Genomic DNA, 138,301 nt, shown 5'->3' with positions numbered 1-138,301 from the left:
TGAGATCCCCCAGAGTGGACTCAGCAGGCTGGAAGTTAAGGAATGAAGCTTTATGATTACAGCTCAGCACAAGAGACAAGCAGCTACAGCATTTACAGCTATAGACAAGTTAAAGGTAATACAGAAACACAGCAGCCCTCCCAGAAACCTGAGTCCTCAGGAGGGGCTCCCAACCACCCTTTCCCCATCCTTTCCACCCCTCTACCTTATCCCAGTGTCTGCTTTAGGTGCAAGGTGAGGTTGGAGGATCAGCCAGAGGGGTTAGAAAGCAGCCCAAGGCACCAACTGCAACACTCCTGCTCCTTCCTATCTATGTTCCGTGTCCTTGAGCCTATGAGTGCAGTAGACATCCCCACTCTTTCCTTTTCACAGCCTATAATCTAATTTGAACTCATTACAATATTCCAATTAGCCTCAAACTAGCAGAGAAGAACTCAGCCTCGTTTGGTCCTTAGCCCCAGAGAGCAGCAGGACAACGCAAGAGGCGCAGCGGCAGGCAGCCACCAGCTCAAGGCAGCACTAACAACCCGACCCTGCTCATCCATCTCCATCAGTGCTGGGGCTGCTGACAGCACGAGTGGAAACGGTTGGGACCATCACCCTCACCGAGGGCTGGGAGGGGGAGAGTAACCCTTAGGGAGCAGCAAGGCTGCAGCTCTCCAGCTCAGGTCCGCTCAATAAAGAGCGAGCACTAAAACATCTGTCTCCATCAGGAAATCAATTAGATGGGAGGCCTTTGGGCTGCCTTTTCCCTTTTTCTTTCTCTTGCTTCCCTTCCCCTCCTCTTTTTATTTCCATTTTCCAGGCAGATGCCTAAGGTGAGGCTTGTGGAAGCAATTGCTCCGTGAGGTGGTTGCTCTCCTGTTGCTTCCATTCACAGCTAAAGTGCGGCGAAGCTCACGGCTCTGGGGCTTCCTGCTTCTTCTCCATCCCTGCCAGCTGCTGGGGAGGTGGGTGGAGAAAGGCTGGAGCTGGGGAGGTGGTTAGGGTCGTGTGTTTGATGTGCTCACAGCTCGGAGGAGATGCATCAGCCTTGGGGCCAGGCCCAGGCAGCAAAACCCAGAGTGAGGCATCAGCAAAGGAGAAGAGGGTTTGGAAGTGCTGGCTGCAATGTGCTTGGCTTCTGAGCTTGCTTCAGGGGGAGGAGGGGGCTAAATCCTGCTCTGGAGAGGCAGAGCAGCAAGGTAGCTGCTGGTCCTGTGCTGGAAGCCATGGGGCAGCAGGAGGGGTATGGCAGTAAAAGGCTGAGCAGGGTGGTTTGGGTGAGATGTGCTGGTGAGTGGGCAGGAGGAGGCCTTCAGCATCTGAAGGGGGCTACAGAAAGGTTGGAGAGGGACTAATGATAAAGACCTGTGGTGATAGGACAGGGGCAGTGGTTTGAAACTGGAGCAGGGTGAATTTAGATTGGGCAGCAGGAAGAAGTTCTTTACTCTGAGGGTGGTGAGACACTGGAAGGAGTTGCCCAGAGCAGTTGTAGATACTTCATCCCTGGAAGTGTTTAAAGCCCAGGCTGGATGAGGCTTGGAGCAACATGGTCTGGTGAGAGGTGTCCCTGTCTGTGGCAGGTGGGGTGGAATGAGGGAATCTTTAAAGTCCCTTCCAATTGAGGCCATCCTATGATTTCCCTTGACATGCCAAAGATGCCTTGTGGCAGATTTGGCTTCTCCCAAGCTTTTCCTCAGCTCCCATCTGCAGCTGGTTGCAGCCTCATCGCTGCCAGGGACTCCAGGACCTCAGTTCCATCTTCTCCTAGTCAAAGACAATGCAGCTTCATTCTAGCAGTGATGTTGTAACCCCTTGAGGTCCTTCTCCAGCCCTTCCTCACTTCATCTTTGCAAGCATTGCCTATGGCAGGGTGTTGGAAATAAATGATCTTCAAGGTCCCTTCCTACCAAAACCATTCTGTCCTCTCAGGTCCCTTCCTACCAAAACCATTCTGTCCTCTCAGGTCCCTTCCTACCAAAACCATTCTGTCCTCTCAGGTCCCTTCCTACCAAAACCATTCTGTCCTCTCAGGTCCCTTCCTACCAAAACCATTCTGTCCTCTCAGGTCCCTTCCTACCAAAACCATTCTGTCCCCTCAGGTCCCTTCCTACCAAAACCATTCTGTCCTCTCAGGTCCCTTCCTACCAAAACCATTCTGTCCTCTCAGGTCCCTTCCTACCAAAACCATTCTGTCCTCTCAGGTCCCTTCCTACCAAAACCATTCTGTCCTCTCAGGTCCCTTCCTACCAAAACCATTCTGTCCTCTCAGGTCCCTTCCTACCAAAACCATTCTGTCCTCTCAGGTCCCTTCCTACCAAAACCATTCTGTCCTCTCAGGTCCCTTCCTACCAAAACCATTCTGTCCTCTCAGGTCCCTTCCTACCAAAACCATTCTGTCCTCTCAGGTCCCTTCTTACCAAAACCATTCTGTCCTCTCAGGTCCCTTCTTACCAAAACCATTCTGTCCTCTCAGCCACTGTTCTGGTCTCCCTTGTGCATTTTCAGCATCCACCCAAATAATCCAATCACAGAACTGTTAATGTTGGAAGAGACCATTGAGATCAAGTCCAACTACTTGCCTGGAGCACACAAACTCATCTTGCTCAGTGCAGCAAGAACCACCCAAGCCAGTGCTTGGTTAATAGTTGGACCTGATGATCTTAAAGCTCTATTCCATCCAAGGCAGTCCTATGATTCTACACACCCTACCCAGATGCAGCCCTTGATATATCATCTGTCCCTTTGAACAATCTCAGGTCGACTGGGGTAGGTTCATTTATCTTCCCTCTGAGCAGGAAAGGAGCAGATTCTCTCCAGTCTGGTTTCCAGATGTCATGGCAGTACCTGGCAGGCAGAGGTGATGCATCCCCTCGGGTCTGGAGAGCACAGGGTGCTCCTGCAAACAGCAACCAGCAGAAGCACAGAGGTGTGCTTGGGCTGTTCACAGACCTGCTCCACCCTAACAATGTCATGAGCTGCGGTGTGGAAGGGATCAGCCCCATCTCCTGGTGGGATTTAGCACCCATCAGCCCAGCTGGCACAACCAGCGTGGTCCTTACCTCAAGTGTTACCTAAATAAGTTCTCTGCCTCAACAGCTCAGGCTGCTGGAGTTAAGAGTGTGATCATTAAGGCTTTAGCTACCAAGAGATACCTCAGCTGCTTTTAACCCTCTGGACATCCTCTGAGATCTCCCAGATGCCAGATTGGGGCTTCTTAGCCTGCAAGAGGCTGTCAGGCTTAAATGTTCCACCACCTCAGGTGAATCACAGAGTGGTTTAGGTTGGAAGAGACCTCAAAGCTCAGCCAGTTCCAACCCCCTGCCATAGGCAGGGACACCTTCCATTGGAACAGGTTGCTCAAAGCCTCATCCAACCTGGTCCTGAACACCTCCAGGGAGGTTGTGTGTGTGTTCTGTTGCTGAGTGCCTGGCAGCAGAGCCCAACCCCACCTGGCTACAGCCTCACTTCAGGCAGCTGCAGACAGCAATGAGCTCTGCCCTGAGCCTCCTCTTCTGCAGGCTGCACACCCCCAGCTCCCTCAGCCTCTCCTCACAGGGCTCTGCTCCAGGCCCCTCCCCAGCTTCATTGCCCTGCTCCTGAATCCAACAATTTTTTTGTCTGCACATAGCTTAAAAGTCTACATCTGATGGTTGAAGAGCAAAAGGCAAAGTAAACATCCTCCACCTTCTCCATCCATCCCTTTCCAGCCCATTGAATTTGTTACAAGTTGCAAGGCTCCACAGAGATACCTGAGGAGGGATCCATAATTGGAGATTGTTTGACCTCACCTAGAGTCCTGTATGCAGTTCTGGAGCCCCCAGCACAAGCAGGATATGGAACTGTTGGAGCCAGTGCAGAGGAGGGCCACGAGGATGCTGAGAGGGCTGCAGCAGCTCTGCTCTGAGGACAGGCTACAAGAGTTGGGGCTCTGCAGCCTGGAGAAGAGAAGGCTTGGAGGAGACCTTGCAGTGGCCTTCCAGGATCTGAAGGGGGCTAGAGGAGGGCTGGGGAGGGACTATTGACAAGGTCTGGTAAGGAGAGGAGGAGGAGGGATGGGTTTGAAGTGGCAGAGGGGAGATTGAAAGTGGCTGTTAGCAAAGTATTCTTTACAGTGAGGGTGGTGAGACAGTGGCATAGGTTAAGGGTGGTAAGACACTGGCACAGGTTGCCCAGGGAGGTGTTCAAGTCCAGGTTAGATGAAGCCTTGAACAACTTGTTCTAGGGGGAGATGTCCCTGCCTATGGCAGGAGGTTGGACCTGGCTGAGCTTTGAGGTCCCTTCCAACCTAACCCATTCTCTGACTCTTCTTTCCGGGGGTTAGTGGGGGAGGTCTTAATAAACCAAGCAGGTTTGGGGCTGCCTGCCTGGCGAGTAGCTCCCTCCCAGCCCATCCTGTTTCAATCCCCAACCCCCCCCTCCCCAGCCCGGACAATGTTATTGCAGCCATCAGCTGCAAAACAAAGCAGCTGGCCCCGTTCCCAAGCGCTGCGGAGGTGTGGAAAGTCCACCGGGGGGATTAAGCTGCTCTTACCATCAGTCCTCACTTGTGAAAATACAACCTCCGAAGTTTGCCTGGATGCTGCAGTTTTCAATTGCTTTTGTTTGCTTTTTCAGGCAGGTCTTAAATCAGGTTGTCAGTCAGTTGCCCTTCCTCTCCTCCCCACCTCCTCCTCCTCCTCCCCGTCTTGCCTCTGAGGCAGCTTCCAGGCGCTTTCTAGGAGGACCTGCAATATCTTTGCTCTCACCATTTATTTATGGGGCTTTCCCTTCCTGCCGGTAGGAAAGGAGGTGCCATGTCTCACACATGTGCTCTGCTGCTTCTTGTTCAGGCTCTCCAAAGCGCCATCAGCCTCAGGGTAGCCTTGGGGGAAGGGGGGACCCTGCTTTGGTGCTTGAGGTCTTTGCATCCTAACTCCGACCCACTCTGACTTACTGCTCTGGTGCTTGAGGTCTTTGCATCCTAACTCCAACCCACTCTGACTGCTCTGGTGCTTGAGGTCTTTGCATCCTAACTCCAACCCACTCTGACTTACTGCTCTGGTGCTTGAGGTCTTTGCATCCTAACTCCAACCCACTCTGACTTACTGCTCTGGTGCTTGAGGTCTTTGCATCCTAACTCCAACCCACTCTGACTGCTCTGGTGCTTGAGGTCTTTGCATCCTAACTCCAACCCACTCTGACTTACTGCTCTGGTGCTTGAGGTCTTTGCATCCTAACTCTGACTTAGTGCTTTGGTGCTTGAGGTCTTTGCATCCTAACTCTGACCCACTCTGATTCACTGCTTTGGTGCTTGAGGTCTGTGCATCCTAACTCCGACCCACTCTGACTTACTTCTTTGGTGCTTGAGGTCTTTGCATCCTAATTCTGACCCTCTCTGACTCACTGCTTTGGTGCTTGAGGTCTTTGCATCCTGACTCTGACCCACTCTGACTCACTGCTTTGGTGCTTGAGGTCATAGAATCAGTCAGGATTCCATGAGGGAGCTGGGAGTGTGCAGCCTGCAGCAGAGGAGGCTCAGGGCAGAGCTCATTGCTGTCTACAGCTCTCTGCAGGGAGGCTGCAGCCAGGTGGGGTTGGGCTCTGCTGCCAGGCAAGCAGCAACAGAAGAAGGGGATACAGTCTCAAGTTGGGCTGCCCAGGGAGGTGGTGGAGTCTCTGTGCCTGGAGGTGTTGAAGCCAAGCCTGGCTGGGGCACTTAGTGCCATGGTCTGGTTGGTTGGGCAGGGCTGGGTGCTAGGTTGGGCTGGCTGAGCTTGGAGGTCTCCTCCAACCTGGTTGATGGAATGATTTACATCCTGTTCACTAACACAAGTGTTTGAGGGGATGACTCCTGTGGCAGTGAAGGGACAAAGTGGATCCAGCTCTACAGGAGGTTAGGTGGAAGGGAATATCTCTCTCTTCTGCATTTCTTGCTCCATACACAAACACAGTTGCTCAGCCTCAGCATCCCCAGGATGGGGACATGCCCTGGCTTTTCTCTGCCTTCTTCCTTATCTGAGATGAGAGTTGCCAGCAGCTCAGCACTGAGCTCCCCCAGGAGCTTGGCCAGAGCTGCAAGCAGCCCTGGCTGCTGACATCATCCCAGCACCATCAGCACACTGAGGCTGGGCTACCTTATTCCAGCCACAGCAGCTTCACCAGAGGAAGCACACAATGGGTGGGGTTGGAAAGGATCTTAAGGATCATTTAGTTCTGACTTCCCCAGGACAGGCAGAGATCACCTTCCACTACACCAAGCTGCTCAAGGCCTTGTCCAACCTGACCTTGAACACTTCCAGGGAGGAACCAGCTCCTTCAGCCAGCAGCTCTGACCAAACCTCCTGATTTTTTGCTGGAGGTACAAGGGGGAAAGGTATTGCAGAGGCTTCATTAAGCAGATGAAGTCCAAGCCCAGCAACCTCCCCCTCCTTCCTCTAGGTATAAGAGCTGTGATTTAAATTACATGGAGGGGTAGGATTTAGTGGGCTGCTGGGGGTGTGTGGGGGGGGACTTGGCTCACAGATTCCCATATCTGGAAGAGGGTTGTCCTTTGTGTATTGTGTTATGAGACAAAGGTGGAAGAAAACACCTGGAATGCTGAGGCCGGGGGTGGGGGAGAGATGTTGCTGTGGCTGCTTAGGAGATTTGGGCCAGATTTGTAGGGCTCCTTGGAGAGCAACCACCTCTGCCAGGGGGGACTTGCATGCCACGAGTTGGAGAAGTAACTTGATGCCCAGAGAGCTTGGCTGGGGCTTGGCTCCGGAGGAGGGTCAGAAACCTTGGGCTAACCTTTTGATGAGCTCACGCAGAGAAGCTCTGCGGTACCTTCGCTGTGGGGCTGCTGCACCCCAGAGGCAGAGACCTGCTCCAGCTGTCAAGCACAGTCAATCTCTGCCTGTGAGGTGGTGGATTTGCTCCCTGCACGCAGCCAGGACCACCTCCTTTCCCATGTGTTGACAGGACTGCACTCAAGCACCTAAAGATATATAAAAATCTGCCTGCTGGGAAGCAGCTCAGGGCTGAGCTGAGCAGCTGCCTCCTGCTGAGCTCACAGCCCTGCACCTTGCTGGCCTCCTTCACCCACAGCTCAGCCAGGGCTTCATCCTCACCCAGAGCCATGACATCATGGAATCAACCAGGTTGGAAGAGAGCTCCAAGCTCAGCCAGCCCAACCTAGCATCCAGCCCTGGCCAAGCAACCAGACCATGGCACTAAGTGCCCCAGCCAGGCTTGGATTCAACACCTCCAGCCACAAAGACTCCACCACCTCCCTGGGCAGCCCATTCCAATGCCAATCACTCTCTCTGACAACAACTTTCTAACAACATCCAGCCTAGACCTCCCCTGGCACAACTTGAGGCTGTGTCCCCTTGGTCTGTTGCTGGTTGCCTGGCAGCAGAGCCCAACCCCACCTGGCTACAGCCTCCCTGCAGGGAGCTGCAGGCAGCAATGAGCTCTGCCCTGAGCCTCCTCTGCTGCAGGCTGCACACCCCCAGCTCCCTCAGCCTCTCCTCACAGGGCTGTGTTCCAGGCCCCTCCCCAGCCTTGCTGCCCTTCTCTGGGCACCTTCCAGCACCTCAACATCTCTCTTGAACTGAGGAGCCCAGAAATGCCTCAAAAGCCTTAATCCAAACTCAGCTGGAGACCACTGACTTCAGAGAGCTGTGCCTGAGATCTGCTCCTGCAGGTCCAACCCAATCATCACCATGAGAGTGGTGAAACCTGGAATGGGTTGCCCAGGGAGGTGGTTGAGGCCCCATCCCTGGAGGTGTTTGAGGCCAGGCTGGCTGAGGCTGTGTGCAGCCTGCTCTAGGGTAGGGTGTCCCTGGGCATGGCAGGGGGGTTGGAACTGGCTGCTCCTTGTGGTGTCTTCCAACCCTGACTGATTCTATGGCTTTTTATTGTCTTCTAGGCTGTCCTGAGTTCAAACTATACAGGAGGTGTGGGGCTTGGAGGGAGAAGAAGACTACAAGACTCCCCTCCATGTCCCCTGGTGCCACCTCAAAGCCCAGGACTCTCCCAACGCCCTCCCCAAGCCATCACCCACCACTGGATCCACCATTTCTTCCTGTCCCTTTTTCCTTATCATCTGCTGAACCCAACCAGACTCAGGTCAAGTTTCTCCTGAGCTTCTTTTGGGGGCTGGATGAAGGTCCCCAAGCACCAAGGCAGCAGCTGCCTCGTGGCAGAGTGGCTTATTTGAGGGCAGCCACTCTCCTTTATCTCTTTGAAGATTAGGAGGGGGAGCTTTAGCATGTCTTTAAAGTGAAATTTCTCCCCACCCCTCCTTTCTGTTTTATTATGATAATTGATGACCAGCAGGGAAAAAAAAACCCTTCCAACCCCTTTTCTTTTCCTTTATCTCTTAAATATGGTTCTTTCCCCTTAAAAAATGCAATATTTCTTTTAGCTGGGAATATGGATGGGTCTGTGCTGAGCAGGGCTGCCTTGGCCTCATCTGTCAACTTGATGGTGTAAAGCCTCTGTTTTCAGCTGGCATCCAGCATGGATTTCAAAGCTGTGACTCACCCCCTTCTATGCTGCCTTAGGACTGGAAGGGAAGGTAAAGAAGCAGCCAACAAGAAAATCAACATCTTTGGGGCAGCTCAGGACTGAGTTTTCTTTCAGGAGGTCTGGTGTGGGTGTGTGCAGGAGGGGATGTGGTGAGGATAACCTCACAGCTGTCTATAACTACCTGAAGGGAGGCTGTAGCCAGGTGGGGTTGGGCTCTGCTGCCAGGCAACCAGCAACAAGAACAAGGGGATGCAGTCCTGAGTTGTGCCAGGGCAGGTTCAGGATGGATGTTAGGAGGAATTTGTTGGCAGAGAGAGTGATTGGCATTGGAATGGGCTGCCCAGGGAGGTGGTGGAGCCTCCATCCCTGGAGGTGTTTAAAAGGAGACTGGACAAGGCACTTGCTGCCATGGCTTGGTTAGTTAGAAGGTGTTAGGGGCTAGGTTGGACTCAAATGATATTGAAGGTCTTTTCCAACCTGCTTGATTCTGTGATTCTGTGAAAAGGAGATTTGCAAGCAGATGCTGCTGGGAAGCACCAAAAGACATCTGGAATTTGATGACTGCCCATCCTTTGTAGCCACAAACAGCAGAAGAGTGGGGAGTGTGTGGAGCTGGGGGCAGGAAGCACTGAGTCCATGTGTGTTCCACCTCAGTTGGCTTCTCCTTGCCCCAGCCAGTGTCTCTAACACTTTCTTTCCTCAGGCACCAATGATCTCCAAAGAGTTTTGCACATTTGTCTCCTGGGCTTGCATTTGAAGTGCTCCCTGACCAGTTCTGGATCTCCAACCCACCACAACCAGGACATGGCACTTGGTGCCATGGTCTAGCCTTGAGCTCTGTGGTAAAGGGTTGGACTTGATGATCTGTGAGGTCTCTTCCAACCCTGATGATACTGTGGTACTGTGATACTGTGAAATGAGCCAAGTTCATCTTTCCTTTGATGTTTCATTGCCAAAAGGCTGTTTGATCAAAAAATGGTTTGCACCAACCTCAGCTTGAAAGTGCCTTCAATGTTTTCTTTAGGCTCTGAAACCCAACTCGTTGGCCACCAGGAAATGTATGCCAGGGGCTCTTGGATCCATCCAAATGTAGCCTTGCAGATCAGCCTAGAGCAGCTATGAGCTTGAGCTGGGCACTCAGGGAGGTGGTGGAGTCATCTTCTCTGGAGGGATGATGGCTTTAAGGATCAGAGAAGGGTTTGAGTTGGAAGAGACCTCAAAGCTCAGCCAGTAGGCAGGGACACCTCTCACTAGAACAGGTCACTCAAGGGCTCATCCAACCTGGTCTTGAACTCTTCCAGGGAGGTTGTGGAGCACAGAATCACCCAATGTGATCTTTGATCACATTGGGTGATTCTGTGCTCCACAACCTCCCTGGGCAACCTGTGAATGTGATCTTCTATCACCATGCAGGGTGAGTTGAGGGGAGTTGAGTTTTGGGTGCATTGGGGGTTGGGGCTTGGGTGTACTGGGGGCTGGGGTTTGGATTATTAGGGGTTGGGGGTTGGATTTTGGGTGTGTTTGGGTTGGAGTTTTGGGTGTAGTGGGGGTTGGGGTTTTGGGTGGATTGGGGTTTGGGTGCATTGGGGATTTGGGTGTGTTTGGGTTGGAGTTTGGGATGTATGGGGGGTTGGGTTTTGGGTGTATTGGAGGCTGGAGTTTTGGGTGTGTTGGGGTTGGGTTTTGGGTGTGTTGGGGTTGGGTTTTGGGTGTATTGGGGTTGGGTTTTGGGTGTGTTTGGGGTTGGGTTTTGGGTGTGTTTGGGCTGGAGTTTTGGGTTGGGTTTGGGTGTATTTGGAGCTGGAGTTTTGGGGGTGTTCTGGATGTATTTGGGTTAGGCTTTGGGTGTTTTGGGTTGGATTTTGGGTGTGTTGGGGCTAGAGTTTTGGGTGTATTGGGTTGGGTTTTGGGTGTATTGGAGGCTGGAGTTTTGGGTGTGTTTGGACTGTGTTTTGGTTGTTTTGGGGTTGGCTTTTGGATGTATTGGGGGTTGGAGGTTTGGGTGTATGGGGGTTGGGTTTTGGGTGTATTTGGGGCTGGACATTTGGGTGTGTTGGGGGTTGGGTTTGGGATGTGTTTGGGTTGGGTTTTGGGTGTATATGGGGTTGGGTTTTGGGTGTATTTGGGGCTGGACATTTGGGTGTGTTGGGGGTTGGGTTTGGGATGTGTTTGGGTTGGGTTTTGGGTGTATATGGGGTTGGGTTTTGGGTGTATTTGGGGCTGGACATTTGGGTGTGTTGGGGGTTGGGTTTGGGATGTGTTTGGGTTGGGTTTTGGGTGTAATGGGGGTTGGGATTTGGGTGTGTTGAGGTTTGGGTGTGTTGGGTTTTGGCTGTATGGGGGTTTGGAGTTTGAGTGTATTTGGGGTTAGGGTTTGGGTGGGTTGGGGATTTGGGTGTACTGATCAAAGATCACATTCTGTGATCCACAACCTCCCTGGCCAACCTGTTCCAGTGTCTCAGCACCCTAATCAAAGACTGGATGTGGCCCTTGGTGGCATGGATGAGCTGATGTGGTGCACATAGGCTGCACTTGCTGATCTCAGAGGGCTTTTCCAGCCTCTGGGATTGTTCAAAACCTCATTGTTCCTCCTGTGGTTGTGTTGAGCAACCCAAACCAAAGGGGACAACAAGAGCCAGGGAAGGGAGTTTTGGGGGTGCTGGGGTAGAGGGAGGAAGGAAGGAAGGAAGGAGGAGGCCACTGCCTGCTTTCATCTCCCAAATCCAGGCTTCATCCCAGAACACCCCAGGGAGAAGGTCGTTCTCCTGGCCCCTGGGGCCTGCAAACAGGAGCTTTGTGGTGACCCCAAGTTCTCCAGCTGCTGCTGATGTGTGACAGGGAACTGACTGTGCCTTCGTAGCTTGGTCCTCCTGCAGACACCTCACGGGGGAGGTGATGAAGATGGAAGGAGACAGTTTTAAAAGCAGAGTGTGAGCTGCTTGGAGCTGAGGAAAAGCTCTGTTGGAGTCCCCCCCTCACCCAGCCAGGCACCCACGGCTATCAGGGGGGGCTTTTGGGGGCAGTAGCAGCTGGCTCAGTCTGGATCTGAGCCTATGAAAAGCTGCATTAGGGGTCCAGGGAGAGCCCACCCAGGGCCCTAGAGCTGGCCAAGCGCCGGGTGTGAGGCTGGCTGCAGGCAGGGAGGGGGTGGGGAAGCCATAGGAAGACCTCATCCAACGTATATTTGGGTTGTCTCGTGTGACATGGGGAACCTGAGCTATTATTTGATCCTGCCCTGAGTAATAAGCAGAGAAATGGGCCTGGGGATTTCCAAATAAACACTTGAATAAACGATGGGTGAATTAAAGCAGAGCTGCCCTCACCTCCCCCCCCCCCGCTACCCTACTCACCCCCTCTCTTTCTCCTCCTCCTCCTTCTCCCCCTTTCCCCTTGCCCTGCTGCCAGGCTGAAGGCTGCAGCGAGGGCCAGCAGTGTCTGCCCCAGCCCTGCTGCCTGTAAATACATTTCTTGCACTGTCACACATAAACACTGCAGAGATGGAGATCAAAAGGTCTGGCCGAGGCGAGCGGAGCAGCGTGATGAAGTGAAGGTGCTGCTTTGTGGCTGGGCTGGGATGCCTGAGAAGAACAGACTGGCTGGAGACGAAGCAGCCCAGAAGGCCTGGGGGGCCTCAAAGTCTTTGGGGGGGGGGGGGGGAGAAGAAAAAAAATCCCTCCCCTTAGCAGCAGGAAAAATAAATAATTCCGTTATCTCTGATGAATTTCTGCCTTTGATCTGCTTGTGCCTCTCCCTCACGCTGCCTTTTTGGTCCCTCTGCTCCCCTCCACCCCCTCCCCTCCTCCCTTGGATGCTTTCCCCCCTTTTCCCTCCCTCCCTCCTCTCCCCTCTGCCTTCCCCTCTTGTGGTTTGATTTATCCTGCAGCTAGCTCAGGAGGGGCTGACGGGCTCTGATGGATGGGCAGAGCTCGTCTGCCCCTGGCCCTGCCCCGGCGTCTGCCAGGATGTGGAAGCGCAGAGTTGGTTGGTTGGAGAAGCCCTCTGAGACCATCCAGTCCAAGCAGCAACCCAGCCCCACCATGGCCACCAAGCCGTGGCCCCAGAGTGCCACAGACACAGCTATCTTCAGCACCTCCAGGTATGGGGACTCCACCATCTCCCTGGGCAGCCTGTTCCTTGAGCACCTCCAGGGATGGGGACTCCACCACCTCCCTGGGCAGCCTGTTCCTTGAGCACCTCCAGGCATGGGGACTCCACCACCTCCCTGGGCAGCCTGTTCCTTGAGCACCTCCAGGCATGGGGACTCCACCACCTCCCTGGGCAGCCTGTTCCTTGAGCACCTCCAGGCATGGGGACTCCACCACCCCCCTGGGCAGCCTGTTCCTTGAGCACCTCCAGGCATGGGGACTCCACCATCTCCCTGGGCAGCCTGTTCCTTGAGCACCTCCAAGGATGGGGACTCCACCACCCCCCTGGGCAGCCTGTTCCTTGAGCACCTCCAGGCATGGGGACTCCACCACCTCCCTGGGCAGCCTGTGCCTTGAGCACCTCCAAGGATGGGGACTCCACCATCTCCCTGGGCAGCCTGTTCCTTGAACACCTCCAGGCATGGGGACTCCACCACCTCCCTGGGCAGCCTGTTCCTTGAGCACCTCCAGGCATGGGGACTCCACCACCTCCCTGGGCAGCCTGTTCCTTGAGCACCTCCAGGCATGGGGACTCCACCATCTCCCTGGGCAGCCTGTTCCTTGAGCACCTCCAGGTATGGGGACTCCACCATCTCCCTGGGCAGCCTGTTCCTTGAACACCTCCAGGCATGGGGACTCCACCACCTCCCTGGGCAGCCTGTGCCTTGAGCACCTCCAGGCATGGGGACTCCACCATCTCCCTGGGCAGCCTGTTCCTTGAGCACCTCCAGGCATGGGGACTTCACCACCTCCCTGGGCAGCCTGTGCCTTGAACACCTCCAGGCATGGGGACTCCACCACCTCCCTGTCCAGCCTGTGCCTTGAGCACCTCCAAGGATGGGGACTCCACCACCTCCCTGGGCAGCCTGTGCCAATCCCTCACCACTCTTGCAGCAAAGACCTTTGAGCTAATTATCTCCACCTTCTTCCCATACCTCCAGAGCTTCTGTCCCTCCCTCCAAACCCCACATCCCACCAAGCAGCCTCAGTGCTGAGCAATTTGGTTGTGATCTCCTCAGCCACCACTCTGAGGATGCTTTTAGCCTTTCAGACCAGCACATGTCCAAGCCCAACCTTCCTCATCCTTGGGGTTAACTTAACAACCTTCCTCATCCTTGGGGTTATTTAGCTTAACAACCTTCCTCATCCTCGGGGTTATTTAGCTTAACAACCTTCCTCATCCCTGGGGCTATTTAGCTTACCCTTGACAGCTGCTAAATAATTGGGTGTTTCTTCTCCAGCCAGAACCTTCTCTTTGAGGCAGTGGAGGCCACATGGGTGCCTCTGATATTCCCCTGCAGCACTGCCAAAGAGGAGGAAAAGAAGAGAATTAATACATGTGGAGTTTGGAAAAGAGCAGAGCAAAGGGGAATGAGAGGAGAGGAGGCTCAGGGCAGAGCTCATTGCTGTCTGCAACTCCCTGCAGGGAGGCTGTAGCCAGGTGGGGTTGGGCTCTGCTGCCAGGCACCCAGCAACAGAAGAAGACACAGCCTCAAGCTGTGCCAGGGCAGGTTGAGGCTGGATGTTAGGAAGAAGTTGTTCACAGCAAGAGTGATTGGCATTGGAATGGGCTGCCCAGGGAGGTGGTGGAGTCTCCATCCCTGGAGGTGTTTAAGAGGAGGCTCATGAGGCACTGAGTGCCAGGGGTTGGTTAGAAGGGTTAGGTGATTGGTTGGGTTCCATCTCAGAGGTCTTTTCCAACCTGCTTAATTCTGTGTGACTCTGAGGTGGTGGCATTGAGGAGGCAGAGAAGGGAGAAATGGAAGCTGTCACCTAGGTTAAGAGCTGCTTGTGGTGTTAGGTGACAGGTTGGACTCAATGATCTTGGAGGTCTCTTCCAACCTGGTTGATTCTGTGCAGTGCTCTGGGTTGGGATGGTGGCACAGGATGGGGAACACCATGCTGAGGGGGATGAACTCGTGGAGACAATCAAGAGCAGGCTTGCTGTGGCCCTGGGCAGCCTGCTCTGGTTGGAGGGGTCACTGCTGGCTGCAGGGGTGGGGAGGGGGTTGCAAAAAGGTGACCTTTGAAGGTTCCTTCTGACTTGAGGCTATCTGTGAGCCTGTGAATTGGGAGCTGTGGTGGCAGGTGGTGAAGTTTGGCTTGCAAAGCCATTGGGCTGACCAAGGGCAAGAGAGAGGAGTACCAGCAGAGTGCTGCTCTCCTGCATCTTGTGCTCTGAAATTCAGGTCCTCAGAAGGGCCCAGGGCATGGCACAAGTCAGCACAAGTGACCAACTTGGGGCACTTCTGTGTCAGTGCCCAGGTGAGGATAGCTACAAAACAAAACTATGTTCTTTGGACTCTCCATGCTTGATACTGCTGAAAGTCCACCAAACTTATGCCAAATCCTCCAAAACCATGCTAAATCCACTGGAACTATGCCAAACCCATCAAACCCAGGCCAAATCCTCCAAATCAGTGCCAAATCCTCCAAATCAGTGCCAAATGCTCCAAACCTTCTGTGCTCCACAACCTCCCTGGGCAACCTGTGCCAGTGTCTCCCCACTCTCAACCTGTGCCAGGCTCTCAACACTCTCAACCTGTGCCAGTGTCTCCCCACCCTCAACCTGTGCCAGGCTCTCACCACCCTCACTGCAAACAACTTCTTCCTAACAGCCACTTTCAATCTCCCCTCTGCCACTTCAAACCCATTCCTCCTCCTCCTGGCATTACAAGACCTTGTCAGTAGTCCCTCCCCAGCCCTCCTCTAGCCTCTTTCAGGTCCTGCAAGGCCACTCCAAGGTCTTCTCCAAGCCTTCTCTTCTCCAGGATGCACAGCCCCAACTCTCTCAGCCTGTCCTCATAGCAGAGCTGCTGCAGCCCTCTCAGCATCTTGGTGGCCTCCTCTGGACTGGCTCCAACATTTCCATGTCCTGCTTGTGCTGGGGGCTGCAGAACTGCACCCAGGACTGCAGGTGGGGTCTGAGGAGAGCAGAGCCAAGGGGCAGAATCCCCTCCCTTGCCCTGCTGCCCACACTGCTCTTGCTGCAGCCCAGCACAGGGTTGTGTCTGGGCTGCACTCACACTGCAGGCTCCTGTTGAGCTTTGCATCACCCCACACCACCCAGGTCCTGTTCCTCAGGGCTGCTCTCAGCCATTCCCCACCCAGCCTGGATTTATGCTTGAGATTGCACCCACCCAGGTGCAAGACCTCAAATTTGGCCTTGTTGAATGTCATGAGGTTGGCCTGGGTTGGCCCAGCTTGACCACTGGGTTGTTCCAAGGTCCACCAAACAACAAGTCTTGCAATCTTGCTTTGCCACCTCCTCTCTCCCACTCCATCTGGTCCAAACTTTTGCTTCTAGGCAATGTTTAATAGCAACAACTTGCATTAAAATCACTGTGGCATAGGTGACTCTTCCCTCTGGTTCCAGCCCACAGACTCAGCCCAGCTCCTTGGTCAGATTTTTCTCCCCTCTCCCTATTTCTTTGTGCCCACAGTGCTGCTCTGGTTGATCATTGCTGATTTTCCAACCCCTAGAGATGTCTCAGGTTCCCCTTTGGGGGTCCTGTGAGAGCTCATCCCTCTGCCAGAGGATCTTAGCTTATAAATCCATGCTCTAGCCTCAGTGATGAGTATTTGAAGCTGAGGTTTGGTTTCTCCCACAGCCTTGCTCATGATCTACTTCCTCCCCCAGAGCTCACTGTCCTCTCCTCATTTCCTGGAGTTGGTTTCTCCTATCCTTGCTCCAGATGAAAAGAAGTTTATTGCAGGGAAGGGTTTGAAGAGTCTTTGTCCAGTCAAGATGGAGCCTGCTGGCAGCCAAATCCCTCCAGGCTTCTTATCCCCCCACAAACCTCAACAGCCCCTACAAAACCAGTGCCTCAAAGCCCTAAAATCCAACCCACCCATCCTGCTGGGCACAATGCAACCATTCTAAACCCAGCTCTAAACACAGGAAAGAGGAGGAACTGAGGAGCCAGCAGCACAAAGAGATGAAATGGCCTTGGTAAAGTCAGAGAGCAGGTCAGAGGCAGAGCTGGGAGGAGAAATTTGGTCTCTCAAAGGCTTTTTTTCCTTCCCACACCCATTAGGATGCCCACCCAGCCTGTGCCACTCTGGATGGCAAACCTTCCTTTGATAACATCCACATATTGAAGCATCAGGAGCTCACAAATGACCTTGATAAAGTCAGAGAGCAGGTCAGAGGCAGAGCTGGGAGGAGGAATTTGATCTCTCAAAGGCTTTATTTCCTTCCCTCACCCATTATGATGCCCACTCAGCCTGTGCCACTCTGGATGAGGAACCTGCCTCTGCTAACATCCACATATTGAAGCACCAGAAGCTCACAAATGACCTTGATAAAATCAGAGAGCAGGTCAGAGGCAGAGCTGGGAGGAGAAATTTGGTCTCTCAAAGGCTTTATTTCTTTCCCTCACCCATTATGATGCCCACCCAGCCTGTGCCACTCTGGATGGGAAACCTGCCTCTGCTAACATCCACCTATTGAAGCACCAGGAGCTCACAAATGACCTTGATAAAATCAGAGAGCAGGTCAGAGGCAGAGATGGGAGGACAAATTTGGTCTCTCAAAGGCTTTATTTCCTTCCCACACCCATTAGGATGCCCACCCAGCCTGTGCCACTCTGGATGGGAAACCTGCCTCTGCTAACATCCACCTACTGAAGCACCAGGAGCTCACACACATCCCAGCAGCGAGTTTAGGGGGGATGGGGGTGGGGCTGTAAGGTGAACAGTAGCAAGGAAGGTCACATCCAACTCCTGGGCTGAGTTTCAAGACAGAGAGCTGTGGTTTGAAGACATCCAGAGATGGTGAATCCATCACTTCCCATGGAGAGCTGTGCCAGTGGTTAATCATCCTCACTTAACTCTCCGTGCCTCATTGCTCACTGGAATCTGCAAGGCTTCAGCTTTTGGGCTGTGTTTTGCTTTCCTTTGAGGAACCACAGACACTTCCACAGCTGCTTGGTGAAGGGCTCAGGGGTTGGGGTGGGTTGGGTTTTTTTTTGGGGGGGGGGGAGGCTTCTTGAGGTGCTTTGTTCATTGACTTTTTCCCTTATAGCTCAGTAGTGAGCTCTGCCCTTCCACTGTGCCTTCCTCAGACTGAGCTCTGCCCTTCCACTGTGCCTTCCTGACACTGAGCTCTGCCCTTCCACTGTGCCTTCCTGAGACTGAGCTCTGCCCTTCCACTGTGCCTTCCTGAGACTGAGCTCTGCCCTTCCACTGTGCCTTCCTCAGACTGAGCTCTGCCCTTCCACTGTGCCTTCCTCAGACTGAGCTCTGCCCTTCCACTGTGCCTTCCTCAGACTGAGCTCTGCCCTTCCACTGTGCCTTCCTGAGACTGAGCTCTGCCCTTCCACTGTGCCTTCCTGAGACTGAGCTCTGCCCTTCCACTGTGCCTTCCTGAGACTGAGCTCTGCCCTTCCACTGTGCCTTCCTCAGACTGAGCTCTGCCCTTCCACTGTGCCTTCCTGACACTGAGCTCTGCCCTTCCACTGTGCCTTCCTCAGACTGAGCTCTGCCCTTCCACTGTGCCTTCCTGACACTGAGCTCTGCCCTTCCACTGTGCCTTCCTCAGACTGAGCTCTGCCCTTCCACTGTGCCTTCCTGAGACTGAGCTCTGCCCTTCCACTGTGCCTTCCTGAGACTGAGCTCTGCTCTTCCACTGTGCCTTCCTGAGACTGAGCTCTGCCCTTCCACTGTGCCTTCCTCAGACTGAGCTCTGCCCTTCCACTGTGCCTTCCTGAGACTGAGCTCTGCTCTTCCACTGTGCCTTCCTGAGACTGAGCTCTGCCCTTCCACTGTGCCTTCCTCAGACTGAGCTCTGCCCTTCCACTGTGCCTTCCTGAGACTGAGCTCTGCCCTTCCACTGTGCCTTCCTCAGACTGAGCTCTGCCCTTCCACTGTGCCTTCCTGACACTGAGCTCTGCCCTTCCACTGTGCCTTCCTCAGACTGAGCTCTGCCCTTCCACTGTGCCTTCCTGAGACTGAGCTCTGCCCTTCCACTGTGCCTTCCTCAGACTGAGCTCTGCCCTTCCACTGTGCCTTCCTCATATGAAATGAGCAACAAACAGCTGTGAGCTTATTAGATAGGGACTAAACAAGCTCCTGATCTATAGAGTGAGGTTATATGACATGTACAATCAATAAGAAATCAAATCCTCTACAGATGTATAACAAAAGTATTTATCTCCTTGTCTGGGGATGGGAATGGGGGGGAAAAAAAATTGTTCTGGCTTAGAATGGATTTTTCCCCTCCCCCCACCGAATCTCCCTAGAATGGTCACTGGCAAAAGAGCAATCAGCCCTCAGAAGCTTGCACAACGAGCAAGGTACCCTCTGTGCTTCTGTGGCAATGTTTTTTTCTGACTCCAAGAAGGGCTTTGAGGTCCAGAGAAAGGCAAGGAAGGCGGTGAAGGGTCCAGAGAACAGGGGTGGTGAGGAGCAGCTGAGGGCCCCAGGGGTTGTGCAGGCTGGAGGGAAGTGCAGGGTTCTATGCTTTGGCCACAGCAACCCCAAGCAGTGCTACAGGCTGAGAGCAGCCAGGCAGAGAGGGACCTGGGGGTGCTGGCAGAGAGGAGCTGAAGATGTCCCAGCAGTGTGCCCAGGTGGGCAGCAGAGCCAATGGCATCCTGGGCTGGCTCAGGAGCAGTGTGGGCAGCAGGACAAGGGAGGTTCTTCTGCCCCTGTGCTCAGCACTGCTCAGGCCACCCCTTGAGTGCTGTGTCCAATTCTGGGCTCCTCAATTCAAGAGGGACATAGAACTGCTTGAGAGAGTGCAGCACAGAGCCACAAAGATGAAGATGGGAATGGAACAGCTCTGTTAGGAGAGCCTGGGGCAGCTGGGGATGTGCTGCTGGGAGAAGAGGAGACTGAGAGGTGACCTCAGCAGTGGTTATCAATGTGTAAAGGTGAGTGGCAGGAGGCTGGAGCCAGGCTCTGCTGGGTGATGCCCAGGGACAGCACAAGGGGCAGTGGTGGAAACTGAGGCAGAGGAAGGTTCATGTACACATGAGCAGGCTGCCCAGGGGGGCTGTGGAGTCTCCCTCTCTGCAGACATTCAAGAGCTGCCTGGGTGTGCTGCTGTGTGACCTACTCTGGGTGCTCCTGCTCTGGCAGGGGGCTTGGACTGGCTGAGCTTTGGAGGTCCCTTCCAGCTCCTGCCACTCAGTGAAGTGATGGAACAAGAGGGAACAGCCTCAGATTACATGAAGGGAGTTTTATGTTGGACATGAGGAACAATTTTCTTCCAAAGGGTTGTCAAGCCCTGGACCAGGCTGCTGAGGGGACCCCATCCTTTGGAGGGGTTTTAGGGCTGTGTAGAGGTGGTGCTGAGGGCCAGGGCTTGGCAGTGACCTGGCAGTGCTGGGGCTGGATGATCTGAAAGGTCTCCTCTAGCCCAAAGGATTCTGGTGATCCTGTGGCTTTGGTTCTTTCTTTCACTTGTCTGTGGCATGTGACTGATGGTGATCAGTTAAGCCAAACACCTTTCCAGGCTCATTTTGTTTCCAGCCCTGCACCACAGAGCAGCTGCAGGGCTGCAGGCAGCCAAGCCACGAGTCAGAAGACCTCCACTCTGATCTTAGCCAAGAGTGGGATGGCCTCATCAGCACAGCTGCTGCAGACCCAGGGGTGAAGGCTAATTAATTAGCTGATCAACCTGCTGGTAATTAGAGAAAGGGCAGGGCTTTCCCTCCCTGGGGGTGGGGAATCCTATATAAGGCCCAACACAAGGAGAGTTGCTCTTCTGCTGGTGCTTGGGTGGCAGCAAGATGGACTTCTGACAAGGTAAGTGGAGTTTCTTCACCTGGAGAAGAGTCTGTGGGGTGGGAGGGTGCTGCCTGCTTGCTTGTGTTGTTTTAGGGGCTGCTGGAGTTCAAGGAGAGGTGTTTGGAGGGATTGTCCTGCTGCCCAGGTGCAATGAGCTGGGAGGTGGCTGCAAGCAAAGACTCTGGTGTGGAGCCTTGGGTGGCCAAGGGGTGGGATTCAGTCTTTGTCCTCTGGATTCCACTGAGTCCACTCATTCAGTGGAGGCTGTTTCATGCCTCTCAAAGAAGAGAGGATTCTACTGAGTCCACTCCGTCACTGGAGGCTGTTTCATGCCTCTCAAAGAAGAGAGGATTCACTGAGTCCACTCCTTCACTGGAGGCTGTTTCATGCCTCTCAAAGAGGAGAGGATTCCACTGAGTCCACTCCTTCACTGGAGGCTGTTTCATGCCTCTCAAAGAGGAGAGGACTCACTGAGTCCACTCCTTCACTGAAGGCTGTTTCATGCCTCTCAAAGACGAGAGGATTCCATTGAGTCCCCTCATTCACTGGAGGCTGTTTCATGCCTCTCAAAGAAGAGAGGATTCACTGAGTCCACTCATTCACTGGAGGCTGTTTCATGCCTCTCAAAGACGAGAGGATTCCATTGAGTCCCCTCATTCACTGGAGGCTGTTTCATGCCTCTCAAAGAAGAGAGGATTCACTGAGTCCACTCCTTCACTGAAGGCTGTTTCATGCCTCTCAAAGAAGAGAGGATTCACTGAGTCCACTCCTTCACTGGAGGCTGTTTCATGCCTCTCAAAGAAGAGAGGATTCTACTGAGTCCACTCCTTCACTGGAGGCTGTTTCATGCCTCTCAAAGAAGAGAGGATTCACTGAGTCCACTCCTTCACTGGAGGCTGTTTCATGCCTCTCAAAGAGGAGAGGATTCCACTGAGTCCACTCATTCACTGGAGGCTGTTTCATGCCTCTCAAAGAAGAGAGGATTCCACTGAGTCCACTCATTCACTGAAGGCTGTTTCATGCCTCTCAAAGAAGAGAGGATTCCATTGAGTCCCCTCATTCACTGGAGGCTGTTTCATGCCTTTCAAAGAGGTCCTGTTCCCACCTGGGGCAGTTTGGATGGAGTGGAACCATGTGGATCACCTCTAAGAGTCTTGAAAGCTTCCAGACTGGGGCTTAGCTGTCTCCAGAAGTGAAAGCAGGAAGGGAGAAATGGATGTGTTGAGTTCTGGGCTTGGAGGCTTTGTTTTCCTTCCTCTTTCCCTTGAGTTGAGATGGGGAAAGAGCTCACAGGTGGCTTTTGGGCAGAGGTGAAGGGTCAGGCAACTTCTTTGCTGGAGTGGTGTTAAACGAGGAGAGCTGAGGGCTCAGATGAGCCTGGTGTGGGTTGAGTGAGAGGATGAGAGGTGATGGCTGCAGAGTGGAAGAAGCTGATATGTGAGGAAGAAGTTCTTCTCTCTGAGGGTGCTGAAGCACTGGAACAGATTGCCCACAGAAGCTGTGAAGGCTCCAAGCCTTTGGAGTGTTTAAGGCCAGGTTGGATGGGGTCTTGAGCAACCTGGTCTAGTGGGAAGTGTCCCTGCCCCCACAGGTTGGAACTGGAGGATTGTTAAGGTCACTTCCAACCCAAACCATTCTGTGACTCTGTGCTCTTGTTGCTGGCTGCCTTCTGCCCTGACTGGGGGCAGGGGCTGATGGACACTGAGGCAAAGGCTTGTGCCTTCCATCCTTGCCTCAGGAGGGGTGTTGGTTTGGGCCAAAGCTCTCAGCTGAAGCAGCCCTTGGTGAGCAGAGCACTGGGAGTGTTGAGCAGGAGTGGAAGCTACTGCTTGCTCTATAAAAGTAGCTCCTCCAGTACAGACCTCTTGGGGGAGGGCTGGGAGTATGTGGGGTGCTAACTCTGGGAGGGATCTGCTTTGTGCTTCAACCCTCTGCTTTGGACTGTTTGTTGCCCCTGAGCTTGCCTGCTCAGGATCCATCTCATGATGCACAGCCCTGCAGGTGGAGGGCAAAGGCTCTGGGAGAGGCTGGGGAGCAGCTGAGCAAGCTGCAGCTCAGCTGCCAGCACAGGAAGCCTTGATTTGCTTGTAGCATTGATGTGAGGAGGAGGAGGCTGATGACCAACCACTTCAACCATCATAGACTCACTGAGTGGCAGGGGCTGGAAGGGACCTCCAAAGCTCAGCCAGTCCAAGTCCCCTGCCAGAGCAGGAGCACCCAGAGCAGATCACACAGGAGCACACCCAGGCAGCTCTTGAATGTCTGCAGAGAGGGAGACTCCACAGCCCCCCTGGGCAGCCTGCTCCAGGGCTCTGTCACGCTCACAGGGAACAAATTCCTCCTCATGTGTACATGAACCTTCCTCTGCCTCAGCTTCCACCACTGCCCCTTGTGCTGTCAGTGGGCATCACCCAGCAGAGCCTGGCTCCAGCCTCCTGCCACTCACCTTTACATCCTTATAACCATTGCTGAGGTCCCCTCTCAGTCTCCTCTTCTCCAAGCAGCACAGCCCCAGCTCCTCCAGGCCTCTCCTCCTAACAGAGATGTTCCATTCCCTTCAGCATCTTCATGGCTCTCAGGCATGTCCCTCTCAAATGGGCAGGAATGGTTGTCCCTGCTCTTAGGTGGCACAGGGAAGTGCTCCAGGCTTAAGTGTCCCTGGCAAATGGGCAGGAATGGTTGTCCCTGCTCTTAGGTGACCCTGGAAAGTGCTCCAGGCTTAGGAGTCCCTGGCAAATGGGCAGGGATGGTTGTCCCTGCTCTTAGGTGGCACAGGGAAGTGCTCCAGGCTTAGGAGTCCCTGGCAAATGGGCAGGAATGGTTGTCCCTGCTCTTAGGTGGCACAGGGAAGTGCTCCAGGCTTAGGAGTCCCTGGCAAATGGGCAGGGATGGTTGTCCCTGCTCTTAGGTGGCACAGGGAAGTGCTCCAGGCTTAGGAGTCCCTGGCAAATGGGCAGGAATGGTTGTCCCTGCTCTTAGGTGGCACAGGGAAGTGCTCCAGGCTTAGGAGTCCCTGGCAAATGGGCAGGAATGATTGTCCCTGCTCTTAGGTGGCACAGGGAAGTGCTCCAGGCTTAGGAGTCCCTGGCAAATGGGCAGTCTTGGAAATCCATTCCAAACTGATGAGGCTTTGGGCAGCTGTGGAACCAGAGGGTGGAAAGGGGATCATCTTTTTTTCTCCCTTGACTGCCCCTTAGATGTTTTCTCCAACCACCACCTTGTCTTCTCCTAACCATCCCTCAGAGCCACCTCGTGGTGCCCAGCTCTTAATGAGCCCAACTCTTCCATCTGCTCCCCCCCACACACCAAGACCCACGTTATGATGTGCAACTTGGCCCAAGAGGGACAAGTGGCATAGCCCAAGCTGAGCCTGCAATTTCCTGGCTCATAAAAACCTGAGCTTCCTTCAGGGCTGGGTCCCCAGCAGGTCACCTTGTTCTGAGCCCCACACCTTCTCCCCTCCTGCATCCCTTAACCATCCAGGCTGGAGGAGAGGGTTTTTATTGCTCCATTAGCTGGAGCCACGTGGAAAAGAGCTGAGGAGCAAAGCTCTTGAGGGGAGGGAGCCAAAAGCCACCGAGTTTATAGGGTGTTGCAAATCAGCTGAGGCTAAACAAATGGTGAGGGTTGCTTCTGCTGCCAACTTCCATTGTTTTAGAGCAAGGGGAGGGGGGGTGTGTGAAAAAAACAACCAACCCAGGCCAAGGGGCAGCTATTAACAAGGCAATAATTTTCTTCCTCTCTGGACACCCCAAAGCAACAAATATCAAACACTCCTTGGGAGAGAAATGGAGGTGGGGAGGGTGGGAGGCTTGGTTTGGTTTGGTTTCAAGAGCTGGCTGGATGGCTGAGCCCAGAGAGTGGTGGTGAATGCAGCCACATCCAGCTGGCAGCTGGCACTGGTGGTGTGCCCCAAGGATCAGTGCTGGGCACAGTCCTGTTCAGTACCTTTATTGATGAGCTGGAGTAGGGGAATGAGTCCAGCAGCAGTCAGTTTGCAGATGACACCAAGCTAGGAGCAGCTGTGGAGCTGTTGGAGGGGAGCAGAGCCCTGCAGAGGGACCTGGCCAGGCTGGATGGGTGGGCAGAGGCCAATGGGATGAGATTGAACAATGCCAAGGGCAGGGTTCTGCACTTTGGCCACAACAACCCCAAGCAGCAGTACAGGCTGGGGACTGAGTGGCTGAGAGCAGCCAGGCAGAGAGGGAGCTGGGGGTGCTGGGAGAGAGGAGCTGAAGCTGAGGCAGCAGTGCCCAGGTGGGCAGCAGAGCCAATGGCATCCTGGGCTGGCTCAGGAGCAGTGTGGGCAGCAGGACAAGGGAGGTTCTTCTGCCCCTGTGCTCAGCACTGCTCAGGACACCCCTTGAGTGCTGTGTCCAGTTCTGGGCTCCTCCATTCAAGAGAGCTGTTGAGGTGCTGGAAGGTGTTTGGAGAAGGGCAGCAAGGCTGGGGAGGGGCCTGGAGCACAGCCCTGTGAGGAGAGGCTGAGGGAGCTGGGGGTGTGCAGCCTGCAGCAGAGGAGGCTCAGGGCAGAGCTCATTGCTGCCTGCAGCTCCCTGAAGGGAGGCTGTAGCCAGGTGGGGTTGGGCTCTGCTGCCAGGCAACCAGCAACAGAAGAAGGGGACACAGTCTCAAGCTGTGCCAGGGGAGGTCTAGGCTGGATGTGATGAGGAAGTTGTTGTCAGAGAGAGTGATTGGCATTGGAATGGGCTGCACAGGGAGGTGGTGGAGTGGCTGTGGCTGGAGGTGTTGAAGCCAAGCCTGGCTGGGGCACTTAGTGCCATGGTCTGGTTGGTTGGGCAGGGCTGGGTGCTAGGTTGGGCTGGCTGAGCTTGGAGCTCTCTTCCAACCTGCTTGATTCTATGATTCTTGAAGGCAGCAAAAGGCATGGTTGAGTTGCCCAGGTGGAGAGCTGCTCCTTGCAGCCAGGGGTTTGGCTTTTCCTTTCACAAGCCATAAGCTGTCTGTGGAGAGCTGCAGCCAAGCTTGTGGTGGGTTGGTGGTTTTTATAAGTCAGTGGTGGGAGAGCTCACAAGAGGCACTGGGGATTTGTAAAGCAGTCCATTAAGCACCACAGCCTGAGCTAAGCAGGACACCAAGCCCCTGGGCACCTCTCCAAGCCAACCTTTTCTGCTTCTGTAGTAAGCTCAGCAGCATCCCAGCTTTATGGCTCGAGCAACAAAGAGCCTGCAAGGAGGCCAAGCACAGAAACACACTCAGCAAGGGCAAAAGTTGAGCCACAAACACCCCCAGGGGCAGCAAAGCCTCTCAGGATCACCAAGTCCAATCTATAACTCTACAAGATTCACCTTAATGTGTTGCTGCAGGGAAGGTTGAGTGGGAGAAGAGCCAGGATGAGTTCCCCCCACACCTAGAGCATTTAATTCTCCTGACAGGTTGAGTTGGCCAAAGTGTTGCTGGTTTATTGCTGGGGAGTCTTTGGGTCATCCAGGATGGATTTTTCCTTTTCCAAGAGTTCAAAGATTCATGGAATGGTTTGGATGGGAAGGGACTATCAAGATCATCTAGTTCCAAGCCCCTGGCATTGGCAGGGGCACCTCCCACTAGACCAGGCTGCTCAAAGCCTCACAGCTGGTGTGACCTTAGAATAGAATCAACTGGGTTGGGAGAGACCTTCAAGATCATTGAGTCCAACCTAGCACCTCACACCTTCTAATTAAGCCATGGCACTAAGTGCCTCATCCAGCATCCTTTGAAACACCTCCAGGGAGGGGACTCCACCACCTCCCTGGGCAGCCCATTCCAATGCCAATCACTCTCTCTGACAACAACTTCCTCCTAACATCCAGCCTAGACCTGCCCTGGCACAACTTGGGACTGTGTCCTCTTGTTCTGTTGCTGGGTGCCTAGAAGAAGAGCCCAGCCCCACCTGGCTACAGCCTCCCTTGGTGCCATTCTGGGGGTGCTGGGCTCTTCTCACAGGGAACTGGAGACAGAACAAGGGGGAATGGCCTCAAGCTGAGGCTGGGGAGGCTTAGATCATAGAATCAGCCAGGTTAGAAGAGAGCTCCAAGCTCAGCCAGCCCAACCTAGCACCCAGCCCTATCCAATCAACCAGACCATGGCACCAAGTGCCTCACCCAGGCTTTTCTTGAACCCCTCCAGGGATGGTGACTGCTCCACCTCCCTGGGCAGCCCATTCCAATGGAGTGTCCATCCCTGGAGGTGTTCAAGAAATGTGGGGAGATGATTTAGTGGCCATGGTGATGCTGGGCTGATGGTTGGACTCAGTCTTGGAGGTCTTCTCCAACCCAAACAGTTCTATGGTTCCAGTCTATGAAAGAGTTCAGGATTGGACCCATGAGGGTTAGTCCTGCTGTACTGTGCTGAGCATCCCATGGTCCAGCTCTGGTCACTGTGGGATGCTGCAGCCAGGCATTTTCCATGGCAGTGGGAAGATGCTGGTCTGAGATGCAGCTTGGTGGTCTCTGTTGTTGCAGTAGATGAGGTGGTGAGGTCAGGGCACTCCAGAAGGGTTGGGGGGACCCCTCTAGGCAGACCGTGCCCAGTCCTTGGTGGGGGGGGCTTTGGGTGAAGAGTTTGGGTGACATCTTGTGGTGATGGTTCCTCACCAGGGCTGTGCAGCCTTAGGGAGGCAACAGCAGGGGCTGCTCCCATCACATCCAAGAGCTGCCACCAGTCCTGGGGCTTCTTTGCTGGCTCTGCCCAAAGCAGCTTCACCGTTCAGGCTGGCAGGAGGATGAAGTTGATGGTGAGGCAGCCCTGGTGCCACACAGGAGGTGAATATTGCAGTCAGTATCTGTGCTAGGGAGTGAGAACCTCAGCCACCTGAACAAGCAGAGATGTGGCCAGGTTTGTGCCTTGGCAGGGACAGGGAGGGATGGGTTTAGTCCATCCTTATGCCCTGCAGCAAGACTTTGTCCTACTGAATCCTAGTGGAGGGTCTGTGACCCAGCTTAAGACCTCATCCAACCTAGGCTTGAATGTCTCCAGGGGTAGGGCACCCATGACCTCCCTGGGCAGCCCATTCCAATGCCAATCACTCTCTCTGACAACAACTTCCTCCTAACAGCCAGCCTAGAACTGCCCTGGCACAACTTGAGGCTGTGTCCCCTTCTTGTGTCCCTGGTTGCCTGGCAGCAGAGCCCAACCCCACCTGGCTACAGCCTCCCTGCAGGTAGCTGTAGCCAGCAATGAGCTCTACCCTGAGCCTCCTCTTCTGCAGGCTAAGCAAGCCATGAGACCCCAGGTGTGAGTCCCCATGGCCAGATAGGACCCTCTTGGTCCATAGAGCTCTGAGTGGAAGCAGGAGTTGGGGTGCAGCTGGGGTTCTGTGTATGGGGGGGGGGCTGGAGGTACTGCAGCAGTGGAGTGGATTGTGTAGTGCTGTGGTAGGCAAAGAGACATGGAAGGAGCCTTCTATTTGGGGGGGCTCTTCTCTCCCCTCTCATGGGCCCTCGTGGGGGGGGTGGTGCAGGTACTTCCATAGTGACTTTGGAGAGCTTCTCTTTGGGTGGTTGAGATGACAGAGGGTTAATGAGTCGAGAAGGCCTCCTGCTTCCCTCAGGTGCCTGCAAAGGTTTAACTCTACCCTGCCTCAGCCACTGTTTTTTTTCCTGCTTGGGTGAGCAGGAGGCTTAAAGTGCCACTTTGGCTGGCAGAAAGATGGGGGTGGGTGCAGGGCAAGGGGGAAGAGAAAAGCTTTTTGCTTCCAAAAATAACTCTGCAACAAAAGGAAGAGGTCAGAGGGTGAGCAGGGAAGTGGGGAAAGCACTTTCCCCAAGGGGCCAGCACTGAGGTTTTTACCCTCTGAGCACTCCAGGAAGGAAACTTGGCTGTGTCAGAGCATCTCCTGCTGCCAGGGCTCAAAGGAGCTGTGGCACAGTGAGGGCAGCTGGGTGACCCTGCCACAAAGGCTCTTTCCACTCTTCCTCCCATCAATGGCTGTAGTTGAGCCTCCCCCACTTCATCCTTGAGCCAATTTGCTTCTCCTCTGTGCAGCCAGAGCTGGGATATGGTGGGGACAGGGCATGGCCAGGCAGGGCAGTGGTGGCACCATGGTTTGACCATGTCTCTGCTGGTGGGACTGGGTCTTTGGCTTCTGGAGGCTGCTGCTGGTGCTTGTCCAGCCCTGGGATTCTAATGACTGTGGCAAGGGGACAGAAGGGACCAAAGAGCTCCATTGCTGTGCTGGTCCTTTACTCATGGCAAGGCACTCTATTTCTGTGCCCAGAGCTGGTTGCCTTGGAGATGGAGAATGGACAAGATGAGGTTATCCAAGGGATGAAAACAACTTGTGGTGTTGCACCAGGCCCTGCTCAGCAGAAAGAGCTGAGGTCACAGCATGGTTTGTGTTGGGAGGGCCCTTTAGGTATGCTCTAGTTCCAACCTCCCTGCTGTGGGCTCCTGCTGGACCAGACTGCTCAAGGCTCCATCCATCCTGGCTTGGAGCACTTCCTTCTCACTCCCTAGGATAGGACATGGAGCAGTGGATGGAAGCTGCAGTACAGGGGGTTACAGCTCAACACAAAGGGGAACTTGACTGTAAGGGTCCCAGAGCCCTGGCACAGGCTGCCCAGAGAGGTTATGGAGTCTCCTCTGAAGACTTTCCAGGCCTGTCTGGATGTGTTCCTCTGTGCCCTGAGCTAGATTGTGTGGTCTTGCTTTGACAGGAGGGTGGGACTTGATCTCTTTGGGTCCCTTCCAACCCCTGACATCCTGTGAGCCTTCTGTGCATGAACCCCTGCAGAGGTATGGGGACATCTGGCACTGCCCTTAGCTAGAGGCTGAGCTCCAGCAGAGCAGGACTGGATTTGGACAGAGGGAGGTGCTGGGGCTGGAGAAGGTCTCTGGCTGGAGTTGTTACAGGTGGTGGAAGGATGAAGTTGCTGTTCCACTGCCTTCCCCCTTACACACACTTGGGTTTAAACATCAGTTTCCCACCCTCACACTGAGCTCAGGGCTTCTTGAGTCACCCAAAGCTAGAAATGGGCACACTCAGACTGGGTGTTAGGGGAAGTTCTTCTGCACGAGGGTGGTGAGAGTCTGGAAGGGGGTGCCCAGGGAGGTGGTGGAAGCCTCACCCCTGGAAATGTTTAAGGCCAGGCTGGATGAGGCTGTGGCCAGCCTGCTCTTATGTGAGGTGTCCTTGCCTGTGGCAGGGCAGTTGGAACTGGATGAGAGAGATCACAGGAAGTCAGGGGTTGGAAGGGACCCAAAGAGATCACAGAGTCCAAGTCCTCTGCCAGAGCAGGACCAGACAATCTAGCACGGATCACAGAGGAACACATCCAGACAGGTCTTGAAAGTCCCTGCCCTTGATCCCCCTGCCCTTGATCCCCCTGCCCTTGATCCCCCTGCCCTTGATCCCCCTGCCCTTGATCCCCCTGCCCTTGATCCCCCTGCCCTTGATCCCCCTGCCCCACAGAAGGGTCTTGCCTCTTGCTGCTGCAGGAGCCTCCTCCTCTGCACGGAGCCCTCCTGGCCAAGAAAGGCCTTTACAAAAGGAGGTGATCCAGAGGGCATTGCCCAGAGCCAAGTGTTGGGTGGGCATCTTCTTACAGCATGCCAGGAAACCCTGGGGTGTTATTTCTGCCCTTCTCAAAGCTTGGAGATGATAAACACTTGGGGTCTGCCTCTATTCAGCTGTGATCCATCAAGGCAAGAGGGGGTGGAATGGGGGTAGGGGGGGAGAGGCTTGGAGCAGAGAGGGGGTGAAGGGAGGTCAGTGATTGTGTAAACAGGCACTTTAGAGTTCACCCCGAGCTGGTATTGCTGTAATTCATTAGAGGTGTCAGCCCTCTTTGTAGTTCCTGTGCTTGGAGAGAACCCTTTTGCCTGGCAGCTTCTGACAGCCAACCTTGCCCAGCAGAAAAACAACCCCCAGGGCTCTGCAGGAGGCAAAGTTGCAGTTACAGCATCACAAAAGAAAAGGAACAGGGTGGGGAGGAGAAGGAAAAGCATTTTTAGCATCCCTGCAACTTTTCAGGCCAAGCTTTCAGGCTTTCACTATCAAGGCTCCTCCTCTGGGGCTTCTGGTGTTGATGAAGTCCTATTTGCTCCTGCCAAAGTGCCACAAAGTGAAGCTGCCTGACTGCAGGGCTTAGGTAGAGGCCACCTAGAATCAGTCAGGGTTGGAAGGGACCCCAAGGATCAGCCAGTTCCAACCCCCCTGCCATGGGCAGGGACACCCTACCCTGGATCACCTACTGCTTGAGTGTGAGAGTGAGGAGGGGGAAAGCTGGGAGGGCATGAGAGGCACCAGGCTGTCCCACAGCTAGGGTGTGGGTTTGGGTTACTCTGCATTTACTCTGCTCCCCTGAGGCTCCTACCTGCAGTACTGTGTGTGGTTCTGCAGCCCCCAGCACAAGCAGGACATGGAAGTGTTGGAGCCAGTCCAGAGGAAGCCACCAAGATGCTCAGAGGGCTGCAGCAGCTCTGCTGTGAGGACAGGCTGAGAGAGTTGGGGCTCTGCAGCCTGGAGAAGAGAAGGCTTGGAGGAGACCTTGGAGTGGCCTTCCAGGATCTGAAGGGGACTAGAGGAGGGCTGGGGAGGGACTGTTGACCTCCCTGCAGGCAGCTGCAGACAGCAATGAGCTCTGCCCTGAGCCTCCTCTGCTGCAGGCTGCACACCCCCAGCTCCCTCAGCCTCTCCTCCCAGGTCTGTGCTCCAGGCCCCTCCCCAGCCTTGCTGCCCTTCTCCAAACACCTTCCAGCACCTCAGCATCTTTCTTAAACTAAATGGCCCAGAACTGGACACAGCACTCAAAGTGTGCCTTGAGCAGTGCTGAGCACAGGGGCAGGAGTCTGCCCTGCTCCTGCTGCCCACCTCACCCAAGCCCATCTCTCCACTGCCTGAACTCAAGCCCTGTTGCAGGCTGGGGGTGTGTGTGCTGCTGGCTGGAATGCAGCCGTGCTAGACCTGCTCCTGATGCCTTCTTGCTGGAACAACCCCCCCCCCAACACCCCCCCCCCCAAGTGTCAGCTCCCAGCCTTGGAGTCACTACTAAACCATCTGGCATTGCTTATTTCAATTGCACTGTGCTCTGGGGGGGTTGCTGGTGAGGAGGGAGGGTGCCCTACATTCCCACACAGCATTTGGTGGGGGATAATTGCAGGACCCCAGCACTGGGGGCTTTGATTCCTGGCCAGAGCAGGCAGGTGCTGCCAATATTCCCCCTGCTCAGCCTCTCCAAGAGGGGAAAAGTGTTTGTGAGATGCATGTGGTGGCAGAGGAGAGGCCAAAGAGGGAGTTCAAGCTGGGTTAAGCCCTTGGGCTGGGCTGCCCTTGGCCTTGTCCTTTGTCACCTCTTGCCCTCCCCTCGCTGCCTTGTGCGTGTTTGCTGCGTGCAGCCCTGGCAAGGTGGCAGTGCTGGCCTGTCACCCTCTGCTGCCTTGGAGCACTGCCTGATGCTTCCCCCTCCCTTCCCATCACCTCCTGTCCCTCTCTGCTCTCCCAAGTCCTCCCTCCACCCATGCCCTGGAGCTGACACTGCCTGTTCCAAGATGACAGCACAGTAGGGGTTGGAAAGGACCTCTGGAAACGTTTTAGTCCAAGCCCCCTGCTAAAGCAGGGTCACTGAGAGCAGGTGGCACAGGAATGTGTCCAAGTGAGCTTTGAGGATGGGATGAAGCAGCTGCACCCCTGCCCTGAGAGCTGCCTCTGCAATGACCTCCAGAATTGAGCACTTTGGCATGGTCCTTGGGTTGTTCCCAGTGCTGGAGTGGAAAATAGGTCAGGTATGGTAAAGAGAGGCTGGGTCAGCAGCCTTGGCTGGGTCACCTTTCCCAGTGCCTCAGTTTGCCTTTCTGCTCATTGGGCTTCATGCTCAGCCTCTGAGTGCTGAGAGGTAGGACTCTGTGCAGGCATGGCTGGAGGTGGAGGCTGTGAATGCCTCCTCCCTGCAGGTGTTCAAAGCCAGGTTGGATGAGGCCTTCAGTGACCTGTTCTCATGGGAGGTGTCTCTGCCCATGGTCAAGGTGATCTTGAAGGTCCCTTCCACCCATTCTAGGATCTCTTACTGGGGCCTTGTTTTTCTTGCAAGTCTTTCCCAGGAGCCTTCAGCTCCATTTGCCCTTGGGCAGTCCCCAGCTCTGCTTTCTGCTGGCTTTGGCAGGCAGAACAAAGCAGGTCTGACACAGGGCATAGCAGAGGGCACTGCACCTCCTGGCCCACGAGTGCAGAACTGGGGCTGGGCTCCCCTTGGGGGCCACTCTTCATAGAACCATTGAGGTGGAAAAGACCTCCGAGATCATCCAGTCCAATTGTCAACCCAGCACCACTGTCCCCAGGTGCCATGGCCACAGGCTTCTTGAACACCTCCAGTGATGGAGCTCCTGAATTGGAGATGTTGAGGTGCTGGAAGGTGTTTGGAGAAGGGCAGCAAGGCTGGGGAGGGGCCTGGACCACAGCCCTGTGAGGAGAGGCTGAGGGAGCTGGGGGTGTGCAGCCTGCAGCAGAGGAGGCTGTAGCCAGGTGGGGTTGGGCTCTGCTGCCAGGCAGCCAGGGACAGAACAAGAGGACACAGCCTCAAACTATGCCAGGGGAGGTCTAGGCTAGATGTCAGGAGGAAGCTGTTGGCAGAGAGAGTGATTGGCATTGGAATGGGCTGCCCAGGGGGGTGGTGGAGTGCCCATGACTGGAGGTGTTGAAGCCAAGCCTGGCTGAGGCACTTAGTGCCATGGTCTGGTTGGTTGGGCAGGGCTGGGTGCTAGGTTGGGCTGGCTGAGCTTGGAGCTCTCTCCCAACCTGGGACATTGTGGAGAGGCTGCTGCTGGTCTATGCTCCCAGGGAACTGGAGACAGAACAAGGGGGAATGGCCTCAAGCTGAGGCTGGGGAGACTTAGATTGGACATCAGGGAGAAGTTTTTCCTGGAGACAGTGGTCAGGGACTGGACTGAGCTGCCCAGGGAAGCAGTGGAGTCACCCAGCCTGGATGTGTTTAAGGGTGGTTTGGATGTTCCAACCTGGTTGATTCTATGTGGTGCTTAGGGCTATGGTTGAAGGTGAATCTTGCAGAGCAGGGTTCTAGGTTGGGCTTGGTGATCCTGAGTGGCTTTGCCAAGCTGGGTGTTGCTGTGACTGTGATTTTAAGCTCTCAACCTTCCATGCATGCACACATGCCCCTGCCAGGTCCTGCAGGCTGGTGCAGGAGCAGGCATTTGAACCTGCTGGCTTCCCCAGGCTCTGCTGATAAATCCTGTCTCCACAGCCCCAGCCTTGATTGCATCATTATCAGGCAATGTGCAGTGAGGAAGCGACCTGTGACCCTGCCTGGGGAGCTGGAGGTGACCCCACAGGAGGAACCCTTATCAAACCCCTTTAAAACCTTCCCTTTTTAACCTGCCAGAGGAGCCTTGGCTAAGGCAAGCAACACCTACATAGCAGTGGGGAGGAGTAAGGTGCTCTGGGGTTTGGGTTTGGACATTAGGAAGAGGTTTTTCATGGAGAGAGTGGTCAGGGACTGGACTGAGCTGCCCAGGGAGGAGGTGGAGTCCCCCAGCCTGGATGTGTGTAAGGGTGGTTTGGATGTGGTGCTTGGGGATCTGGATCAAGGTGAATCTTGCAGAGCAGGGTTCTAGGTTGGCCTTGGTGATGCTGAAGAGCTTTGCCAGCCTGGGGGTTTCTACTCTTGCCCTTGCTGAGCTTCATGAGGTTACTCTGAGCATTGTGTTCAGTTTTGGGCACTGCAATACAGGAGAGATGTGGAGGTGCTGGAGCAGGTCCAGAGGTGAGCAATGAAGCTGGGGAAGGGCCTGGAGTAGAGATCTGATGAGGAGCGAGTGAGGGAGCTGAGGATGGTTAATGTGAGGAAGAGGAGGCTGAGGGCAGGCCTCATTGCTGCCTACAGCTACCTGAAGGGACACTGTGGAGAGGCTGCTGCTGGGCTCTGCTCACAGGGAAGTGGGGACAGAACAAGGGGCAATGGCCTCAAGCTGAGGCTGGGGAGGCTTAGATTGGAGATTAGGAAGGAGGTTTTCATGGAGAGAGTGGTCAGGGACTGGCACGAGCTGCCCAGGGAGGTAGTGGAGTCACCCAGCCTGGATGTGTGTAAGGGTGGTTTGGATGTGGTGCTTGGGGATCTGGTTGAAGGTGAATCTTGCAGAGCAGGGTTCTAGGTTGGGCTTGGTGATGCTGAGGAGCTTTGCCAGCCTGGGTGTGTCTGTGATGCTGTGACACAGGGGTGTGGGAAGCATTGGGCACGTGGGGTGGGATGATTTCTGCTGGCAGAGTGCTGGGAGTGTCTGCTGGGGTTGGGAAGAGCTTCTGCCAACCCATTTCCTTTTGGAAGAGCTGAGAGTGAGCACAGAATTGCCAGGGTTGGAAGGGACCATCTAATTCCAACCCTTCTAGTTAACCAACCCATGGCACCAAGTGCCTCATCCAGTCTCTTCTTCAACACCTCCAGGGCTGGGGACTCCACCACCTTCCCAGGCAGCCCATTCCAATGGGAGAATGGGAGTGACCCTCCTGCCCCTCACCCTGCACCAGGGCATGGATTGCTGCCACCAATGAGCCCAAGGGCTGGGCTGACAGTGTGTGTTGATGAACTGACCCCACCCCCAGCTCCCCAGCAAGGATTAGCAGGGATGGTTTTTTGCCAAGTCCTGGCTGTCACTGTGTTGCCACCTTTGATCAGGAGTCGGCATTCCTGAAGTGCTCCATCTCCCACATGTTGGGCTGATCAAAGGCAGCTGTTGCCTGGACCCTCCCCTGAGTCCATTTGCAGGCACACACAGCCCCAAAGGCACAGAAACACAAAGGCAACTGAAGGAGGTGATGGATGGAGGAGAGACCAAGCAAGGGGCAGCAGCAGGCAGAGTCCATCTCCCTGGTCTCCTCAAGGAGGGGATCCCATCCACAGCCATCAGAAAGGCTGCTGGGGAGTCTGTGGTGGGTCTGAAGAGAGATGATGCTGAAGGCTGGCTCAGGGCCCCCAGGGAGGGCGTTGGACCTTATCTGTCAGCTGGAGGAAACTGTGTCATTGGTGAGTGACAGCAACGGTCTGGGCCAGATGCAGCTGAGCACAACCAACATCCCCCAGAGCTTTAGGGAGACTTGGACCAGCCCTGAGCTCAGTGCCAGGGTCCACACAGTCCCTTCTGGAGCACAGTGGATGGCTCTGCTTGGGAGATACTGCTGGAGACGTGGGCTAGTGGTGGTGTTCCTCACCAGCCCACTGGCAATGCCAATGAGGGGTCTGACTTCATGGACCACCTCCTTCAGCTCTGCCAGTTGCCTGCATCAGAGGGAAGGGAAGAGGAGGTCTGAGACCTGCTGAGGTGGTGGCTGCTCTCTGAGGTAAATGTGGTGCCATGCCTTGTGGCTTGGCAGATGATTTGATTGTTCCTGCACACAGTGCAGCTCTGCTCCCCAGCTTCTGTCACCTGAAGGACTCGAACTGTCAGAGCTCCCAAGCCCTTCCTGAATCCTCTGCGGCCAGTCCAGCTGGGGCTGCAGCTTGGTTGTGCCTGGAGATGTGCTGGGGATCATCTCTCCTGTCCTTCCTCACTCTCACACCTTCTGCTTGTGACTCAGTGTTACAGTTCAGCTGTAAGGCTTTGAAAAGGCACAACCTCCACCCCAAAACTACAGACACAAGAGGACCAGAGAGCAGCATCGTGGCAGACAATTCTGGACCATTTCCATAGCTGAGGTGCAGGCTCAGGTGAGGTTTTGGCAAAGAATCAACCTGCTTGGAAGAGAGCTCCAAGCTCAGCCAGCCCAACCTAGCACCCAGCCCTGCCCAACCAACCAGACCATGGCAGCAAGTGCCCCAGCCAGCCTTGGCTTCAACACCTCCAGCCACAGAGACTCCACCACCTCCCTGGGCAGCCCATTCCAATGCCAATCACTCTCTCTGACAACAACTTCCTCCTCACATCCAGCCTAGACCTCCCTTGGCACAGCTTCAGGCTGTGTCTCCTCCTTCTGTTGCTGGTTGCCTGGCAGCAGAGCCCAACTCCACCTGGCTACATCCTCCCTTCAGGTAGTTGTAGTCAGCAATGAGCTCTGCCCTGAGCCTCCTCTCATCTGATTGAAAGCCAAATTCTGCTGCCCATGCAGATGCTGCAGCTCTCCCATCCCCCAGGCAAGGATGAAAGCATCCTCTCCTTCTGGCAGAGGGTGCAGGAAACCAGGTTGGACAGAGTGGCAGCTGCCCCAGGGATGATGAAGCCCTTCAGAAGGGCAGTTTGTCCTCCTGGCTCCTCCCTTAGTCCCATCTTGTGCAGCACACATTTGGAGGGGAGGGATGGGACAGGGGAATTGGGTACTGCATTGCCAAGAGCAGTTCTATCCTTAAAGGTAGCTTTTGATGTCCTTCCTCCAGGAATGGAGACAGGACAGTTTGGTCCTATGAGGAGAATCTGCCCATCTGTGATGGCACAAGCACAAGCCAGGAGGCTCAGGCAACGTTTCCAGTGGTGCTGTTCATGCAGCATTACCCAGGTCAGCAGAGTGCTTTGGTGGGGTCCAGCATATCAAAGCTAATGAGTGTTGCTGGGTCATACTCATCCCTATCCTCCTTGGTGGCTGTGGGCTAATTAATTCAGCTGAAAAAGGTCCTCAGATGGGTTAGAGCCCTCGGTGGGAATCCCCTGAGGTTGAATTTATCCACAGCTAAATCAAAAAGGAGGGGCTCAAGGTCTGAGTGTCAAGGCAAACAAACACTTTCAGTCCTGACTGCCACAAAGAAGGGCTTTGGGTCCCCACAGAGTCCCCCTACAAATCCCAAACCTGCTCAGTAGCATAGAATCAACCAGGTTGGAAGAGACCTCCAAGCTCAGCCAGTCCAACCTATCAGCCAATCAAGCAGACCTTGGCTGGAAAGGCTGCCTGGGGGCTGCTGTCCCAGCAAGGGTGACCCTGGCTCGAGTGGCTCTTGCCTTCTCTGCTCACTTTCACCAGTGTGCAGCTGTGGCCGAGGACCTCCTGCTCAGACAGGCATGAAGGGCTCCTCGGGGCTGTGCTCGTCCTTCTCGGGCAGGGCAGGTTGGTTTGGCACCACGGCAGCCGTCCCAGCTTGGAGGGGGAAGGGAAAGGGTCACAGCTCTGCCTGCCCAGCATGGCAGCAGTGCCAGGGACACCGGGGAGAAACCTCTGGTGCCCCTTTGCACACCACGGGGGCTGGAGACCGAGAGAAGCATCGCCCCAAAGCCTGCAGCAGGCTCTGCACCTGACCTCTCTCTCATCCTACCTGCTGATAGAAGGGGACCTGCAGCAGCTCCCTTCTCCCTTCCCTGCTCCACAGCACTTTCACCCTCGGTGCCTGCAGCTCCCGGAGCGCAGCACTTGGGCAGCCTTTGCCCCTCTCCCCACTGAGAGATGCCCCTGCCACCAGGTGCCCTTGCCCTAGCCCTGCTCGCCAGAGTTGAGCCGTTTGGCTGCGGTTTGCAGCAAGGTGACCTCTGCTCCTGGGCGCTGTGCCAGCCCCTGGCCGGCAGAGCTGCGGCCACCTAACGCGAGGTGACAGGGCAAGGGCGGGCAGCTGCAGGGGCACCGGCACCTCCCCCTCCGCCTGGCAGGGGCTTGGCAGAGCCACGGCTCCCCCTCTCTGCAGGGGAGGAGGGCTTTGGAGAGGTGAGGGTGAATGGACCCTGCCACCAGCCCCTCAGGCACCCCAAGCCAAGGCTAAGCAGGGGGGCAAGAGGGCAACTCTGGGGCTGTGTCACTTCTGCTGGGCACTCACCTCCCAGTAACCTTCTGCCTTTTGTTGACCTGGGCACAGGCTCTTTTCTTTCTCAGTGCCATTCTGGGGTTAGGAGGTCAAGAGAGGTTCTCCTGCCCTTCTACTCTGCCCTGCTGAGGCCACATCTGCAGTACTGTGTGCAGTTCTGGGCCCCCCAGTTCAAGAGGGACATAGAAATGCCTGAGAGAGTCCAGCACAGAGCCATGAAGATGCTGAAGGGAATGGAACAGCTCTGTTAGGAGAGGCTGAGGGAGCTGGGGCTGTGCTGCTGGGAGAAGAGAAGCCTGAGAGGGGACCTCAGCAATGTTTAACAATATGTAAAGGTGAGTGGCAGGAGGCTGGAGCCAGGCTCTGCTGGGTGATGCCCAGGGACAGGACAAGGGGCAGCAGTGGAAACTGAGGCAGAGGAAGCTCCATGTAAACATGAGGAGGATTTTTTTCCCTGTGAGGGTGACAGAGCCCTGGCACAGGCTGCCCAGGGGGGCTGTGGAGTCTCCCTCTCTGGAGATATTCAAAACCCACCTGGATGTGTTCCTGTGTGACCTGGTGCAGGAGATCCTGCTCTGGCAGGGGGGTTGGACTGGCTGAGCTTTGGAGGTCCCTTCCAGCCCCTGACATTCTGTGATTCTTTGATCTCTGAGCATCCTGAGGGAAGGAGAGAGCTGCTCAGGCCTTGCTGGCAGCACCTTCCTGGCAGCGCTCCCCAGACTCTTCCTCTGCATCACAGAATCAGCCAGGTTGGAAGAGAGCTCCAGGCTCAGCCAGCCCAACCTAGCACCCAGCCCTGCCCAACCAACCAGACCATGGCACTAAGTGCCCCAGCCAGGCTTGGCTTCAACACCTCCAAGGATGGCAGCTCCACCACCTCCCTGGGCAGCCCATTCCAATGTCAATCACTCTCTCTGACAACAACTTCCTCCTAACATCCAGCCTAGACCTGCCCTGCCACAGCTTGAGACTGTGTCCTCTTGTTCTGTTTCTGCTTGCCTGGCAGCAGAGCCCAACCCCACCTGGCTACAGCCTCCCTGCAGGGAGCTGCAGACAGCAATGAGCTCTGCCCTGAGCCTCCTCTGCTGCAGGCTGCACACCCCCAGCTCCCTCAGCCTCTCCTCACAGGGCTGTGCTCCAGGCCCCTCCCCAGCCTTGCTACCCTTCTCTGGGCACATTGCAGCACCTCAACATCTCTCTTCAGTTGAGGAGCCCAGAACTGGACACAGCACTCAAGGTGCAGCCTGAGCAGTGCTGAGCACAGGGGCAGAAGAACCTCCCTGCTCCTGCTGCCCACACTGCTCCTGAGCCAGCCCAGGATGCCATTGGCTCTGCTGCCCACCTGGGCACTGCTGCCTCATCTTCAGCTCCTCTCTCCCAGCACCCCCAGCTCCCTCTCTGCCTGCCTGCTCTCAGCCACTCTGCTCCCAATTGCAGTGGAGAATTGGCTCTTGCTGTCCCAAGGATCCTCAGAGGACACAGCTCCAGCAGCCAAGTGCTGGGACCAAGCTTGCACCTGGGGAAAATCAACCCTGACTGCAGGAGAGGTTAGTAAGAGGGGAACTGCAGTCCTAGGTGAAGCCATAGCTGGAGGTGAGGGCCCAGCAAGAGGAAAATAGTGTCCCTGCAGTGCCCAGTTAGGAAGCAGGTGCAGGCAGGGACAGTACTCCTTGGCCATTACTAGCAGGAGCTGGGCACTGCTGCTGGCTGTGTGCAGCAGGTGAGGAGGAGATGGGGAGGGAGAGAGGGGGGGCAAGTGTCTTGGAGAGGGCAAGTGTGACAAGGGCAAGGTCTGGATGTGTTAGTGATGGTGCAAGTGAAGTCCTGTCAGTGCCAGCCTTCATCCCAAGTGACAGACCTGACAGCCTGGCCAAGGACAAGGAAGGAGCAGAGGGCAAGAGGGGGAGGGAGCAGCTTTGCTGGTTCTGTGGCACCTCATGGAGACCTCTTTGAAGGGCCAGGTGAGTGGGAGTAGGAGCATCTCCTTCTGGGTACCCCCAGGCAGGGCTGAGGTCGTTCATGCTACCCTTTGAGCAGGGTAGCAGCTGACAGTCCCAGCAGCATCCCATCCTCTCCTGTTCCCTCTGTTCTGAGCCTGGCTCTTGCCCTGGGTCTCTTTCCCTAGCAAATGCAAATATTTCCCTTGCTGCACATTTGGGGAGGGAGAAGGGACTCAGGATGGGCTCAGCTTAACAAACCTGCATCCCTGTCCCACCAGCAAACTGGGGTGTAGGAGTGGTGTGGCTGGCTGATTGCTCCCTGATTGCTTTTGAGCTTTCAGGATGGGCACAGCCAGCTGGATCCACCTTTAAGGGATGTTAGGGGACGGTGTGGGGTCGACCTGAGAAACCAGTGAGGGTTGTGCTGCAGTTGAGAGGTGTCCTGAGAGTTTTCCTCTGGGAGTAAAGGTGTGGAATCATTCAGACCCTCATGTACGACAAGCAGAGGTGGACCAAAGGGTTGTGAAAAAGAGAAGACAATCCTGCTCCCCCAAAATATCCTCATCTTCCACCATTCAGTGCTTAATAACCCTCGGGGCATTTTTCCTTCCATCGTTTTTGGCCGTTTTTTGCTCGTGGGAGCTTCTGCAGCACACAACCCCCTGGCTGCGGTGGTCTTTAGCTGCTCCCCGAAGAGAAGCCACTTCTGCTCTTTCCCCTTCCCTTTCCCTAGCGCCCAGGGGGAGCAGGGAAACGCAGCAAACTGCGGCTTCTCCCCGGCTCCAACGCAAACCCTCGCAGCATCCTCCCCGGCTCGGTCACTTTCCTCTCCCGTGGGCTCTGCTGCGCCCAGCGCGGAGCTGTCCGGAACGGAGCGGCGGGGACCGAGCGCCCTCCTGTGGTCATACCTGGGACTGCACCGCACTGCGCGGAGAGCTCCGGGGCTGGGCAGCGAGCGGGTGTGCGGCAGGGTCCCGCCGGCTGGACGAGGAGGGCGCCGGTGCCGAGGGGCTTCTAGTAGCCGACAGTAACTGGATGGCGTAGGACAGGGGATGACCTCCCGGGAGGCTCTGCTGGCTGTCTCCTTGTGCAACCCGATCGCAGGTCCCAGCTGAGCGCCTGGAGAGCTCTGCCCTGTGGGAAGGGACCGGGGGGGTGTTGGTTGATGGCTAACTCAGCTCAGCCGTCTGCCCAGGTGGCCAAGGCGGCCACCAGCATCCTAGCCGATAGGACCAGCAGTGTAGCCAGCAGGGCCAAGGCAGGGATTGTGTCCTGTACTTGGCACTGGTGAAGCCACACCTCGAATTCTGGATTCAGCTTCGGGTCACTCACTCCCAGGCAACCATGGAGGTGCTGGAGCATGTCTGGTGAAGAGTCTGGAAAACAGGGCTGGTGAGGAGCAGCTGAGGGAACTGGGATTGTGTAGTCTGGAGTAAAGGAGGCTGAGAGGAGCCCACCTGATGCTCTACGAACCCCTGAAAGGAGAGGGGAGACAGGTGAGGGTTGGTCTCTTCCAAGAAACAAGTGACAGGACAAGAGGAAACAGACTCAGGCCGTACCAGGAGAGGTTTAGGTCGGACATGAGGGACAATTTCTTTCCTAAAAGGGTTGTCAAGCCCTGGAGCAGGCTCTCCAGGACAGTGGTGAGTCACATCCCTGGAGGGGTTAATTTTCCAGTAGAGAAAACCACTGCACTGGGACAGTTCTCTTTTGGTGACAGGCAGGTCTGGAGGGAAGGTGTTGATAATGTTGGTGTAGCTTCTCAGTCGGTTAGCTGTGTTCTTCCAGTACCCAGCGTGGGTGACAGAGCCCTGGCACAGGCTGCCCAGGGGGGCTGTGGAGTCTCCCTCTCCGGAGATGTTCAAAACCTGCCTGGATGCTTTCCTGTGTGATCTGATATGGGACTCTTTGAGTTCTTTCCAGCCCCTGTCATACTGTGACTGAAAAGCTGTGGAGACGCGATGCTGGGGGTCATGGCTTAGTGGTGACCTGGCAGTGCAGTGTTGTTCGACTGGGTGATGGGAAAGGTCTCTTCCGACCAAAACGATTCTGCGGTGCTGGTGCTCCCTTTGCCCCTTTGCCCCATTGCCCCTTTGCCCTGCGCCGCTCCCTGCAACGCCCTTGGCTCTGGCCCCGCCCCTGTGCTCTGGCCCCGCCCCTGTGCTCTGGCCCCGCCCCTGGGCTTCGGCTCCGCCCCTGGGCTTGGGCTTCGGCACCGCCCCTTGGCTCGGGTCGGCTCCGCCCCTGGGATTCGGCTCCGCCCCTGAGCTTCGGCTCCGCCCCTTGGCTCGGCTCCGCACCGCCCCTGGGCTCCGGCTCCGCCCCTGAGCTTCGGCTCCGCCCCTTTGCTCGTCTCGGCCCCGCCCCTGGGCTTCGGCTCCGCCCCTTGGCTCGGCTCCGCACGGGCCCTGGGCTTCGGCCCCGCCCCATGGCTCGGCTCGGCCCCGCCCCCGTGCTCCGGCTCCGCCCCTGTCGCTGCGTACTTCCGCCCTTGGCCCACGTGAGGCGGTGGCAAGATGGCGGCTCCCGGGGGCCGGCGTGCGCGGCGGTGATCGCGGCGGGACCTGCGCTGCCTCCCCCCCTGCCCGCTCCTTTCTGTCGCCTCTCGCTGTCTGTCGCCGCCATGTCGCGGCTTATCGTGAAGAACCTCCCCAACGGGGTGAGCTCGCCGCGTGGCTGCGGGGTGAAGGGGCGTTTCGGGGCCTGAAGATGGGTACGAAGGTGTCCCCCGTGGGAGGCTGGGGGAGGGTGGGCAGGGAGCAGAGCCAGGGGGAGAGGGGACTCTGTGCGGTGGGGCCCGGAGTGGGCGGGAGGCTTCCTGGGAGAGTGGCTTCGGTTGGGAGTGGGCTGCTGGAGGGGGGCTGGAGGGGGGCGGGTGGGGAGGTGACCTGGCGGAGCGAGGGGTGAGCGGGGCAGGGGCTGCGGGGATGTGCCGTGTGAGAGCGAGGAGACAGCTGGGGGGGGTGGGGAGGAGCCCTGGGCAGGGAGAGCCTCAGGAGAAACAGTGGTGGTGAAGGGAGCCACATCCAGCTGGCAGCTGGCACCGGTGCTGTGCCCAGGGATCAGTGCTGGGCACAGGCCTCTGCAGTGTCCTTATTGGTGAGCTGGAGCAGGGGAATGAGTCCAGCAGCAGTGAGTTTGCAGATGACACCAAGCTAGGAGCAGCTGTGGAGCTGCTGGAGGGTAGCAGAGCCCTGCAGAGGGACCTGGCCAGGCTGCATGGGTGGGCAGAGGCCAATGGGATGAGATTGAACAATGCCAAGGGCAGGGTTCTGCACTTTGGCCACAACAACCCCAAGCAGTGCTACAGGCTGGGGACTGAGTGGCTGAGAGCAGGCAGGCAGAGAGGGAGCTGGGGGTGCTGGGAGAGAGGAGCTGAAGATGAAGCAGCAGTGCCCAGGTGGGCAGCAGAGGCAATGGCATCCTGGGCTGGCTCAGGAGCAGTGTGGGCAGCAGGACAAGGGAGGTTCTTCTGCCCCTGTGCTCAGCACTGCTCAGGCCACCCCTGGAGTGCTGTGTCCAGTTCTGGGCTTCTCAGTTCAAGAGAGATGTTGAGGTGCTGGAAGGTGTCCAGAGAAGGGCAGCAAGGCTGGGGAGGGGCCTGGAGCACAGCCCTGTGAGGAGAGGCTGAGGGAGCTGGGGGGGTGCAGCCTGCAGCAGAGGAGGCTCAGGGCAGAGCTCATTGCTGTCTGCAGCTGCCTGCAGGGAGGCTGTAGCCAGGTGGGGTTGGGCTCTGCTGCCAGGCAACCAGCAACAGAAGAAGGGGACACAGTCTCAAGCTGTGGCAGGGGAGGTCTAGGCTGGCTGTGAGGAGGAAGTTGTTGTCAGAGAGAGTGATTGGCATTGGAATGGGCTGCTCAGGGAGGTGGTGGAGTTGCTGTGCCTGGAGGTGTTGAAGCCAAGCCTGGCTGGGGCACTTAGTGCCATGGTCTGGTTGGTTGGGCAGGGCTGGGTGCTAGGTTGGGCTGGCTGAGCTTGGAGCTCTCTTCCAACCTGCTTGCTGCTATGGTCTGGGAGATGGCTCTGGGAGGAAGCAGAGTGTGGTGCATGGCTGGGGAGGGGAGCAGGCAGCCCCTCAGTGCAGGGGGGCAGAGCTTGTTGCGCTCACAGTCTGCCCTTCATCACCTGGAAGCTGGGTGCAGGCTCAGGCTGTGTGGTTATGCTGCCCCCCCTGTGAGGGGGTCACTGTGCTGGGGTTGAACTGGGGGCTGAGTTGTGGCAGGCTGAGTTTGCTGACTTGGGGGGGTGTGTGTTGGGGGGGGGTTGTCAGCAGCATTGCCACCGTGCAGCGCTCTGGGAGCTCTGCCAGCAAACCCTTTGCTTTGAACATAGAAGTGCCTCTCCCTGCTTTGCTGCTTTGCATTCCTGACGTCCCTCTTTGCTTCCCAGCTGAAGGAGGATCGTTTTGGGAAGCTGTTTGGTGCCTTTGGGACCCTCACTGATTGCTGCTTGAAGTTCACCAAGGATGGCAAGTTCCGGAAGTTTGGCTTCGTTGGCTACAAGTCTGAAGATGAAGCTCAAAGAGCACTCAGCCATTTCAACAAGAGCTTCATAGACACCTCCAGGATCACAGTGAGTTTGGGGGGCTGGGACACCTCTCCTGTGAGGGCAGGCTGAGGGAATTGGAGGCTGTTCAGTCTGGAGAAGAAAGGGCTCTAGGGAGATCTTAGAGCAGCCTTCCAGTACCTGAAGGAGACTACAGGAGTGCTGGGGAGGGAATTCACCTTGAGTGCTGTGTCCAGTTCTGGGCACCTCAAGTCAAGAGAGATGTTGAGGTGCTGGAAGGTGTCCAGAGAAGGGCAGCAAGGCTGGGGAGGGGCCTGGAGCACAGCCCTGTGAGGAGAGGCTGAGGGAGCTGGGGGTGTGCAGCCTGCAGCAGAGGAGGCTCAGGGCAGAGCTCATTGCTATCTGCAGCTGCCTGCAGGGAGGCTGTAGCCAGGTGGGGTTGGGCTCTGCTGCCAGGCAAGCAGCAACAGAAGAAGGGGACACAGTCTCAAGCTGTGCCAGGGGAGGTCTAGGCTGGATGTTAGGAGGAAGTTGTTGTCAGAGAGAGTGATTGGCATTGGAATGGGCTGCCCAGGGAGGTGGTGGAGTCGCTGTGCCTGGAGGTGTTGAAGCCAAGCCTGGCTGGGGCACTTAGTGCCATGGTCTGGTTGGTTGGGCAGGGCTGGGTGCTAGGTTGGGCTGGCTGAGCTTGGAGCTCTCTTCCAACCTGCTTGATTCTATGACTTTTAACCTGTGGAGATATGAAGGGGCAATTGGATAGAGCTGGGGATAGGTTGGACTGGATGAGCTTGGAGCTCTCTTCCAACCTGGTTGATTCTATGATTTAGATTGGGCATTAGGAGGAAGCTCTTCACTGTGAGGTTGGTGAGACACTGCTGGTGATGGTTTGGGAGTTACCAACCCCCCACTCTTGTAAAAGCATAGAATCACAGAAGGGTTTAGGTTGGAAAGGGACCTCAAAGCTTATCCAGTTCCAATTCCCTGCCATAGACAGGAACACCTCCCACTAGAACAGGTCACTCAAGGCCTCATCCAACCTGGCCTTGAACACCTCCAGGGTGGTTGTGGAGCACAGAATCACCCAATGTGATCAAAGATCACATTGGGTGATTCTGTGCTCCACAACCTCCCTGGCCAACCTGTGCCAGTGTCTCACCACCTTCACTCTCTGTGCTCCACAGCCTCTCTGGGCAACCCCTTCCAGAGTCTCACCACTCTCACATGAAGAACTTCTTAAGATCCACTTTAAACCTACCCTCTTTGAGCTTCAAACCATTCCCCTGTGTCCTGTTTGCTAACATCCTGATGAAAAGTCTCTCTCCAGCCTTCCTGTAGGCTCTTTTCAGGTACAGACCAACAGCTCTCTAGGGTCCATGGTGTGAGAATGCCTCCTGAATGAGGTTTGTTCATCAGTTACAGATCTGGAGTGTTGAATATGTATTCAATGAAAGATTTGATTGATTCTTTTGCAGGTTGAGTTGTGCAAACCATTTGGAGACCCTTCAAAACCCAGAGCATGGAGTAAACACTCACAGAAGGTCTCTGCCTCAGGAAAACAGCCTGAGCAGCCTCTGCCAAGTGCAGTTCCTGAAGGCAAAAAGAAAGTGAGTATTTTGTGTTGCCCTGAGGCTCTGCTGCCTGTCAGTGACTTCCAGAGGGCAGTCCAATGTGTGGTGAAGGTGAAAGAGTAGCTGGGACAGGAGATGGAATCACTGATTGGGTTAGGTTGGAAGGGACCTCAAAGCTCAGCCAGTTCCAAACCCCCTGCCCATAGGCAGGGACACGTCCCATGAGAACAGGTTGCTTAAGGCCTCATCCGAGCTGATCCTGAGCACCTCCAGGGAGGTTGTGGAGCACAGAAGCACCCAATGTGATCTTTGATCCCATTGGGTGCTTCTGTGCTCCACAACCTCCCTGGGCAGCCTGTGACAGTGTCTCACCACCCTCACTGCAAAGAACCCTTCCCTAACATCCAGTTTCAATCTCCCCTCTGCCACTTCAAACCCATTTCTCCTCCTCCTCTCATTACAAGACCTTGTCAGTAGTCCCTCCCCAGCCCTCCTCTAGCCCCCTTCAGATCCTGCAAGGCCACTCCAAGGTGTCTTCTAAGCCTTCTCCAGGCTGCAGAGCCCCAACTCTCTCAGCCTGTCCTCATAGCAGAGCTGCTGCAGCCCTCTGAGCATCTTGGTGGCCTCCTCTGGACTGGCTCCAACACTTCCATGTCCTGCTTGTGTTGGGGGCTGCAGAACTGCAGCCAGGACTGCAGATGGGGTGTGAGGAGAGCAGAGCCAAGGGGCAGAATCCCCTGCCTTGCCCTGCTGCCCACACTGCTCTTGCTGCAGCCCAGCACAGGGTTGTGTCTGGGCTGCACTCACACTGCAGGCTCCTGTTGAGCTTTTCATCACCTCAGACCCCCAGGTCCTGTTCCTCAGGGCTGCTCTCAGCCATTCCCCACCCAGCCTGGAGTTGTGCTGGAGCCCTGGTTCTGCTGTTTCCTACCTCAGGATCTCTCTTCTCTGTGTCATTGCATTACCTGAGGAATTATTTTGGCTGTTTCTAAGGAGCCTTTTGTTGTTTGTTTTCCCCTAGACTAAAAAGAAGAAAGATCCAGCAGAAAACTTAAAGGAGGTGAGTTGAGCTGAAGTCAGCATCCTGATGTTCCTGCTAGCCTGCATGGAGAGCCAGAGCTGGAGAACCCTTTGCTGTGCTGCTTCCCATGCTCTTCATTCAGGGCTATCCTAGAATATTAGGGGTTGGAAGTGGCCTCTGAAGTTCAGCCAGCCCAGCCCTCCTGCCCAGAGCAGGATCACCCAGAGAAGGCCACACAGGAACTCATCCAGGCAGGTTTTGAATGTTTCCAGGCTATGGTCTAGTGGTGCCCTGGCAGTGCTGGGTTAAGCTTGATGATCTGAAAGGTCTCTTCCAACCAGAAGGGTTCTGTGATTCTAAATGAGCTGATACCTTTGAACTCAGAGTTGCACCAAGCTCTGCTGTGCCTGTCTTCTTCACAGCTTGTCTGTCTGCTTTCTTTTGCAACAGCTGGAGGAAGATAAAACATTCCAGGAGTTCTTGGTGGTGCACCAGAAACGGTCCCAGGTGGCCACCTGGGCTAATGACACCTTGGCAGAGGAGGCCAAGAAGGGAAAAGCCAAGCCAGCAGCTGATGATTATCTGAACTTTGATTCAGATGAGTCTGAGGAGGGGAGTGAACCTTCTGGAGCTGAGGAGGAAACCAAAGGTACTGAAATGATCTATCCCCTATCCCCCTCTGCTTGTCTTTGTGTTGTTCACACCTGGCTTGGAGTGCTGCTTCCAAATCATAGAATCCACCAGGTTGGAAGAGACCTCCAAGCTGATCCAGTCCAACGTAGCACCCAGCCCTGGCCAATCAACCAGACCATGGCACTAAGTGCCCCAGACAGGCTTTGCTTGAACACCTCCAGGGACAAATGGAGCTGCTGTCACCAGCAGGATGGTTTTTCAAGCATGGGACTCATTCTGTGTGCTTTGGGCTTGTGTTTGCTGCCCCAAATCTGGGGAAATGGCAGTTTCTGATGGCAGGGGATTGCATCTGTGCTTTCCCCTGGGACCTTAAATCAGTGTCTAGAGGATAGCAGCAGGACAAGCAGCTGCTTTTGTTTCCCTTAAATGATCTCCTAACCTGCAGCCACTTTCATCTCCAGGATTCCCAGAGCTGGAGGTGGTTTCTCTCCCCCCTCTCTGAAGGTGTTTAAGGCCAGGTGGTATGAAGCCTTGAGCACCCTGGGCTAGTGGAGGATGTCCCTGCCCGTGGCAGGGGGCTTGGAACTAGACAATCTTTAAGGTCCTTTCCAATCCAAACTGTTCTATGATTCCATGATGATTTAGTAACCTGCAGCTGAGGTCTGTGAGCTGCTCTGCCTGGAAATGTTGCTGTGTCCTTGAGCCCTGTCAGAGCCAATGGGAAGGGACAGAGTTCAGTACCTTGGATCCCAAAAGAAAAGCTCTTATCTAGTGCAGTAGTGGCTTAACAGGGTGAGAAACGAGGGCTGCAGTCTGCTCTGTGCCTTGCTGGCACCCTGCACCAGTGGAGAATGTGCTTTTGGAGCCTTTCTCCCTCTCCATCTCCATGGTATTTCCTGCTGCTGTTCTATTGGGAGTCAGTGGCATTTTCCCTGCTGCCCCTCACCTCTCTTTGGCTAAGTCAACTTGAGATGTGTTCAGCTGATCTTTGCTGCCCCTCACCTCTCTTTGGCTAAGTCAACTGAGATGTGTTCAGCTGATCTTTGCTGCCCCTCACCTCTCTTTGGCTAAGTCAACTGAGATGTGTTCAGCTGATCTTTGCTGCCCCTCACCTCTCTTTGGCTAAGTCAACTTGAGATGTGTTCAGCTGATCTTTGCTGCCCTTCACCTCTCTTTGGCTAAGTCAACTTGAGATGTGTTCAGCTGATCTTTGCTGCCCCTCACCTCTCTGGCCAAGTCAGCTTGAGATGTGGTCAGTTGATCTTTGCTGGGTGTTGAGGGCTGTTTTGGCATCACAATTTCTTCTTTACCTTGCAAAACTAAGTTGAACTTCTTTGGAGTCTGCTGGAAGGAGTTGGTTTAAACATTGAGACAAAAGTTCTCTTCCTGTGGGCTTCTTCAAGCTCAGTTCTCATTTGTTTTATGCCTGAAGAGTTGCTTTGAAAAGGAGTAAGCCAAACTGGCAGTCTGAAAGTGCTGAGATAAGGTTGTTCTGCTGCTCTCAAGCCTTTCATTCCCATGGGATAACTAGAGGAGAGGAAGGTGGTTCTCTGGAGGTCTCAGCTTTTGACTGGCTGGGGAGAGAGCAGCAGCATCTGTGTGTAAAACCTCTTCTGGTCTCTCCTCTCTGCCAGCAGAGAAAGAAGGAAAGAAGGCAGCTACCAGGAAAGACCTCTCAGATATGGATTACCTGAAATCTAAAGTGGTGAAGGATTCTTCCTCCTCCTCATCCAGTACAGAGGAGGAAACAGACAGTGAGGAGGTGGAGGAGGAGAGTGAGAGCGAGGAGGATTCAGGCATTGCAGAAACCGGCAGCAGCCGCACGGACAAAAAGGGGAAGCCAAGAGCCCCACAAGCACAGCCAGAGACACCAGTGGAGGAGAAGAAGAAAGGAGCCACTCTCAAGGTTTGCCTTAATTAGACTTTTGTCTTCTCCAAAGCAGAAGCTTCGTGGGGCAGTGTGTGCCTGTCAGTCGCTCCAGGGCTGGGCAGTGAGCTGGAGGGCTGTGGGAGCTTCTAGGTGGCAGCATCCTGGCTCTCGGGGTGGGAGCTGTTCACTGCATCTCCTCTTAGAGCTGGTGCAGGTCCTGAGCATGGAGCTTCCATACAAATGCTGTTTGTGCCCTTTCCAGAGGCTTTTCTGTCTGACCTGTCTGCAGGACTCAGTTTTTAGTGACTGGGTTTGACAGGCTCAAGCCAAACCTTGCACCCTCACCTGGCACCTCCTGCCCAGGCTGCTGCAGCTGTGACAATCTTGCCCAAAGTGGCCAAGAAGGCAAAGGACCTCCTGGCTTGGAGCAGGCATAATGTAGCCAGCAGGGCCACAGAGGTGATTGTACTGATAGGGTGAGGAGAAATGAGTCTAAACTGGCAGAGGGGAGGTTTAAACCGGATGTTAGGAGGAAGTTGTTTGCAGTGAGGGTGGTGATGCCATTGGCTCTGCTGCCCACCTGGGCACACTGCTGCCTCCTCTGCAGCTCCTCTCTCCCAGCACCCCCAGCTCCCTCTCTGCCTGGCTGCTCTCAGCCACTCTGGCCACAGCCTGTAGTGCTGCTTGGGGTTGTTGTGGCCAAAGTGCAGAACCCTGCACTTGGCCTTGTTCAGTCTCATCCCCTTGGCCTCTGCCCACCCATCCAGCCTGTCCAGGTCCCTCTGCAAGGCTCTCCTACCCTCCAGCAGCTCCACAGCTGCTCCTAGCTTGGTGTCATCTGCAATCTTACTGATGCTGGACTCAATCCCTTGCTCCAGCTCATCAGTAAAGATACTGAACAGGCCTGTGCCCAGCACTGATTGCTGGAGGACACCACTAATGACTTCTTTTCATCTCCATCTTTCTGCCCAGAACCAAGGCAACTCAGCTGAAGCCAGCACACCCCACACCGTGGAGCTTCGTGGTGCCCCTTTCAACATCACCGAGGTGAGCCCTGTTACCAAGGAGACTCTTGGAGGGGGTGGTTTGGTGTTGACTCTTGGTGTGAGCTCTGCAGAACCTCCTGTCCTCACTTAGGCAGCTGTTTGGAGTCAAAGGAAACTTTGGGAGTGGCCCTGGGCTGAGATGTTGGGTGGTGCACGTTTGACAGTGTGTATGGAAGGCTGAAGCCTGCTGCTTGCTCCAGCTGGAACTTGATTGCAGCCCAAATCTTCCTGCAGCAAAGGATCCGTGAGTTCTTCCTGCCTCTGAAGCCGGTGGCAATCCGGATGGGAAGAGAAGCCCAGGGCAAAAAGAAAGGTACTGTGTGAAAGGGTTACAGGACCTCTCCCTCAGTCACCCCTCTGCTCTTTGCACCTGCAGCTCCAAACTGCTGGCTCATGCCCTGGTTCTTGCAGACCTTCCCATGACTTTGCAGCTCTCCTGCCCTAGTTGCTGGCCATAGGATGCCGTGGGCAGAGGAATGTTGGCTGGGCTCCCTTAGGAGCAGCAGCAGGAGCCTTTGCCTTGGTCTGCCTCCTCTCCTAAACATCCCAAAGCGTGCCAAGGAAAGGCTTCTTCCTCTGAGACGGCTCCAAGGACTTTGCTGACCTGGCTACAGGGTAGTCTTTAGCCAAAGTGGGTCTGCTGATGGGCTGTGGCTCACAGCCTGGAGCAAGTTCTCAGAGCTGGTGTGAAGCTTTGCTATGTTCTCTTCTCCTTTTGTAGTCTGAGGGTGGATGGAGCTTTTATTTGCTCTTGGAGACGCCTGTGAAAGCCTCCTTCAGCTGTTAACTTGGGCTGCTTTTGCTGTGCCCGTAGACAATAAGCTTTTCAAAGGCCCCTCCCAGTCTGACAGAGCCATTCTCAGGCTGGGTCGAAGCTTTCAGGGGAGCTGAATTGCTTTATCTGTAGGAATCTCTGTTCAAGCAAGCCCGATTCAGCCTTAATTAGCCAATTAGCCCTCCTGTGTTCCCCACATGATGCTCAGTTGAACCTTTCCTTCCTCCAAGGTTGTATCTTTGTTGACTTGAAGAGTGAAGCAGAAGTGCAAAGGGCCTTGAAGCGAAAAAAAGAATACCTAGGTAAGGGCTGTTTGTTCCTCCTTGCTCTGCCTGCTGGCGTGGCAGGGAGCTCAGCTGCTGAAGTGTTCCCTGCACAAGTGTCTCCTCTTTGAGGTTTTCCCAGGCAGATGGTGGGGGTGATTTCCTCTGCTCAGCTCAGAAAGCATAAACCAGGTTGCTGTGTGAGGAGCAGCAGAGAATGAGCAAGAGGCTGAGCTCTGCCTGTTGCTCTTTGGCCCTTGGGGTTTTGGTCAGTGCTTGAAGCAGCTTTCTGCTTGGGGTTGTTTCATTAGATCTTGTTCATAGAATCACAGAATCAGTCAGGGTTGGAAGGGACCACAAGGAGCAGCCAGTTCCAACCTCCCTGCCATGCCCAGGGACACCCTACCCTAGAGCAGGCTGCACACAGCCTCAGCCAGCCTGGCCTCAAACACCTCCAGGGATGGGGCCTCAACCACCTCCCTGGGCAACCCATTCCAGCCTCTCACCACTCTCCTGCTCAACAACTTCCTCCTCACCTCCACTCTGACTCTCTCCACCTCCAGCTTTGCTCCATTCCACCCACTCCTGGCACTCCCTGAGAGCCTCAAAAGTCCCTTCTCAGCTTTTTTGTAGCCCCTTTCAGATCCTGGAAGGCCACAAGAAGGTCACCTGGGAGCCTTTAAATCTGGCTGGGATCTGTACCAGTGGTTCTGTAAGCCTGTGTTTGAAACCTGGTCTTGGCCTAACCCCTTGGAGGGAACTGCTGAAGTGATCTGTGTGAAAATCCTCTGCAGAACAGGGATATAAAGAGATGTGAGGAGGAACTTCTTTGCTGTGAGGGTGGTGGAGCCCCTACAACAACCTGCCCAGAATGGTTGTGGAGTCTCTTTCTCAGGAGAGATTCCAAACCTGCCTTGTTGTGACTCTGTGGAGTTGGAAGGGACCTCTAGAGATCATTAAGTTCAACATCTCTGCCAGAGCAGGTTGCAGAGGATGGCATCCAGCTGAGTTTTGAATGACTCCAGTGATGGAGCCTCCATCACCTCTCTGGGCAGTCTGCCCCCAGTGCTGAACCACCCTGAAGGAAATTCCTCCTCCTCTTTAGATGGGACTTGGAACTGGATCATCTTTGAGGTCCCTTCCAACCTAAACCATTCTACGTTCAGGCTTGTGCCTGTTACCTTTTGTCCTGCCACTGGGCACCACTGAAAAAGGCCTGGTCCCCCCTCACTGAGGGCTTTGGGAAGCATCTCCTGTGCCTCTCTGTGTGTTTGTGGCTCAGGAGGACGATGCATCGAGGTCTTCAGATGCAGGAATGCCCCCAAAGAAGCTGCCCCAGCAAAACCTGAGAAGCAGCCCTGGCAAAGAAGAAAGAGGGATGATGAGGAAGAAGAGGACTTGTCTGAATCAGGAAGGCTCTTTGTCAGGAATCTTCCCTTTACCAGCACCGAGGAGGACTTGGAGAAGCTCTTTTCCAAGTATGGTAAGTGTTTGCTGGGGAGCTTTGGCATCCTTTGGTGCTCACAGAGGTTCTGCTGGGGGTGAAGGGACAGAGGTCTGTGTCCAGCACTTTGGAGACAGTGATAGGTCAGGCAGTGATAGGGGTGGGGGGGATGGGACAAAGCTGGAAATGGGGAGATTCAGCCTGGATGTTAGGAAGAAGTTCTTCAGCATGAGGCTGGTGAGAGCCTGGAGTGGGTTGCCCAAGGAGGTGGTGGAAGCCTCGTTCCTGGAGGTGTTTCAAAGGATGCTGGCTGGGGCACTTAGTGCCATGGGTTAGTAAATTAGGTGTTAGGAGCTAGGATGGACTCAGTGATCTCAGAGGTCTTTTCCAACCTGGTGAGGTCTCAGGAGAGCAGAGCAGAGAGGGAGAATCACTTCCCTCTGTGCCACCCCAGAGCACATGATGGCTTTGCAAGGACCTCTGTCACAATGAAGTCTTGCTTCCTGCAGGACCCCTCTCAGAGATTCATTTCCCCCTGGACAGACTGACCAAGAGACCCAAAGGCTTTGCTTTCATCACCTACATGATGCCTGAGCATGCTGTGAAGGCCTACGCAGAGATGGACGGGCAGGTGTTCCAGGTAGGGCTGCTCCCTGCTGCCTCTCCAGGGGCACCACTGCCAAATGCTCTTGGGCTGCAGCTACTGGCTGGGTTAGGTTGGAAGGGACCTCAAAGCTCAGCCAGTTCCAACCCCCCTGCCATAGGCAAGGACACCTCCCACTAGAACAGGTCGCTCAAGGCTTCATCCAGCCTCATCCTGAACATCTCCAGGGAGGTTGTGGTGCACAGAATCACCCAATGTGATCTTTGATCACATTGGGTGATTCTGTGCACCACAACCTCCCTGGGAAACCTGTGCCAGTGTCTCCCCACCCTCAACCTGTGCCAGTGTCTCCCCACCCTCAACCTGTGCCAGTGTCTCCCCACCCTCAACCTGTGCCAGTGTCTCACCACCTCACTGCAAACAACTTCTTCCTAACAGCTACTTTCAATCTCCCCTCTGCCACTTCAAACCCATTCCTCCTCCTCCCATCATTCCAAGTCCTTGTCAATAGGCCCTCCTCTAGCCCCCTTCAGATCCTGCAAGGCCACTCCAAAGTCTCCTCCAAGCCTTCTCTTCTCCAGGCTGCAGAGCCCCAACTCTCTCAGCCTGTCCTCAGAGCAGAGCTGCTGCAGCCCTCTGAACATCTTGGTGGCCTCCTCTGGACTGGCTCCAACACTTCCATGTCCTGCTTGTGCTGGGGGCTGCAGAACTGCACACAGGACTCCAAGTAATGTGTCCTTTGGGAAGGAAGGTTCCCTCTGTCCACCTGGGCTGCTTGACCAGGAAAGGTGACAAAAAGCTTCTTCCACTCTGCTTAGTTGATGAAGTTCTGGAGGTCAGTTTGGAGCTGCTGGACCTCTCCTTCCTTCCTTCCTTCTAGGGTAGAATGCTGCATCTTTTGCCATCCACAATCAGAAAGGAAAAAAATGAAGGTGAAGATGCAGAAGATTCTTCCTCCTACAAAAAGCAGAAGGATGCCAAGGACAAAGCAAACAGTGCCAGGTAGGGAGGTACCTGTGGTGGGGCAAGGCAAAACAGCCTGGCCAAATTCCATGTGGCAGGAGTGCAGGTGGAGCACAACTTGGCCAAATTCCCTGTGGCAGGAATGCAGGTAGGGTCTCATGGGGTCTTTGCAGGGGCTGTGTAGGTTACCCAAGCCACAAAAGCATTTGCTGTGGAGCTCTGCTTCCTTCACCTCTGACTTCCTTGATTCCTGGGTCCAAGCAGTAGTCCAGTGTGCAGCAGAAAGTGAGAGAAAGGTGGTTTGGAGTCAGAAGTTGGTGTGAGGATGTAGTTTTTAGGGTAGTGGTTTGAGATCAGTTGTGGCTTTCTCCTCTCCTTGATCACTTCTGTTTCTTTTGCCATTGGAATTGGCTGCCCAGGGAGGTGGTGGAGTCCCCATCCCTGGAGGTGTTGAAGCCAAGCCTCAGGAGTAAACTCTGCTTGGCTTGGATGGGACTTTTAAATGAATTGTTAACACATTTTTAGGGAGCCTGGAGGAGATGCTGGCTGGGGAGGCTGCCTGCTTGTTTTCTGCAGCAGAGCAAATCAACCACAGAAGCACAGAATGAAGCAGGTTGGAAAAGACCTCCAGGATCATCAAGTCCAACCTAGCACCTAACTCTTCTGATTTGCCAGTGGAATGGGCTGCCCAGGGAGGTGGTGGAGTCACCATCCCTGGGGGTGTTCAAGCATACCTGGCTGGGGCACTTAGTGCCATGGTCTGGTTGATTGGCCAGGGCTGGGTGCTGGCTTGGACTGGCTGAGCTTGGAGCTCTCTTCCAACCTGCTTGATTCTAAGCCTTGCAGGAGCTTTATTTTCCTGTGTCACAACTGTAGTTTGAAAGAACTGCCTGATGCTTTCTGGCTTGAAGGATGAGGAATTGAGGCTTGCTGGCATGGCCACTGTGCTTGTAGAAGGCCAGTTGGAAAGATGTGTTCTTCTGAGCCACCATCTGACCTCCAGCTCAGTGCAGAGTGGTGACCAGTAACCTCCAGGGAAGCCTGCACTGCTGCCTGCCTCTTTGCTCTCCCTCATCCTGTCCCTTCTCTAAGGACCTTACACCCTTCTTTTCCCCTGACTCTTTACCCTGGCTGCTCATGGTGGCATTCAGAGCTCCTTTTTGCCAGGAACACTGAGCAGAGAGAGACAGCAGTGGAAGAAGGACTCCCCCCAGGTGCTGAACTTGGCTCTTGTTTCTCTTTCCAGCTCTCACAACTGGAACACACTGTTTGTGGGCACAAACGCTGTGGCTGATGCCATTGCTCAGAAGTACAGTGCCTCCAAGAGCCAAGTGCTGGATCATGTGAGTTGGGTTCTTGATCAGCTGAGGCAGGAGATCACTTTTCCCTCAGTTTCCTTGTGCCCAAGACCTTCCTGGTCTTTTTGTGCAGCAAAAGCCTCTCTGCATCAACGAGCACCTTGCAGGCTGAGAGAGGAGTGGAGCTGCAGCTTCTCTGGGAGGTCTGAGCCCACAAATTCCTTTGCCACTGGAAGCTGAAGTGTCACTCCCAGCCCTTCTCCCCTCTCTGCAGTTCAACTTAACTGGAAGTTGATGGAATTTGCTCCTTAAAGCTCAGATCCTTCCTGGAACACTTAATTTTGCTTCGGGAAGAGTTCTGATCCCAAAAGCAAATCCTCCCACAAGCTTGAGAGGAGCTGCAGCATTTTACCCTGGGGCTTGCTGCCAAAGTCTCTTTTCACCTGCTTCTGAGAGCAGGCAGGAGCAGCAGGTGATTGCCATTCTTGCTTGCAGGAGAGCAAAGACAGTGTGGCAGTGAGGATTGCTCTGGGGGAGACGGAGCTGGTGCAGGAGATTCGCCGCTTCCTGATGGACAACGGAGTCAGCCTGGATGCCTTCAGTCAGGTGAGGAGCCCAACCCTGTGAGTGCTCCAGGCTTGGGGCAGAGTGGCTGGAAAGCTACCCAGAAGAAAAGGATCTAAGGGGGAGGCAGCTGAAGATGAGCCAGGGTGTGCCCAGGTGGGCAGGAAAGCAGGAAAGCCACCAGCATCTTGGCCTGGATCAGCAGTGGTGTGGCCAGCAGGAGCAGGGAAGCAGTGGTGCTTCTGTACTGGGCACTGGTGAGGCCACATCTGGAATACTGGAGTCAGGTTTTGGGCCATTCATTCCAAGGAGGACAGTGAGGGGCTGGGGGCAGGTCCAGAGGAGGGTAACAAAGGTGGGGAAGGGCCTGGAGAGCAGGGCTTGGGGAGGAGCAGCTGAAGGAACTGGAGGTGTTCAGTCTGGAGAAGAGGAGGCTGAGAGGAGACCTCATTGATCTCTGCAGCTCCCTGAAAGGAGGTTGCAGTGAGGTGGGGGTTGGGCTCTTCTCCCTAGTCTCAGGTGATAGAAGGAGAGGAACTGGCCTGAAATTGTGCCAGGGGAGGGTTAGGTTGTGGATGAGGAAGAATTTGTTCGCTGCAAGAGTGGTCAGGGATTGGAATCATAGAATCAAGCAGGTTGGAAGAGAGCTCCAAGCTCAGCCAGCCCAACCTAGCACCCAGCCCTGGCCAATCAACCAGACCATGGCACTAAGTGCCCCAGCCAGGCTTGGCTTCAACACCTCCAGGGATGGGGACTCCACCACCTCCCTGGGCAGCCCATTCCAGTGCCAATCACTCTCTCTGCCAACAACTTCCTCCTAACATCCAGCCTGTACTTCCTCTGGCAGAGAGAGTGTTGGCAGAGAGAGTGATTGGCATTGGAATGGGCTGCCCAGGGAGGTGGTGGAGTTGCTGTGGCTGGAGGTGTTGAAGCAAAGCCTGGCTGGGACACTTAGTGCCATGGTCTGGTTGATTGGGCAGGGCTGGGTGCTAGGTTGGCCTGGCTGAGCTTAGAAGTCTCTTCCAAGTTGCTTGATTCTATGATCACAGGATCACACAGAGTGGTAGGGGGTTGGAAGGGAGCTCTGGAGATCGAGTCCAACCTCCCTGCCAGAGCAGGATCACCTACAGCAGACCACACAGGGACACATCCACACATGTCCAGAGTCTCCAGAGACAGAGACTGCCCCCACCTCATATTCAGTGCTCTCCCACCCTCAGAAAAGTTCCTTCTCAGTTCCTTCCTTTAGATGAAACCTCCTAGGCTGAAGTTTCATCCTTGATACCAGAGTGGGGCTTGGCTTTTTAAATCCCATCTCCTCCTCCCACCGAATACCACAGGCTGCAGGGGAGCGCAGCAAAACAGTGATCCTGGTGAAGAACCTCCCTGCCAGCACCAGTGCAGCAGAGCTGGAGGATGTCTTTGGGAAACATGGCAGCCTGGGCAGGGTGCTGCTGCCAGAAGGAGGCATCACTGCCATCGTGGAGTTCCTGGAGCCAAGTGAGGCCAAGCAAGCCTTCAGTAGGCTGGCGTACACCAAGGTGAGCGTGACGAGAGGTAGGAGCGGCTGCTGCTGTTGCTCTCACAGTGTGGCAGAGTGCCAGGGCAGAAAGGATCCCCAGGGATCATCTGGTGCAACCTTTCTAAGTGATGGTGGAGTTGCAGTGAGCTGGCCCAGCACTCTGGCAAGCTGAGTCTTCAAACAGCCCAGTGGAGGGGAATCCAGAGTCATAGACTCAGAGTGCCAGGTTGGAAGTGATCCCAGGGATCATCTGGTGCAACCTTTGCAGGTGATGGTGCAGTTGCAGTGAGCTGGCCCAGCACCCTGCAAGCTGAGTCTTCAAACAGCCCAGTGATAGGGAATCCAGAGTCATAGAATCACAGTGCCAGGTTGGAAGGGACCCCAGGGATCATCTGGTGCAACCTTTGCAGGTGATGGTGGAGTTGCAGTGAGCTGGCCCAGCACCCTGGCAAGCTGAGTCTTCAAACTGATCAATGTAGGGAATCCACAGCTTCCCTTGGGAGATGATTCCAATGTCCAACTGTTCTCATGGGCAAACATTTCCTTCTGGTGTCCAGTGGGACTGTCCCCATCTCTCCTTGTCTTTTCTGTGGGACTCCTTGGACAAAGGCAGTCTCCATCCTCCTGGTATCCACTCTCTATCCATGGTAGCAAAGTCTCCCCTAAGCCTTCCCTTCTCAAGGCTGAACAAACCCAGCTCTCTCTTTCCCTTTTCCTGTCCTGGTGGCCCTTCTCTGTCCCTTGGATTTAGGGAGGAGCCTGCTGCATCCTTGTGCAGCAAGGAGTGAGTGGGGTTCTCAACCTGCAGAAGATGGCTGGTGGGGAGGGGGCTGTGACATCCAGAGCAGCCTGTGTGGCCTGGAGAGGATTTCATTCACCTTTTGCAGCACAGGAATGTGGTTCAGAGTAGGCTGTGGTCCTGTGTGGGGCTGGATGCAGAGTGTCCTTTGGTGGAAGAGAGTTAAGCCAGCTGCAAAGGTTGCTCAGCTCTCCCACTGCTGTCTTCCCTTCAGGCCTTGCCCTCTACTCTTCATTTCTCTCCTGTAATTGGTTTTCATTTTGCTCACAGTTCCATTCTGTGCCTTTGTACCTGGAATGGGCTCCAATGGGGGTCTTCATCAGCCCTCCCACCCAGAAGAAAACCCTTGAGGCTCCAGCAAAGGAGGACAAAGCAAAGCTGCTACCTGGTAAGAACTTTGACTTCATGGCCAGAGGTGTCTCTGCTTGTGTCACTGCTCCTGCAGCTGTAAAGCAGTCCTGCTGCTTTTCCTGTCCCTGTGGGGATGGAAGCAGCCTCCTGGAGTCATCTTCATGGCCCTTACTGTCACCCACCCCCTGGTGTCTTAGTTGGTCATGCCATACAAGCACTGCTTGTTCTTGCCCTGCTCACCCTCTGACTGAGGCCTGGGGAGTGAAATGCTGCACACAGCACACAGCTCCTGTTTGGACTGGGCTGACATGAGCCCTGGGAGGAGACTCCTGGTCCAGCCTGGCCTTGGTAGCAGCTGTCAGGAGAGCAGAAGCTGTTCTCTGTAAGCTGGACCTGATTCCCTGTGCATGCCTGTAGCTGTGTGCTGTGTCCCTGCCCGTGGGCAGCCAGCAAGCTGCCAGCAGAGGAGCAGTGGACAGTAGTAGATGGAGGGGATGGACTGATGGAAAGCTCAACAGGAGCCTGCAGTGGGACTGCAGCCCAGACAGCAACCCTGTGCTGGGCTGCAGCAAGAGCAGTGAGGCCAGCAGGCCAAGGGAGGGGATTCTGCCCCTCAGACCTCACCTGCAGTCCTGGGTGCAGTTCTGCAGCCCACAGGACAAGCAGGATGTGGAACTGTTGGAGCCAGTCCAGAGCAGGCCATGAAGATGCTCAGAGGGCTGCAGCAGCTCTGCTCTGAGGACAGGCTGAGAGAGTTGGGGCTCTGCAGCCTGGAGAAGGCTTGGAGGAGACCTTGGAGTGACCTTCCAGGATCTGTAGGGGGCTAGAGGAAGGCTGGGGAGGGACTATTGGCAAGGTCTTGTAATGATGGGATGAGGAGGAATGGATTTGAAGTTGTTTGCAGTGAGGGTGGTGAGAGCCTGGCACAGGTTGAGGGTGGTGAGACACTGGCACAGGTTGCCCAGAGAGGTTGTGGGGCACAGAAGCACCCAATGTGATCAAAGATTCTTTGTTTCAGGTGAAGCACAGGAAGAAGAGGAGGAAGAAGAGGAAGAGGCAGAGGAGGAGGAGGAGGAGGAGGAAGAAGAAGAAAGCATTCCTGGGTGTACCTTGTTCATCAAAAACCTGAACTTTGCCACCACAGAAGACACACTGAAGGAGGTAAGGGACAAGTGAGGAGAGGGGATTGTGTTTTGCTCAGCATGGTCCCCTCAGGTGGGGTGGGAAGGGGTCGAGAGCCAGACTGAGGTGTCTGCTGGAGTCAGATCCCAGCTCCTAGCATGGCCCAGAGGAAAGGGCTCCACTCTACTACAGAAGGCAAGGGGCAACCTGCTCTGCACCCACAGTGATGAGCATGAAGAGGTTAAAGGTGTGAAAGTGCCCTGACTGAGGAGGGACTTTTTACAAGGGCTTGCAGTGCTCATAGAATCAACCAGCTGGGAAGAGAGCTCCAAGCTCAGCCAGCCCAACCTAGCACCCAGCCCTGTCCAACCAGACCATGGCACTAAGTGCCCCAGCCAGGCTTGGCTTCAACACCTCCAGGGATGGGGACTCCACCACCTCCCTGGGAGCAAGAGGAAGTGGATTGGAGCTTGAGGAGGGCAGATGCAGACTAGAGATTAGGAGGAAATTCTTTGCAGTGAGAGTGGTGAGACACTGGAGGAGGTTGCTCAGGGAGGTTGGGGATGCCTCCTGCCTGGAGGTTTTCAAGGCCAGGTTGGATGAGAGCTTAAGCAACCTGGGGTAGCTGAGAGCTGTCTCTGCCCATGGCAGGGGAATGGAATGGTTCTCCTCTGAGATGCCTTCCAACCCAGCAGGAGCAGGGCAGTTCTTCTGCCCCTGTGCTCAGCACTCAACTTGAGAAAGATGTTGAGGTGCTGGAAGGTGTTTGGAGAAGGGCAGCAAGGCTGGGGAGGGGCCTGGAGCACAGCCCTGTGAGGAGAGGCTGAGGGAGCTGGGGGGGTGCAGCCTGCAGCAGAGGAGGCTCAGGGCAGAGCTCATTCCTGCCTGCAGCTGCCTGCAGGGAGGCTGTAGCCAGGTGGGGTTGGGCTCTGCTGCCAGGCAGCCAGCACCAGAAGAAGGGGACACAGTCTCAAGATGTGCCAGGGCAGGTCTAGGCTGGATGTGAGGAGGAAGTTGTTGTCAGAGAGAGTGATTGGCATTGGAATGGGCTGCCCAGGGAGGTGGTGGAGTCTCTGTGCCTGGAGGTGTTGAAGCCAAGCCTGGCTGGGCACTTAGTGCCATGGGTTAGTTAAGCAGCAGGTGTCAGGTGCTAGGTTGGACTCCATGATCTTGAAGGTCTCTTCCAAGCTGCTTGATTCTATGATTCTCTCATTTTCCCCCCTCCATTCAGACTGCAGTTTCATAAGCAAGTTTAACAGATGCCTTACAGCTCCTGCAACCCTCCAGCTCCTTCTGCATGCTCTATTTTCCAGGGTGGCCCCAAAATCCCCCAGCCCTAGGGTCCCCTACTGGCAGAGGGCATCCTATAATCCATAGTGTTCCTCCAGAGCTCTGTGGTGTTTCTTGAGCAGTGTTGGAGGATTACTGGGCCCTGATTTCTTTCAAAGTCTGCCTCTCTGTGCTTGTGTGCACAGAAATAATCCTGCCAGAAAAGCCTCAGCTGCTCTGGCTGCTTGTCAGGTGTGTGCTGGAGGGGGGTGGGGGAGGGAGGTAAGCCTGGCAGCCTTCTCTCCTGGCTCTGGAAGAGGGCCACGTTGTTGTCACTTGAGTTGCAAGGCTGGGACAAAGGAATCTGAGTCACGTGTCCAAATTCCTTGCAGACCTTCTCCAAAGTGGGAGCTGTGAAGAGCTGCACAATCTCCAAGAAGAAAGACAAAGCAGGTACTCTCAGTGGTGCTGTTCAGTTCCTCCCCACAGCTGGTTGCTGAGGGCTCAGGTGTGGCATTGCTTTAGTGTTCAGCTGGCTGAGCAGCTCTGTTCTCTCTCAGGCTGGGGAGGGGAGGGGGGGGAAGGGAATACTTAATGTTTCTAGAAGTGTTCCCCTTGAAATGGCAGAAAACAGCAACCAAAAATACCCCCAAGGTTCAGCTCCATTGTGGGGGTTTGTGGAGCTGTGGCCTTCTTTTGAGATCTTGAGATAGAGAAGCCAACTCCTTCAGGAAGACAGAGGAGAGGAGGGTGCAGGAAGACAGAAGAGAGGAGAGGAGGGTGCAGGAAGACAGAAGAGAGGAGAGGAGGGTGCAGGAAGACAGAAGAGAGGAGAGGAGGGTGCAGGAAGACAGAAGAGAGGAGAGGAGGGTGCAGGAAGACAGAAGAGAGGAGAGGAGGGTGCAGGAAGACAGAAGAGAGGAGAGGAGGGTGCAGGAAGACAGAAGAGAGGAGGGTGCAGGAAGACAGAAGAGAGGAGAGGAGGGTGCAAGCTGACAGAAGAGAGGAGAGGAGGGTGCAGGCTGACAGAAGAGAGGAGAGGAGGGTGCAGGAAGACAGAAGAGAGGAGAGGAGGGTGCAGGAAGACAGAAGAGAGGAGGGGAGGGTGCAGGATGACAGAAGAGAGGAGGGGAGGGTGCAGGAAGACAGAAGAGAGGAGAGGAGGGTGCAGGAAGACAGAAGAGAGGAGAGGAGGGTGCAGGAAGACAGAAGAGAGGAGAGGAGGGTGCAGGAAGACAGAAGAGAGGAGAGGAGGGTGCAGGATGACAGAAGAGAGGAGAGGAGGGTGCAGGATGACAGAAGAGAGGAGGGGAGGGTGCAGGAAGACAGAAGAGAGGAGAGGAGGGTGCAGGAAGACAGAAGAGAGGAGAGGAGAGTGCAGGAAGACAGAAGAGAGGAGAGGAGGGTGCAGGCTGACAGAAGAGAGGAGGGTGCAGGAAGACAGAAGAGAGGAGAGGAGGGTACAGAATGACAGAAGAGAGGAGAGGAGGGTACAGAATGACAGAAGAGAGGAGAGGAGGGTACAGAATGACAGAAGAGAGGAGAGGAGAGTGCAGGAAGACAGAAGAGAGGAGAGGATTTTTCCCTTTTTGAGTTTCAAACCCATCACTCCTTGTCCTGCCACAACAGGCCCTGCTCAAAAGCCTGTCCCCAGCTTTCTCCACAAGCCCTTTCAGTACTGAAAGGCTTAGCACTGTCACTGCTGGTTTCATGAGTCTCTGTTCTCTTCTGACAGGCACTTGGCTTTCAATGGGCTTTGGATTTGTGGAGTACAAGAAGCCAGAGAGTGCTCAGAAAGCTCTGCGCAGGCTGCAGGTGAGCTTTAGCAGTGGCAGTCCTGATCCTTTCCAGGGGTGTGGGGATCAAAGGTGAAGCTCCAAAGGTAGCTGAGGAGGAGGTCAGTGCAAGGACTTAACACTCTGCAGGTGGGGAAGCCTCTAAAGTGAGCCAGGAAGATGTGTGAAGGGGCAAGAGATGGTTTAGTGGTTATGGTAGTTGGGTTGTGGTTGGACTCTGTGATCTTATGGACTCAGGGATCCCTGGAGGTGTTCAAGAAGCCTGTGGGCATGACACTTTGGGCCATGGTTTAGTGGCCATGGTGGGGTTGGGTTGCTGGTTGGACTGGATGATCTTAGAGGGCGTTTCCAAGAGAGGGGAGAGGAGAAAGCAGCTTTTATCCAGGCTGCTAAACTGCAGCTGGTCCCTAATGCTGATGCCACCGAGGTGCTTTCAGTCAGGTCCAGTGAGGAGCAGCTGAGGGGAATTAGGGTTGTTAAGGCAGGAGGGGAGGAGGCTGAAGGGAAACCTCTCTGCAGCTCCTTGAAAGGAGGCTGGACCCAGGTGGGGGTTGGCCTCTTCTCTCTGCTATCAGGTGATAGGAGGAGAAGAAATGGCCTGAAATTGTGCCAGGGGAGGGTTAGGTTGGAGAGGAGGGAAAATTCCTTTGCTGCAAGAGTGGTCAAGGATTGGAACAGGCTACCCAGGGAGGTGGTGGAGTCCCCATGCCTGGAGGTGTTCAAGGCACAGGCTGGACAGGGAGGTGGTGAAGTCCCCATGCCTGGAGGTGTCCAAGGAGCCTGTGGCTATGGCACTTGGGGCCATGGTTTAGTGGCCGTGGTGGGGTTGGGTTGCTGGTTGGACTTGGATGATCATAGAGGGCTTCTCCAACCTTTCTGATCCTGTGGGAGCCCATGCATGAGTGTTTCCTAGCACTGATCCAACAGGCAAGCAGCAGAGGATGTGCAGTGGGTGAACTTCAATGAGCTTCTTCTTTATGGTGCCCTGTGCAGAGGTGGCAGAGCCCCAGGCCTCCCCCAGGCCTCCATTCACCCTGGGAGCAAACAGTGCTCAGTGCTGCAAGGTTTGCCTTTGCCCTCTGTGCCTCTGCCGTTGCTTCAGCCTCCTGCCTTCTCCATGCCACACAGCATGTGGTGTGCTCTGAAGGAATAAATCATCCTCTCTGCTGCTAGAAAGACCTCCAAGTGTTTGCTGCCTGCTGCTGGGGTGGTTGGGCTGGGCAGGTGGAGTGATCCCTTCCTAGGCAGAGGGGAAGGAATGACCACAGTCCATGAGTCTCCCCTTCAGCAGGTGCTCATTTCACGTGCCACAGCCTGTGCAGTGCTGAGGTAGAAGTGTGCTCTTCATCTGCTTGAAAGGCTGAGTCCTGGGGAAGAGAGAAGGCAGGACAAGAGGGGCTTTGTGGAGAGAATGGGCAGCAGGGCTGCAGGAGCCCAGCTCTTGTGTGCAGCGCAAGCAGGCAAGAAGCTGTTTGTTCCTCGGTGCTGTAGGACATCCTTTGAAGCACAGGGAGCAAGAGACAGACGATTTTGATGGCCAGGGAGACACCCTGGCTCATTCCAGACCAAACAAGACAGTCCTTGCCTGGAAGAGCTCTCAGTTTAGAGGCAGAGAAAGCTGTAGCCCAAAGCAGTGAAGTGATTTGTCTTTGCTGGTTTAGTGGCAGAGCTGAAGCTGACACACAGCTGGATCAGGGATGTTGGCTGCTGCTCTCCAGCCAAGCTGTCTCCAGCCTCCTATCAGAAGCCTTTCCTTGCATGAGTGGTGTTCAACTGAGGAAACATTTGGCAGGGATAAGGGGAAGAAGACACAGGAAGGAGCAAGGTGTGAAATGCTGTGCTTGTAGCCTGGAAGCTTGGAAGCTGTTGTGGCTTGACTTCTGCTCTTGTTTCTTTCAACTTCTAGGGCTGCTCTGTAGATGGCCATAAGCTGGAAGTGAAAATCTCAGAGAGAGCTGTCAGGTAAAGCTTCTGTCACACTTCTGTGCCCTGGTTCCCTTTCAGCTGTGCTAATGCTTGGTAGCTTCTTCACTTCATACCCAGCACCTGGTAGGACCTCACCTGGAGCCCTGCACTGCACTTTGGCCACAACAACCCAATGCAGTGCTACAGGCTGGGGACAGAGTGGCTGAGAGCAGCCAGGCAGAAAGGGCCCTGGGGGTGCTGGGAGAGAGGAACTGAAGCTGAGGCAGCAGTGCCCAGGTGGGCAGCAGAGGCAATGGCATCCTGGGCTGGCTCAGGAGCAGTGTGGGCAGCAGGACAAGGGAGGTTCTTCTGCCCCTGTGCTCAGCACTTCTCAGGCTGCACCTTGAGTGCTGTGTCCAGTTCTGGGCTCCTGAATTGAAGAGAGATTTTGAGGTGCTGGAAGGTGTTTGGAGAAGGGCAGCAAGGCTGGGGAGGGGCCTGGAGCACAGCCCTGTGAGGAGAGGCTGAGGGAGCTGGGGGTGTGCAGCCTGCAGCAGAGGAGGCTCAGGGCAGAGCTCATTGCTGTCTGCAGCTGCCTGCAGGGAGGCTGTAGCCAGGTGGGGTTGGGCTCTGCTGCCAGGCAGCCAGCAACAGAAGAAGGGGACACGGTCTCAAGCTGTGGCAGGGGAGGTTCAGGCTGGCTGTTAGGAGGAAATTGTTGTCAGAGAGAGTGATTGTCATTGGAATGGGCTGCCCAGGCAGGTGGTGGAGTGGCTGTGGCTGGAGGTGTTGAAGCCAAGCCTGGCTGGGGCACTTAGTGCCATGGTCTGGTTGCTTGGGCAGGGCTGGGTGCTAGGTTGGGCTGGCTGAGCTTGGAGATTCTGTCATCTCCAGAGGTCCCCTCCAGCCCTCACCCTGTGGGGTTCTGTTTCTGGTTGCTGCACAGTGATCCTCATTTGCCTTTGCCTTTAACTTCCCAGGCCTGCTGTGAAATCATCCCGCAAGAAGCAAACTGTCAAGAAGCAGAAGACTTCCAAGATCTTGGTCCGAAACATCCCATTCCAGGCCACTGTCAGGGAAGTCAGGGAACTCTTCAGGTAGGACAGTGCTTGCTGTTGGCTCTCTGGAGTGCTCTGGGCTGGAGCTGATGTGATTTGGATGCAGGTTTTTGCTCTCAGATGGTGACTCGGATGAGTTTTGCTTTCTGTGTGCCAGTCGAGAAGCCTTTTACTGCCTGTAAATGCAACTGGCTGGGCAAGCCCTGGCAGCAGAGGAATGCTGCTGCTGAGACAGGCATGCCCCAAACCAGCAGGGCTGGCTGGAGCTGCTGTGAGCTCTCAGACTTGGTGGCCTATCAGCGTGCAGCAGACATCTGTGGGGCTTGGAGATCTCCCTGCTTGTAGAGTCAGTGACATAGCCACGGATGGGTTTTGTGTTTACCTCTTGCCTGAAGGGTGTGCAGCAGCTTGCCTGATGCTCAGCACACCTGCAGACAGCTGCTGGGGCTTGGCTCCCTCTTCCATCTGTCTTGTGTAGCTCCTTCCCATCGTGGAGGTAATCATAGAATGGTTTAGGTTGGAAGGGACCTCAAAGCTCAGCCAGTTCCAACCTCCTGCCACAGGCAGGGACACCTCTCGCTAGAACAGGTCACTCAAGGCCTCATCCAGCCTGGCCTTGAACACCTCCAGAGAGGTTGTGGAGCACAGAATCACCCAATGTGATCTTTGAGTTTGCAGATGACATTAAGCAAGGAGCATCTGTGGAGCTCTTGGAGGGTAGCAGAGCCCTGCAGAGGGACCTGGCCAGGCTGGATGGGTGGGCAGAGGCCAATGGGATGAGACTGAACAATGCCAAGTGCAGGGTTCTGCACTTTGGCCACAACAACCTCAAGCAGCACTACAGGCTGGGGACTGAGTGGCTGAGAGCAGGCAGGCAGAGAGGGAGCTGGGGGTGCTGGGAGAGAGGAGCTGAAGAGGAGGCAGCAGTGTGCCCAGGTGGGCAGCAGAGCCAATGGCATCCTGGGCTGGCTCAGGAGCAGTGTGGGCAGCAGGACAAGGGAGGTTCTTCTGCCCCTCTGCTCAGCACTGCTCAGGCAGCACCTTGAGTGCTGTGTCCAGTTCTGGGCTGCTCAGTTGAAGAGAGCTGTTGAGGTGCTGGAAGGTGTCCAGAGAAGTGCAGCAAGGCTGTGGAGGGGCCTGGAGCAGAGCCCTGTGAGGAGAGGCTGAGGGAGCTGGGGGTGTGCAGCCTGCAGCAGAGGAGGCTCAGGGCAGAGCTCATTGCTGTGTACAGCTGCCTGAAGGGAGGCTGTAGCCAGGTGGGGTTGGGCTCTGCTGCCAGGCAAGCAGCCACAGAACAAGGGGACACAGTCTCAAGATGTGCCAGGGGAGGTCTAGGCTGGCTGTGAGGAGGAAGTTGTTGTCAGAGAGAGTGATTGGCACTGGAATGGGCTGCCCAGGGAGATATTCAAAGCCCACCTGGATGTGTTCCTGTGTGATCTGCTTCCCTTCAGAGCAGCTCCAAGCAGGCATGCCAGGGCACTGCTTCATGCTCCTAGGCTACCTCTCGGGGCTCATTGGTGCTGGTTTAAGTCGGGTGCCTTTGCTCTGGAGCTTTTAGCTTTCCCTGCTTTTAGGATCCTCTCTGGTTTGTGTGTTTATTCCTTGTTGGCAGTGGTGAGCAGTGGCTTGGCAGTGGGATGGCAGGGCTGCAGGGGGCACTCTTAGCCTGGCCAGCAGAGCCTGGCTGGGGACCACCGGGCTGGGAACCGCCAGCTTAGGGCCAAGCAAAGCACCAACAGCCTGGGGGCTGCCTGGCATCGCCTTGCAGGGCAGCAGTGGGAGGCTGTGCAGGGCAAACATCTCCTCTATTGTTGCTTAGTGTGCTCAGAAAGCACTTTGCAGCCCTGCAGCTGAGGTTGGCTCCAACCTCTATCCTCCTGTGCTGGCTCTGTGGTGCTTTGGGGTTTTGTCTTCTTTCCTCAGTTGCCTGGGGAGGAGAAAAATGAAGGAATGAAATACAGAGCCAGAGCCAGTGCAGATCTGGGTGTGTGCTACCTCAGACTGACACCAGCTGGGTTGGTGCAGAGAGTCATAGCACTGGGAAAGACCTTTAAGATCATTAAGTCCAACCTTGTTTCTCTTTAATACTCCAGATGTGGATGTTCTCAGGCCAAGCTGTGCTGGCACTAATGAAGGCTCCTCCTTCACTGGAGCATCTGCACTTAAAGGGCTTGTTTGTTTCTGCTGAGTGTGATCATTGAGTCATTAAGGTTGGAAAAGACCTTCCAGGTTGAGTCCAAGCATTAAGCTGACACTGTCAGGGCTACCACTAAACCATGTCCCTCAGCACCACATCTCCACAGCTCTTCAGTGCCTGCAGGGATGAAGACTCCACCACTGCCCTGAGTGGTCTGGTCCAGGGCTTGGCAGCCCTTCAGGGAAGAAACTGTTCCTAATGTCCAACCTAAACCTCCCCTGGTGCAACTTGAGGCTCTTATCCTATCACTTGTTACTTAGGACAAGAGCCCAACCTCCTTTCAGGGAGCTGTAGAGAGCAATGAGCTCTCCTCTCAGCCTCCTCTTCTCCAGACTAAACTCTCCCAACTCCCTCAGTTGCTCCTCCCCAGACCCATTCTCTAGAAAAGATGCTCTGAGCTGCTCCCTGCCCTTCTGACATCCAACCCAAACCTTTATCTGGTGCTTCTTTCATGGTGGAGTTGGTTGGAGTTGCAGTTTTGGGGTTTGGAGAAAGAGGCTGCTTAATTCTGTCTGCAGTCCTGAATGCTCTGGTTAGCAGCTAAAGTCCTTCCCCTTGTGGCAGGGTTCCATGAGCCTTAGGTGCTTCCCCAGCAGGTCTGAGGGCTTTTGCTGCTGGGTCAGAGTGTGTCCTGCTGGCTTCTGGTGCTGATCTCTCTTGCACCACTGGGACAGAACAAGGAGCAATGGGTGGAAGCTGCAGCACAGGAGGTTCCAGCTCAACACAAGGGGCGACTTCCTGACTGTAAGGGTCCCAGAGCCCTGGCACAGGCTGCCCAGAGAGGTTGTGGAGTCTCCTTCTCTGGAGCCTTTCAAGGCCTGTCTGGATGTGTTCTTGTGTGTCCTGAACTAGATTGTCTGGTCCCGCTCTGGCAGGGGCTTGGACTCAATGATCTCTTTGTGTCTCTTCCAACCCCTGACATCCTGTGAGCCTGTGATCCAGTATAGGTGATCCTGCTCTGGCAGGGGGCTTGGACTCAATGATCTCTTTGGGCCCCTTCCAACCCCTGACATCTGTGATATCTGCATCCCTCTTGAGCTGGGAAGCCTGGAACTGGACACAGTGCTCTAGATGTGATCTCTCTGGACCTGCTGGCCACACTCTTCTCAATGCATCCCAAGATGCCATTTGCCTTCTTGGCCACTTAGTGCCATGGTCTGGTTGATTTGGCAGGGCTGAGTGCTAGGTTAGACTGGATGAGCTTGGAGGTCTCTTCCAACCTGCTTGATTCTATGACTGCTGTCCCTTGGGCAGCTTCCTGTCCTCTGATCCTCTGTGTGTGTGACCAAGGGATTAGTTTTTAGGGGATAATGATTTTTCAGACCCTTTGGATGTCGTTTTCTTCAGAGGGAGAAATTCTTTTCAGTTAGAGGGGCAGGTGTGAAGAGTGGAGGTGAGGAGGAAGTTGTTGAGCAGGAGAGTGGTGAGAGGCTGGAATGGGTTGCCCAGGGAGGTGGTTGAGGCTGCATCCCTGGAGGTGTTTCAGGCCAGGCTGGCTGAGGCTGTGTGCAGCCTGCTCTAGGGTAGGGTGTCTCTGGGCATGGCAGGGGGGTTGGAACTGGCTGCTCCTTGTGGTCCCTTCCAACCCTGACTGACTCTGTGATTCTTGGTCCAGCCCAGGATGCCACTGGCCTCGTTGGGCTCCCTGCTAGCTCCTGGGCATCCTCTTGACCCGCAGCACTCCCAGCTTAGAGCTGCTCTCCACTTCTCTCCATATTCTAACTTTGCTGGGCAGCAAATCAACCCTGCTGCCTGTGAAAACCTCGGGGGTTGGGTGTCTCTTTTAATTCTCCCTCCTTTGCTGACTCTTTCCCCTCACCTCCACAAAGCTGTGGCCTTTATTGCAGCTGGCAAACCAAGCGCCTGGGAGCCATCAGAAGCAAACAGATCTCTTCCCTCTGCTGGAAGGGGAGGCAAGCAGTGGGGACAAGACTTTAAGAGTCCTGTCTCTTCTAGAAGAAGCTAGGGGGAAGGAAAAAAGAAGCCCAGAGAAAGATTCAGGAGATAAACTGGCAGAGGTTGTTTTTTTTTCCTGCAGGCAATCTTTATGAAGTTAATTTTCTAAGATGATGCCTTTCACTTCTCCTGACCTATTATAATAAAGTGTAGTTATCAGAATGGGCTTTTTCATTTCCCATTATAAAGGACAGGGTGGTATAATGAACCCATCTGCCAGACATGCTTGCTGTTCACACCTTTCTCCCAGTAATGGAGTCTACAGGAGTGAGGACAATTTCTCCTTCCCGCTGTAACGCTGCTGCCCTGCTGAAGCTGTGGAAATCTTTGCTGCTGAAAGGCAGAGGAAAGGGAACAAGAGAAAAGGGGGGGGTGGGGAAAAACCCAAGTCCCTTCACAAACATGTGAGTTTGTTAAGCAAGGGCTGGGCAGGATTAATTAGAGTGTGCACTGCAAACAGCCTTAGGATGCAGCATCACTTGTCTTGACATCAAATCGTTCTCCCGAGTGATGCTTCTGCTTTTAAACCCCCCCTAGGGTTTCTGCCAGAACTGTTGCAGAATCAGCCTGAGCAATGTCAGCAAAGAACTGAGCAAGGGCTTCACACCCCTGGGTCTGTTTGAGACACCTTCCAAGAAGTGCTCCTGTCCCAGCAGCTGGAGGAATTGGAATCACAGAATCAAGCAGGTTGGAAGAGAGCTCCAAGCTTAGCCAGTCCCAACCTATCACTCAGCCCAGGGGAGATTGAAAGTGGATGTTAGGAAGAAGTTGTTTGCAGTGAGGGTGGTGAGACATTGGCACAGGTTGGCCAGGGAGGTTGTGGAGCACTCCCATACCTGGAGGTGTACAAGGAACAGGCTGCCCAGGAAGATGGTGGAGTCCCCATCCTTGGAGGTGCTCAAGGAACAGGCTGCCCAGGGAGGTTGTGGAGTCCCCATCCTTGGAGGTGTTCAAGGAACAGGCTGCCCAGGGAGGTGGTGGAGTCCCCATCCTTGGAGGTGTTCAAGGAACAGGCTGCCCAGGGGGGTGGTGGAGTCCTCATCCCTGCAGGCATTCCAGAAAGGTGTGGCCATGGCACCTGGGGGCAGTGTTTAGTGGCCATGGTGGTGGTGGGTTGCTGGTTTAGGCTGGATGATCTTAGAGCTCTTCTCCAACCTTAATGATTCTGTGGTTCTGTATTGTCCAAGAAACAAACAGGTGGTTTAAAAAGTGACCCATCCTTAGAGGTCTCCATAGACATCCTCAGGCTCCTGCTCCAGGCCTGCTGAATGCCCTGAAGTCTGCAGCTGGGCACGTGTGGAGGTGCATGGATGTGCTGTGTTGTCTCCAGCACCCAGGGGGTTCCCATGCCAACAGCATTTTTGCCCTGGTTTGCTCCCATCTGCAGGGAGAGTGATGCCTGATGCCTGTTTTAAAGGTGGCAGCAGCAGCAGCAAACTGGTTCAAGGCCACATCCTCAGGAGCTGGAGGCAGCAGAGGATGTGGAGCTTTGGCTTGATGCTGGGTTTCAGCTTCCAGATTAGGATGCTGTGTGAGGGCTGCTGAGTGAGCAGGAGCTTGTCTGGTGTTGGGGGGCTGCAGGACACTGCTGTGGGCTGAAGTTCTCCTTCCTCAGTGCTACTCTGCCCCTCTCACCCACTGGCAAAATTGCATCTTTTCTTTCCTTTGGTGTGGTTAGGAGGCTGCTTGGATGATTGTTGCCTGTGTCCTGGCTGAGGAGCTCTGCCCTGCTTCTGGCTTCCAGTGCTTAGTTTGCTCTGCAAGGAGAAAGTGAAGTTTCTTTGCCATTACACTTCCCTTCTGCCCCCAGCATCAACTCCCTGCAGCCTTCCAGCAGGCTCCATTTAGAACTTAGGCTGAGAGCAGGCAGGCAGAGAGGGAGCTGGGGGTGCTGGCAGAGAGGAGCTGAAGAAGAGGCAGCAGTGTGCCCAGGTGGGCAGCAGAGCCAATGGCATCCTGGGCTGGCTCAGGAGCAGTGTGGGCAGCAGGACAAGGGAGGTTCTTGTGCCCCTGTGCTCAGCACTGCTCAGGCCACCCCTTGAGTGCTGTGTCCAGTTCTGGGCCCCCTCAGTTCAAGAGAGATGTTGAGGTGCTGGAAGGTGTTTGGGGAAGGGCAGCAAGGCTGGGGAGGGGCCTGGAGCAGAGCCCTGTGAGGAGAGGCTGAGGGAGCTGAGGGTGTGCAGCCTGCAGCAGAGGAGGCTCAGGGCAGAGCTCATTGCTGTCTGCTGCTACCTGAAGGGAGGCTGTAGCCAGGTGGGGTTGGGCTCTGCTGCCAGGCAGCCAGCAACAGAACAAGAAGACACAGCCTCAAGATGTGCCAGGGGAGATCTGGGCTGGATGTGATGAGGAAGTTGCTGGCAGAGAGAGTGATTGGCATTGGAATGGGCTGCCCAGGGAGGTGGTGGAGTTGCTGTGGCTGGAGGTGTTGAAGCCAAGCCTGGCTGGGGCACTTAGTGCCATGGTCTGGTTGGTTGGGCAGGGCTGGGTGCTAGGTTGGGCTGGCTGAGCTTGGAGCTCTCTTCCAACCTGCTTGATGCTATGATTCTGTGGTTCCAGGGCTGGTGTTGGCAGCAGTGCTGTCAGGTTGGGTTGCTGTGGGTCTCCTCTGTGATCCCACCTCATTACTTGCCTCTCCTCCCACCCCTGCTCTCTATTTTCACACCATTTCCCTCCTCACTAGGGGCTGGTGGAAGATCTAAATCTCCCCCTTAGGCTGAACCTTGACCCATCCCCTGCCACCTCTTCTGCTAACACCTTGGGATTGTGTGTGACCTTCATCTCCTGCAGAGCTCACCCTGGGGACATCCTCACAGCCCAGCACAGGGGATTTACTGATCCTCACCTCCTCCTGCATCCAAATTGCAGTGCCTGCAGCTGAGCACAGGCTGAAGGTGCTTCTCTGGGCGGCAGCTTCCAGGTCTGTGCCCCAGCCTCATGAGCTGAGAGCTGCAGTTGAGGGTGCAGGCATCTGCCAGGCTGATTCCTTTCTCTTTGCTATCTCAGAAAGCATAAATTCAACCTTTTGCTTTTGGTCCTTCTTTAAGCTTTCTTCCTTACCCCAAACACAGCAAGGCTGGGGGTTGATTGATACAGAGACCAGAGATGTGAGTGGCCACCTTCATTTGGCCATCCAAAAGGAGCCATGGGGTGGAGGAGTGCAGGAGAGAGTTCTTTCAGCTCTGTTTTTCAGCCTGAATCATAAAAGGTGTTTAACCTAGATAAGGAAACTTGGAATTCTGGGCTGTCTTGGCAGGGTTGCTTTAAAAGGTGGAGCTCCCCAGCAGCAGAAGGAAGATTTTGCAGCACATCTTTTTCCCCTGTCTTGAATATTCATTCCAGTGCTTGTGCAAGTTGTTTCCCCCCACTTCTGTACTGCATAGCCACAGGTTCCTCTTCTCTGCTTGGCCAAAACCTCTGCTGATGACTTCTCAGCTGCCTGCCTTTCTGCAGCCCAGTGCAAGTGAAGGAAGGTTCTGGGCAGCTTCATAGAATGAGTCAGGGTTGAGAGGGACCACAAGGAGCAGCCAGTTCCAACCTCCCTGCCATGCCCAGGGACAGCCTACCCTAGAGCAGGCTGCACACAGCCTCAGCCAGCCTGGCCTTAAACACCTCCAGCCATGGGGCCTCAGCCACCTCCCTGGGCAACCCAGTCCAGCCTCTCACCACTCTCCTGCTCAACAACTTCCTCCTCACCACCAGCCTCACTCTCCTCACCTCCAGCTTTGCTCCATTCCCCCCAGTCCTGTCACTCCCTGACAGCCTAAAAAGTCCCTCCCCAGCTTTTTTGTAGCCCCCTTCAGATCCTGGCAGGCCACAAGAAGGTCACCTGGGAGCCTCCTCTTCTCCAGCCTGCACAGCCTCAACTCTTTCAGTCTGTCCACTTCCTTCTGATTCCTACTGAAGCAACCCCCAGAAGGGCACCAAGGGAGGCTGTAGCCAGGTGGGGTTGGGCTCTTCTGCCAGGCACCCAGGGACAGAACAAGAGGAGACAGCCTCAAACTGTGCCAGGGCAGGTTCAGGCTGGATGTTAGGCAGAAGTTCTTCCCAGCAAGAGTGATTGGCATTGGAATGGGCTGCCCAGGGAGGTGGTGGAGTCCCCATCCCTGGAGGTGTGTAAGAGGAGGCTGCATCAGGCACTGAGTGCCATGGGTTAGTTAATTAGAAGGTGTCAGGTGCTAGGTTGGACTCAATGACCTCGAAGGTCTTTTCCAACCTGCTTAATTCTGTTAATCTGTGAAAAGAATCATAGAAGGGTTTGGGTTGGAAGGGACCCCAAAGCTCATCCATAGGCACCTCCCACTAGAACAGATCACTCAAAGCCTCATCCAACTTGGTCCTGAACACATTCAGGGAGGTTGTGGAGCACAGGATCACCTAATGTGATCAAAGATCACATTGGGTGATCCTGTGCTCCTCAACCTCCCTGGGCAACCTGTGCCAGTGTCTCACCACAATCACTGTGAAGAATCCTAACCTCTAGTTTCAACCTCCCCTCTGCCACTTTAAACCCACTAAAAGAAGAGGAGAAGCTGTGCAGCAGGAAGCTCAAAGCTCTTCTTTCTTTGCCTCTTGTTGTAGCCAGGTCAGAACTGTCCCTTGGCCACTGGAGCTGCTTTGGGAAGGGAATCTGACAGTGTTGAAATGACCCTGGGCTAACTTTGGAGCTCACATCTTAGCCTTGGAGCCAAGGAACAGTCGAGATGATTATTTTCCTCATCTTAGAACTCCTCTCTCTGTTGCATCTCTTAACTCAGGGTGACATTGACCCATCCACCTTCCTGTCTCTCACCAGCATGTACCTGTGGGTGTTTTCTCAGTCTCACTCCATCAGAAAGTCCTGAGCAAGCCTCTAATGAATCACAGTTTTCTTCTCAGGGTGACCCTCTGGCCTTTATTTGCATCTCCCTTTGCATTGTTGTGGGGCTTTTCTTTAACCTCAAGCCTGCCACAGCATTTCTCCCTCCTCCAATCCAGTGGATTTAAAGCCTTGGGATGTGGCTCCAATTAAAGACCTTCCCTTGCACAGCTTCCTCCCTGCCTTGAAGGGAGTGCAAAGACCCTACCTAAGGCATTTGAACCACGTTGGCTTCTGCAGCTGGTGGCACCAGGAGCGTTTCTGGCTGTGCTGCAGCCTGTGCTTTGCTTTCCCTGAAGGAACTAAACCAAGGCAGGTCAGACCAACCATCTGTCTTCCACCTCCCTCTCCTCCTCCCCCCAGCAGTGTCCTGACTACTTCCAGGCAGCTGGCAGAGGAGAGGAGATCTTAAATTCAAGAGCTTGGTGCAACTAAGTGTTAGGTGGAACCTCCTCAGGGAAGGTGGTGGTGTGAGATTGACCCTGCGTTGGCATCCAGCAGTTCAGAGAAGCTGCCCCTGCAGGTGGGATGTTTCTTCTGGATAGGACCTCATTTTCTTAGGTACCAGAGAGGTAGATCCTGGGAAAGCAGCTCCTTTGTTCTCCTTCTCCCAGACCTGCTTGTTAGTGGAGGGGCTGCCTGCTGCTGGTCTGTGCCCATCCCCTTCAGGAGTGGCCTCCTGCGACTTGCCCCAGGGTTGTCTGCAGGACCAGTTTTGCTTCTTCAGCCTCTCAAAAGTTTGGGGGGGGGGGGGGTTTCTAATGACCTCTTGTGGAGCCTCCCTTGGAAAGGCAGCAGCACAATGACTTTTCCATGCTCAGGAGCACTGATCTCAGCACCTGGCTGGGCAGGACTCAGTGGCCAGCAGCAGCGTTGGCGTTTGGGAGTTGCCAACTGGGCTCCGTGATCCCTTTTTGCTTCTCTTCCACCAAAAATCTCCTTCTTCCCACCCTTTGGTCCTAGTGCTCTGCTAGCAGCCAAAGGGTTAAAAGAGCTGTGGGGGTGAGGGGGTGGAGAAGGAGGCATTTCAGCTGCTCATTACTCACTGCCAGCTTCCCCCCCAATCATATTAATTTCACGCTGTCACGCAGGACTGCGCTGTCTCCGTCAGCAGCCAGCAGGGTGACAGGCATGGGGGGAACACAGGTTTCCCCTCACCTCCACTCCAGTCCCTTTCCCTGCAAAGCTCTTTCCTTGCCCGTTGGGACTGGGCAGAGGCTGCTCACCTTGCTGGGGGGATCTGGGGAAGGAACTGGGAGTGCTTGGCCATGCGCTGGCTCCCGAGGATCATTTTCCACCCCGCTGCTTGTGCAAAAACCCCATGAAATTAGGTCTGCTGCAGAGAAAGGAGGTCTGGGAGGGAGGGGAGGAGGAGAGGAGGGAGGGAGGGAAGCTGCTAACCTGCCCTGCCCTACCTGTGGGCACCAGGATGCTGCTTAAAAGTTGGGCTTTAACCAGTTGCCTCCCTTTCCTTTTGAAATGCAAGCCTGGCTGTGCCTGCAGAGCTGACTTCTTCAGCTGCCATCATTTCTCTCCCCCCCCCCCCCCCGTCCCTTTCTGCTGTTTGCTCACTGCATCTGCCAGAGCTGTCACCTCTGCAGGGACTTCTCACCAGCACACGAGGTAGGGCTGGGACTCTGACAGCTCCCACGCAGGCTCAGAGCTCCTCAGCCTGTCCTAGCTGGCAGCTTTCTCCCCTCTAAGACTCTCCAGCAGCAGGGATTCTGCTCTGTCCCAGGTGATTTTGGTTATTCATACCCCTAGAAGGTGTCTCAGCCTTTTTCCATCTGTGCTCATGGGGGGGTTTTGCTGTGACTTGAGGCTGAAAGGATCATCTCCTCCTTTTCTCTCTCTTGGGGTGTCCTTGGCCAAGTGCAGCAGCAGCAGCAGTTTTGCAGAGCTCAGAAAGGAGCAGCATGTTCAGGGGGCACAGCTCTCTCCCCACAGCAGACATAGAATGGTTTAGGTTGGAAGGGACCTCAAAGCTCAGCCACTTCCAACCCTCTGCCATAGGCAGAGACACCTCCCACTAGAACAGGTCACTAAAGGCCTCATCCAAGCTGGTCCTGAGCACCTCCAGGGAGGTTGTGGAGCACAGAAGCACCCAATGTGATCTTTGATCACATTGGGTGCTTCTGTGTTCCACAACCTCCCTGGGCAACCTGTGCCAGTGTCTCACCACCCTCAACCTGTGCCAGTGTCTCACCACCCTCAACCTGTGCCAGTGTCTCACCACCCTCACTGCAAAGAGCTTCTTCCTAACATTCAGTTTCAATCTCCCCTCTGCCACTTCAAACCCATTCCTCTCCCTCCTCTCATTACAAGACCTTGTCAATAGTCCCTCCCCAGCCCTCCTCTAGCCCCCTTCAGGTCCTGGAAGGCCACTCCAAGGTCTCCTCCAAGCCTTCTCCAGCCTGCAGAGCCCCAACTCTCTCAGCCTGTCCTCAGAGCAGAGCTGCTGCAGCCCTCTGAGCATCTTGGTGGCCTCCTCTGCACTGGCTCCAACAGTTCCATGTCCTGCTTGTGTTGAGGGCTCCAGAACTGCACACAGGAGGTTGTTTGAAACTGGAGAAGGGTAGTTTTAGGCTGGACATTAAGGGTAGTTTTAGACTGGACATTAAGGGTAGTTTTAGGCTGGACATTAAGGGTGGCTTTAGGCTGGACATTAGGAAGAAGCTCTTTACTCTGAGAGAGTTGGAACGTGATGGAGAGGAGAAAGCTTTGAGGTGACCTTGTTGTGGCCTTTCAGCATCTTAAGAGGGGCTTCAACAAAGCTGGGGAGGGACTTTTTAGGCTGTCAGGTAGTGATAGGACTGGGGGGAATGGAGCAAAGGTGGTGGTGGGGAGATGCAGACTGGATGTTAGAAAGAAGTTGTTCAGCATGAGAGTGGTGAGAGGCTGGAATGGGTTGCCCAGGGAGGTGGTTGAGGCCCCATGGCTGGAGGTGTTTAAGGCCAGGCTGGCTGAGGCTGTGTGCAGCCTGCTCTAGGGTAGGGTGTCCCTGGGCATGGCAGGAGGTTGGAACTGACTGCTCCTTGTGGTCCCTTCCAACTCTGACTGATTCTATGGTGTGGTGGCTCCCAGCCTGGATTTGAGCTGGAAGAAGCTTTCCTTCTATCACTTGAATACTACAGAGAGGAGCCCAACCCCCACCTCACTCCAACCTCCTTTCAGGGAGCTGTAGAGAGCAATGAGGTCTCCCCTCAGCCTTCTTTCCTCCAGACTGAACAACCCCAGTTCCCTCAGCTGTTGCTCAGCAGACAAACCCTTCACCCTTCTTGCCCTTCTCTGGACCCACTCCAGCATCTCAATATCCTCTTTGTAGCGAGGAGCCCAAAACTGAACCAAATATTCAAGCTACAGCCTCACAGGCAGAGAGACCCAAACCCTTCTCTCCCCGTGCTGCAACCACCTCCTTCCTAGCTGCAGGCAGCTGTCAGCCTGGCAGAATTCACTCAATCACTTGGCAGTGGTTGTCTTCATTTTATGCTTGTGTTTTTTCCTTCATTCCCTTCACCCCCCCCCCCAAAATAGGACCTTTTCCTTCCCCCAAAACAAATTACCTCCTTGCCAGCCTCTGCTTCTGTGCCCATTTGCTGATTATAAAGAGGGCAGGAAAGGGGGGGAGGGGGAAAGTCCAAATCAAAATAATAATGGTCCCTTTTTTTTTTCTTCCCCTTTTCTTCCTCTTTGAGGAAGGCAGGACCCTGGCAAATGGTTTTGCCCCTGGGCTGAGCTGTGGCCAGTTCCACCCCCTGCATGAGGGAGTTAATGAAACAGGCAGGGGAAGGTCCCTCCTGCCTCCCCCTGCAGGACTTCAGCTGACTCCAGGAAGGCTAATCCCATTACAAGAAAATAACGTGGATAATTCAAGCTAATGAAATCGTTACAAGAATGTGGACAGCCAGGGGTGGACATTCAGAGCCAATTTAACACTCCTTGGTGTTGTTATCCCCAGCACAGGAAATATCTGAAAGGAGGGAAAGGGAAAAGGAGAGGAGAAGAAGAGAGATGGAAGGGTGTAAGGGGGAGGAGGGAGGGGTGGAAAAATGCCACCTTCCTCTCCTGTTAGCCTAAATCCTGGTAGAGAGTTCAGGAATGAATCTGCCATCCATCTCCCCAATTACCACCATCATCATCATCAGTAGTGTCTCATCAGTAGCCTCTGAAAATTAGCAACTGACTGCACAGGAGGCTAAGGGCAGCAGAGAAGCTTCCTGACATCTGAGCCCAGCGCAACCTGCTGCTGCCTCTCCACCTCTGGCAGTGCCCAGGAGGGCAGGAGATGAGGGGTGGAAGGAGTCTGTAGCAGGACCAGGTGTCAGAGAGTGGTAGAGGTTGGAAAGGACCTCTGGAGCTCAAGTTCAACCTTTCCCTGGCAGAGCAGGACCTCATTCTTTAGAGCCTTTCAAGGCTGTCTGGCCTCCACCACCTCCCTGGGTAGCCTGTTCCAATCCTTGACCACTCTTGCAGCAAAGAAGTTTTCCCTCCTCTCCAACCTAACCCTCCCCTGGCACAGTTTCAGGCCATTTCTTCTCCTCCTATCACCTGATAGCAGAGAGCAGAGGCCAACCCCCACCTGGGTCCAGCCTTCTTTCAAGGAGCTGCAGAGAGGTTTCCCCTCAGCCTCCTCTCCTCCTGCCTTAACAACCCCAACACCCCCCCAGCTCCTCCTCTCTAGACCTGATTTCAAGTCACCTTGGTGGCACTTTTCACACTCAGCTCCCCCAGCAGCAGCTTCCTTCAGAGCTCCTACTGAGGCAACAGCAGTAACTCACCAGCTCTGGCCCCAAACCAACCAACCAACAGCTGTGGGACCTCCCTTCTTTTTGAGAGGCAAGCCCAGGGGCTGTTTCCTCTGCCTTAAACTGCTTGTTTTAAAACGTAGCCAAACCATTTGAACCCCTTTCTCCATTGCTTTTCTTCTTTCCTTAACAGTTGCTTATGAAGGGGGGGGGGGGGGGGGGGAAGGAGCCTTATCAAAAAGCCTTCTGAAATTCCAACTAAATTAGTCATTAGGCAGGTTTTTCAGAACAGTAATTAGGCCACTCCATGCCCCTGATGTATTATTTACCTGAGAAGATCTACATAATTAGGGCTCTTCTTTATAACTGGTATTACAGGCACTAAATTCTCCTCCAGTCTATCGTGTAATTACGCAATTAGGCTGCATGCTAAACAGAGAGGAAGCAGTTCTGGAGAGCCAGCAGCCAAAGGGGGCAGAGAAAAAGGCAGAGGAAGGGGGGGAAAAAGAATCATAGAGTCAGAGAATCAACCAGGTTGGAAGAGAGCTCCAAGCTCAGCCAGCCCAACCTAGCACCCAGCCCTGCCCAAGCAACCAGACCATGGCACTAAGTGCCCCAGCCAGGCTTGGCTTCAACACCTCCAGGGATGGGGACTCCACCACCTCCCTGGGCAGCCCATTCCAATGCCAATCACTCTCTCTGCCAACAACTTCCTCCTAACATCCAGCTTAGACTTTCCCAGGCACAACTTGAGGCTGTGTCCCCTTGTTCTGTTGCTGGTTGCCTGGGAGAAGAGCCCAACCCCACCTGGCTACAGCCTCCCTGCAGGTAGTTGTAAACAGCAATGAGCTCTGCCCTGAGCCTCCTCTTCTGCAGGCTGCACACCCCCAGCTCCCTCAGCCTCTCCTCACAGGGTTTGTGTTCCAGGCCCTTCACCAGCTTTATTGCCCTTCTCTCAACACCTTCCAGCACCTCAACATCTCTCTTGAACTGAGACTCCACCACCTCCCCAGGCACATTCTGTGATTCTGTGCTCCACAACCTCCCTGGGCAACCTGTGCCAGGCTTTCACCACCCTCACTGCAAACAACTTCTTCCTAACAGCTACTTTCAATCTCCCCTCTGCCACTTCAAACCTATTCCTTCTCATCCCATCATTTCAAGACCTTGTCAATAATCCCTCTCCAGCCTTCCTGTAGTCCCCTTCAGATCCTGGAAGGCCATTCCAAGGTTTCCTCCAAGCCTTCTCTTCTCCAGGCTGAAGATCACCTGCTCTGGGTGACCCTACTCTGGGCAGAGGGATTTGAACTCCATGATCTTTTGGAGGTCCCTTCCCACCTCTACCATCCTGAGTGTGTGATTCCCCAAGCCCTCATCGCCCTTCCTCCAAACACCACACTGAGACCCAAGGACAGCTTCTGCCAGCCCCTGCCTTGGTGGCTGTCACTCAGCTGTCCTTAGCCATGACCTTTCTGTCCCAAACCTCAGGAAATCTCAAGCCTTGCATGACTTCAGTGAGAGGCTCCAAGGCTTGCAAAGCCTTCAGCAGGGGCTTGTGCTCGTAAGCCCCAATTCTGTCTGCGCTCAGCACCTTGCAGGACCAGAGCTTAGGAGCCACCAAGTCACCACAGTAATCAGCAGCAGGTCAGGCTTTCAAAGGAACCTGCAGCTCCCAACAGTGCTGAGATTGGGGGATTTATCTCTCTCTCTCTCTCTCCTGGGCTCTTTTGAAAAGCCTGATCAGAGTGCAGCTCTGGTTCAAAAATAAGTGAGGCTAAAAATAGACCTTGCAGGAGGGCCTGGTAGAAATCTCTGCTCCTCCAGGCTCCTCGTGAGTCAGCTCATTTCAAAGACAAGAGGAAATTTGGGCAGCTAGCAGAGCAGTGAACACAGACAGGAGATGGAACCGTGGCTGCTGGAGGCCCCCAAAAGGGTACCTTGGGCCATCCTGTGGAGGAAGCAGCAGCTTTTAATGGTAAGATCCTGGCTGTGTGCACAGGCAAAAGTTACAAACAGGTTCAGCTCTATCATAGAATCAATGAGTTGGAAGAGATCTCCAAGCTCAGCCAGTCCAACCTAGCACCCAGCCCTAGCCAATCAACCAAACCATGGCACTAAGTGCCCCAGCCAGGCTTCTGTTTGGAGCTGGAGGAGAATAAATACAGCTGCCTGCCTATAAATATCTCATTGCTTCTATTTTAACACAGCTCTGCTTTAAAAGAGACTTCCTTTTTTAAGCCTTGGCTCTGAAAAGCTGCAGGATGACTTCAGAAAAAAATATATATATATCTCACCAGATTAATTTTTTTCATCAGGAGAACAGAGAAACACATAGGGAAGATCAAATGCCTGAAGGATGGGGAAGCTGGAGTGAAGTGCTTCGCTTTGGGTGGCTCAGATGCAGTCAGGATGCTGAGATCAGGAGCAGTGTGGCCAGCAGGAGCAGGGAAGTCCTTCTGCCCCTGTGCTCAGGGGCACCTGGAGTGCTGTGTCCAGTTCTGGGCTCCTTCATTTAAGAAATGTTGAGGTGCTGGAAGGTGTTGAAAGAAGGGTAGCAAGGCTGGGGAGGGGCCTGGAGCACAGCCCTGTGAGGAGAGGCTGAGGGAGCTGGGGGTGTGCAGCCTGCAGCAGAGGAGGCTCAGGGCAGAGCTCATTGCTGTCTGAAGCTGCCTGCAGGGAGGCTGTAGCCAGGTGGGGTTGGGCTCTTCTGCCAGGCAAGCAGGGACAGAACAAGAGGACACAGCCTGAATCTGTGCCAGGGCAGGTCTAAGCTGGCTGTTAGGAAGTTGTTGTCAGAGAGAGTGATTGGCATCGGAATGGGCTGCCCAGGGAGGTGGTGGAGTCGCTGTGCCTGGAGGTGTTTAAGAGGAGGCTGCATCAGGCACTTAGTGCCATGGTCTGGTTGGTTGGGCAGGGCTGGGTGCTAGGTTGGGCTGGCTGAGCCTGGAGGTCTCTTCCAACCTGCTTGACTGTATGAATTCCCTGAACCCTCTTTAAAGGAATCAAAGTGCTCCAAAGCAAGGAAGGCAGAGCTCGGGGCAACACCTGGTTAGAAACGATTTAAAGCAGAGGGAATCTGAAGACTCTCTGCTGTGCTGCTGCTGCAGGAGTTAAAGAACTAAGAGTTACTGGGTCGGGGGGAAGGTGGCTTATGAAAAATGGTGTCCAAACAGCTGTCCTATGAAATCCCACATGAGATTCAGGGTCTGGAGGGCTGCAGGTGGGTCTGGAGGGCTGCAGGTGGGTCTGGAGGCTGTGGCTCTGCCAGTTCTCCCTGCAGGCAGGCTGCCAGCCAGCCTGGCCAAATCCATCCTCCCGCCCGTGCTGGCTCTCTCAGCCTTGGCAGGGTTTCCAAGCTGCTGGCTGGAAGAGATGACAGCCTCCAACAAATGCTGCAACTGAAGTGTTTCCTACACATGAGAACCTTTGCTTTGTGCTGATCCAGATTTACTGGGGAAACCAGTAAAAAAGCCTGGAGTGGCCCTGGCTGAGCACTGATCCATGTGGCTGCAGAATAAAGGCAGCCACAGCCTTTCCCTCAGCGATTCACCCATCCAAGCTCAGCAGAGACACCAGGGATGCCAGAAGGGACATCCCCTCCCTTCCACCCATGAGGGATCCAGCACTTCTACATCTCACAGCTGGACATCAGCCACTCTCCCAGTGCTTTGGCAGCTCTTCCAGTGATGCTGCAGCCATCTCCCAGCTTCCCTGGTTGAACAGAGGGAAGAGAAGTAGATTTCTCTTCTGTGCTGTAAGAGACAGATCAAGCTGGCTGCAGGTCAGAGGACTGTGACTCCTTGGGATTGTAATTATATCCTTCTGGCACAGGCCAGCTGGGAGGCAAGTCCTTTGCCTGCTAATTATAGGACATTATATTGCTATTAAGCAGGGCACACTCCAGCTCAGGAGACACCACACTGCTCACTTGGCTTCGCCTGGGCACTAGAAGGTGCTTGCACATCCTGCATCAACATGTGCCAGCAGCTTCTTCTCCTCTCCTCCCACTGCCTTCTTATCCCCAAGGGCTGGAAAAGCCCTCTGAGACCAGTCCAGCCACTGGTCTGACATCACCATGGCCATTAAACCATGTCCTCAGGTGCCATGGCCACAGCTTTCTTGAACACCTCCAGGCATTGGGACTCCACCACCTCTCTGGGCAGCATCTTCCAATCCTTGACCACTCCTGCTCATCTCTTCCCCTTGACCACTCCTGCTCATCTCTTCCCCTTGACCACTCCTGCTCATCTCTTCCCCTTGACCACTCCTGCTCATCTCTTCCCCTTGACCACTCCTGCTCATCTCTTCCCCTTGACCACTCCTGCTCATCTCTTCCCCTTGACCACTCTTGCTCAGCTCTTCCCCTTGACCACTCCTGCTCATCTCTTCCCCTTGACCACTCTTGCTCAGCTCTTCCTCATCTCCAACCTAACCCTCCCCTGGCACGTTTTCAGGCCATTTCTTCTCCTTCTATCACTTGATTCCAGAGAGGTCAACCCCCACCTGGTTCCAGAGTTGTAGAGAGCAGTGACGTTTCCCCTCAGCCTCCTCTCCTCCTGACTTAACAACCCCAGTTCCCCTCAGTTGCTCCTCACCAGACCTGCTTTAAAGCCACTTTGGTGGCATCAGCATTAGGGACCAGCTGTAGTTTAGCAGCCTGGATAAAAGCTGCTTTCTCCTCTCCCCAATCCTTCTGCTCTGGTTCTGCCCAGACAATGAACTGCATCTCTTCTCCATCCACCAGCCCTGCTCCTGTGGCTGCAGACTCAGACTCATGCTTTGGTCCAGGTGATCCTTGAGGTCCCTTCCAAGCTGGGATGCTGTGATGCTGCAGCCAGCGTCGGAGCCGGCGCAGCAGCAGCACCTGGCTCCCTGGGTACGGGGAGAGGCTGGCACCGCGGGGGGTAATTGGGTTCCCTCTGCATCTCTCCCTGCAAATCCGGAGGAAATAATTGGAAAGGAGAGGTGTGAGCCTGTGCCTGGCGCTGAGGAGGAGAACATTAAAGGCCCCAGCTCTCCACTTCATTCGCAGCTCCCGGGATGGTAATTGCTGTGTTGTGGTTTCTAATTAGCGCCGCAGTGGGGGGGAAGGTGTTTTCCTCCCCACCCCCACTGCGGTCAGCCCTGGCTCTGCTGCTGGGGTCAGTCCTGGCTGCTGTGCCCCTCAGCCTTCCTTCCCCCCTTTACTTTGCTTCCACCCTCCCCTTTGCTTCCTCTCCCCTCTTTGCTTTGCTTCCTTCCTCCCCTTCTTGCTTTGCTTCCTTCCTCCCCTTCTTGTTTTGCTTCCTTCTCCCCCTTCTTGCTTTGCTTCCTTCTCCCCCTTCTTGCTTTGCTTCCTTCTCCCCCTTCTTGCTTTGCTTCCTCTCCCCTCTTTGCTTTGCTTCCTTCCCCCCCTTCTTGCTTTGCTTCCTTCTCCCCCTTCTTGCTTTGCTTCCTTCACCCCATTCTTGCTTTGCTTCCTTCTCCCCCTTCTTGCTTTGCTTCCTTCTCCCCCTTCTTGCTTTGCTTCCTTCTCCCCCTTCTTGCTTTGCTTCCTTCTCCCCCTTCTTGCTTTGCTTCCTTCTCCCCCTTCTTGCTTTGCTTCCTTTTCCCCTCTTACTTTGCTTCCTTCTCCCCCTTCTTGCTTTGCTTCCTTTCCCCCTCTTACTTTGCTTCCTTCCCCCCCTTCTTGCTTTGCTTCCTTCTCCCCTCTTGCTTTGCTTCCTTCACTCCACCTTACTTTACTTCCAGTGATGCTGCAAGCAAGAGGAACCCACTACAGCTCCTACACCCCTTGCAGGAGAACCTTCCTGCTGCTCCCTGGGTTGCTTTGAGCTCTCCTTCCCTTTCTCTTAACCCATCCCCAGGTCCTGCCAGCCCCAGCCCAATATCCTTATGGCTGAGGCTGCTCCCTGGGTTGCTTTGAGCTCTCCTTCCCTTTCTTTTAACCCATCTGGGGCCTTTGAAATCCTGGAGTGATGCTGCAAGCGAGAGGAACTCCTCACACAGCTCCCCATCACCTACACCCCTTGTAGGAAGAACTCCCTGCAGCTGGAAACCACACAGAGCTCCTGGAGCCCAATATCCTTGTGGCTGAGGCTGCTCCCTGGGTTGCTTGGAGCTCTCCTCTTTCCCTTAACCCATCCCCAGATCCTGCCAGCCCCAACCCAATGTCCTTATGGCTGAGGCTGCTCCCTGAGTCGCTTGGATCTCTCCTTCTCTTTCCCTTAACCCATCAGGGGCCTTTGATGCAGCAAGCAAAAGGAACTTCTCACCCAACTCCCCATCACCTCCATCCCTTGCAGGAAGAACTCCCTGCAGCTGGAAACCACACAGGGCTCCTGGAAGCCAGCATCCCTATATCTGAGGCTGCTGCCTGGCTTGCTTGGTTTGTTTGTTTGTTTGTGTGGAGCAGGAGGGAAGGGAGACAGAGAGAAGCAGGGAGGGGAAGCAGCCAGGAGGGAGACGTGCAGATTCATTTTGAGGCTTCATCATGGTCCATTTACACACCACGTTGCTGAAGGAAATTGGGTAGATGAATGCCTGGTCATGCTGGCAGTGCAGCAGGTTAACTCCCAGGATTTAGCTTATATCATTTCAGAAGAGCATTTGTGGCCTTTACTGTGCTTATTCCCAGGTGCTCTTTGGCACCGCCGCATCCCAGGCTCCTTCTCCCACGCCCAGGACTGGCTGGAGATTTTCCAATCAAAGCAGGAATCTCTTCAGCCCCTGGCCCACATTAAGTATTTATGGCCTGCAGTTTGTGCAGGGCTGTTGGATAAATGGCTGCCAGGGGAAGGAGAGTGGCAAGCAGGAGCTGGGATGAAGAGAAAAGGTGGGAGCTGGGGGGTTGGGTAGTCGTTGCGGGGAGGGTTGGCTGGACAAAAGGAGGCTGAGGAGGGAGCTGGTTGCTGGCTGCAGCTTCCTGAGGGGAGGTTGGAGGGAGGTGAGGGTGGGTCTGTTCTGGGGTAGGAAAAGAGGAAATGGCCTCAAGTCACACAAAGGGAGATTTAGAATCAAGCAGGTTGGAAGAGACCTCCAAGCCCATCCAGTCCAACCTAGCATCCAGCCCTAGCCAAGCAACCAGCCCATGGCACTAATACCAGCCCAGCACCCAGCCCTAGCCAATCAACCAGACCATGGCACTAATACCAACCTAGCATCCAGCCCTAGCCAATCAACCAGCCCATGGCACTAATACCAACCCAGCACCCAGCCCTAGCCAATCAACCAGCCCATGGCACTAATACCAACCTAGCACCCAGCCCCGCCCAATCAACCAGACCTTGGCACTAAGTGCCAGCCTGTCACCCAGCCCTAGCCAATCAACCAGCCCATGGCACTAATACCAGCCCAGCACCCAGCCCTATCCAATCAACCAGCCCATGGCACTAATACCAACCTAGCACCCAGCCCTGCCCAATCAACCAGACCATGGCACTAAGTGCCTCATCCAGGCTTTGCTTGGTCACCTCCAGGCATGATGACTCCACCACCTCCCTGAGCAGCCCATTCCAATGCCAATCACTCTCTCTCCTAACATCCAGCCTAGACTTGCCCTGTGCTTATATCCTGCATGCTCCAGGCCCTCATCAGAGGTGCAATGAAATCTGTTTTGATGGCAATTTGGAGCAGCTCTGCTTCTTACTGAGCTGGAGATGCTCTTGGCCCACCCTGAAGAGGGCATGGCATTGGCTCCTTGGTTTCTGCAGGTCTGCAGCAGAGTGCTGGTATTAAAAAATAGCTTTTTTTGTCTTGCTTCATTAAGGTTTGCAGCCAGAAAAGGTGAGCCTTGAAACCTAAGCTGAGTCTGCAGCTGTTACTTTAGATGTGGGACTTGTAAGAGGGCCACAGGACACTGCTTGCCTCAGCCTGCAGATGGTAGTGCCATGGTTGATGAGCCAATGATGGTTCTTCTCTTGGTCTCACAGTGCCTTTGCTTTTTCCTCTCTCTGATCCACAGCACCTTTGGAGAGCTGAAGACTGTCAGGCTGCCCAAGAAGGTGGCAGGAACTGGGTCCCACCGGGGCTTTGGCTTTGTGGACTTCCTCACTAAGCAGGATGCCAAGGTGAGATGTGCTCCTCCCCTGCCTGGCACCTTGCCATGCCTAGAAACATTTGAGGTCATAGAATCATAGAGTGGGTTAGGCTGGAAGGGACCTCAAAGCTCAGCCAGTTCCAAACCCCTGCCATAGGTAGGGACACCTCCCACTGGAAGAGGTTGCTCAAGACCTCATCCAATCTAGCCTTGAGCAGCTCCAGGGAGGTTGTGGAGCACAGAATGAGTTTTGGGTGTTGTGGCTGGTGACTGGTTTGTCCATCAGCTCCTCCCTGTGTTTAGAGAGCCCTGGGAGCAGCCTTACCTTGGTGGTTTTCAGGTAGTGATGTGACAGAAGAGTGGCCACTTGTGAGTGGGTTCAAAGGATGGGCAAGCAGAGAGGAAGGTCTGTGTCTGAGTGGCCTTGCTCAACATAACAACAAAGATTGAGTTCTGGGATAGAGAATTCCAGCATGGTAGGAGTTGGAAGAGACCTCTGGAGATCATCCAGACCAACCCCACTGCCCCAGCAGGGCACCCACAGCAGCTTGCCCAGCATTGCAATGGTCAGGTGGGGTTGGCAGCTCTCCAGAGAAGGAGACTCCACAGCATCTCTGAGCAGCCTGCTCCAAACCTCCTACAACCTCTCAGCAAAGAATTTTCTCCTCGTGTTCAGGTAGAACCTCCTGAGGTTCCACTTTGTGCCTCTTGCCTCTTGTTGTGTCGTTGAGCATCACTGATAGAAGTCTGGCCCCGTTCTCTTGACTCTCAGCCTTTAGCTATTGATGGGTATTGAGCAGATCCCCTCTCAGGCTGCTCTTCTCCAGGCTAAACAGCCTCAGGTCTCTCAGCCTCTCCTCACACGAGGAACAATCATTCTCTTGGTCCCAGGAGGGGACCTGACTGGGAGATGCTTTCTCAGAGTGGCCTGCAACACCAGCAGCAGGCAGGGGGTTGGAACTAGGTGATTCTTGTGGTCCCTTCCAGCCCTGACTGATTCTGTGATTCTCTGAATCACCTTGGGGTTGTTTAGCTTGGAGAAGAGGAGGTTCAGGGGTGACCTCACTGCTGTCTACAGCTACCTGAAGGGAGGCTGTAGCCAGGTGGGGTTGGGCTCTGCTGCCAGGCACCCAGCACCAGAAGAAGGGGACACAGCCTGAAGCTGTGCCAGGGAAGGTCTAGGCTGGGTGTTAGGAGGAAGTTGTTGTCAGAGAGAGTGATTGGCATTGGAATGGGCTTCTCAGGGAGATAATCAAAACCCACCTGTGTGATCTGCTTCCCTCCCCTGCACAACTTGAGACTGTGTCCCCTTGTTCTGCTGCTGCTTGCCTGGCAGCAGAGCCCAACCCCACCTGGCTACAGCCTCCCTGCAGGCAGCTGCAGACAGCAATGAGCTCTGCCCTGAGCCTCCTCTGCTGCAGGCTGCACACCCCCAGCTCCCTCAGCCTCTCCTCACAGGGCTGTGCTCCAGGCCCCTCCCCAGCCTTGCTGCCCTTCTCTGGACGTGTTCAGTTCCTTATTTGAGGAGGAAAGCAGGAGCTGGTAGCCTGTCTGGCTATGATTCTTGGCTGGAGGTTCAGGAACAGACTGGGCCAGGTCTGGTCTCTCCAGCACTGCGCAGAAAGTGAGTCCTCAGCCCTGCTTTAAGCTCTGTGTGGGCACTGCCATCACCAGGCAGTGTGGATTTCATCCCCTCTGCTGACTCCTGGCAGTTGGCACAGCATCTGGAAGAGGAATGGTTGTGGGCACAAGCCAAGGGATGTTTTTGCTGGCTCCACTGGCTGCCTGAGACTCCAAATTGTCCAGACATTGAGCAGAGATGAAGGGGAGAGGAGGAGGAGCAGGGGGGCCAAGCATAGCCTGTGCTGATGGCTTTAGACAGGATTCATTGATCTGGGATCACAAGGGGCTATTAGATCATCCTTCCCAGCCTGACCTCCTGTACAACACAGTCCATGGAGTTCCTTTGTTAGTCCTCTATTGATCCTAATTCAAACTTCCAGCTGCCCAGCATTCATCCTCCCCCTGGAGCCAGCTTGCTGGGCAGTGTGGGGTGCAGTGAGCCTCACAGGATGTTAGGGGCTGGAAGGGACCTCTGGAGGTCATTGAGTTCATCCCCCTGAGTGCAGGTCACACAGGAACACATCCAGACAGGTCTTGAAAGGCTCCAGAGAAAGAGGCTCCACAACCTCCCTGGGCAGCCTGTGCCAGGGCTCTGGGACCCTCAAAGAAGTTTCTCCTCATGTTGGGGTGGAACTTCCCGTGCTGTGATTTACATCCATTGCCCTTTGTTCTGTCCCAGGGCACAAGTGACACCAGACTGCCCCTTCCTTCTTCACCCCCAGCCCTCAGATATTTAGATACATTTATTAGGTGCCCTCTCAGTCTTCTCTTCTCCAGACTAAGCAGCCCCAGGTCTCAGCCTCTCCTTATCAGGCAGTGCTCCAGTCCCCTCATCATCCTGGTAAGCCTCCAGTGGAATCTCCCAAGTAGATCCCTGACCCTCTTGAACTGGTGAGCACAGAACTGGATGCAGTGTTCCAGGTGAAGCCTTTCTAGGGCAGAGTAGAGGGGCAGGAGAACCTCCCTTGGTCTGCTGGACACACTCTTCCTAATGCCCCCCAGGATCCCTTTGGCCTTCTTGGCCACCAGGGCACACTGCTGCCCCATGGATGTTCTCCCCCAGCACTCCCAGGTCCCTCTCCTCAGGGCTGCTCTCCAGCAGTCACCTCCCAGCCTGTACTGCTGCAGTTCATTATCCCTCCCAAGGTGCAGCTCTCTGCCCTTGTCCTTGTGAAGCTGCTTTGGTTCCTCTGTGCCCAGCTCTCAGCCTGGCCAGCTCTCACTGGATGGGCTCACAGCCTGCAGCTGTGTCACCCAAGTTTGCCATTGTCAGCAAACTTGCTGAGCAGACTCTGTCCCCTCATCAATGCCATTGATGAAGACATTGAACAGGAGCAGAGCACAGTCACCCTCCTTGCACCATGAGCTGTCACCTGTGTCACTGTGTGACCTGCCCTGGGTGATCCTGCTTTGGCAGGGGGGTTGGTCTCCATCTCCAGAGATCCCTTCCTGCCCCTAACATTCTGAGGTTCCAGGAAGGCTATGAGATGCTGCTGGTGGTAGCATCTTCCCCCTATCATCTGTGCCTACCATAGAATCAGCCAGGTTGGAAGAGCTCTCCAAGCTCATCCAGTCCAACCTAGCACCCAGCCCTGTCCCATCAACTAGGCCATGGCACAGGTTCAACCTCCTCTTAAGTAATCCTGCAGGGCAAGGGGGAATGGCCTCAAGCTGAGGCTGAGGAGATTTAGACTGGACATTAGGACAAGGTTTTTCATGGAGAGAGTGGTCAGGGACTGGAATGAGCTGCTCAGGGAGGTGGTGGAGTCACCCAGCCTGGATGTGTGTAAGGATGGTTTGGATGTGGTGCTTGGGGCTCTGGTTGCAGGTGAATCTTGCAGAGTAGGGTTATAGAATCATAAAATGGGTTAGGTTGGAAGGGACCTCAAAGCTCAGCCAGTTCCAACCCCCCCTGTGCCATAGGCAGGGACACTTCCCACTAGAACAGGTTGCTCAAGAACTCATCCAACCTGGCCTTGAACACCTCCAGGGAGGTTGTGGAGCACAGAAGCACCCAATGTGATCTTTGATCACATTGGGTGCTTCTGTGCTCCACAACCTCCCTGGGCAACCTGTGCCATAGGTTGCCACCTCTAGAACAGGTGTCTCAAAGCCTCATCCAACCTGGCCTTGACCACCTCCAGAGAGGGAGCAGCCACAACCTCCCTGGGCAAGGTTTAACTTGGTGCTCCTGAGGGGCTTTGCCAGCCTGGGTGTTTCTGTGAGTCTGTGATTCTGCTCTGGCAGGGGGGGTTGGCCTTGATGATGTCAGAGGTCCCTTCCAACCCCTACCATTCTGTGACCTGCTCATCCTTCAGAGCCCCAGCCTCACACTTGGTTCTTTCCCAGTGATGTCTGCAGCCAGGGCTGTTTCTTGGGGCATTTGACAGCTCCCAGAGTGATGGATGGAGCTGGATGGGGAGCCTTACACTACCATCAGAAGGAATTAGCAGCCCTCACTCTTCTTTGTCAGGAGCATTTAGCAGCTCCCAGCAGGCAGAGGTACAACACCAGGAAACAGGGAGGCACTCCTGTCCTAGGCAGCAACTGGGAGGGGGGACACACAAAGTGACAGTCACAAAGAGGGCTGGAGTGCTGCTGAGTGACCCTTTGGGTTTACATTCTCCCCTTCCACTCGGCTCTGCTGAGACCCCACCTGGAGTACTGCATCCAGTTCTGGAGCCCCTCTGACAAGAGGGATGTGGAGATGCTGGAGTGTGTCCAGAGCAGGGCCAGGAGCATGCTCAGAGGGCTGCAGCAGCTCTGCTGTGAGCACAGACTGAAAGAGTTGGGGCTGTGCAGGCTGGAGCAGAGGAGGCTCCCAGGTGACCTTCTTGTGGCCTTCCAGGATCTGAAGGGGGCTACAAAAAAGCTGGGGAGAGACTTCTTAGGCTCCCAGACAGTGACAGGAGTGGGGGGAATGGAGCAAAGGTGGAGGTGAGGAGAGTAAGAGTGGAGGTGAGGAGGAAGTTGTTGAGCAGGAGAGTGGTGAGAGGCTGGACTGGGTTGCCCAGGGAGGTGGTTGAGGCCCCATGGCTGGAGGTGTTTGAGGCCAGGCTGGCTGAGGCTGTGTGCAGCCTGCTCTAGGGTAGGGTGTCCCTGGGCATGGCAGGGAGGTTGGAACTGGCTGCTCCTTGTGGTCCCTTCCAACCCTGACTGATTCTATGATCTCCAGTGCCAGCTGACCACTAACAGGCAGTGCATGGAATGGGGAGGATGAGAAGGGAGTCACCATCCCTGGAGGTGTTGAAGCCAAGCCTGGCTGGGGCACTCAGTGCCATGGTCTGGTTGATTGGGCAGGGCTGGGTGCTAGGTTGGGCTGGCTGAGCTTGGAGCTCTCTTCCAAGCTGGCTGATTCTATGATGGGGAGCTCTGATGTGCTGGCAGCAGCAGATGAAGCATTAACCATCGTGGAATTGGTGTGGGCTTGTTCCCATTTGTCAGCTCTTAACTCTTGAGCAGTTTCTACTTCTTTTTGGTTTTCCCCTTTTCTTTCTTGTCTTTTTTTTTGTCCCCCCTTGTTGATATAAAACTACATCTGGTCTCCCAAGTAGAAATTACCCATCTGGGAAAGAGGCAGCCAAGGCTTTGGAAATGCACAAACACAGAAGGGAAAAAAATCCTTGTGTGCAGCTGGCATGGCAGAGAGCACCCTCAGCTGGGACTGTTTTTTTGCCAGGAAGGGAAATTTATCAGTCTCCTAATGTTGTTGACCCTTTGTCCCTCTAATGGCTCCAGCCTGGAGGCTCTTAGGCTTGAGGATTTAATAGGGCAAGGGGGAGTCTGCAGGCAGAGCAGCACTGTCCTCCAAATTAATCCAGCATTTAGGGCTGGAGCTGTAGCACCCAGGGGGGTGACCAACTCAATGGTCCAGCCTCTTGATCTCTGCCTTCAAAGTGCCCTGGAGCAGCAGGTTCTGCTCCCAGGCAGTGTCTGTCCTGGCCCTGCAGCCTGGATGTGAGTTTTGCAGCCACCTCTTCGTTCTGAGATTCCCCACAAACAGCTGTAAGCAGCTGGTGCAGCCTCTCCCCCTCCTCTCTCTGCTTTTTCCTGCTCTCTCCACCTCTCCATCCACCACCTGAGGTCCTGCTGCACTGAGCCACCATGCTGAGCTCAGACCAGACTCTACAATACCATGCCATGGAGAAGGAGCTGGGAGTCCTGGTGGGCAGTAAGTTAGCCATGGGCCAGCAGTGTGCCTTTGTGGCCAAGAAGGTCAGTGTTATCCTGGCATGAATCATAGAATCAAGCAGGTTGGAAGAGAGCTCCAGGCTCAGCCAGCCCAACCTAGCACCCAGCCCTGCCCAATCAACCAGACCATGGCACTAAGTGCCCCAGCCAGGCTTGGCTTCAACACCTCCAGGCACGGCCACTCCACCACCTCCCTGGGCAGCCCATTCCAGTGCCAATCACTCTCTCTGCCAACAGCTTCCTCCTAACATCCAGCCTAGACCTCCCCTAGCACAGCTTGAGACTGTGTCCCCTTCTTCTGTTGCTGCTTGCCTGACAGCAGAGCCCAACCCCGCCTGGCTACAGCCTCCCTGCAGGTAGTTGCAGGCAGGAATGAGCTCTGCCCTGAGCCTCCTCTTCTGCAGGCTGCACACCCCCAGCTCCCTCAGCCTCTCCTCACAGGGCTGTGCTCCAGGCCCCTCCCCAGCCTTGCTGCCCTTCTCCAAACACCTTCCAGCACCTCAACATCTCTCTTGAACTGAGGAGCCCAGAACTGGACACAGCACTCAAGGTGTGTCCTGAGCAGTGCTGAGCACAGGGGCAGAAGAATCTCCCTTTTCCTGCTGCCCACACTGCTCCTGAGCCAGCCCAGGATGCCATTGGCTCACGTGGCCACCATACATGAAGAAGAGTGTGGCCAGCAGGTCAAGGAAGGTTCTCCCTCTCCACTCTGCTCTGTTGGGGCCACATCTGGAGTATTATGTCCAGTTCTGGGCTCCCCAGCTCAAGGCTGACAGGGATGATGTAGTAGAGAGCATCCATCAGAGGATGTAAGGATGGTGAAGGGGCTGCAGTGCCTGCCTGAGAAAGGCTGAGAGACCTGGGGCTGTGTAGCCTGGAGAAGAGAAGACTGAGAGGGCATCTTATGACTGGTTATCAAGAAGACAGGGCCAGGCTGTTTTCAGTCACAGGACAAGGGGCAGAGGGCACAAACTGGAACCCAGGAGGTTCCACCTGGACAGCAGGAGAAACTTCTATGCTGTCAGGGTGCCGGAGCCTTGGATCAGGTTGCCCAGAGAGGTTGTGGAGTCTCCATCTCTGGAGACTTTGGAAACCTACTGTGTGACCTGCCCTGGGTGATCCTGCTCATTTTGGGAGCATGTTTGGCTGGGAAGGGTCCAGCACCATGGCTGGGAAGAGTTCATATCACCTGACTGCTGGCAGATGTCTCTCCCATCAGGTTTTGTTCCATACGACACAACTTGATGGCAGCATCTTGCTTTGTGACCACAAAACTAGAGGGTGCCTGAGCCCAGGCTGAGTGTGGCTGCACATACCTAGATGTTAGGAAAGGATTCTTTGCAGTGAGGGTGGTGAGACACTGGATGGGAGGAGGTTGTGGCTGCTCCCTCCATGGAGGTGTTCAAGGCTGGGTTGGATGAGACCTTGAGCGACCTGTTCTAGTGTGAGGTGTCCCTGCCTATGGCAAGGGGGTGGAACTGGCTGAGCTTTGAGATCCCTTCCAACCTAAACCATTCTATGAGGTGTGGAAGCAATCCTTGCAACCAGGAGGACGTGGCAGAGCAGGTGGCTCAGGGGATGAGAGCCCAGCAAGCCCCACACGACAGCCAACGCATGGAGACCCGCAGCATGGCTCAGCGAAGCTCCTGGGGCTGTTTTGCTCACTTCCAACCTTCCCCTTCCTTGTGCTGTGGGAAGTGAGAAATTCAAATAGTATAAATTAACAAATGAGACCCAAGCATTAGAGCAGCAGTTGTTTACCAGGCTTTGGAAACAGCTCTTTGTGCCAATGTAAACAACCAGCCCAAGTCCCTCCTGCCACCACCACCTCCCCCCCAACTCCCCTCCCCGAGTGGTTGTTTAAGCCAACACATTGCTCTGCTAATTGGATACCATTCCAAGTGAAAATAGACCTTTAGAACAACAGCAGCAGCAAAGCAGAACAGCTGGAGCTGCAAAATGCAGCCCTTCACAGGGGGATGTGCCCCTACCCAGAATGTGCCATCCAGATGGATCTAGACAGGCTAAAGAAGTAGGCTCAGAAGAACCTCATGCAGTTCAAGAAGGTGAAATGCAAGGTCCTGTACCTAGGTCAGGGCAATCCTCAATAGCAAGCCAGGCTGGGGGATGGTGAGGTTGAGATCAGCCCTGCAGAAAAGGACTTGGTGGATGAGAAGCTCAGACCAGCCTGATCTAGGGTAGGGTGGCCATGCCCATGGCAGGAGGGTTGGAACTAGGTGATCCTTGTGGTCCCTTCCAACCCTGACTGATTCTATGGTCCTATGAAGCTGGGCAGCAGCTAGCAATGGGCACTTGCAGCCCAGAAGGCCAATGGCAACCTGGGCTGCATCAAAAGCAGCATGGGCAGAGAGGGAGAGAGGGGATCCTGCCCCTCTGCTCTGTTCAGGCCTCACCTGCAGTGCCTGTGTCTGATTCTGGGACACTTCAACACAAGAGACACATGGACCTGCTGGAGAGGATCCAGAGTAAGGCAGAAAGATGATCAGGGGGCTGAAGCATCTCTGCCATGGGGACAAGGCTGAGAGGCTTGGGGCTGTCCAGCCTGAGCAGGACAAGCTCCCTGCTGCACTGCCCGTCGAGACCCCACTTTGCAGCTGACCCACTTCAGTGCTGCCCCAAATCTCCACATCCTTTCCAGGCTGCAGGTGTGATCCCAGGGTGATGCAGCCAACCTTGAGCTGCTCACCACGCTGGATTTCAGGGATTTGCTCTGCTGTGAGAGCCTTGAAGATAAATGAGCAAGTCACAGCCACTGATGGAGATGAATCCTGCCCCATCAGGACCGAGCGCTCGAAGCAGGATGTCCTCTGGTGGCTCTTTAGATTCAGGGCAGAGGGAAGGACATCTTTGCTTTACCTCACATCAGCCTGGTTGGATTTTCTCCCTTATTGTTTGTGTTTTTTTTTCCCCCTCTCTCCTCCTCTCTGACTTGTGCAGAAAGCCTTCAACGCCCTCTGCCACAGCACACATCTGTACGGCCGCAGGCTGGTCCTGGAGTGGGCAGACACAGAGGAGACAGTGGAGGCCCTGAGAAGGAAAACAGCAGATCACTTCCACGGTAACATAGCAGCATCCTTCTGGCCTGTCCATACAGCTGGCACCATCCCAGCTGGCACAGGCTGCCAGACCATGCCAGCCCTTTCCCTGGCTTATTGGAGCTGGCAGGTAGATGCTGGATGCAGGCACGGGGTGGGGGGAAGCAGGAGGCATCCAGGCCATGGCTTTGTCTGAGCTGGCAGGCAGGTGCTGGATGCAGGCATGGGCATGAGGGAGGCATCCAGGCCATGACTTTGTCTGGGCTGGCAGGCAGGTGCTGGATGCAGGCATGGGCATGAGGGAGGCATCCAGGCCATAACTTTGTCTGGGCTGGCAGGCAGGTGCTGGATGCAGGCATGGGCATGAGGGAGGCATCCAGGCCATGACTTTGTCTGGGCTGGCAGGCAGGTGCTGGATGCAGGCATGGGCATGAGGGAGGCATCCAGGCTGTGGCTTTGTCTGACAGCTCAGCAAGCAAGTTGGTTAACTCTCCATGTGCTGGCACTGCTGAGGCACCTCCATGCCAGCTGCAGTGCTTCTGCTCCTTTCACCTGCACCTCAGGCTGCTCCTGAGCTGGGGGCAGGCTCTGTGGACACAGCTGAGAGAGGACAAAGCATTTGGCCATGGGTTGAGATGTTTGGCTGTGGTCCCCAAGAATGACAGCTGGGCAGATAACAGCCCTGCAGGCTGCTATTGACAGCCATCGACAGGCACAACTGCATTGCTTGGCAAATATTTATGTAGGAAGGGCTCCCCTGGGCTGCAGGGGATGAGCTGGAGATCAATGCTCTTCCTCCTCCACCTCCTCCCAGCCTCTCCTCTCCATCATGCACATGCCCATTGCCCTGGGGTTGGCATCACAAGAACTTCTGGGGCTGAACATCACAATCCTCACTGATGGGAGAGCAGTGAGCCTGACTCCAGTGGGACCCAACCTGATGGTTGTGAAGTAGTGTGTGCAGAGCTGGTGATGATGGGCTGGAGGAGCTGCAGTTTGGTGGTGGAAAGGACTAAGGCAATCACCAGAGAGGTGTGAATGTGCTAACAGACACAGGCTGATCTCCAAATGGGAGAGCAAAAGGGGCACAGCAGTGCCCAGGTGTGTGTAACAGCCTGGAGAACAGGAGGCACCGTCCCTGGGGGTCTTCAAGAAAAGCCTGGATGAGGCACTTAGTGCCATGGTCTAGTTGATTGGTTAGGGCTGGGTGATAGGTTGGACTAGATGATCTTGGAGGTCTCTTCCAACCTGGTTGATTCTGTGATTCATGGATGTGCACACCCAGAAGCCAGCACTGCAGCTGGGGACACATCAGGCTTGGTCACAGCAATCTGAGTCTCCACCCTGGAGGAGAAGACAGCAGGTGTGATGCTCCCCATCTCAGGATCTCGTTTCTGTCTCTCTCCTCTGCTCAGTCTAAGATCACATTGGGTGATTCTGTGCTCCACAACCTCCCTGGAGGTGTTCAGCACCAGTTTAGGTGAGGCCTTGAGCAACCTGTTCCAGTGGGAGGTGTCCCTACCTGTGCAGGGGGGGTTGGAATTGGGGAATCCTTGAAGTCCCTTCCAACCTAAACCATTCCACACAGTATCACAGTATCATCAGGGTTGGAAGAGACCTCACAGATCATCAAGTCCAACCCTTTACCACAGAGCTCAAGGCCAGACCATGGCACCAAGTGCCACATCCAGTCCTGCCTTGAACAGCTCCAGGGACGGCGACTCCACCACCTCCCCGGGCAGCCCATTCCAGTGTCCAATGACTCTCTCAGTGCTTTCTCCTCACCTCCAGCCTAAATCTCCCCTGGCACAGCTTGAGGCTGTGTCCTCTTGTTCTGGTGCTGGCCACCTGAGAGAAGAGAGCAACCTCCTCCTGGCCACAACCACCCCTCAGGTAGTTGTAGACAGCAATAAGGTGTCTCTGATCTCCTCCAGCCCCACAATCGCATACCTACAGCCCACAAAACCTCAGTGACAGCTCCCTCACTGCTTTCCCTCCCTCACTACATGCTTTCTGGTGGGACTCCATGCCAAGCAGCCTGGCTGGGGGAGGAGTGGGGGGCAGATTTGGGGAGGGAGGCAGCGATGCCCTCGGCGCAGGCTGCGCTGCCGCTCGGCCGGGCGCTCCCCGGGGCCGTGCTGGGAAGGTGCCTGCTCCCAATCCAGCTAAATTGCTATCGACTTGTGTTCTCTGTGCTTCACAAACACCACCACCAGCGGGGCTGCAGCTCTCCTGCCAGCAATAACTTGGGAAGCCAGCTGTGCTGGGCTGCTTTTTTTTTTCTCCCTTCTTCCTCCCTGCTCTTTCCCATCGATCAAAGAATTAAATTGACAGATGGGGAATTTCTGCCGCCAGACGTGGGGAAGGGGGAAGGAGTCAGTTGTGTGTGTCTGTGTGTGTGAGGGGAGTTGGTTGGTAGGAAGGATGAGGTGGAGAGAAGGGGATGGAGGAGGAGGAGGGGTCTGGGTTTGTGTTACAGAGCGTTTGCAGCTCACACTCAGCAGAGGGCTGCAGGTAGGTGTGAAGCAGCAGCCCCTCAGCCTGGCTCACTCCTGGTTGCTGGCAGAGGGTTTGCAGGACCTCATAGGATCATAGAATCATGCAGGTTGGAAGAGAGCTCCAAGATCATCCAGGCCAACCTAGCACCCAGCTCTAGCCACCAGGGAGGTGGTGGAGTGGCTGTGCCTGGAGGTGTTGAAGCCAAGCCTGGCTGGGGCACTTAGTGCCATGGTCTGGTTGATTGGCCAGGGCTGGGTGCTAGGTTGGGCTGGATGAGCTTGGAGCTCTCTTTCCAGCCTGCTTGATTCTATGATTCTAAAATCAACCAGACCATGGCACTAAGTGCCCCAGCCAGGCTTTGCTTCAACATCTCCAGGGACAGCCAACTCCACCACCTCCCTGGGCAGCCCATTCCAATGCCAATCACTCTCTCTGACAACAACTTCCTCCTCACATCCAGCCTGAACCTCCCCTGACACAGCTTGAGGCTGTGTCCTCTTCTTCTGTTGCTGGCTGCCTGGCAGCAGAGCCCAACCCCACCTGGCTACAGCCTCCCTTCAGGCAGCTGCAGACAGCAATGAGCTCTGCCCTGAGCCTCCTCTTCTGCAGGCTGCACACCCCCAGCTCCCTCAGCCTCTCCTCACAGGGCTGTGCTCCAGGCTCCTCCCCAGCTTCATCACCATCCTTATCCCCTCCCTGACAAGGTGGGAAAAGCCTTCCCTGTCCTGTGCTTCCCAGTGAGGCTGGTGAGAAACTGAGAACAAGTTGCCCAGGAAGACTGTGGTGCTCCCTTCCCTGGAGGTGTTGGAGGCCAGGTTGCATGACACCTGGAGCAACCTGGGCTGGTGGGAAGTGTCTGTGTCCATGGCAGGGCGGTTGGACCTGGATGATCTTTAAGATCCCTTCCAAACCAACCCACTCTATGAGTCTAAGAACCCATCACTCTAAGGATATAAGGACCTACCCCTCTAAGAACCTGCTTCTCTATGACCTACTCCTCTAAGAACCTACCACTCTTAAGGACCTACCCCTCTAAGAATCTACCCTTCTTAAGAACTTGCCTCTCTATGACCTTCTCCTCTAAGAATCTACCATTCTAAGGACCTACCACTCTTAAGGACCTACCTCCCTTAGGGACCTACCCCTCTAAGAATATATCACTCTAAGCATATAAGAATCTAAGAACCCAAGAACCTACCCCTCTGAGAATCTACCCCTCTAAGGGTCCATCACTCTGAGAATCTACCTCTCTAACAATCCATCACTCTGAGAATCTGCCCCTCTATGAATCCATCACTCTAAGAATCTGCCCCTCTATGAATCCATCTCTCTGAGAATGTGCCCCTCTATGAATCCATCACTCTAAGAATCTGCCCCTCTATGAATCCATCACTCTGAGAATCTGCCCCTCTAAGAATCCATCACTCTGAGAATCTACCCCTCTATGAATCCATCACTCTGAGAATCTGCCCCTCTAAGAATCCATCACTCTGAGAATCTACCCCTCTAAGAATCCATCACTCTGAGAATCTACCCCTCTATGAATCCATCACTCTGAGAATCTGCCCCTCTAAGAATCCATCACTCTAAGAATCTACCCCTCTAAGAATCTGCCCCTCTAAGAATCCATCACTCTTAGAATCTGCCCCTCTAAGAATCCATCACTCTGAGAGTCTACCCCTCTAAGAATCTGCTCTTCTATGAATCCATCACTCTAAGAATCCACCCCTCTAAGAATCCATCACTCTAAGAATCTACCCCTCTATGAATCCATCACTCTTAGAATCTGCCCCTCTAAGAATCCATCACTCTGAGAATCTACCCCTCTAAGAATCTGCTCTTCTATGAATCCATCACTCTATGAATCTACCCCTCTAAGAATCTAAGAACCTACCTCTCTGAGAATCTACCCCTCTAAGAATCTCTCCATCTAAGAATCTAAGCATTTGAAAGTCTCTGAATCCATCACTGCCCTTCCCCCATTCCCATCCCTACCTATCCTTTGCCTGCAGCCCCTTGCTCAACTTCTTTCCCCCCCTCGGCTGCATCACAGCCTCACTACCCTCAACCTCCCAGGCTTTTAGATTCTCTTTTTCATTTTTTTCTCTCTTCTTTTTTTTATTTTCTGTAGATTTTTCTCCCTTCCTCCCCTCTCCCCCCCACACCCCCCTTTCAGAGAGCATCTGTAACTAATGCAAACACATGCCAGAGCCCGGGAGGAAAAGCCTGCAGGATTAGTGTGGCATCCGCAACCCTGCCACGTTCTAATCCCGTGGTAATCCCCCTCCCAGCCCACCCCCTGCTGGCTTTCCCTATTGTTTAAAGCAAGCAAATGGGATCCTTAACGGCCAAACCTTAACCAGCTTGGAGCAGCAGAAAGGAAGAAGTTGAACCAATTCTCTTCCCCACCTTCCTGCCTTGGGTTTTTCACTTCCCCCTGCTCTTCCTTGCTTTTTTTTTTCTCTCCTTGTTAAGCTCTCAGAGCTTCTGCAGGTGGAACTGGAGCAGGATTCTGTAGGTTCATAGAATGGGTTGGGAGAGACCTTAAAGGTCATCTAGTTCTTGCCTAGTTCTCATCTAGTTCTCATCTCATCTGAGCATCTAGTTCCAAGCCAAGACCAGAAGTGCTCAGCCTCACAGAACCTGCATCCAGGCTCAGGTTAAGCTCAGGCAAGCAAAACCCTTCCAGCCACACAACCTGCACTGCCACATCACCCTGGCAGAGCCTGATGCCAGCAGCAGAGCATGAGGCTGCTCATGGGGCTCAAGGCAAAGGCAGAGCTCTGGGTGCTGATGTTGAGGGGTCCCAAGAATCATGGAATGGTTTGGGTTGGAAGGGATCTTAAGAACCACCTAGTTCCAAGCCAAGAGCAGAAGTGCTCAGCCCTGCAGAACCAGCATCCAGTTCTGGATGATGATGTTGGGGGGGTCCCAAGAATCATGGAATGGTTTGGGTTGGAAGGGATCTTAAGAACCACCTAGTTACAAGCCAAGAGCAGAAGTGCTCAGCCCTGCAGAACCAGCATCCAGTTCTGGATGCTGATGTTGAGGGGGTCCCAAGAATCATGGAATGGTTTGGGTTGGAAGGGATCTTTAGAACCACCTAGTTCCAAGCCAAGAGCAGAAGTGCTCAGCCCTGCAGAACCAGCATCCAGTTCTGGATGCTGATGTTGAGGGGGTCCCAAGAATCATGGAATGGTTTGGGTTGGAAGGGGCCTTAAGGACCACCTAATCCCAATCCCCCTACCATGGGCAGGGACACCTCCCACTAGACCAAACTCTTTCAGTCTGTGCTCACAGAAGAGCTGCTGCAGCCCTCTGCTCATCCTCGTGGCCCTTCTCTGGACATGCTCCAGCATCTCCACATCCCTCTTGTCCCAGGGGCTCCAGAACTGGATGCAGTACACCAGATGGGGTCTCAGCAGTGGAGTAGAGGGGGAGAATCACCTCCCTGGCCCTGCTGGCCACACTTCTCCTGCTGCAGCCCTGGGCTGCAAGTGCACATTGCTGGCTCATGCTGAGTTTCTCATCCAGCAGCCCCCCCAAGCTGGAACGTTTCAGAGCAAACACGTTTTGGATCTGCAGGTTTCTTGGTGGGGTTAGCTGGGGTGAGGGATATGCATGGCCCTGCTTTGGGGCTGGATAGGCCATGGCCCTTTGGGACATAGGTTGATGGCCATGGTGGGGTTGGGTTGGTGGTTGCACTTCATCGTAGAATCAGCCAGGTTGGAAGAGACCTCCAAGCTCATCCAGTCCAACCTAGCACCCTGCCCTATCCAATCAACCAGACCATGGCACTAAGTGCCCCAGCCAGCCATGGTTTGAGGGGTTTGCAGGTTATCCCAGACTCCCTAAGAAAAAAAACACTTCTTGGTGATCTTAGAGGCCTTTTCCCAACGATTCTGTGATTTTATGGTTCAAGCTGGCAAGAGCTGCTGGAGGCTCTTGGGGGGGGTTATCACCTTGCAGCTCTAAAGCACCTCTGAGGACTGGGTGAGGCATTGAGTGCCATGGTCTAGATGACTGGATAGGGCTGGGTGCTAGGTTGGACTGGATGAGCTTGGAGGTCTCTTCCAACCTGGTTGATTCTGTATCTTCTACATCTTCTGTCTTCTCTGTGCTTGGTGAGGTGAGGGCCAGCAGCAGCCCCCATCCCCTTGGCAGAGAGGGAGGGAGGGAGAGAGGGAGGCAGCTCCTGGCACTCTGTCAAGGAATTAATTGAAAACTAAAATCATTAGATGGGGAACTCCAGAAATGCAAAATTGTTTTGGGGGGGGAGGAGAGAGGGAGGGAAGGGGAGAGGAGGCAGAGGAGGTGGGAGGAAAAGAAGGGAGGTGGGGGGGGGAGGGGGGCAGAATGTGAGCTTTTGTCAGGTTAATTTCTCCTGTATTGATGTTTTGTGACATTTACTTGTTGTTTATCTCCCGCAGCAGCTGTAATACTAAAAGAAAATGCACAGCTTGTTCCATTTATTTATTTTACACCTTTTTCTTTAGTCCTGGGCTGTGTTTGTTTGTTTGAGGAAACCCAGCGAGGCTTTTGATGTCTGAAAGCAGGATTTAAACAGCTGTTCTCCATGTGCTGCTCGCAAGCCAGAGCCTCTGGCTGGGGAGAGAGAGAGAGAGAGCAGAGAAAGAAAGGGGTTTAAAGAGAGGGGGGTGGAGAGGGGACTCTGCCACTGCTCTACTGAGAGGCCACTTCTTGCCCAGCAGTGCTGACATTGCCCTCAGCGTGGGGACCAAATGTGATGGCCAGACCCACAGAGTGGTGGTGCGTGGTGCCACATGCAGCTGGCAGCTGTCACCAGTGCTGTGCCCCAGGGGTCAGTGCTGGGCCTGTTTAATATCTTTATTGATCATCTGGATGTGGGGGGGTTGAGTTCTCCATCAGTGAGTTTGCAGAGCACAGCAAGTCGGGAGTGTGTGTCATGGAATCATAGAGTCAGGCAGGGGGGAAGAAGAGACCTCCAAGATCATGCAGGCCAACCTTGGACCAGCCCTATCCAAACACCTAGACCATGGCACTGAGTGCCAACCTAGAACCAGCCCTATCCAATCACCTAGACCATGGCACTGAGTGCCAACCTAGAACCAGCCCTATCCAATCACCTAGACTATGGCACTGAGTGCCAACCTAGAACCAGCCCTATCCAATCACCTAGACCATGGCACTGAGTGCCAACCTAGAACCAGCCCTATCCAATCACCTAGACTATGGCATTGAGTGCCAGCCTATCACCCAGCCCTATCCAATCACCTAGACCATGGCACTGAGTGCCAACCTAGAACCAGCCCTATCCAATCACCTAGACTATGGCACTGAGTGCCAGCCTATCACCCAGCCCTATCCAATCACCTAGACCATGGCACTAATACCAGCCTAGCACCCAGCCCTGCCCAATCAACCAGACCATGGCACTGTAGTGCCCCAGCCAGGCTTTGCTTCAACACCTCCAGGCACAGCGACTCCACCACCTCCCTGGGCAGCCCATTCCAATGCTAATCACTCTTGATGTATCACAGTACCACAGTATCATCAGGGTTGGAAGAGACCTCACACATCATCAAGTCCAACCCTTTACCACAGAGCTCAAGGCTAGACCATTCTTCCTAACATCCAGCCCAGACCTCCCCTGGCACAGCTTAAGGCTGTGTCCCCTTGTTCTGTTGCTGCTTGCCTGGCAGCAGAGCCCAACCCCACCTGGCTACAGCCTCCCTTCAGGGAGCTGCAGACAGCAATGAGCTCTGCCCTGAGCCTCCTCTGCTGCAGGCTGCACCCCCCCAGCTCCCTCAGCCTCTCCTCACAGGGCTGTGCTCCAGGCCCCTCCCCAGCCTTGCTGCCCTTCTCCAAACACCTTCCAGCACCTGACTGATTCTATGATGTGGGGAAGCTGTGGATGCTCCCTTCCCTGGAGGTGTTCAAGGCCAGGTTGGATGAGACCTTCAGCAACCTGGGCTAGTGGAAAGTGTCCCTGCCCATGGCAGGGAGGTTGGACCTGGATGATCTTTAAGGTCCCTTCCAACCCTAACCAATCCATGAGTCTATATTGGTAGGACTATGCCCTACTGAGAATCTTCTTGAGCTTAGACTGGTGTCTCAGTTGGTCTTGAGACCACTCTTAAGCAGAGGCTGGATTGTGGTCAGTGGGAAGGTTCAGCATCACCTGTAAGCCTGCTTGGATGCTGGGGCCATTTGCTGTCTGCAAAGCCTTTCTTTCAACCAAGGCATGGGTGGTAGGTATGGAGGCATCACCTCAGCCATGGTGCCATGCTGGAGCCTGGCTGGTGAGGAGTTGTAATGATAGGTCAGGGTCTCTACCCAGGAGGGCTTTGAAGGGTGCTGGAAGTAGCAGATGGTGAGCTGGAGGTGGTTGTGTGTGGGCCTGTGTTGTAATCATTGCTTTTCTTCTTCTCCTGCATCCTCTTCCCTACCACCTGGCCATGGGCAGACTCCCCAAAGAAGAGGAAGAAATCAGAGATTTTGAATGAGATCCTGGAGCATCTGGAGGAGGAGGAGAGCAACAAAGATGAGGCCATGTAGCAGCCACTTGGCATCTGCTAAGGTGGGTACCTGGGCAGTGGGGCTGTGGTGGGTACATTCTGTGCTTCTGTGCTCCACAACCTCCCTGGAGGTGTTCAGGATCAGGTTGGATGAGGCCTTGAGGAACCTGTTCTAGTGGGAGGTGTCCCTGCCTGTGACAGTGGGGCTGAAACTGGCTGAGCTTTGACATCCCTCCCAACCTAACCCATTCTATGAAACCTGTGGCCATGACACTTGGAGCCATGATTTGATGGCCAGGGTGGGGTTGAACTGATGCTTGGACTCAATGATCCCAGAGAGCTTCTCCAACCTTCCTATTTCTACGCTGCTCCGATTGAATCGAAGGCAAAGCTTTGCAGGTTGGGCTTTGAGTTTTCACGAGTTGGTGTGGGGTTTTTTTTTTCCCCCATTCCTGGTTGGCTGAGGTGGTTGAGTTTGTTCTTTTTTTCTTTCCCCTCCTCTTTCCCTTCATTGTCCTTTTTTTTTTGTGGTGGTGGTGGTGGTGGGGCAGGTTTCTTGCTGAGCATCTCTGAGGTCCGCGGCGGCGACGAAAAGGATTAGCGCAAGCAGAGCATGTAGGCTTTAGAGAACAGAGCAGAGTTTGGTTTCAACAGCTAATTCAATTTGTTCTGCCCAGATTGAAATATGAAATGGTTGCCAGTCAAATGTTCAAAGAGGGGAGGTGGGGGTTGGTGGGGAGGGGAAAAGAAAGGGGGGGGGGGGGGGGGGGGAAAGGAAGGGAACCTTCTCCAATTTAAATGTTAATGAAAATGAATTTAACCCTTTGGTATGGGTTAAAAGTCTTCAGTGCCCTGGCTGGAAAACATTCAGCAAGGCAGTGGTGGGTTTTATGTAGGTGTAGATAGATGTAGGTATACAGATAGGTAGGTAGATAGAGATATAGCTCTATCTATTTCAATATATATTCATATATATGTGTAGATATAGCTATATCCATTTCTATGTATTGATATATAGGTATAGATATATCTATTTCTCTTTCTATGGTCACATATATCTATACATCTTTCTATATATATTCATATATATATGTAGATAGAGCTATATTTATAGATATTCATAAATATATGTAGGTAGAGCTATATTTATATATATTAATATATATGTATGTAGAGCTATATTTATATATATTCATATATATATGTAGGTAGAGCTATATTTATATATATTCATAAATATATGTAGATAGAGCTATATTTATATATATATATGTAGATAGAGCTATATATTTTATATGTATGTAGATATAGCTATATTTTTATATATATCCATGTATCTATGTAGATATAGCTAGAATCACAGTATCACAGTATCATCAGGGTTGGAAGAGACCTCACAGATCATCAAGTCCAACCCTTTACCACAGAGCTCAAGGCCAGACCATGGCACCAAGTGTCACATCCAGTCCTGCCTTGAACAGCCCCAGGGACGGCGACTCCACCACCTCCCCGGGCAGCCCATTCCAGTGTCCAATGACTCTCTCAGGGAAGAACTTTCTCCTCACCTCCAGCCTAAATCTCCCCTGGCACAGCCTGAGGCTGTGTCCTCTTGTTCTGGTGCTGGCCACCTGAGAGAAGAGAGCAACCTCCTCCTGGCCACAATCTCCCCTCAGGTAGTTGTAGACAGCAATAAGGTCACCCCTGAGCCTCCTCTTCTCCAGGCTAACCAATCCCAGCTCCCTCAGCCTCTCCTTGTAGGGCTGTGCTCAAGGCCTCTCCCCAGCCTCGTTGCCCTTCTCTGGACACACTCAAGCATCTCAATGTCCCTCCTAAACTGGGGGGCCCAGAACTGAACACAGTACTCAAGGTGTGGTCTAACCAGTGCAGAGTACAGGGGCAGAATGACCTCCCTGCTCCTGCTGACCACACCATTCCTGATGCAGGCCAGGATGCCACTGGCTCTCTTGGCCACCTGGGCACACTGCTGGCTCATGTTCAGGCGGATATCAATCAGCACCCCCAGATCCCTCTCTGTCTGGCTGCTCTCCAGCCACTCTGACCCCAGCCTGTATCTCTGCATGGGGTTGTTGTACATAGATTCATAAATAGAAATAGATAGGTAGGTAGATGTAGCTATATTCCAATATAATGACTATATGTTCATATATAGAAATAGATATAGATGGATATAGATAGATAGATTCCAGTATTATGGATATATACTCAAGTACAGATAGATATAGAGATATAGATAGATAGATTCCAGTATAATGAACCTATATTCAAATATAGATAGATATCTCCCAATATAATGAGTCTATATTCAAATATCTAGAGATAGAGATAGATATCTCCCAATATAATGAGTCTATATTCAAATATATGCAGATATAGATGGATATCTCCCAATATAATCAGTCTATATTCAAATATCTATAGATAGAGATAGATAGATCCCAATATAATGAGTCTATATTCAAATATCTATAGATAGAGATAGATATCTCCCAATATAATGGGTCTATATTCAAATATCTATAGACAGAGATAGATATCTCCCAATATAATGAGTCTATATTCAAATATCTAGAGATAGAGATAGATATCTCCCAATATAATGAGTCTATATTCAAATATATGCAGATATAGATGGATATCTCCCAATATAATCAGTCTATATTCAAATATCTATAGATAGAGATAGATAGATCCCAATATAATGAGTCTATATTCAAATATCTATAGATAGAGATAGATATCTCCCAATATAATGGGTCTATATTCAAATATCTATAGACAGAGATAGATATCTCCCAATATAATGAGTCTATATTCAAATATCTATAGATAGAGATAGATAACTCCCAATATAATGAGTCTATATTCAAATATATGCAGCTATAGATCAATATCTCCCAATATAATGAGTCTATATTCAAATATCTATAGATAGAGATAGATAGATCCCAATATAATGAGTCTAGATCCCAATATAATGAGTCTATATTCAAATATAGATAGGTATAGATAGATATCTCCCAATATAATGAGTCTATATTCAAATATAGATAGATATAGATAGATATATCCCAATATAATGAGTCTATATTCAAATATATAGAGATATAGATAGCTATCTCCCAATATAATGAGTCTATATTCAAATATATATATGGATATAGATAGATTCCAATACAATAAATATATGTTCAAGTATAGATAGAGATAGATATATAGAGATATAGATAGATATATTCCAGTATAATGAATCTATATTCAAATATAGATATAGATAGATTCCAATTAGGGTTGGACTCGATGATCTGTGAGGTCTCTTCCAACCCTGATGATACTATGATACAATATAATGTATATATATTCATATATCTATGTTTACTCAAACATAGATACAGATATATTCCAATGTCACTAATAGATAAAGACATATAGAGATAAATATATAGATATTCTATTTTCCAATGTAATATATTTCAATAGAATATTGAAATAGAATATATTCCAATAGAATAAATATATATTCAAATATAGATAGATTCAGAGACAGTTAGGTTCTAATATAATGAATGTGTCTTCCAACATAGATAGATATATATAGGTATATTCAAATATGGTTGATTGCATAGAGCTTGGTGATAGGTTGGGCTGGGTGAGCTTAGAGGTCTCTTCCAACCTGCTTGATTCTGTGATTCTAGTCTGGAGAAGAGGAGGCTGAGAGGAGATCTCATTGCTTTCTACAGCTTCCTCAAAGGAGATTGGAGCTAGGTGGGGTTGGTCTCTTGTCCTAAATAACAAGTGATAAGATAAGAGGAAAGAGCCTCAAGTTGCACCAGGAGAGGTTTAGGTTGGACATTAGGAACAATTTCTTCCTTGAAGGGCTGCCAAGCCCTGGACCAGACCCCCCAGGGCAGTGGTGGAGTCCTCATGCTGCAGACACTGAAGAGCTATGGAGATGTGGTGCTGAGGGACATGGTTTAGTGGTAGCCCTGGCAATGCTGGGTTAATGGTTGGACTGGATGCTCTGAAAGGTCTTTTCCAATCAAAACTAGTCTGTGATTCTGCCCCACATCACTCTGCAGGTGAGGGCTGGAGCTACAACCAGCTGGGGGCTGCAAGGACTCTTTTGGTCTCCAGCAGAGGAGCTGGGGCAGGGGTCTCTTTGGGCTTGTGTCCACACCATCAGATAACTCCAAGCAGTGGCTTTTGCTCAGTCCTGTCATCTGCAAGCCCCAGGATATGCTGCAGAGTCCCTGTGTGCTCTGCAGAGCCCAGGTTGAAAGGCATTGCCCCAGTGGGTGGGCTTCTGCCAGGCCAAGCCCTGGTGAGCTGGAGGGCAGTGAGATCCGTGGCAGCTGCAGCTGTTCCCTGGGCCCCCCCCCGGGTCCCCTCCCCAGGCTGGCTCTGGAATGGGATTAGAATCTTATTCAAATGCAGCCTTTGGAGTGAATGGGAGGTTAAGGGGTTTAATGTAGAACCAGCTTCACTTCACTGCTGCCTCTTGCCAGAGGCTCTTATCTGCTTAAGGGGACAGCAAGCGAGGAGAGGAGATCCACTGGGCTCTGGCTCTGCTGGGTGCTGCAGCTGCCTCTGCTTCCAGGGCTGGGTGCCTGCACCCAGCAAGGCTTCCTGCAGCTCCCACAGCCAACCCTGGGCTCCTCTGCCCTCTGTGATGGCTCAGAGCCACTCACTGCTGCCAGAGAAGGGCTGGGGAGGGGTCTTGAGCACAAATCCTCTGAGGAGTAGCTGAGGCAGACTGGGGGTTGGGTTCAACCTGGAGGGGAGGAGGCTGAGGGGAGACCTTCTGGCTCTCTACACCTCCTTGAAAAGAGGCTGGAGTGAGATGGGGGCCAACCTCTTCTGCCAAGGAACAAATGATAGGACAAGAGGAAATGGCCTTAAGTTGCACCAGGGGAGGTTTAGGTTGGACATTGCTGGGGGGGAAGTTTCTTCCCCAAAAGGGTCATCAGACACTGGAACAGGCTGCCCAGGGAGGTGGTGGAGTCTCCCTCTCTGGAGGTGTTCAAAGCCTGGCTGGGGCACTTAGTGCCATGGTCTGGTTGCTTGGGCAGGGCTGGGTGCTAGGTTGGACTGAGTGATCTTGGAGCTCTCTTCCAACCTGGTTGATTCTGTGATGATTCTTATGAGGAGCTCACCGAGTCCTTCCCCACAGCAGATCAGCAGCTGCTTCCCAACCCAACAAATGCCCCTCCAGCAGCATCCTGAGGTGATGCCAGAGAAAGTTAAAACTGGCAAAACCCCTCTGCAGGTATCAGGATCACAAAATTAACCCCAGGATTAAGCAGGTTGGAAAAGACCTTCGAGATCCTCGAGCCCCAGCTCAGAGCCGTTTGAAGAGGCAGAACAAGCAGCTGAAATGGCAGCTGATGAGAGGCTGGAGGAAGGAAGGATGCTCCTCCGAGGGCTGGCCGTTGCCAGGCTGTGCTTTGCAGCTGCTAAATGACTTTGGAAATCCGAGGAGGAACCTGCAAGCCACTTTTGCAGTCCCCTCAGCTGCCTTATGTAGGGCAGAGCTCAGGCTGGAGAGCGCCGAGCTGCCGCTTGGCTGCCTCGCCCGAGCCTCCAGTCCCTGCATCCTGCAGCAGGGGAGCACAAAAGGATTGGAAAGAAACTCTGCCCAAAGGCCATTTTCCTCCTGTCCTTCTACTCCCCCTCCTCACCTCTCCCCTGCTTGTGCTGCTCTGGCAGAATTTAGGACACAAAGCAGCGAGGAGCAAAACCAAACCTTTTGTCCTGTCTTCTACCTTGGCCAACTGCAGTGCTTTGGAAGGTAGGGTCTGGGGGGGCTGCAGAGTGTTTTTCCTCGGTGTGTGAGGATTCTTTTGATGCCTAGAAGCTGTAGCACTGCAGAGCTGCTGGCTGGAGCTGCCTTCCCCATCCCCTTGCATCCCTCTGGCCCTTCCCTACAGCTTAAACCATCCCCTGTGGCCCAGAACTGGAGGTGGGATTTAGCAGGTGTAACGAGGACAGCTTTAGAAGCCAGGAGAGAGGGAGAGGAGGAAATCATGCTCCTGCCTCTCCCACGGTTGGTGACCTAAAATCTTTTCAGAAGGAAGTGTAGCCCCTGTCAGCAGCTGTCCCACTTATGCTGCAGGAGCTGGAGAGGAGCCTGAGTGCTGCCCTCTCTTCGCTCCAAAGGTTTTCTCCTTCCTCAGCTTAAAAAAATCTAACCCTTAAATGCAAAATAGAGCTTCAGGCAACCACAGCAGATCTCTGTCCTGGGCAGCTATCCCTCGTGGGGCTGTGCTCTCTGCTTGTGAGGTCCTGCCCTGAGAAGCTTGGCAGCAAAGCCCAAGCTTTAACCTGAGGCTCAGAAAAGCTGAGCCCTGCCTGAGCCTTGCAGCAGCAGGGACAGGACTGAGGGCTTGCTCTGGGTGAAGCTTTCATTTGGGAGCTGACTCCTAAGGTGCTGAAGCAGAAAACCTTTGGATTGCTTTTCTCCCCCTGCCTCTGGGTGGGTCTGTGGCATGAGCTGCCTCCAGCAGCTCGAACTGAAGCAAGAACTCCCCCATCCACCACTCGAGGCTGGAAGAATCCCACTCTTGTCCCAGGTTATTTCCACAGAAACAAACCAGAGGCAGGAGCAGGCAGATTGCAAGCAGGAGCTGGTTTCTTTCTGCTTCCAGCTGAGCAGAGCTTTGGGAAAGAGGAGCCCAGGCTGTCCCAGGAGCAATTTCAGGCTAGTGGCAGAAGTGCTGCAGTGCTGTGGGGAGGGCTCACCATGCTGTAACCCCATCCCTGGCAGGATAACCAGGCCAGGCAGGGTGCAGCTGCAAAGCAGAGCAGCCTGCTCCTCCCCACCAGGCTGAAAAATCACAACTGGGAAGTTTTGGGATTGAGGTTTTTGATTTGTTTGGGGTTTTTTTGGATAGTTTTCAATTTAAAAGAGAGCCCCAACCCCCCAGCCCCTTCTGTGTTTGAGCTGCTGTGCCTGAGCCCCTCTGCCTGGCTGTGGGAGGCAGGGGGTGGGGGGTGGCAAGCAGAAGCCTTGGACTTCGTTAGGATTCAGCCCTTAGATCTCTCCTTTTCTCTCTGATGGCTTGAGTGTGATTGACACTTACAAATTACCCAGCCAAAAGTGTCGAGTCTTTGACCCCTGAGTAACATCTTTGGCAAGCCTGAGATTTGCCAGCATTTTGTCATCTAATTACTACAAATCCCTGGAAATTTCCCTGGCTGCTGAATTTTTAATGCAGGACAATCTCACTCTGCTGCATCGCCCAGCTGGGCACGCGCAGCCTCCTGCCCTCTCCCCCTCCTCTCCTTCCCTCCTCTTCTTCTCCTCTCCTTTCTTTTCTCCAGTTCCTTCCTCTCCTCCTCCTCTCCTTCCCTCCTCTTCTCCTCCTCTCCTTTCTTTTCTCCAGTTCCTTCCTCTCCTCCCTCCTCTTCTCCTTCTCTCCTTTCTTTTCTCCCATTCCTTCCTCTCCTCCTCCTCTCCTTCCCACTTCTCCTCCTCCTCTCCTTTCTTTTCTCCCGTTCCTTCCTCTCCTCCTCCTCTCCTTCCCACTTCTCCTCCTCCTCTCCTTTCTTTTCTCCAGATCCTTACTCCCCCCCTCCTCTCCTTACCTCTTCTCCTTCTCTCCTTTCTTTTCTCCCATTCCTTCCTCTCCTCCTCCTCTCCTTCCCACTTCTCCTCCTCCTCTCCTTTCTTTTCTCCCGTTCCTTCCTCTCCCCCTCCTCTCCTTACCTCTTCTTCTCCTTCTCTCCTTTCTTTTCTCCAATTCCTTCTTCTCCTCCCTCCTCTCCTTCCCTTTTCTTCTCCTTCTCTCCTTTCCTTTCTCCACTTCTTCCCTCTCCCTTCCTCTCGTTCCCTGTTCTCCTCCTCCTTCTCTCCTTTCTTTTCTTCTCCTCCTTCTCTCCTTTCTTTTCTCCTCCTCCTTCTCTCCTTTCCTTTCTCCACTTCCTCCCTCTCCCTCTCCTCTTCTCTCTGTTCTTCTTCTCCTTTCTCCTTTCTTTTCTTCTCCTTCCTCCTTTCTTCTCCTCCTCCTCTCCTTTCTTGTCTCCACTTCCTCCCTGTCCCCCTCCTCTCCTTCCCTGATCTTCTCCTCCTTCTCTCCTTTCTCTTACTCTCCTCCTCTTCCTCTCCTTTCTTGTCTCCACTTCCCCCCTCTCCCCCTCTCTCCTTCCCCATTCTTCTCCTTCTCGCCTTTCTTTTCTCCACTTCCTCTCTCTCCCCCCTCCTCTCCTTCACTTTTCTTCTCCTCCTTCTCTCCTTTCTTTTCTCCACTTCCTCCCTTCCCCCAACCCCAAACCTCCATCATCCCTCAATCCTGTTTCTTAACCTCCCTCCTGCCTGTGTGCATCTGTATTCACGGGAAGCACCTCAGCATCTCATCTCCTCCCTGGGTAATTCTCTCTCCTGGCTGTGCCTAGGATGGAACCAACCACTTTGTGTGCCCCTCCACCTCCTTTCTCCAGCCTGGCACCAACGTGCTTGAGTTAGAATCATAGACTCATAGAATGGTTTAGGTTGGAAGGGACCTCAAGGATCATCCAGTTCCAACCCCACTGCTCCACAACCTCCCACTAGAACAGGTCACTCAAGGCCTCATCCAAGCTGGTCCAGAACACCTCCCTGGGCAACCTGTGCCAGTGTCTCACCACCCTCCAACTGCAAACAACTTCCCAACATCCAGTTTCAACCTCCCCTCTACCACTTCAAACCCATTCCTCCTCCTCCTGTCATGACAAGACCTTGTCAAGAGTCCCTCCCCAGCCCTCCTCTAGCCCCCTCCACACTGGAAGGCTACTACAAGGTCTCTAAACACCTCAGCAGCAGTGACAAGGAGCTGCTGTGTGACATTAATGTTTTGTTTCCATCTTCTCAGGTCTCTCCCTGATGGATAGAGAAGGAGAAAGCCTCAGCAGGGCACCCAGCAGCCAACACACTTCTCGCCACAGAGTCCACTCGCCCTGTGAACCTGAGGGCTGATTGATGCCATGGATCCAAGGCTTGGTATTCCCAGACTTTTTTAACAGATCTTGGATTTGGAATGGAAGAGCCTTTGGCTGGCAGCTGCTGCTGCTTGAGGATCTCCTCTTAAATCTAGGCAGGGAAGTGATTGCCCTCCCCTCTGAAACACAGGGGAGATGGACGTTGCCGCTACTGACCCTGAGGGCTGCAGCAGAACCCGAATTAAAGCAATGACTTCTGTACCTTCAACCCCACCTTTTCCATTGGGAAGAGTTTCTCCAATCCCTGTCGGGCCTTGGGTTGGTTGGGATTTGTTTGTGGCATCACTGAGCCCAGCCAGGCAGCGATCTGGGGGCTGATAGGGAGATAAGCCTGTCGGAGGGGAGGGGGGTTTGCCACGCTGGGCTTTGTGCCTCGTGTCATTGCTGTCCCTGCTCTCAGGCAAGTCTCTTCCTGTCTCTCCCTCCCCAGCTTTTCAGAGGGAAAGAGGCTTTGCTTTCCAGCCAGGGTACCACTTTACATATGTACACCACTGATAAAGTATTTTCACTGCGCCCCTTTCCCCTCTGGGAATCGCTGTCTTATGGCAAAACTGCTCTGTCTGACAAGGGCTGCAACAGATTACACATGTTGGCTGCAAACACAGGCCCTTTTCTTCTCTTCCCCCAGTCCCCCCTCCCCTCTTCTCTTTATTCCCTTTTGGAGAACCACAGACCTTAAAAAAACTAAAGAATCTCTGCAGTGCCTTCACCTTGTGTCCCCAGGAGCAGCCTCCTGTGGCAGTGCAGCTTGTGTGGCTGGAAGGGTTTTGCTTGCCTGAGCTTAACCTGAGCCTGGATGCTGGTTCTGTGAGGCTGAGCACTTCTGGTCTTGCCTTGCAACTAGATGGTCCTTAAGGTCCCTTCCAATCTATTCTGTGGTTCTATGAATCTTTGGACCCCTCAACATCAGCAGCCAGAGCTCTGCCTTCACCTCATGCCCCATCGTGTGCTGCTGCTGGCATCAGGCCCTGCCAGGGTGATGTGGTAGTGCAGCTTGTGTGGCTGGAAGGGTTTGGTTGCCTGAGCTTAAACCTGAGCCTGGATGCTGGTTCTATGGGGCTGAGCACTTCTGATCTGACCTGGGGATTCAGCTGTGGTTTGGGTGGGATTTCTTGAGGCCTTGAGCAGTTTGGTCTAGTGGGAGATGTCCCTGCCCATGGCAGGGGTTTGGGACTAGGTGATCTTTAAGATCCCTTCCAACCCAAACCATTCTGATTCTTTGGACCCCTCAGCATCAGCACCCAGAGCTCTGCCTTCGCCTTGTGCCCCATGAGCAGCCTCATGCTCTGCTGCTGGCATCAGGCCCTGCCAGGGTGATGTGGCAGTGCAGGCTGTGTAGCTGGAAGGGTTTTGCTTGCCTGAGTTTAACCTGAGTCTGGATCCATAAAACCAGTTCCAGATTGGTCAGAGCTGAGCCCTGCAGCTGCTTTCTTTTGGTCTAGGGTTTCAGCTGTGGTTTGGAGTGGGATTTCTTGAGACCCCCTCAGCATCCACAGAGTCCAGTGGGAGCAGAGACCTCATGCTGCTGATTTACACCATGGTGTAGCAATGGCACTGCTTGGTCCTTTTCCCAGTCTTCCCATCTTTGACCTCCAACTTCCCCCTACCTCCCCCCCCAGCTCCTTTTTCTTCCAGAGCCAAGCCTGCTGGCCTCAGAGATGTCCCCAGCAGCTGGGAAGGACAGAGTGGATCAGTACCAATTCAAACCAGGGCAGCTGCTCTAGGCAGGGCCACATGACACATCCCTGAGGGTCTTCCTAGGCCTGGAAACATCTCACTGCCCACCAGCAGCCCATGGCACCCCCTGCTCTGGTGAGGTGGCTGAGAAGTCATTAGTGCTGCTTGCTCCAGCGAGGCAAACCCAAATGGCAGAGAACAGCAAAGCTGCTGAGACCTGAGCTTGCTGCATGTCTGCAGCCAGCAGCTGTCTCTGTCTGGGCTCAAAGCTGGGGGCTTGAATCTGTCCACAATGTGCTGAAATTCAGGGGCATGAATCTGTCCCCAATGTGCTGAATTTTGGGTGCTGTGTCCAGTTCTGGGCTCCTCAATTCGAGATGTTGAGGTGCTGGAAGGTGTCCAGAGAAGGGCAGCAAGGATGGGGAGGGGCCTGGAGCACAGCCCTGGGAGGAGAGGCTGAGGGAGCTGGGGGTGTGCAGCCTGCAGAAGAGGAGGCTCAGGGCAGAGCTCATTGCTGTCTGCAGCTGCCTGCAGGGAGGCTGTAGGCAGGTGGGGTTGGGCTCTGCTGCCAGGCAAGCAGCAAGAGAAGAAGGGGACACAGCCTCAAGCTGTGCCAGGGGAGGTCTAGGCTGGATGTTAGGAGGAAGTTGTTGTCAGAGAGAGAGATTGGCACTGGAATGGGCTGCCCAGGGAGGTGGTGGAGTTGCTGTGGCTGGAGGTGTTGAAGCCAAGCCTGGCTGGGGCACTTAGTGCCATGGTCTGGTTGGTTGGGCAGGGCTGGGTGCTAGGTTGGACTGGCTGAGCTTGGAGCTCTCTTCCAACCTGCTTGATTCTATATCTTGATGCCTTGGCTGGGCTTTGGGGGGGCAGGGGAGGAGAGAGCTGGTCTGGGTGGCTGTGATGAAGCAGGCTGCTTCCCATCCCTGCACCGAGCAGGAGAGGGAGAGAGGAAGCAGGAGGGAAAGGACATGTCAAATCAATCATATTTAAACAAAAGCCTCCTCGGCCCAAGGGCCCTTTTAAAAGCTGCTTATTTAATTAAAAGTCCCATTTTCCATATTTATGGCCCCTGCTCACTTCAGTAGTAACCGCCTGGGCCGGGGCTGGGTTGTTCTTTGGTGAAGAGGCAGTGGTGGGAAGTTCATTAGGGCTTGATCGAGCAGCCAGGGGTGCCCAGCAGATGGGAGGGGTGGAAGGGATGCAGGGCAGAGCACGTGGGCTTGTGCTGCTGCCCAGGGATGGACAGGCAGCAGCTTGCCTCTGCCAGCTTCAGGGGTGGAAACTCAACAGCTTGGCTCTTTGGGGCTGCCTCTGTGCCACCTTCAGGGATGGAGACTCAGCAGCTTGGCTCTTTGGGGCTGCCCCTCTGCCACCTTGAGGGATGGAAACCCAACAGCTTGGCTCTTTGGGGCTGCCTCTCTGCCACTTTGAGGGGTGGAAACCCAACAGCTTGGCTCTTTGGGGCTGCCTCTGTGCCACCTTGAGGGATGGAAGCCCAACAGCTTGGCTCTTTGGGGCTGCCTCTGTGCCACCTTGAGGGATGGAAGCCCAACAGCTTGGCTCTTTGGGGCTGCCTCTCTGCCACCTTCAGGGATGGAGACTCAGCAGCTTGGCTCTGCCACCTTCAGGGATGGAAACCCAACAGCTTGGCTCTTTGAGGCTGCTCTTCTGCCACCTTCAGGGATGGAAACCCAACAGCTTGGCTCTTTGGGGCTGCTCTTCTGCCATCTTCAGGGATGGAAGCCCAACAGCTTGGCTCTTTGGGGCTGCCTCTCTGCCACCTTCAGGGGTGGATATCCTCCATACAACCACAGAACAGTTTGGGTTGGAAGCAGCCTTGAGGATCATTTAATTGCAACTCCCCTGCCATGGGTAGGGACACCTGCCACCAGAGCAGGCTGCTCAAGACCACATCCAGCCTGGCTTTGAACACTTCCCAGGCTTGGAGCTTCCACAGGTTCTCTGGGCAAGCTGTGCCAGTGCCTCTGCACCCTCCTGGGGAAGAATTTCTTCCTACTGTCTCATCAGTGAAGCCCTGGTAGAAGAAGCTGCCTGGTGCCAGATCCTGCAAGACAATCTGCTTTAGATGTGCTGGGAGATGCTCTGGAGAGAGCAGGTCCCTTCTGAAGGACACAAGAGAGTGAGGCTCACCCAGACAGACTCAAAATCTTCCTTGGGGCTCTGTCCAGCCTGGTGCCATGGATTTTGTGGAGGTCAGCAAGTAGCCCTGTGCAGCCCCATGAACTAGATTAGATGATCTTGAAGGTCACTTCCATCCCTGGAAGTTGTGAAGGGCAGGCTGGATGTGGCTCTGGGCAGCATGAAGTCATAGAATCATAGGACCAGTCAGGGCTGGAAGGGACCACAAGAATCATCCAGCTCCAACCCCCCTGCCATGGGATAGGGACACCTCACACCAAATCAGGCTGTCCAGAGCCTCATCCAGCCTGGCCTTAAACACCTCCAGGCTTCCACCACCTCTCTGGGCAATCCCTTCCAGGGTCTTACCACCCTCATGCTGAAGATCATCTTCCTAACATCCATCCTGACCTAGTAGAAGGTGTCCATGCCTGTGACAGGGTTAGATGATGCTTGAGGTGCCTTCCAACCCTGACAGTTCTGTGATCCCAGCTCAAACCTCTCTATGGCTGGATGAGGCACTTAGTGCCATGGTCTAGTTGACTGGCTAGGGCTGGGTGCTAGGTTGGACTGGATGAGCTTGGAGGTCTCTGCCAACCTGGTTGATTCTATGATTCTATGGTCTGGTTGATTGGCCAGGGCTGGGTGCTAGGTTGGCCTGGCTGAGCTTGGAGCTCTCTTCCAACCTGCTTGATTCTATGGATCCCAGCACTGTAGTACCCAGCATGAGGTTGCACTTTGGAGGTGGGGGGGACACACACGCCCAAATGGGAGCATCTCCCCATCCACTTCAACATGATCAACACAAGCCAAGCCCTCCTTTTCCTCCCCATGAAAACAGAAACCCTCAGAAGACACTGCCCAGGCAGAGCAGCCCAAAAGGGATGCTTCTGCTGGGGCAAGGAAGGAAAGGAATCACAGAATCATAGAATCAAGCAGGTAGGAATAGATCTCCAAGCTCAGCCAGTCCAACCTAGCACCCAGCCCTATCCAATCAACCAGACCATGGCACTAAGTGCCTCAGCCAGGCTTTGCTTCAACACCTCCAGGGATGGTGCCTCCACCACCTCCCTGGGCAGCCCATTCCAATGCCAATCACTCTCTCTGGGAAGAAGCCTCCAGGGAGCAGGGTGGTGGGGATGGGATGGGATGGGATGGACGGGGAAGAGGAAGGATGGGGAAGAGGAAGGATTGGGGGGGGGGGTGGTGTGGCAGGAGAGGGAGAGACACCAGGTTATCAGAGAAGTGTGAAGACAATAATGCAATCTGACATTTCTGAAATGAGACCCCCCGGTTGCCCTGGCAACGGCTCACGTGGGAGCAGCTCCCGGGAGACGGCTCCGAGATGTGCTGTAAATGATGTTTGATTAGAATTTAAATCATTTAGGCGGAGAGAAGAGAGGGCCTTTTGTCAGCGCCGGCCCCCGCGGGGGGTCAAGCCACCCGGCAGCTTGCCTGAGAGCACGGCACAACCAGGACCGTGGCCAGGGGTCAGCGGAGAGGTGATGCTTGCCCTGCCCTGCTCTCCCCTCCCTCCCCGCAGCACTGCTGGGGCAGGCAGTGCTCTGCTGCTGCTGCTGCTGCTGGGACAGGAGGAAAGGGCAAAGGTAAGTATAGAGTGAGGGGGGAAGAGTTGTGGAGTTGGTTGAGTTGGGAAAGAGCTCTGGCATTATGCAGGTTCTTCTGCCCCTCTGCTCAGCACTGCTCAGGACACACCTGGAGTGCTGTGTCCAGTTCTGGGCACCTCAGTTCAAGAGAGATGTTGAGGTGCTGGAAGGTGTCCAGAGCAGGGCAGCAAGGCTGGGGAGGGGCCTGGAGCAGAGCCCTGTGAGGAGAGGCTGAGGGAGCTGGGGGTGTGCAGCCTGCAGCAGAGGAGGCTCAGGGCAGAGCTCATTGCTGTCTGCAGCTGCCTGCAGGGAGGCTGTAGCCAGGTGGGGTTGGGCTCTGCTGCCAGGCAAGCAGTGACAGACCAAGAAGACACAGCCTCAAGCTGTGGCAGGGTAGGTCTAGGCTGGCTGTTAGGAGGAAGTTGTTGGCAGAGAGAGTGATTGGCATTGGAATGGGCTGCCCAGGGAGGTGGTGGAGTTGCCATCCCTGGAAGTGTTCAGAAACAGACTGGCTGGGGCACTTAGTGCCATGGTCTGGTTGATTGGGCAGGGCTGGGTGCTAGGTTGGGCTGGCTGAGCTTGGAGCTCTCTTCCAACCTGCTTGGTTCTATGATTATCCAGACCAACCATAAACCAAATACCACCATGGGGTGGTGGCCTTGAGGCCTTAAGTGACTTGTTCTGGTGGGAGGTGTCCCTGCCCATGACAGGGGGTTGGAACTGGCTGATCCTTGAGGTCCCTTCCAACCTAAACCATTCTGTGATTCATTCTGTGGGCACCAAAGCATGGCCCACAGTGCCACAGGCACACCCTTCTTAAGCAGCTCCAGGCATGGGGACTCCACCACCTCCCTGGGCAGCCTCTTCCAGTCCCTGACCACTCTTGCAGCAAAGAAATGTTTCCTCATCTCCAACCCAACCCTCCCCTGGCACAGTTTCAGGCCATTTTCTCTCCTTCTATCACCTGATACCAGGCAGAAAGTACCAACCTCTACCTCACTGCAGCCTTCTCTCAGGGAGTTGTAGAGAGCACTGAGGTCTTACCTCAGCCTCCTCTTCCCCAGACTGAACAACCCCAGCTCCCTCAACTGCTCCTCATAAGACCCTTCAGCAGCTTTGTGACTCTTTGTTGCTGCATCCAAGCCCTGGGGAGGTTGTTTCTTTCCCCACAGTGGGGTCAAGCCCTGAAGCAGGCTGCCCAGGATGGTGGTGGAGTCCCCATCTCTGGAGGGACTGGAAAGCTGTGTGGATGTGGTGCTGAGGGCCATGATCCAAGAGGTATTTGCAGGGCTAGGTTAGGTTAGGGTTGGAATCAACCACCCTAAGTCCTCTTCCAACCAGGCAATTCCATCAGCAGCATCACCTAAGTTCTGGTTCTCAGCTGGGAGGAGCTGCTGAGCTCCTCCCCTGGCTTCCAGCAGCTGCACACCTGGCCCTGGGCTTCTTCAGAGCTCTGATGAAGGTGATCACACTTCAGAATCGATTCTGCCTCCTTCAAAGTTCCCTTGGGGAGCAAGGCATGAAGCATGTTGGTACCCTCCATGTAGAGCACCCTTGTTTCCCAGGAGAGATGGGCTCAGGTTGCCTTCAAGGATGGCTCCAGGTTCTCCCCACCACCTGCAGACCATGATCCAGGTAAGCTCTTCCAGCATCCTGTTTGGAGGAGCTGTTTTGGAGCAGGAATCTCCCTGGACAATTGAGGATTTCTTGCTCTTTGCAGCTCCTTGCTCCCCACAGTGAAGTTCTTTTTGCTGCACAAACTCTTCCTCGGGGTGAAATATTTCTTCTGCCTTGGAGGAACTTCATGCATGGAGCCCCAGAGATTGAGGTGAGGTTGGCAGCTGTGCTTTATGTTCCTGTCATGCAAAGCCACAGTTTATTGACTCTCTAGAATGAGGTCTCCAGGTGATGGTAATGAAATGTAGGAAAGCCTGAACTTGGGTGCAAGGTCTTTGCTGGTGCCAAGGGGTTGGGATTGACTCTGCTCCCCTGCCAGCTGTGGGCACTCACTCAGATTAGCCCAGTCTTGCTCATCCACCTCACTTAGAAGATGGCATAAAAGAATCTGGACTTTCAGGCCTCATGAGGGGTGTGCAGAGATGGCTACCATCAAAGCCAAGAGGTCAACTTCATTTCAGGACAGCCAGCAGGGCTGTTAGGAAGAAGTTGTTTGCAGTGAGGGTGGTGGGAGACTGGCACAGGTTGCCCAGGGAGGTTGTGGAGCACAGAAGCACCCAATGTGATCTCTGATCACATTGGGTGCTTCTGTGCTCCACAACCTCCCTGGAGGTGCTCAAGGCCAGGTTGGATGAAGCTTTGACTGACCTGTTCTAGTGGGAGGTGTCCCTGCCTATTGCAGGGGGTTTGGAACTGGCTGAGCTTTGAGGTCCTTTCCAACCTAACCCATTCAGTGATGCTAAGGCTGACTGCTGGGAGGAGGCTTTTGTTTGTTATCTACATGCAGGACAGGGCTTGGCTGCTCTGGGTGGGGGTTTCTTGAATGACAGTTGCCAGTTTGAGTGTTGTAGACTGGCAGAGGCTGGGAAATGCTCCATCAGCTGAGCACAGGAGCTCCTGGCTGAGATGCTTCCCCAACCTTCCACTGTTGGTTCCCTCACCAAACATGGCAGCAGCTGGAGAAGCTCTGCCTCAGTGTTAACAGCTCCAGCCTGGGCTTGGGTGAGAAAGAGAAGTGGCTGACTTCCCATAGAATCATGGAATTGTTTGGGTTGGAAAAGCCCTCTAAGATCATCAACCTTTCATCCAAGACCACCATGGGCCTCAAACCATGGCCCCAGGTGCCATGGGCACAGGTTTTTTGAACACCTCCAGGCATGGGGACTCCACCACCTCCCTGGGCAGCCTCTTCCAATCCCTGACCACTCTTGCAGCAAGCAAATCTTTCCTCCTCTCTAACCTAACCCTACCCTGGCACAGTTTCAGGCCAGTTCCTCTCCTTCTATCACCTGAGACTAGGGAGAAGAGCCCAACCCCCACCTCACTGCAACCTCCTTTCAGGGAGCTGCAGAGATCAATGAGGTCTCCTCTCAGCCTCCTCTTCTCCAGACTGAACACCTCCAGTTCCTTCAGCTGCTCCTCCCCAAGCCCTGCTCTCCAGGCCCTTCCCCACCTTTGTTACCCTCCTCTGGACCTGCCCCCAGCCCCTCACTGTCCTCCTTGGAATGAATGGCCCAAAACCTGACTCCAGTATTCCAGATGTGGCCTCACCAGTGCCCAGTACAGAGGCACCACTGCTTCCCTGCTCCTGCTGGCCACACCACTGCTGATCCAGGCCAAGATGCTGGTGGCTTTCCTGCCCACCTCTCCTTCTATCTAGGGAGAAGAGCCCAACCTCCACCTCCCTGCAGTCTCCTTTCAGGGAGAGCTGTACAGAGACAGGGGGAGGGGAGGGGTGGGAAAGAGATCAGTTGGTGGCAGAAGGGTGTTAAAAGCAAACCAGCAACTGGCCAAAGGCTTTCTTCCTGGAACCCTTTTAAACTGCCTGCTCTTTAATGCCAGGCTTTAGCTTCAGTGAAGCTTCAGAGCTGGCTGCTCCACTCCCTGCCAGTGCCATCTGATTGTGAAATTAGAGCTAAACTAATAAGTCTCAACAAATATTAATCTAATGAATTTAGCTTCTTCTTTCTGTTTGTGGACCAGCAGAGAGGGAGCTGCAATGTTCTCTCTCTCACATGTATTAATTATCTGAATGTATTCAGCAACCCTTCCCTGGCTGCTTCATGCCTGTGCCTCAGGGCAGGAATCTTCTGGCTCCCAAGTTTTGGTCCTTGCTTGTGGTCCTCCCAGAAATTGGACTGCAGCTGCCCAAGGGGGATTGGGTGAAGAACACAGCTGAGGGAAGCATGAATGGGTGCAGGGTTCCCATCTTTTAGTGGTCATTCAGCTCAGATGGATGTTGAGGTACCCAGGGAGTGGCCAAAGAAGGGCAATGAAGGTGGCAAAGGGGCTGGAGAACAGGGCTGGGGAGGAGCAGCTGAAGGTGTCCAGCCTGGAGAAGAGGAGGCTGAGGGCAGACCTCATTGCTCTCCACAGCTGCCTGAAAGGAGGTTGCAATGAGGTGGAGTTGGGTTTCTTCTCCCTAGTTATTAAGTGATAGGACAAGAGGAAATGGCCTCAAACTTGCACCAGGGGAAGCTGCGTTTGGAGAGGAGGAAAGATTCTCTTTGCTGCAAGAGTGGTCAGGGACTGGAAGAGGCTGCCCAGGGAGGTGGTGGAGTCCCCATCCCTGGAGGTGTTCAAAGAGATGTGGCCATGGCACCTGGGGCCATGGTTTGATGGTCATGGTGGGGTTGGGTCTATGGTTGGAGTGGATGATCCTAGAGGTCTTTTCCATCCAAAACTCTGGGATCAGCTGGAATGATTCAGAGTGAACATGTTTGGGATCTGCAGGTTTCTTGGTGGGGTTAGCTGGGGTGAGGGATATGCAAGGCCTTGCTTTGAGGTTGGAAGATGCTGCTTGATGCCTCTGGGTGGTTTTGGTGGGCCTCACAGGCGTTGTAACATCACTGCCAAACAGCTGTGGTGCCTTTAGCAAAGTCTTGGGCATTGCCTTCAGCTGTTTGGTTTGCTGGTCAGTCTCAGGTGAGGATTGGTGTTGAGACACTCCTTAGAGGAGCAGCACAGCTCTCTTCTGGGCAGTGCCCCAAGCTGGGAGCCTGGCCTGAAGCCAAATCTCTGGTCCTGTGCATGAGAGCTGGCAGAGCTGGGTGGGTTCAGGTAGGTCAGACCCAGGGCCAAAGGAAACTTGGTCATCTGGAGTCCTTCCCCTCTCATTTTCTCTGCCTTCATGATTAAACAAGGTTTGGAAGCTTAGAGGCAACCTGGGCAAGACCTCAACTTGCTTCCCAGAGCACCCAAAGTGTAGAGTTCCTCTGGATCAGAAAAACAGGGACTTAGCTCAGCTTCAGAGCATCTCCTGGGAGGGAGCCTTAGAATCATAGAATCAGTCAGGGCTGGAAGGGACCACAAGGAGCAGCCAGTTCCAACCTCCCTGCCATGCCTAGGGACACCCTACCCTAGAGCAGGCTGCACACAGCCTCAGCCAGCCTGGCCTCAAACACCTCCAGCCATGAGGCCTCAACCACCTCCCTGGGCAACCCATTCCAGCCTCTCACCACTCTCCTGCTCAACAACTTCCTCCTCACCCTCAGCCTGACTCTCCCCACCTCCACCTTTGCTCCATTCCCCCCAGTCCTGTCACTCCCTGACAGCCTCAAAAGTCCCTCCCCAGCTTTTTTGTAGCCCCCTTCAGATCCTGGCAGGCCACAAGAAGGTCACCTGGGAGCCTCCTCTGCTCCAGGCTTCTCCCACCCTTGGGGTGAGTAGCAGTGCTCTTGGGGCTGGATTTTCCTCCTGCAGCCCATCCTTGGGCTTCCCTAACACAGGGAGAGGAGCTGGTGTTGGGTTTGCAAGTGGGCAACCCGTGGTGCTGGGAGGGCTGGAGATGCTGGCAGGGGCCAGCTCTGGGTCCCAGCTGCAGTGCTTGTGGTGAGACCCCCTTTAGTTGGCACATGCTGGAAGTGCAGTCTGGACCTGGAGGTGTTGGTGTGTTGGTTTTGCACACAAAGCTCTTGACTTCAGGAGGGGAAGCTGCTGGGTGTGCTGGTCTGGCCTTGGGCAATGCCAGAGGTGGCTAAGAGGTGATGCTGATACCTTGCTGTAACCAGGTTAATCTGTGGCTTTCATAACACCACAGGGGCTTGGAAGTTTGGGTCTTGAGGGAGCTCCCTTGGCTTAGATACAGCAGAGCCAAATCCAGCAGGAGTGGTATGGAGAGGAGCAGGAGAGGCAGCGGAGGGGCAGCCCCCAGCTTGGCTCCCAGCAGCTGGTGGCAAAGGACACAGCGTTGGAACCCAGTAGGGATGTCATGGGAGAGGGTTTGCTTGGTTATGATACCTGGTCCTGCTGCAGCTGAGGGAAGAGGCTCTGTGCCCCTCGGACCACCCTGCCAGAGACGAGAGGTCCCAGCAAGGCTTCAAGCACAGCACAGAGCGCCGGGAGCCAGCGCTGCTGCTGGAGACATCTGCCCCTCCTCAGACCATCTTCCACCTGTGGGCTCACAAAGCGCCAAAGCCTGCGACCTGTCACCGGGGCTGAGTTTCTCTCCCACGGGAGGGGGCTCAGCCATCTTCCTCCCCCCTTTGTTCAGCTGCTGGCAGCCGTGGCTGGGAGAGCAGCGGCACAGAAATGACTGATGGAGGGGAGGGAGGCGATGCCGGACACTGGCACGGTCGGGGACGGAGCGGAGGAGCTTTGAAGCATCATTCTTCCCGCTGGCAGCTCGACTGAAGCTCTTCTGCTCCCAGTGCCTCGCTTTCATGCCCCTTGCCCAAAGTGAACCTGGGGTTAACCCTTTCCCCACCCCCCAGCAGCACCCCGACGGCGGCTGTCGAATCCATCTCCAGAACCCTCCCGAGTTGTTTTGGGGGGGGGGTTGGGCTCAGTTTTTGTTCTGGCTTGGTGGGGTTTTTTTTTCTTGCTCTCCAGACATTTGCTGCCTTCTCCTGTATTAATGGAGGCATCTTCCATCATCAGAACGCCTCCGGGGCAGAGGCAAATGGCATCGATAGCTCCGCAGCCTGTCAGGAGCACACATGCCTGCTGGAAAGCACTGGGAGGAGGGACAGCCGCGACACGGGGAGCAGATGGGGCCAGTCCTTCCATCACCCCTTGCCAGCAGCAGCCTGGACCAGTTGGTGCCTCTGTTCAGATGGGGCTTTCCCCACCCTCGCCTTGTGCTGCTGGCTCTGACCCTCCGGCGCTGTGTCCTCCCGGCAGCTCCTCTCTGGTTTGCCTTTTTCTCCCGGAACATCTCCCAGCTGCAGCCCTTCTCACCCAGTTTGGTGCCCAGCTGGCTGCCTTTTGCTCCATCTCCCCGCTTTGCTCATCAGTGTTTCGCGTGGGAGCTCAGCTTCGGGCTGGTCGGTGCTCCGAGAGCATCATCGGGCGGTACCGGGAGAGTGATGGCGACTGAGGGGGGGAGGTGGTGGGGCTGGGCTGGAAGGGGCTGCGGGCTGGGGAGGAGGGAGGACATGGGTGCCTGGCAAGGCAAACCTCTTGCTGCAGCCGCCTGGCAGCTGGAGAGGAGAAATCCCTGCCTTTCTCCGTGGGAAAGCAGGAGCTGGCTCCGTGCGGCTGCGGAGCTGTCAGGTGCTGCTGTGTGCCTGAGGAGCTGTCAGCTTTGGGGTGCTTGGCTGCAGGCTTCTCTTTTTTTTTGGGGGGGAGGAGGTGGGGAGGAGGGTAGAGGAGGGTAAGCCCCACACACACCCCCCACACCTGCTATTAGGGTCTGTTGAAAGGATACTTAGAGCCCAGCTGCTTTCCAGGCACTGATCTTGCTGCCCCTCCACCCTGGGTGATGGGGAGCCGGGAAGGTGGCACAGGGTGAGTCTGGCTGCTCAGTGGTGCCAAGGCAACAGGAGATCCCCCAAAATAAACCCCACAGCCGCACTTTGCTGCTGCTCCACACCTCCCAGCCCCACTGAAGACCCCTGAGTGTCTCCCACCTATTATTTTTTCTTCTCCCCCCCATACTCGGGGTGGGGGCTGGAGGTGATGCTGTGGCCACACCGGGAGCAGGGCTACAGCCACTGGTGTGACTGCAGAGCCTTCAGGAGCCACCAAAGGTTAGTGAAGCTGTTCTGCCAAATTTACACCCCTTGCCAGCCGAGGGGAGGGGGTGGCAGGAGCCTTGCTGGAGCCGTGGCTGCTCCCCCTTGATGGCCACATCCATCACGGTGTATAAATGGCTGCGCTCTAGGAGCTATCGAGCGGTGTTTGCAGAGATGGTGCTGCCTGTGTCAACCTCCCTCGTCCATCACCCAGCTGGGAAAGGCACCAGAGGCCACTGGGAAGAGCTCAGGGATGATTTGGCAGAAGCAGGATCCAGCCCTGAGCTCTGCCTCGCTGCCACAGCAGCCAGGAGGTGACACGTCCAGGCGGGGCATGGGTGGATGGAGGCTGAGCAGTAGCAGTGGGGGGCAGGGGAGGGGTGGAAGGGGCAGTTTTAGGGTGGCTGCTGCCAGCTTTACAAAGCCTGGGGGGGCCCACAGAGGGCTCAGAGCTGGCAGGCAGCAGAGATGGCAGCAGCATGGCTGGGCTCTTTGCTTTTCTTCAAAGCCATAGTGCCTCCTCCTGTCCTCCAGCACTTGTTTTGTCTCTGTTCCCAGCTCCTCTCCTCACGCACCATTCGAGTGGCTCTTGTCTATTTATTTCCTCTAATGGCATCAGGCTACAAGTGGCTGAACAGTTAAAATGAACACCATCGAGCTGGCTGTGGCTTTTTTTCCCCTTGCATTCACTCTGGAAATGGGGATCTTGGCTCTTCTCTCACTGGATTCCCAAAGGACAATGCCTGCTCCCTTCCTTCTCAGCCCTTTGACCAAACTTCAGCCAAATCAACCTGCAGAGAGGCTTTGAAATGAGGACACCACATTCCTGTGGGAGTGGTGAGTGAGTGGAAGGAGAAGATCCTTTGCTGTCTTCTCCAAATAAAGCTGCAGGATAAGCCAAGCAATTGCTTCTGCTGGGGAGGCAGTGCTGGAGTGGGTGACCACCACTGCTGCAGGTGGAGGACCTGGTCTGCTGCAGGCAGAACTGGGAATCAAGCTGGATTTGGAGCCAGCAGAAAGGAGTTTGCATGGACCCCACCTATTGCACTGCACTCCTGGTCCTAACCTTAACCCATCCTGTTGGGGTGGAGGTGGCCAAATTGGACCTTCTGCAGGAGGCTGTGAGCTCTTTGTCCTGACTGTGGTGGGAACCAGGACCAGCCCCTGGGAGCACAGACTAGTCCTGAAATATGGCTTCTGATGTGCCCGTGTTGTGGTTCAGCCTGGCTGGGGCACTTAGTGCCATGGTCTAGTTGATTGGACAGGGCTGGGTTCTAGGTTGGGCTGGATGAGCTTGGATGAGCCTGGTTGATTCTATGATCTGGAGCTTGACAGCATCCCAGGGCTCTGCTGGGTTGCTGCTGTGACCTTCATCTTTTTCTCTGCAGCCACCTTAGGAACAGCAACTACCACAGGCAGGCTCCTCAGAAGGTAAACTGCCCAACTTCAGCCAAAGAACCAAAAAGGTTCCCTCCTCATCTCTGAACTGTTTTGCAGTGGCACTGGCAAGCTGAGCACCCCAAGAGCTGAGCTGCATGGATCCACCCTGCCCATAACCATGCAGGTAAGGTGACAAATCCTCTTCCTCCATCCAGGCTGAACGTGGTGCAGAGGAAGGGAAAGCAGAGGAGGTTGCAGTCAAACTTCCTGTAGTGTGTGGGGTTAGCAGAAGCATCCCAGATGGATTTTAGGGAAGTCTCCAGCATTGCCAGGCCAATGTTTTGGGAATTAAACCCCCTGGCCACTGTTGCTTCCTTCTCCACCTTGTCCCAGAATGCAAACCATGATTGACTTAGAATCATAGAATGGTTTAGGTTGGAAGAGACCTCAAGGATCATCCAGTTCTGACCTTCCACTAGGACAGGTTGCTCAAGGCAGGATCCAACCTGCCACAAGACTTTAGCCCAGTCCAAATCCAGTGATTTCACAACAAAGAGCACGTTTAGGTCATGGCTGACAAAGGAGCAAACAGCAGACAGGAGCCAGCTGTTAGAGTAGGCTCCAGCTCATCAGTCAATGGTGCCTCAGCACAGCTCAGGGCAGGGGGCAGATGCTCTGCTTGTCCCCAGTGCCCACAGGCTCAGGGCCGTGCCCAGGGTGACAACTGCTTGCTGGAGTCTCAGGGAGCTGCAGGGCATCCATGAGGTGGATCCCAGTGGAGATGTGGGCCCTTCTCTGTAGCCTCAAGGACAGTTTGGGCGTTGCTGCAGGGTGACTTTGTGGTTGGACTTGATTTTCAGGGTCTCTGAGGGAGCTGGGGGTGTGCAGCCTGCAGAAGAGGAGGCTCAGGGCAGAGCTCATTGCTGTCTGCAACTACCTGAAGGGAGGTTGTAGCCAGGTGGGGTTGGGCTCTGCTGCCAGGCACCCAGGGACACAAGAAGGGGACACAGCCTCAAGCTGTGCCAGGGGAGGTCTAGGCTGGATGTGAGGAGTAAGTTGTTGTCAGAGAGAGTGATTGGCATTGGAATGGGCTGCCCAGGGAGGTGGTGGAGTCACTGTGCCTGGAGATGTTGAAGCCAAGCCTGGCTGGGGCACTTAGTGCCATGGTCTGGTTGATTGGCCAGGGCTGGATGCTAGGTTGGCACTTAGTGCCATGGTCTTGTTTATTAGATAGGACTGGGTGCTAGGTTGGTATTAGTGCCATGGTCCAGGTGATTGGCCAGGGCTGGGTGCTAGGTTGGCACTCAGTGCCTTGGGCTGGTTGACTGAATAGGACTGGGTGCTAGGTTGGCACTTAGTGCCATGGTCTGGTTGACTGGATAGGACTGGGTGCTAGGTTGGTATTAGTGCCATGGTCCAGGTGATTGGCCAGGGCTGGGTGCTAGGTTGGCACTCAGTGCCTTGGGCTGGTTGACTGAATAGGGCTGGGTGCTAGGTTGGCACTTAGTGCCATGGTCTGGTTGACTGGATAGGACTGGGTGCTAGGTTGGTATTAGTGCCATGGTCCAGGTGATTGGCCAGGGCTGGGTGCTAGGTTGGCACTCAGTGCCTTGGGCTGGTTGACTGAATAGGGCTGGGTGCTAGGTTGGCACTTAGTGCCATGGTCTGGTTGACTGGATAGGACTGGGTGCTAGGTTGGTATTAGTGCCATGGTCCAGGTGATTGGCCAGGGCTGGGTGCTAGGTTGGCACTCAGTGCCTTGGGCTGGTTGACTGAATAGGACTGGGTGCTAGGTTGGTATTAGTGCCATGGTCCAGGTGATTGGCCAGGGCTAGGTGCTAGGCTGGCACTTAATGCCATGGTCCAGGTGATTGGCCAGGGCTGGGTGCTAGGCTGGCACTTAATGCCATGGTCCAGGTGAATGGCTCAGGCTGGGTGCTAGTTTGACCTGGCTGAGCTTGGAGGTCTCTTCCAACCCGGATCATTCTCTGATCTCATGATTCTCTAGACAGGACACTCCAAGCTACTCCCTGCCTCCTCTTCTACCCTACCCCAGTGGTTGCTGAGCGGACTCCAGCTCCATCCTCCCCTCCAGCTTCCTTCCCTCACAGCTGCTTTCTCCTTCTGCTGCTGCTCCCCTCTGGCTCCCTGCGCTCTGCCTGCGAGCCGCACATAACTCTCCCGTGAAATATACCCAGTGTAAATATATAACAAGGCAGCGTTTGCCTGCTGCTTATGTATTCATGAAATAGTAAATAAATTTTATGGGATAATGTGAAGGCTGCCAGGGAGCAGGAGGATGAAAACTAACCCCTAATGAGCCTCCGTGTCAGTTTGGCACACGCGGGATCGATCTGCCGCTTCCATTTAACGCCCGAGCGTGGGGGTGGAGGAGAAGCTTTCCCCCAGCCTGGTCCTTCCCCCTCCCAGCCCCAGCGTCGTCATCAGCCTGATGCTGCAGGGATGGTGGCAGGGTCGTGGGCTCAGCTGAGAGGGATGGGGATGGAGGGGGGTGAGGGGAGTCTGGGGCAGGCTGATCAGAAGGATGTGAAACAGTGGAATGGGCTGGTGCCTGAGGAGGGGGTGCTCAGGCTTGCATGGCAGGGATGCAGGAAGGGATGTGGAGAGGGATGAGAGGAAGGATACAAGGTGGGATGCAGGCTTGCGTGGGAGGGGTGCAGGGAGGGATACAAGGAAGGATGCAGGTTTGCAAGAGGAGGGATGCATGGAAGGAATGCAGACTTCCATGGGTGGGATGCAGGAAGGGATACACAGTGGGATGCAAGGAAGATTCAAGTTTGTAAGAGAGGGGATGCAGACTTCCATGGGAGTGATGGAGGAAGGGATACAGAGTGGGGTGCAAGGAAGGATGCAGGTTTGCATGAAGAAGGATGCATGGAAGGGATGCAGACTTCCATGGGAGAGATGCAGGAAGGATGCAGGTTTGCATGAAGAGGGATGCATGGAAGGGATGCAGACTTCCATGGGAGTGATACAGGAAGGATGCAGGTTTGCATGAAGAGGGATGCATGGAAGGGATGCAGACTTCCATGGGAGGGATGCAGGAAGTGATACAGGATGGGGTGCAAGGAAGGATGCAAGTTTGTAAGAGAGGGGATGCAGGTTTGCATGGGAGGTATGCAGGGAGGGATGCATGAAAGGATGGAAGTTTGCAAGAAGAGGGATGCAAGGAGGGATGGAGGGAGAGCTGCAGGTCTGCAAAAGGAGGGATGTGGGGAGAGAAGCAGTGTGGAGGGAAGACTTGCATGGGATGTATGCGGAGAGGGCTACAAGGGGGGGATGCAGGCTTTCATGGGAGGGATACTGGGTGAAATGCAAGGAAGGATGCAAGATTGCAAAAGGAGGGATGCAGAGGCAGGAGAGAGACAGGTGAGAGCTTAGGAATCATCACGTGGGGAATCCACCCACACCCAGGGAGGAATTGTAGGGACTTTGCAGCTGAAAACCAGCCTGGGCTGGGGAGGAAACCAGAAATGTTGGTTTGGTTCAGGAGCTCAGATAGCTGAAGGCCAGCAGAAGTGGTAGCACCATCTTGGGTGCTTCCTGCAGCCTGGTTATTCCAGGGATTGCAGCCAAAGCAGGATTCCTGTAGGCCAGACCTGCTGTTGCTGTACCAGGGGAGCTAAACCTATGAAGAGAACATCCTCTTTGATGTAGCCACTTCCAAGGCCACCTTTGGATGCTGCTTGTGAAAGCCTGGCAGGTGCCAGGGGACACAGAACAGACAAGGTTCGTTAACCTCACCTCTGGAGCTTTGGGGATCACAGAGCAGAGTCACAGAGCCATTTTGGTTCAAAAGACCTCTGAGATCATCCAGTCCAACCACTCTCCAGCTCTGCCAAGGCTGGGCCTAAACCACATCCCTCAGCACCAAGTCTCTGCCTCTCGGAAACACCTCCAGGGCTGGGGATTCAGCCACCTCCCTGGGCAGCCTGTGTCAGCCTCTGAGAACCCCTCCAGTGAAGAATGTTCTTCTGATACCCAATCTAAGCCTCCCTTGGTGCATCTTAAGGCCATTTGCTCTCATCTGGAAGGTTGGTGCTGGGTGAGTTTTCCATCTGGACCTGTGGATGTGGGGGGAAATCAGCAGCGTTTCCCACCAGAGGTTTTGGCAGCTCATTAGAAGCTTTTGTGCACAGATTCAGAGGATTATTTGGGTTGGAAGTGACCTTCAAGATCATTTAGTTCCAGCCTCCCCTACCCCCCCTCAGGGACACCTTCCACTAGAGCAGGTTGGTGCTGCTCCCTTGTCACCTACCATCTGCTGTCACCTTGGCCAGGCTGAATGCACTCACCTGGGGCATGGTGGCTCTGCTAAAGCCACAGCATTGGGAGTCTTTGATGGGATGTCTCACTCCCACTGGCCACACTCCCCCAGAGCCTGGATTCAGATTCACAGGGTGCCTCAGGGCTGGATTGGAAGAAGGGACCCTCAAAAAATCATCTTGGCCAACCCCTCCCCTGCACTCAGCAGGGGACACCTGCGACTAGAACAGGCTGCCCAGGGCCACATCAGATCTGGTCTTGAATGCCTCCAGGGACACAGAACCTCGACCACATCCCCGGGCAGCCTGTTCCAGCCTTTCACCACTGCGCCGAACTTCCTCCCGATGCCCAACCCAAACCTCCTCTGCTCCCCTTTCAAACCCCCGCCCCTCCTCCTGGCACCGCCAGCCCTCCTCAACAGTCCCTCCCCAACATCTCCAGCGCTCTTCACACCTCCTGCAGCAGATGCCTCCTGCTGAGCATCGCCTCGCAGCCCCACACCACCTCAGCTCCTTTCCCCACCCCAGCCCTTCCACCTCCCACCCATGGGTGCTCCCAGCTCCGAGCGCTCCAGCTGCCTTCTCTGGCGCAGCTCCCCAGCCCTTCCCTCCCGCACTGCCTCTCCTTTCCCTTCCCTTCCCTCCCTCCTCCTCTTCTTCTTCTTCTTCTTTTTTTTATGGAGGGAATGAGATGGAGAAGTAAAAATTATTAACCCCGGGGTCAGCACTGGCTGCCTCATTCCTCTCTAGCTTCAAGCACTTTCTCCCTCATCTGTTTCACAGACAGCGATGTTCAGCTCAACACATTTGCATATACTTATTGCTTTTTTTTCCCCCCCAGTCTTTATCTATTTATTTATTTTTAAAGAGACAGAGCTGCTCCTGCCTCTTCCCCCCCCTTCTCCTTCCTTTTTTATCCTCCCCCCCCCCCCCCCTTCCTTCAAGCTCTTTCCAGCTGCTCCGTAGGATTATTTATCCCACCCCAATCTGCACCAGGACCTGTGTGGTGCTAGGAGGGATTTGGGGCTTCACTCTCAGCCTTTCACTTTGATGTCGCTGCTGTTGCTCTCTCTCTTTCTGTGTTTCACTCCTAAAGCTGCTGAGTTGTCCCCTCCTTGGGCTGTTTTTTGGGGGGGGGGGGGGGGAAGGAGGGCCAGCAGGGCTGCATCCATCTTGCTGCTGCTGGGGATGGTTCCCCACTGAAGAGCTGGTGAGGAAGCTCCAGTTGATCCCAGGCTTCTCCAAAGCAGATGGAAAACCTTCCCCATTCCCAAGGCCTTCCCTGGGCTCGCTGTAACTGCAGTGACCAAGCATAGCTGGGTGCAAATGGGAGGAACCATCCAGCTCCTCCAAAGCCAGCAGCACGTGACAACTCCAGCCCCTTCGTTTAGGCATTCAGCAGCATCACTTCCACCCCCCCCTCCATGCTCAGCATCCACCTCCTCTCCAGCACAGCAAAGCCTTTCTCCTCCCATCCACCCTAACAGATCCTAGGAAAGGTGGGGAGGAGGGGGGGGGAAAAAACCCAACCCACACTAAGGAAAGAATGAAGCATTATTACATCTTCAGCTCAGCATCTTTTCCCCCCACCCTTCACTCCCCACCCCCTCCAAAAAAGAAATCACTCCCAGATCTCTCTTTCCTAATGGTCCAGCAGCTATTAGAGGCACACGAAGGAGGGGAAGGGAAGAGGAGGAAATGAAGGGCTGGGCGAGGAGAGAGAAATTCATAGCCCTGCTGATAGGCCATGATAAATAATTATGAGTTATTAATTTTAAATTACATCTTTAATGCCTTGCATGATTTTAATTCCCACCACAGTATTAATAGAGGGGCTCAGGCTTTGATTAATTTCCAGCGGAACGGAAAGGTGTCGATTCCCAGGGCTGCTGGGGACCTCGTGGGGCTGCCTTAGGGGGGAAGGGGTTGGCCCCCTCCAATCCCAGATGGTAGCTGGGATGGTTGCTTTTGCTTGGTTGGAAGGAAGGAGTCGTGGGGTGAGGCGGGTGGCAGCAGGGTGGTTTGGAGCGTGTGGATGTGTTGGTTTGAAGGCGAGGTTTGGTTTTGGGCACTGTGATATGAGAGAGGTGTGGGGGTGATGGAGAGGGTCCAGAGGAAGGCAGTGAGGTTGGGGGAGGGCTTGGAGGATCATAGAGTTAGAGAGTCATAGAATTAGAATCATAGTCATAGAGCATAGAGTCATAGAATCAGAATCATAGAGTCATAGAATCAGAATCATAGAGTCATAGGGTCATAGAGCATAGAGTCATAGAGCATAGAGTCATAGAATCAGAATCATAGAGTCATAGAATCATAGAGTCATAGAATCATAGAGTCATAGAGCATAGAGTCATAGAATCAGAATCATAGTCATAGATTCATAGAGCATGGAGTCATAGATTCATAGAGTCATGGATTCATAGAACATGGAGTCATAGATTCATAGAGTCATAGATTCATAGAACATGGAGTCATAGATTCATAGAGTCATGGATTCATAGAGCATAGAGTCATAGAATCATAGAGTCATAGAATCAGAATCATAGTCATAGATTCATAGAGCATGGAGTCATAGATTCATAGAGTCATGGATTCATAGAACATGGAGTCATAGATTCATAGAGTCATAGATTCATAGAACATGGAGTCATAGATTCATAGAGTCATGGATTCATAGAGCATAGAGTCATAGAATCATAGAGTCATAGAATCAGAATCATAGTCATAGATTCATAGAGCATGGAGTTGTAGAATCAGAGTCATAGAGCACAGAGTCATAGAATCAGAGTCATAGATTCATAGAGTGTAGAGTCATAGAATAATAGAATCATAGAGTTATGGAGTCATAGGGTCATAGAATCATAGAGTTATAGAGTCATAGGATCATAAAATTGTAGAGTGATAGGATCATAAAATTGTAGAACCACAGAATGATAGAGTCATAGGATCATTGAGTTGTAGAGTTATAGAGTCATAGAATTGTAGAGTCTTAGAGTCGTAGAATTATAGACTCAGTCAGGGTTGGAAGGGACCACAAGGATCAGCCAGTTCCAACTCCCCTGCCATGGGCAGGGACACTTCACACTAGATGAGGCTGGCCAGAGCCCCATCCAGCCTGGCCTTAAATTTCTGTGATTCCATCTTTCCATGCTTCTACAGTTCTATGATTCCACCTATCTTTCCATGTTTCCATGATTCCACCTTTCCCTGGTTCTACATTTCCATGATTCTACCTTTCCATGTTTCCATGTTTCCACCTTTCCATGTTCCTACATTTCCATGATTCCACCTTTCCTTGTTTCTATCCTTCCATGTTTCCATGTTTCCATGATTCCACCTTTCCCTGTTCCTACATTTCCATGATCCCACCTATGTTTCTATCATTCCACCTTTCCTTGTTTCTATCCTTCCACCTTTCCATCTTTCCATGATTCCACCTTTCCATGTTCCTACATTTCCATGATTCCACCTTTCCTTGTTTCTATCATTCCACCTTTCCACCTTTCCCTGTTCCTACATTTCCATGATTCCACCTTTCCTTATTTCTATCATTCCACCTTTCCACCTTTCCCTGTTCCTACATTTCCATGATTCCACCTTTCCTTGTTTCTATCCTTCCACCTTTCCATCTTTCCATGATTCCACCTTTCCCTGTTCCTACATTTCCATGATTCCATCTTTCCATGTTTCTATCATTCCACCTTTCCATGTTCCTACATTTCTATGATTCCACCTTTCCATGTTTCTATCATTCCACCCTTCCATCCTTCCATGATTCCACCTTTTCCTGTTCCTACATTTCCATGATTCCACCTTTCCATGTTTCTATCATTCCACCTTTCCCTGTTCCTACATTTCTATGATTCCACCTTTCCATGTTTCTATCATTCCACCCTTCCATCCTTCCATGATTCCACCTTTCCCTGTTCCTACATTTCCACCTTGCCACCTTCCTACACTCCTATGATTCCACCTTGCCACGATTCCCCCTTTCCACATCCCTACGTTGCTACGTTTCCACGTTCCTCCCATTCCAAGCCCATTTCCCAGCCTCCCACCCCTCCAGCAGGGTCGGGAAGCTGCTCCAAGTTTGCTTTGCGAGTAAACTTGCCCTAAGTGTGACAATCGCTTTAGCTTCCCGGCGAGGATTTGCCAGGCTGCTGTTATCTCTTTGCAAGTCGGAGTTCTCCAAATGGCCAGGAGAGAGCAGCCGGAGAGGTCAGAGCCAGTTAGGCTGCGCAGCCCTTCAAAGCCCCCTTCCAAGCAGCATTAAAGACGGGATTAAGTCTAAGAGGGTTATGGAGGGAGGAGTAAACCAGCCTTGTCCTGCACACAGCGCCGAGATAAGGCTCTGTTCTCTAGGTGTGCAGTCCCAGGCACTCCGGGCTGCGCTGCTGAAATTGGAAGGATAATACCGGAGGCAGGGGGAGGGGAAAGGATCAAGCCGGAGCGGTCCCCTCGCAGGCGCTAGGCTTGGTGGAAGGAGGTAGAGAGGGTTGAGGAGGGGGGAGGTTGCTGTTTGCAGCCACCCTGCTATTTATAGGAGTTTTTAATCCAGGGAATGATGGCAGCAGCAGCCTGGGGGTGGGGGGGAGTGGGGGTCCTGCTTCTTTGGCC

At 54.2% G+C, this 138,301-nt stretch overlaps 1 protein-coding gene and 3 long non-coding RNA genes across 10 annotated transcripts in view; all 4 read left to right on the top strand.

The window, feature by feature from the left end:
* Positions 1 to 8,572, top strand: part of LOC135188757 (uncharacterized) — an 18,079-nt gene extending 9,507 nt beyond the window's left edge. The window contains exon 4 of one of the 2 annotated variants that reach the window (XR_010307820.1): positions 7,877 to 8,572. This is a non-coding gene — a long non-coding RNA (uncharacterized LOC135188757). Of the gene's footprint in view, positions 1 to 412; positions 725 to 7,876 lie in introns of those variants that run through there. The other variant, XR_010307821.1, reaches the window with a different exon arrangement.
* A 28,148-nt stretch (positions 8,573 to 36,720) lies between these two features.
* On the top strand, positions 36,721 to 115,138 carry RBM19 (RNA binding motif protein 19). Of its 6 annotated transcripts, none has more exons than XM_064168506.1 (25): positions 36,721 to 36,789; positions 44,347 to 44,529; positions 45,936 to 46,067; positions 47,053 to 47,091; positions 47,503 to 47,701; positions 49,323 to 49,591; positions 50,528 to 50,602; positions 50,836 to 50,914; positions 51,607 to 51,678; positions 52,922 to 53,122; positions 53,593 to 53,723; positions 54,568 to 54,689; positions 55,897 to 55,993; positions 56,444 to 56,554; positions 57,853 to 58,053; positions 59,104 to 59,221; positions 60,203 to 60,345; positions 61,968 to 62,028; positions 63,311 to 63,390; positions 65,278 to 65,333; positions 66,257 to 66,373; positions 88,030 to 88,135; positions 96,877 to 96,997; positions 105,922 to 106,035; positions 114,838 to 115,138. In XM_064168506.1, exons 1-24 carry the CDS (start codon positions 36,721 to 36,723, stop codon positions 106,011 to 106,013), a joined length of 2,874 nt encoding a protein of 957 aa, XP_064024576.1. In that variant the 3' UTR covers positions 106,014 to 106,035; positions 114,838 to 115,138. The 6 variants fall into 6 exon arrangements, with proteins under 6 accessions (XP_064024576.1, XP_064024575.1, XP_064024578.1 ...); XM_064168505.1 differs by having other exon boundaries at positions 49,320 to 49,591; XM_064168507.1 differs by lacking the exon at positions 36,721 to 36,789 and adding an exon at positions 42,463 to 42,616 and having other exon boundaries at positions 49,320 to 49,591.
* Positions 115,139 to 121,906: 6,768 nt separating this feature from the next.
* LOC135188725 (uncharacterized) lies at positions 121,907 to 127,325 on the top strand. The gene is made up of 3 exons (XR_010307802.1): positions 121,907 to 122,022; positions 122,108 to 122,215; positions 126,319 to 127,325. It is a non-coding gene; the product is annotated as an uncharacterized LOC135188725 (long non-coding RNA).
* A 1,137-nt stretch (positions 127,326 to 128,462) lies between these two features.
* LOC135188724 (uncharacterized) lies at positions 128,463 to 131,611 on the top strand. The gene is made up of 3 exons (XR_010307801.1): positions 128,463 to 128,855; positions 129,407 to 129,582; positions 131,407 to 131,611. It is a non-coding gene; the product is annotated as an uncharacterized LOC135188724 (long non-coding RNA).
* The last annotated feature ends 6,690 nt before the right edge of the window (positions 131,612 to 138,301 follow it).

The sequence above is a fragment of the Pogoniulus pusillus genome, chromosome 30 (assembly GCF_015220805.1).
Source record: "Pogoniulus pusillus isolate bPogPus1 chromosome 30, bPogPus1.pri, whole genome shotgun sequence".
NCBI classification, from domain to species: domain Eukaryota; kingdom Metazoa; phylum Chordata; class Aves; order Piciformes; family Lybiidae; genus Pogoniulus; species Pogoniulus pusillus.
This window is presented reverse-complemented; position numbering and strand designations above follow the sequence as displayed.

Bases quoted from the DNA above. Each gene is read 5' to 3' on its own strand.
- RBM19 (XM_064168505.1), top strand. From the start codon at position 36,721: ATGGCACAAGCACAAGCCAGGAGGCTCAGGCAACGTTTCCAGTGGTGC. The intron at 50,915-51,606 runs GTACTGTGTGAA...CCTTCCTCCAAG, and splicing joins AGCCCAGGGCAAAAAGAAAG to GTTGTATCTTTGTTGACTTG. The intron at 53,724-54,567 runs GTAGGGCTGCTC...CCTTCCTTCTAG, and splicing joins TGGACGGGCAGGTGTTCCAG to GGTAGAATGCTGCATCTTTT.